Raw genomic sequence first — 108199 nt, 5'->3', positions numbered from 1 at the left:
CTGCTGTGAGCAGGGGGTTTGGACCAGGTGACCTCTGGAGATCCCTTCCAGCTGAATTATTCTGCAAGTCTAGGTTTCTACATAGATGCGATCCTCTCTCACCCCAGCTGTGCTTTGCAATCTACCGCTTTATTTTCTCTCTTGATATGGTGGGGATCAAAGCGACCAGTGACTCTTTCCCACATAGTCTCAGCTGAACTTTAGGGAAGATGGTGTGCAGTCTTGTCAATCCCACCTGCAAACTGTGGCTTTAGGCTGTTATTTGAACAGCAGCAGACTTTCCAGCTGTCGCTGTGTTAGCCTCCGGCTATTAATAATTCCCATAATTCCCATGGCGAATTCAGCCAAAGGGAGTGGGCAGAGGTCCCTCTTGTCCTGGACAGTGGCATGGAAAGGAAGGCTTGACACCTCTCTCAGGGAACGAGGTGGGAAGGGTGAGCTCCTCACCATCCTCAAAGGGAAACGAGCTCTCCTTAAAATCTGTCCTTTCCTCTAAATCCTTTGTCCAAATCCAGCCTGCATTAAGGAGAGAAATGAGGACTGGTAACTGACCTGTCCTCACTCAACTTTCTGGAAGGTGAAAAGGACTGCAGACATCCATTTCAGTGCTCTGTGCACCACAACTCATAGCAAGTCATCCAGCTGACTACAGGTTATCTTTCCATTGCAAACTACTGGCTTAGTCATGAGCCCTGAGCGGGAAGACAATGTTATTTCCAGACACATCAGCTGATTCTCACCTCTGACTTGTCATTTGCTGCTTTCCTCAATGCAGAAATTACTTGGTAAGCAGCACTTTTTCTGCAAGCCAGATTTGCTCAGGAGTGCACTCCAAACCAGCAACAACCTCCGTTCTACCTATTTTATTCCCATGGATATTACTCTTTCCTCTCTTCCTTAACTGGATTATACAGGGTCTCTGTGTAGTGAGCATCCTCTGGCAACCATGTTAGGAGCTGTGCAAATTGTTTAGAACTACTTTAAATGCATACTAGAGTTGGGGAGACATTATCTCTCTCTCTCTCTCTCCATGCTTATGACAAACAAGTAAAACTCTGTGCTAATCCTTGGTTCAGGATGTGCAGTGAAATTGAATGGATTTGGGGTACTTATGTCCCCTTGAAAACTACAGCCATCAGGCTTAGATGAAAATATTCCCTGCTGTGTGATTGAAGTAGCCACGCTCTCAGACTCTGGGAAGAGTCATTTCATCGCACAGGCACAAGAAGCAAACATGCTGTTCACCGTTCCCTCTGCACCATGGAGATATTAAATGGAGATTATCTTTCTGTGCTTGGAGAAGTTTTCAGCTGCTGACAAAATCATGCAATATGCTACTGCCATCACTAACTCATCCTCTTCCCTCAAGTCTTCGGAGAGCAGACCAGAGGGAGAAAAAAAGGTCTGGAGCTGTCTTTAAAAACTGAATCTTGTACCCGAAATGGGAACTTCTGCTTTGAGACGGTCAGATGGCCCCCGTGCTGAGCCTGGGCTGAAGGCTCCTCAGACACTACCTGGCATTGTCCCAAACTCCATGCAAATGCTACTTTCTTGTGCACTGTTACCTTTGTGGACTCTCAAACTCAGAGCACTATTCCAATAGGCAACTATACCAATAGGTCCTGGTGAGGTTGGGGCCCAGGCGCTTCTCCTGGATCCTCTCACTCTTCCTAGTGAGATTTGGGAACAGTTAGCACAGAAAGATGTAGCCCAGATCACTGTCAGCTACTGCGCATGAAAAGAGCTCCAACTTTCTTGGAGCCTGGCGACTTCTCACGAACAGGACCTGGGCCAGTGCCAGAGTTACAGCTGTGCCTACTGCAATGCAAAGCAGTAAATGTACATATAAGATTAGTGAGTTAACATGAAGTCTTCTTCACTGAAATGAAAAGTCGATCTCAAGGGGCATGCATGTGCAGCAAGTTGCTGTAGCAGACAGTAACACACAGCAGATCGTCTCAGGAGACTTGCCTAGGACTTTGCCTGCATGTCTTAAATGTGTTGACATGTCCCTGCCCATGGGACCCTGTGTGTCTGTATGCCTGAGCAGGCAGCTAGCATTGCTTGCTGGAGTGACCAGACTCTGGTGTGCATGCCCTTAGAGGTTATAGCAATGGCTATAATGGGCATGGACAGTAATTTCCCCTCTCTGCAAGGTGCATGTGTGGCATCTTTTCAACCAGTACAGAAGAAAAGACCTACTTGTTCAGGCACAAACCTTTCTCATCTCTTTCTATTTTCGACTTTTTCCAGATCCTTTGCAATCTTTTAAACTCTGTGTCATCCCAGGAACGCAGAGGATCCGGGGAACTGGGGTGAGTGTGGCCTTCAGCCTTCACTTAAGGGTGTGAAAGACTCTCAGTGATCTGACTTTTACACCAGGTGCTTGCCTGGTAACCTGTATGAGGTTCAAAGGTAGAGCTCTTCCGCTGACCACCTAAATTCACATGACTTTACATGGCACTCCATTAAGGCACAGGACTTCTAGCATCTGTCGGACTGGGTTTTTCTGAAGTAAACCAGTTTGCTCTACACAGTTCAGTGCAATTACATCAGTTCTACCGAGTTAAGGTCCAAAGTTTAAACTCCATATATTTAAATACCAGCCTTGATTCTTCCCTCTACAGAGACCTCTAAACCCAGGTCACCTCAGTCTAACTAGCTCACATTAAACAAATTGCAGCTTGGCAGCAGAATTGGGCTTTTTGAGACTGTCTTGCCAATGGTATTGCTGCTGCAAGAACAGCACCTGCTTGCATGGAAGTGAACCAAGGACAGTAGCGAAGATTTGCTCCTAGAGATGACCAGCTGTGCTCTAAGGTGATCACCAGGACTGGGCTAAGACCACAGAGATACAGGAAGCATGAAATGAGCGTGGAGTTCAACCCTGCGCTGTGAGTGAGCCAAAGACGAGCTGTTTTGCACAGGCTGAAGAAAACCAAGCCAGGTTGAGCGACTTCATCGCTTACGTCTGTAAGCTGGTTAGCTCGCTTGCAGCCTCGCCTGCTGTGGATGTGCCCCGTGCTGCTCAGCTCTTCCCTTCCCAGAGGGGTGGCAGCGGGGAAGCTCTGTCCTTCCCTTGGCTGTGCCTTGGCTGGGCTTTTGAAAGCCTCATGGCCAGAGGGTGGCTCTGCTGTTAGGCTGCACAGAGCAAGGAAACCAAGAGGTCTGAAGACCACACTGATGCTGCCTCTTGCGCTTGCACAGAAACCTGCCTGAACGAGCAGATGTGGGGGCAAAGGGGTGGTTGTTTTCACCATTCAAGGGTGCCGCAAATATAATTCTCAGATTTGCTGTCCAGTGCAGAGGGTGTTAGCCCATTGGGTAAATCGCTGGGCCTAAATACACTTGATTTGTGGCTCAACTTAATTCTTATTTCCCTGTGGCAAAGTGAAGGCTTGACTTTTTTTTTCTTTTTTTTTCTTTAAAACTAAAAGATGATGACAACAGGCCAGCCTACATTTCATGTCAGCTTTGGTCCTGTAGGTTAAGTTGGTGAGGAGTCTCGGTGCCAGGAAACCATGAGGAGGGGTCGTTTGCCACGACCGGCAGCCCAAGTTGGTGCTTGGCTGGAGCTGGTGTTAGGACGCATTTGGGAAGGAGGGCTGCAGCGCCCTAGCAAGAAGGGCATGTCTGCCAGGGCTCCCAGCGGTGGTGCAGGCGAAGCTGGGATGAGGCTGTCAAAGCAAAAAGTTGTGATAGGACTGAAAAAAGTGATGCAGGGATTTTTTTTTTTCCTCTTCTGGCTTATTTCCTGTCCTTCCCCCCTGCTCTCCCCCCCCCACCCCCAACTTTCCTGTCAAAAGGCCTTGGAGGAGGTTTTAGTAAGTAAGAAATTGTTATGAATTCTGTTGGAACAAGGCAGCAGCGTGCGAGAGTGATGTTAGTTACGACGGACTCGCTGTGACTTCCCCACGTGGGTGCAGTGGGTGATCCTGGGGGAGTTCATTCGCAGTGCCCTGTCAGAACGGCTCTGCTACGGATAACTTGCTAATAACATCTTTATTTTTTTCTCTTCTCATCCCTTGACCAGTTCTTGGGGCTTTTCTTAAAAGAAAGAAAGAAAGAAAGAAAGAAAGAAAGAAAGAACCCTCTATCCCTATAGAAGGGGGCATGTACAGACCATCCTGATTAGAGATTCATTTTGCTCCGTGTTAGCAGCTGTCTGTAAAAGTGCATACTTTTACATATAAAGAGCTGGTAAAAGCACCTAATAACAAACTGTCTGAATTATTTATAAAAGCAGTTTGTGTCTTCACAAGCTGCTCAGAAAAACTGAGCGTTGGCCTTGATGAATTAGTGATTACACTGTATTTAAAAGGCAGTATTTTAACCACTCAAAGTGGCACTGCACACAAACTGAGTTACATCATAACTAGCTGCTATCAATCACCGGGCTGTTAGTTCAGCTCCTGGAGAAGCACAGAAATATCTTACAAAGAAAGACAGCAAAGCTCTCGGTTAAGGGAAGTGGGGGAACACATCTCTGCAATACCTCTGCCACTTTAGGTAGCTGAAAAGTGGGGGTACAGCGGTGAAAGGTGCAGATGTTTTGCAGATTCGTATAAGCTGATGAGGAATTATATGGGTGCAAGGGACACGCGTGGTCCAGTGCAACATCGTGTAGACGTCAGCTTCCTGTGCCCCTGGGCTTCTGGAATATGTGGACCATGTTATACTCTCTGCTTTAAAGAGACAATCCTCATTTCCCTGTGCAGAAATCGTGCATGACAGGACATAGTCCTGCACATCTGGAATACTCAGTGTTAGAACTCAGAGTTGCTGAAGGCAAACGCGTTTCACATAAAAAGCTGACCTTTTTAGGGAGTAATAAAAGCACACTTTGTGTAGGATCCTGAATATCATTCAGGATTGTTGCAATTTCAGCTTCTCATTTAAAAATCCTTTATTAGCTTTACAAGCCTCCATGTTTCGGAAGGATAACACAGTCCCTGCTTTTGTTTGTAACACACTGGAACTTCGGGATGTACAGTTGGTCACACTGACAACTTAGACTACAAGACTACAATAATTTACATCATTTTGCATGTTTAAGTCTTACAGAATGATGCACAGAAAATAAACAGTTAAGAATTTTTCTTCTGGTCATATTTTCTTAGCAGAAAAACACCATTTCAGCCTCACACCTATAAGGCTCTAATAGCCAGCCTGTCCAGCCAGCAGTTACAGTTTCTTATTCCCAAAAAAGCACTAATAAGGTAAATCTCTAAAGGAGATCAAGAACATTTTCCTCTTGAAAATCATTCAATGCGTTTCAACCATTTCAATACATTTCTGAAAGTGAAAATAGCTGTTTTCATTTAAAAAAAATACAGCTCTTCCCTTCTTACGATGAGAAGGTGCTCAGTAGCATAAAATCCAAAGGCTTAGTCAAACTGGTTACAAAACTCCCCTTAACTTCAGTGGGACCAGGACTGGATTCAGACAAGGTTTAGACTGCACGCAGAGGTAAGTCCTAAAAAGAGAGCAGGGAGCTCTCAAGGCGCAGCAAGCTGAAGCGCCAGGAGGAGGAGTCACCAAGCCCTGTAGCCATGCGTGCCGGCGGGAGGGCATCAGCTGCCTGCTATTGCGTCCTGGCAGCGCAGCTAGGGTGCGCGTCTTAAAGCCAGCGGGTTTTGCATACGGCCTCATGATGAGCGCCAACGTGGAAGAGGCAAGCATCAGCAAGAAGCATGCTGTTACTGAGCAGCTTCAGTAAGGTTTTGCTGGCAAGTGCAGCCCTGGCAATGGGTTGCGGGCTGCCCTCCTAAGCAGGAGCTCTGCCCCGTCGGCAGCTGAGGGCTGCCAGCAGAGCAGCTGCAGAAAGACTCTGGGCACAGGGCGTTTGTTGCAGAAAGCTCCTTTATTGGGCTAGTGGCAGCAGTGCTGCTGCCCTGGGCAAGGGAGTTTCTGGCTGCAGGGCTCTGGATGCTCGGTGGCTGGCGGCGTGAAGCCTGCCACTGCATCTCTGGGCAGGAAGACCTCTTTCAGCATGCTTAGTGCAAGAGGCTGCTGAGGGGTCCCTGCAGGTGCCCGGCGTCGCAGAGCCAGCACCTCGGCGACCGCCACAGGCACCCTCCTGTTGCCTGAGTGGAAGCCATGGAGGCATGTGTCCAGCAGGCAGCGATGCAGGCATGCGGGGATCTCAGAGAGGTGCTGCCGCAGAGGCAGGAGCCTGCAGAGGTGTATCTCCAGCTGTTTCAAGTGGAAGGGGGAAAGCAGCGATGCGTGGAGGAGAGAGGCGAGGCGGCGCAGACGCTGGAGGTGGCATGTGCCCTGCAGGGCATGCGTGGCCGTGCGCCTCCAAAAGAGCCTGTGTGGCGCAGTGCACTTCTGCAGCAGCGCTGTACTTCTGGAGAGGCCAGCCTGGGCTCGCTGGCTGGCCAGAAAATGCCCAGGTTGCCTTGCTGCATGCCAAAGAGGATGTTGATGAGCAGGGTGCTCTCGGAGGCGTTTGCCAGCTGGAGCTTGCAGGTGCGGGAGGAGGGCAGCACCATGAGCTGGCAGCAAAGACCAGCTCCTCCTGGCTGACGTTGCTCTGCTGCTGCTGCTGCTGCATGAGGTGCTCAACCTCTTGCTGCAGCCGAGCCATCTCATGCCTCAGGTGTTGCACGCGCCGCTGCACCCGCTCCTGCGTGCCCAGATCCACCTGGTCACTGACCTGGAGCGGGTGCTGGACGATGCCCAGCACAGCCAGGACGAGAACAAGACACACAGCCATGGCCTGTAGGAGATGGGAGATGGGAGAGTGAGCGGGGCTGGCTGCGAGAGAGCAGGCAGCTTGGCAGCAGGAGCCGGCAGCACTTGTGTGAGCAGCTGCCAAGGCGGCCCCGTGGCCGGCTAAAATTTGATGATGGGGGCAGGATGGAGGGTGAAACGGAGGGTCCCAAGACTACACATCAGCAGGAGAAAGAGAGAGAAGAGCTCTAATCATTTATGGCCATGAACACTGATCAGACTTCAATAACTACAGGGGATACTGCATTTGTTCTGTAGGCGCCCATGTCAGTGGATCAACTGACTGCATCCCAGTTGAGTGGATCAGCTGGTGTACGTGTTTCTCCCTGAGTTCATCAAAAGAGCGTGACTGTCTCCCAGAGTTAGACCAACATGGGGGGAAGCGTATACGTGGCTCAGCCCAACGTAGAGTATAAAACGTGAACAACTCGCAGAGGAATTTTGACGAGAGCAACGGGCTTGAGCTGGCTTCAACCCACGTCGTCCTTCCCAGGGACTGGGGACACGCAGCGTCATGACGGTGAACATATTATAGAGACTGGTAATGGGAATCCCATTAGCATATTGCAATTGCTGTATTTTGCTAAGTGTAGCTTACACTTGTATGGTGATTTCAGTAGCTTGCTTTATCACTCTGCTAAATCAAAAATCCCAGGTGGCATCAAATTTCTTCAACAAAATAAATTTTGATATTAAACATTACACTCTGCATGTGTGGAATATCTAGAAGAACTTGGCCAGAGGGTATCGGACTCTGACACTTGGATTGCTTTGCATGACTCCCGCTGTGCATAAGCCGTCAATTCAATAGGATACGTTCAACCTGAAATACGTTATTTTTTAAGTCGCATGTTCTCTTTCTACATCTTAGTTTGTGTGTTGCAGTTCTTAATCTCAAGCACTGCTGTCCACCCTGGAGCTGACTGCCTTGCTAAAAATGACATAAAACTTGGTGTGTGGTTTATTGCTCGGTTACTCTCCTCATATCTTATTTTAGCTCTATGAGCTAGCTAGGATTATGGAAATACTGTGTATTGGAAAAGATTTTGGACATAGCCGTAGTAGAAGAGGAAGAAAAAGCCAGAACTACAGTCTTCAGAGAGAACCCAAGGCTTGTTATTGCTTAAAGAAATTTGTAGCTCTTGCAGGACTTCAGAAGCACAAGGCCCAATGAAATCGTTTTTTTAATGAAACCTGGCCACAGATTGCTTTATATATTGGTCCAAACCTGCCCAAGCGTATGGACAGAAAGATTAAAGGAAACCTGGAAAACAAAGGAAACAGATAAAAGCATAGAGGAGAAAATCGGGCCAGTTTATACTGTCCTAGTGGCAGTATGTACTTTCTAGGCCTTTTGTTCTCTGGCTCCTTAAGCTGCAGCGCTACAGATTTCAGCCATGGCCTTGTTTGTGTGGTAGAGAGGCTTTCTGCCTACGGAAAATTGCAGTTGTGGTCTAATGTTTTGGGGAAAGACTGTTAGCCAGGTTTCTTCCAGCTGTTGGTGGGATCTCTGCGACGTTGTGCCTTCAGAGCTTTTTCTTCTGCTTTAAAGAAAATTAAGGGAAATGCTATATTCTTCCTAGACCTTTCTGTCAGAAGTCAGAGGAAAAATGCTTCCTCCCTTTCGTCCACTGTATATGACCGCTAAAACAAAATGAACCAAGCGGTCTCTCTTCAGGTTTGTCAGCTGGCAGAAGAGCCCTGTAGTCAGCAGATGTACTTCTGGCGTAAGCCTGCAATCTCGGCACAAACTGCGATTCTAGAGAATAGAGTCATTGCCCATACTAGCAGGAAAGGACAGAAACTCAACGTTGTAGAGTGTTACAAACGTGTGAAAATAGTACTACTATTGCCTCCACCCAAGTTGCCTCATCTGACAAATCCAGGCTTATTCCAAATTAGTGATATCCGCAGACATTGTGTCCTAACCTGCCTCTCTTATGCTGTCTCTTGAAGAGTTACAGTGGTGACCTACTGGAGTGGAAAGCCTGCTTGAAACCTGAGGGCTGAAAAGATGATTAAATCTAAAATCTTGCTGTTAGGGAGAGAGGGCAGGGCACAAACATATGTTAAATAGACTGATAGTTCACCTTTTTCGTAAGTACAGTATGTATATAATTTTTATATGTAGCTTATAGAACATCTACTGCATGTTTAATGAATGGCATGTGTCCTCTTAGGAAAACTTCATGTTTGTTTTGGAGTCACTGGCTATGACTGCATCAAAAAGACAAAAAACTACTGTGCTATTAGTTTGAAAGGACTTATCCACACATTCAGTGGCAAAGTTAAATTGCTCCCTTTAACTCACTGGACACAAGAGTATTGGTATCATAAAAGAATTACCAAGATTTCTGTGTTTGCCATCTTTGGGAAATGGAAGCCATATGTTAACGGAGGACAAATGTCCGTATCAAGAAAATTAGTGGCTGTGTAAAGCTTTGCAGGAGACCCTTTTCATCCTTAACGCACTATTTGGTGCTTCTTCAAAAGATGGTATTTCAGAAGAAGTAGAACCTATTAATCTGGTCATGTAGGTTTTGTAAAAACAGATGCGGATATGTTTGTTTCCTAAAAGCTAATCTAACCTTTTTTCTAAAAAAACAACAAAAAAAGGGGGGGCATATTTCTAAATGTGTACCTTTATCTTGAAAGATTACATTTATTGCTTGGCAGTCCTTGTGACCAGCACTGCTTAACATTCAAAATATGTGTTACCAAATCAGTGACGTGCAGCTTTGTCATGTTGAAAAAGGTTACACATACATCCTGAAAGAATGCAGATTCCCAGCTGACACAACTGTAGGAGATAACGAGTTGTCATTGCTTCAAAGCTCTGGAGTTTCCTATGTATTCTGTTAGTGTTTTGCTGTCGTAGTTGCACAGTGCATTCTTGTTTTTGAGTTGGACGATCTGTCTATTGGAATTCAGGGATCTTGCAAAAGCTGTTGTAAGAGGTGCTTGTGAGACTGCTCTGGCTGAATCTGGATTCATTCCTGATGACTGCATGTGTGGAAAAGACGTTGCAGGTACAGGAGGAGGCTAAAGAGGCTGCAAGTGACTGTTCTTTAGATAAAGCTTTAGAGTACACTTCTTCTTGATCCAGCGTTGCTCAAAATTCTCTTGAAACGCTCTAATATTTTTCAGCTCCGTCTTCCTTCCTGTGCCCCCATCAGGTATTTAGACGCAGGCATCCGGTGCCTTGCTGCACCATCTCTTCTCCCGGCTGAGCTGAGCAGGGAAAGCTCTCCGAGCCTCTGCTGCTATGAGAGACACTGTAGGCCCTTGAAGATGTGGGCCCTGCGCTGCCCTTCCTGCCGTCAGTGCATGTCTCTGTTGCGCTGGGGAGTCCAGCACTGCACACGGCAGCGCAGATGGGGCCAGGCCAGTGCTGAGCAGAGGGTAAGGATGCCCTTGCTTGACCTGCTGACTACGCTGCTCCTCATGCATGAGGAGCTGCTGTTGGCCTTGCTAGGTGCAAGGGCACCTTGCTGGCTCCTGGTCAACCTGTGCAGCAGGAGCAGAGAAGGCCCTCCTTGTTGCGGGGCGTGCAGGGCAAGAGCATGAAGTCACCAGGCACCAGCAAGGGAAATGGGCAAAGAAAGACGACAAGCAATGGAGGCATGTGTCCAGCAGGCAGCGATGCAGGCATGCGGGGATCTCAGAGAGATGCTGCCGCAGATGCAGGAGCCTGCAGAGGTGTATCTCCAGCTGTTTCAAGCGGAAGGGGGAAAGCAGCGATGCGTGGAGAAGAGAGGAGAGGCGGTGCAGACGCTGGAGGTGGCGTGTGCCCTGCAGGGTATGCGTGGCACAGTGCGCTTCTTCAACAGCGCTGTACTTCTGGAGAGGCCAGCCTGGGCCCGCTGGCTGGCCAGAAGATGCTCAAGTTGCCTTGCTGCACGCCAAAGATGATGTCGACGAGCAGGGTGCTCCTGGAGGCGTTTGCCAGCTGGAGCTTGCAGGTGCAGGAGGAGGGCAGCACCACGAGCTGGCAGTGGTGGGAGGGAGGCAAAAGGCGCCAGGCTTTTTGCACGACTTGCTGGAACCAGCGTGCGGTTTTCTGCACATTGAGGTAGGAGTGGGTGCAGAGGGTGCGTAGGAGGCAGGGGCCCTGCTTTGTGGCCAGCTGTGCCTGGGGCTGGTGCAGGAAGCACAGCACGTCGCCCAGCACCCGCTGCCTGGGGCACATGCACTGCAGCTCCACGCGGACGCGGCCGTGCTGCGGGGCGCCGGCCACCTCCAGGTGGAAGGCATGCCCAGGTGGTGGCCTCAGGGGCACCAGCAGGCTGTAGCTGTTGTTGTGCTGGCAAGGGCTCCAGCCTGCACAGGCCCTGCCCACGCGGATGCCTGGTGCCAGGCGTGGGAAGAATGACTGGCAGGTGAGCACTTGGCAGGCCGCGAGCAGCTCGCCCACCAGCTCCTCCACCACCTTCCAGGTGTTGGCCGAGTCCTGCGCCGGCCACTGGAGGTGCTGCTGCAGAAACCTGCCCGGATGCCCGCATTGCTCTGCGCGGTCCTCCTTCTCCTCCTCTTGCTTGCTGCGGGAGGTGCTCGGCTGGCTCCTGCTCTCCGACTGCCCGTGGCGCTTCCTGGCCAGCCAGCGGTGCCCCAAGAGCAGCACAAGGGCTCCCGCAGGCTGCCAGAGCCGCCACCAGGCGCAGGCAGCAAAGACCAGCTCCTCCTGGCTGACGTTGCTCTGCTGCTGCATGAGGTGCTCAACCTCTTGCTGCAGCCGAGCCATCTCGTGCCTCAGGTGCTGCACGCGCCGCTGCACCCGCTCCTGCGTGCCCAGATCCACCTGGTCACTGACCTGGAGCGGGTGCTGGACGATGCCCAGCACAGCCAGGACGAGAACAAGACACACAGCCATGGCCTGTAGGAGATGGGAGAGCAGCGAGTGAGCGGGGCTGGCTGCGAGAGAGCAGGCAGCTTGGCAGCAGGAGCCGGCAGCACTTGTGCGAGCAGCTGCCAAGGCGGCCCCGTGGCCGGCCCAAGGCGCTGCTGTGCACAGCTCGGCCCTTGCGGGCGGGCGGGCGGGCGTGCGAGGAAGCCGCGGGGCTGGCGCTGGTGGCCCGGCCCTCGTGCAGCCCAGCCTCGCCCCCCGCGCCACTCACCTTGCCGAGGCTGCTGCAGCCGGCGCTGTCCCAGGCTGCACTGCCGTGGGGGCGGCCGCGCTGCAGGACCAGCGCCTGCGGGCGCCGCGGTGACAGCCCCCTGCCTTTGTGACTCGTGCTCTGTGCTGTGGCGGGGGCGCTGGCAGCCCCTGTGCAGGGCCAGCGGCCAGCCCTGGCCCTCGTACCCAGCCCTGTGGCGCTGCCGCACACCTGCCCTGGGCAGCCGCAGCCGCAGCCCCGGCCCTGGCCCCACACGGCACCACAGGGCCCCACAAGGCGCCCCAAGCCCGCGCAGCAGCAGCGCGCAGTGCCCTGGGCTGCCCTTGCCAAGGCGGCAGAAGCAGCCCGGAGCCCTCAGCCCTGGCAAGAGAAAAACAGGAGCTGCCCAAGTGTCACCAGAATCGGGAATAAAACTCCCTAACACCAGCGTAGCATTAAGAAGCAGGCGTTCTCTTTATTACGGCGCCGGATGCACGGGGAATCGCTCCGCCCAGTGTGCATGCCGCATGTCACATCATCCAAAGTTTATATTGCTCTGTTACATACATATGCATTAGATTTCCTGGAATGAGTATACATATTCATTCTATTTCCTGGAACCAGTTACCATATTTTCATAGCCATTACGCATGCGGCCTGAGTCTCCGGGGGGCTTCTGTGGGGGGCTCTGGTGGTCCCTGGGGGTCTCTGGTGGTCCCTAGTGGTTGCTGAAGAGGTGCCTTTTCCATGAATTCCAAGCTCCTTTTCCATATATGGTCTCAGCTTGGCTCCTTTCTTTGTTTGAGAAAGCTGCCCCGTTGCTACTCTTGGTTTCAAGGGGTTTCTGCTGGTTTTTCTGTACTCCTTTGGGATGTATGAGTTACAGTTGCGAGAATTGTATCCTTGGGTGTGTTCTTTCCGAGGCTCCTGGTAACAGTTCCCCTGTTCCGCCCCTTTCAGACTCCTTCTTGTCTGAGGCCCCTGGTAACAGTTCCCCCCTTTGAGACTTCCAGAGTGGGAGCGAGCTCTTTGGGAGTCTCACCTAGACTGCATAATTCTGATAATACTTTTGACTTTCAGGTACACGCAATGGGGTACAACAGAATGTCATTAAAGGTAAACATTGGATCATAATACAGCCCAATATGCATACCACAACTCTGGCTATGATTATTACAAACAATTCTTTTAACCGGGTTAGGTTTGGTAGCCATGAAGTTAACCAATTCCGCCAGGAGGAAGAGGACTCCTTTTGTTTTTCCCACTGCTCTACTGCTTTTCTTTCAGCTGAGTTTATCCCTTTCTGTTGGGGCTCAAATCCATCATTTATGTATGTACGGCATTCTCGTCCTAGGAGAGCACATGTTCCTCCCTGACTAGCTAACAGATAATCTAGGGCCATACGATTTTGTAGAGTCACCACCCTGTCTTGAGCCATTTCATAAGATGTACTTATTTTCTGATTTTAAAAAAAGCAAAAAAACTCGACAAATAACTCAGCAACACCGCCGGGTTCCGGGTTTCCGATTATTTTCTGCATTCTTATTTGAAGAGGATTTTTATCCGATGGAATGACTTTCCACTGAGGTTCTTTTGGCAGTGATGCTGGCTTAACTCGAGTGTAATGAACCCAAGGTTCGATTCCTTCCGCCTTGAGTGCGGTGTAAGTTGTCAGGAGTACCTGAAAGGGTCCCTTCCACCTCTCCTGTAAAGGTTCGGAGTTCCACGTTTTTATGTACACGAAATCTCCGGGCTGACACTGATGGACAGGAGTGTCCAACGTGAGTGGTCCTGTCAAAACAATAGGCCGTCGGAGAGCCGCAAGGGCTTTCCCTAAAGAAATCAGATATACCTTTAAATCTGTTTCTCCTTTTACACGGATCTCCCCTGGAATCAGCGGCGCTTGGTATGGTTTCCCATATAATACCTCATAAGGACTAATCTTACTCCTAGAGCTTGGCTGTCTTCTGATTCTCAAAAGAGCCAGTGGAAGGGCCTGTGGCCATCTTACAGAAGTTTCTTGACATGTTTTACTAGTCTGCTGCTTTAAAGTTTGATTCATTCTTTCTACCTTCCCACTCGACTGAGGCCTCCATGGGGTATGTAAATCCCACTCGATACCAAGAAGTTTACTTAGCTGTTGGACTATATCTGCCACAAAATGCGGGCCCCGATCAGAGGACATTCCTATCGGTACCCCGAATCTTGGTATTATTTCTTTGAGCAATAGTTTAGTCACTTGCCTAGCTTTGTTGGTGCGACAGGGAGAAGCTTCTGGCCATCCCGAGAAGGTGTCAGCCAATACCAGGAGATATCTATAAGCGTTTTGCCTTGGTAATTCAGAAAAATCCATTTGCCAGTAATCTCCGGGGGAGCTTCCTTGCTTAGTGGTCCCCGGGGGCGGTCTTTTCCTGTTCGTAGGATTAATGTTTAAACAAACACAGGGCACTTTGCCATTACAGACTTTACTGTTCCAGTCATTCCTACACATATAATCGAATTCTGAAGACTAGAAATCATAGCCTCACTACCCCAGCGTGTTTCTTCGTGTTTCTTCTGCACAATTTCGGTCATTATCTGCGGTGGAACAATGACCTGTTTTGTAGGAGTTATTAACCAACCCTCTCCGTTTGGGGTTGCCTTTAACAGTAATGCTGATTGTTGATCTGCCTCACTGTAATTAGGACCAATGCAAGGATGCCTTGTCCAGCTGCCTCTTTGGCAGTTTTATCAGCTAATTGATTACCCACATTTACTGTGGTTTCTCCAGATTGGTGTGCCTTGCAATGCATTATTGCCACTTCCTCAGGTTTTTGAACATTCTGTAGAAGTTGGAGAATTTCTTCCTTGTATTTAATAGGTGATGCTCGAGCCATCAGCAATCCTCTCTCCTTCCAGATAGCCCCATGTGCATGGACTATCCCAAATGCATACTTTGAGTCAGTCCATATATTTACCTTTTTCCCTTCAGCTATCTTCAGGGCTTGTCCCAATGCTATCAATTCCGCCTTCTGGGCTGACGTGTTAGTGGGTAGGGCCCCAGCCTCTCTTGCCCATGTAGTTGCAACCACTGCATATCCTGCCCTCTGTTTCCCATCTCGTACAAAGCTGCTACCATCTGTAAACAGTTCCAGCTCAAGATTAGTTAACGGTTCATCTCTTGGATCTTGTCTGCTTGAATATACGTGTCCGATGGTTTGCAGACAATCATGGTGCAAGGGTTCGGGGTCCCTTACTTCTGAGTTCAGAAACATCACCGGGTTGATTGCTGTGGTGGTTTTGGGTTCCACATCATCCTATTCCAACAAGATAACTTGATATTTGAGCATACGGCTTGGAGACAGCCAATGTGCCCCCTTTTGTTCTAAGGCAGAAATCACCATATGCGGAACATACGCTATGATTCTTTGTGCTATTGTTAATTTTCTAGCTTCTTGGATGCATGCAAACACCCTGGCCATCCTTTACGCACACTGTCCAATAGTTTGGAGAAATATCCCACAGCTCTTCTCCACATTCCCAGTTTCTGAGTCAGCACACCCAGGGCGAGATGTTGTCGTTCGTGGACAAATAGCTCAAAGGGTTTAGACAAATGGGGCAGTCCCGATGCAGGTGCTGACATCAGAGCCTTTTTAAAATCCCTAAAAGCTGCTTGGCATTTGGGGGTCCATAGGAGGAAGTTCTCGTCTGACCCCGTCAAAATTTCATAAAGGAATTTTACTAGTAGCCCGTAGTTGGGAATCCACAGTCTGCACCACCCGGCCATACCCAAGAATGCCCTCAGCTCTCGTGCAGTTCTTGCTTCTGCAGTTTGGCAGATGGCTTCTTTTCTGTCGGCTCCCAGTCTCCGCGGTCCTTGTGAAATCTCGAGACCTGAATAAATCACAGTGTCTTTCCCTACCTGAGCCTTCCTTTTGCATACACGATGTCCTCTTTGTCCTGGGAAATTCAACAGGCTTGTGCTCATCTGTAGACCCTCTCCCCTCGTCTCCGCAGCCGACAAATTGAATTCTTGGAAATTGAATTGAATTCATGGAAAAGGCACCTCTTCAGCAACCACTAGGGACCACCAGAGACCCCCAGGGACCACTAGAGCCCCCCACAGAAGCCCCCCGGAGACTCAGGCCGCATGCGTAATGGCTATGAAAATATGATAACTGGTTCCAGGAAATAGAATGAATATGTATACTCATTCCAGGAAATCTAATGCATATGTATGTGACAGAGCAATATAAACTTTGGATGACGTGACATGCGGCATGCACACTGGGCGGAGCGATTCCCCGTGCATCCGGCGCCGTAATAAAGAGAACGCCTGCTTCTTAATGCTACGCTGGTGTTAGGGAGTTTTATTCCCGATTCTGGTGACACTTGGGCAGCTCCTGTTTTTCTCTTGCCAGGGCTGAGGGCTCCGGGCTGCTTCTGCCGCCTTGGCAAGGGCAGCCCAGGGCACTGCGCGCTGCTGCTGCGCGGGCTTGGGGTGCCTTGTGGGGCCCTGTGGTGCCGTGTGGGGCCGGGGCCGGGGCCGGGGTTGCGGCTGCCCAGGGCAGGTGTGCGGCAGCGCCACAGGGCTGGGTACGAGGGCCAGGGCTGGCCGCTGGCCCTGCACAGGGGCTGCCAGCGCCCCCGCCACAGCACAGAGCACGAGTCACAAAGGCAGGGGGCTGTCACCGCGGCGCCCGCAGGCGCTGGTCCTGCAGCGCGGCCGCCCCCACGGCAGTGCAGCCTGGGACAGCGCCGGCTGCAGCAGCCTCGGCAAGGTGAGTGGCGCGGGGGGCGAGGCTGGGCTGCACGAGGGCCGGGCCACCAGCGCCAGCCCCGCGGCTTCCTCGCACGCCCGCCCGCCCGCCCGCAAGGGCCGAGCTGTGCACAGCAGCGCCTTGGGCCGGCCACGGGGCCGCCTTGGCAGCTGCTCGCACAAGTGCTGCCGGCTCCTGCTGCCAAGCTGCCTGCTCTCTCGCAGCCAGCCCCGCTCACTCGCTGCTCTCCCATCTCCTACAGGCCATGGCTGTGTGTCTTGTTCTCGTCCTGGCTGTGCTGGGCATCGTCCAGCACCCGCTCCAGGTCAGTGACCAGGTGGATCTGGGCACGCAGGAGCGGGTGCAGCGGCGCGTGCAGCACCTGAGGCACGAGATGGCTCGGCTGCAGCAAGAGGTTGAGCACCTCATGCAGCAGCAGAGCAACGTCAGCCAGGAGGAGCTGGTCTTTGCTGCCTGTGCCTGGTGGCAGCTGTGGCAGCCTGCGGGAGCCCTTGTGCTGCTCTTGGGGCACCGCTGGCTGGCCAGGAAGCGCCACGGGCAGTCGGAGAGCAGGAGCCAGCCGAGCACCTCCCGCAGCAAGCAAGAGGAGGAGAAGGAGGACCGCGCAGAGCAATGCGGGCATCCGGGCAGGTTTCTGCAGCAGCACCTCCAGTGGCCGGCGCAGGACTCGGCCAACACCTGGAAGGTGGTGGAGGAGCTGGTGGGCGAGCTGCTCGCGGCCTGCCAAGTGCTCACCTGCCAGTCATTCTTCCCACGCCTGGCACCAGGCATCCGCGTGGGCAGGGCCTGTGCAGGCTGGAGCCCTTGCCAGCACAACAACAGCTACAGCCTGCTGGTGCCCCTGAGGCCACCACCCGGGCATGCCTTCCACCTGGAGGTGGCCGGCGCCCCGCAGCACGGCCGCGTCCGCGTGGAGCTGCAGTGCATGTGCCCCAGGCAGCGGGTGCTGGGCGACGTGCTGTGCTTCCTGCACCAGCCCCAGGCACAGCTGGCCACAAAGCAGGGCCCCTGCCTCCTACGCACCCTCTGCACCCACTCCTACCTCAACGTGCAGAAAACCGCACGCTGGTTCCAGCAAGTCGTGCAAAAAGCCTGGCGCCTTTTGCCTCCCTCCCACCACTGCCAGCTCGTGGTGCTGCCCTCCTCCTGCACCTGCAAGCTCCAGCTGGCAAACGCCTCCAGGAGCACCCTGCTCGTCGACATCATCTTTGGCGTGCAGCAAGGCAACTTGAGCATCTTCTGGCCAGCCAGCGGGCCCAGGCTGGCCTCTCCAGAAGTACAGCGCTGTTGAAGAAGTGCACTGTGCCACGCATACCCTGCAGGGCACACGCCACCTCCAGCGTCTGCACCGCCTCTCCTCTCTTCTCCACGCATCGCTGCTTTCCCCCTTCCGCTTGAAACAGCTGGAGATACACCTCTGCAGGCTCCTGCATCTGCGGCAGCATCTCTCTGAGATCCCCGCATGCCTGCATCGCTGCCTGCTGGACACATGCCTCCATTGCTTGTCGTCTTTCTTTGCCCATTTCCCTTGCTGGTGCCTGGTGACTTCATGCTCTTGCCCTGCACGCCCCGCAACAAGGAGGGCCTTCTCTGCTCCTGCTGCACAGGTTGACCAGGAGCCAGCAAGGTGCCCTTGCACCTAGCAAGGCCAACAGCAGCTCCTCATGCATGAGGAGCAGCGTAGTCAGCAGGTCAAGCAAGGGCATCCTTACCCTCTGCTCAGCACTGGCCTGGCCCCATCTGCGCTGCCGTGTGCAGTGCTGGACTCCCCAGCGCAACAGAGACATGCACTGACGGCAGGAAGGGCAGCGCAGGGCCCACATCTTCAAGGGCCTACAGTGTCTCTCATAGCAGCAGAGGCTCGGAGAGCTTTCCCTGCTCAGCTCAGCCGGGAGAAGAGATGGTGCAGCAAGGCACCGGATGCCTGCGTCTAAATACCTGATGGGGGCACAGGAAGGAAGACGGAGCTGAAAAATATTAGAGCGTTTCAAGAGAATTTTGAGCAACGCTGGATCAAGAAGAAGTGTACTCTAAAGCTTTATCTAAAGAACAGTCACTTGCAGCCTCTTTAGCCTCCTCCTGTACCTGCAACGTCTTTTCCACACATGCAGTCATCAGGAATGAATCCAGATTCAGCCAGAGCAGTCTCACAAGCACCTCTTACAACAGCTTTTGCAAGATCCCTGAATTCCAATAGACAGATCGTCCAACTCAAAAACAAGAATGCACTGTGCAACTACGACAGCAAAACACTAACAGAATACATAGGAAACTCCAGAGCTTTGAAGCAATGACAACTCGTTATCTCCTACAGTTGTGTCAGCTGGGAATCTGCATTCTTTCAGGATGTATGTGTAACCTTTTTCAACACGACAAAGCTGCATGTCACTGATTTGGTAACACATATTTTGAATGTTAAGCAGTGCTGGTCACAAGGACTGCCAAGCAATAAATGTAATCTTTCAAGATAAAGGTACACATTTAGAAATATGCCCCCCCTTTTTTTGTTGTTTTTTTAGAAAAAAGGTTAGATTAGCTTTCAGGAAACAAACATATCCGCATCTGTTTTTACAAAACCTACATGACCAGATTAATAGGTTCTACTTCTTCTGAAATACCATCTTTTGAAGAAGCACCAAATAGTGCGTTAAGGATGAAAAGGGTCTCCTGCAAAGCTTTACACAGCCACTAATTTTCTTGATACGGACATTTGTCCTCCGTTAACATATGGCTTCCATTTCCCAAAGATGGCAAACACAGAAATCTTGGTAATTCTTTTATGATACCAATACTCTTGTGTCCAGTGAGTTAAAGGGAGCAATTTAACTTTGCCACTGAATGTGTGGATAAGTCCTTTCAAACTAATAGCACAGTAGTTTTTTGTCTTTTTGATGCAGTCATAGCCAGCGACTCCAAAACAAACATGAAGTTTTCCTAATAGGACACATGCCATTCATTAAACATGCAGTAGATGTTCTATAAGCTACATATAAAAATTATATACATACTGTACTTACGAAAAAGGTGAAATATAAGTGTACGTAACATATGTTTGTGCCCTGCCCTCTCTCCCTAACAGCAAGATTTTAGATTTAATCATCTTTTCAGCCCTCAGGTTTCAAGCAGGCTTTCCGCTCCGGTAGGTCACCACTGTAACTCTTCAAGAGACAGCATAAGAGAGGCAGGTTAGGACACAATGTCTGCGGATATCACTAATTTGGAATAAGCCTGGATTTGTCAGATGAGGCAACTTGGGTGGAGGCAATAGTAGTACTATTTTCACACGTTTGTAACACTCTACAACGTTGAGTTTCTGTCCTTTCCTGCTAGTATGGGCAATGACTCTATTCTCTAGAATCGCAGTTTGTGCCGAGATTGCAGGCTTACGCCAGAAGTACATCTGCTGACTACAGGGCTCTTCTGCCAGCTGACAAACCTGAAGAGAGACCGCTTGGTTCATTTTGTTTTAGCGGTCATATACAGTGGACGAAAGGGAGGAAGCATTTTTCCTCTGACTTCTGACAGAAAGGTCTAGGAAGAATATAGCATTTCCCTTAATTTTCTTTAAAGCAGAAGAAAAAGCTCTGAAGGCACAACGTCGCAGAGATCCCACCAACAGCTGGAAGAAACCTGGCTAACAGTCTTTCCCCAAAACATTAGACCACAACTGCAATTTTCCGTAGGCAGAAAGCCTCTCTACCACACAAACAAGGCCATGGCTGAAATCTGTAGCGCTGCAGCTTAAGGAGCCAGAGAACAAAAGGCCTAGAAAGTACATACTGCCACTAGGACAGTATAAACTGGCCCGATTTTCTCCTCTATGCTTTTATCTGTTTCCTTTGTTTTCCAGGTTTCCTTTAATCTTCCTGTCCATACGCTTGGGCAGGTTTGGACCAATATATAAAGCAATCTGTGGCCAGGTTTCATTAAAAAAACGATTTCATTGGGCCTTGTGCTTCTGAAGTCCTGAAAGAGCTACAAAGTTCTTTAAGCAATAACAAGCCTTGGGTTCTCTCTGAAGACTGTAGTTCTGGCTTTTTCTTCCTCTTCTACTACGGCTATGTCCAAAATCTTTTCCAATACACAGTATTTCCATAATACTAGCTAGCTCATAGAGCTAAAATAAGATATGAGGAGAGTAACCGAGCAATAAACCACACACCAAGTTTTATGTCATTTTTAGCAAGGCAGTTAGCTCCAGGGTGGACAGCAGTGCTTGAGATTAAGAACTGCAACACACAAACTAAGATGTAGAAAGAGAACATGCGACTTAAAAAATAACGTATTTCAGGTTGAACGTATCCTATTGAATTGACGGCTTATGCACAGCGGGAGTCATGCAAAGCAATCCAAGTGTCAGAGTCCGATACCCTCTGGCCAAGTTCTTCTAGATATTCCACACATGCAGAGTGTAATGTTTAATATCAAAATTTATTTTGTTGAAGAAATTTGATGCCACCTGGGATTTTTGATTTAGCAGAGTGATAAAGCAAGCTACTGAAATCACCATACAAGTGTAAGCTACACTTAGCAAAATATAGCAATTGCAATATGCTAATGGGATTCCCATTACCAGTCTCTATAATATGTTCACCGTCATGACGCTGCGTGTCCCCAGTCCCTGGGAAGGACAACGTGGGTTGAAGCCAGCTCAAGCCCGTTGCTCTCGTCAAAATTCCTCTGCGAGTTGTTCACGTTTTATACTCTACGTTGGGCTGAGCCACGTATACGCTTCCCCCCATGTTGGTCTAACTCTGGGAGACAGTCACGCTCTTTTGATGAACTCAGGGAGAAACACGTACACCAGCTGATCCACTCAACTGGGATGCAGTCAGTTGATCCACTGACGTGGGCGCCTACAGAACAAATGCAGTATCCCCTGTAGTTATTGAAGTCTGATCAGTGTTCATGGCCATAAATGATTAGAGCTCTTCTCTCTCTTTCTCCTGCTGATGTGTAGTCTTGGGACCCTCCGTTTCACCCTCCATCCTGCCCCCATCATCAAATTTTGGCCGGCCACGGGGCCGCCTTGGCAGCTGCTCGCACAAGTGCTGCCGGCTCCTGCTGCCAAGCTGCCTGCTCTCTCGCAGCCAGCCCCGCTCACTCTCCCATCTCCCATCTCCTACAGGCCATGGCTGTGTGTCTTGTTCTCGTCCTGGCTGTGCTGGGCATCGTCCAGCACCCGCTCCAGGTCAGTGACCAGGTGGATCTGGGCACGCAGGAGCAGGTGCAGCGGCGCGTGCAGCACCTGAGGCACGAGATGGCTCGGCTGCAGCAAGAGGTTGAGCACCTCATGCAGCAGCAGCAGCAGCAGCAGAGCAACGTCAGCCAGGAGGAGCTGGTCTTTGCTGCCAGCTCATGGTGCTGCCCTCCTCCTGCACCTGCAAGCTCCAGCTGGGAAATGCCTCCGGGAGCACCCTGCTCATCGACATCCTCTTTGGCATGCAGCAAGGCAACCTGGGCATTTTCTGGCCAGCTAGCGAGCCCAGGCTGACCTCTCCAGAAGTACAGCGCTGCTGCAGAAGTGCACTGCGCCACACAGGCTCTTTTGGAGGCTCACGGCCACGCATGCCCTGCAGGGCACATGCCACCTCCAGCGTCTGCGCCGCCTCGCCTCTCTCCTCCACGCATCGCTGCTTTCCCCCTTCCGCTTGAAAGAGCTGGAGATACACCTCTGCAGGCTCCTGCCTCTGCGGCAGCACCTCTCTGAGATCCCCGCATGCCTGCATCGCTGCCTGCTGGACACATGCCTCCATGGCTTCCACTCAGGCAACAGGAGGGTGCCTGTGGCGGTCGCCGAGGTGCTGGCTCTGCGACGCCGGGCACCTGCAGGGACCCCTCAGCAGCCTCTTGCACTAAGCATGCTGAAAGAGGTCTTCCTGCCCAGAGATGCAGTGGCAGGCTTCACGCTGCCAGCCACCGAGCATCCAGAGCCCTGCAGCCAGAAACTCCCTTGCCCAGGGCAGCAGCACTGCTGCCACTAGCCCAATAAAGGAGCTTTTTGCAACAAACGCCCTGTGCCCAGAGTCCTTCTGCAGCTGCTCTGCTAGCAGCCCTCAGCTGCTGACGGGGCAGAGCTCCTGCTTAGGAGGGCAGCCCGCAACCCATTGCCAGGGCTGCACTTGCCAGCAAAACCTTACTGAAGCTGCTCAGTAACAGCATGCTTCTTGCTGATGCTTGCCTCTTCCACGTTGGCGCTCATCATGAGGCCGTATGCAAAACCCGCTGGCTTTAAGACGCGCACCCTAGCTGCGCTGCCAGGACGCAATAGCAGGCCGCTGATGCCCTCCCGCCGGCACGCATGGCTACAGGGCTTGGTGACTCCTCCTCCTGGCGCTTCAGCTTGCTGCGCCTTGAGAGCTCCCTGCTCTCTTTTTAGGACTTACCTCTGCGTGCAGTCTAAACTTTGTCTGAATCCAGTCCTGGTCCCACTGAAGTTAAGGGGAGTTTTGTAACCAGTTTGACTAAGTCTTTGGATTTTATGCTACTGAGCACCTTCTCATCGTAAGAAGGGAAGAGCTGTATTTTTTTTAAATGAAAACAGCTATTTTCACTTTCAGAAATGTATTGAAATGGTTGAAACGCATTGAATGATTTTCAAGAGGAAAATGTTCTTGATCTCCTTTAGAGATTTACCTTATTAGTGCTTTTTTGGGAATAAGAAACTGTAACTGCTGGCTGGACAGGCTGGCTATTAGAGCCTTATAGGTGTGAGGCTGAAATGGTGTTTTTCTGCTAAGAAAATATGACCAGAAGAAAAATTCTTAACTGTTTATTTTCTGTGCATCATTCTGTAAGACTTAAACATGCAAAATGATGTAAATTATTGTAGTCTTGTAGTCTAAGTAGTCAGTGTGACCAACTGTACATCCCGAAGTTCCAGTGTGTTACAAACAAAAGCAGGGACTGTGTTATCCTTCCGAAACATGGAGGCTTGTAAAGCTAATAAAGGATTTTTAAATGAGAAGCTGAAATTGCAACAATCCTGAATGATATTCAGGATCCTACACAAAGTGTGCTTTTATTACTCCCTAAAAAGGTCAGCTTTTTATGTGAAACGCGTTTGCCTCCAGCAACTCTGAGTTCTAACACTGAGTATTCCAGATGTGCAGGACTATGTCCTGTCATGCACGATTTCTGCACAGGGAAATGAGGATTGTCTCTTTAAAGCAGAGAGTATAACATGGTCCACATATTCCAGAAGCCCAGGGGCACAGGAAGCTGACGTCTACACGATGTTGCACTGAACCACACGTGTCCCTTGCACCCATATAATTCCTCATCAGCTTATATGAATCTGCAAAACATCTGCACCTTTCACCGCTGTACCCCCACTTTTCAGCTACCTAAAGTGGCAGAGGTATTGCAGAGATGTGTTCCCCCACTTCCCTTAACCGAGAGCTTTGCTCTCTTTCTTTGTAAGATATTTCTGTGCTTCTCCAGGAGCTGAACTAACAGCCCGGTGATTGATAGCAGCTAGTTATGATGTAACTCAGTTCGTGTGCAGTGCCACTTTGAGTGGTTAAAATACTGCCTTTTAAATACAGTGTAATCACTAATTCATCAAGGCCAACGCTCAGTTTTTCTGAGCAGCTTGTGAAGACACAAACTGCTTTTATAAATAATTCAGACAGTTTGTTATTAGGTGCTTTTACCAGCTGTTTATATGTAAAAGTATGCACTTTTACAGACAGCTGCTAACACGGAGCAAAATGAATCTCTGATCAGGATGGTCTGTACATGCCCCCTTCTATAGGGATAGAAGGTTCTTTCTTTCTTTCTTTCTTTTTTTTTTTTTAAGAAAAGCCCCAAGAACTGAGCAAGGGATGAGAAGAGAAAAAAATAAAGATGTTATTAGCAAGTTATCCGTAGCAGAGCCGTTCTGACAGGGCACTGCGAATGAACTCCCCCAGGATCACCCACTGCACCCACGTGGGGAAGTCACAGCGAGTCCGTCGTAACTAACATCACTCTCGCACGCTGCTGCCTTGTTCCAACAGAATTCATAACAATTTCTTACTTACTAAAACCTCCTCCAAGGCCTTTTGACAGGAAAGTTGGGGGTGGGGGGGGGAGAGCAGGGGGGAAGGACAGGAAATAAGCCAGAAGAGAAAAAAAAAAAAATCCCTGCATCACTTTTTTCAGTCCTTTCGCAACTTTTTGCTTTGACAGCCTCATCCCAGCTTCGCTTGCACCACCGCTGGGAGCCCTGGCAGACATGCCCTTCTTGCTAGGGCGCTGCAGCCCTCCTTCCCAAATGCGTCCTAACACCAGCTCCAGCCAAGCACCAACTTGGGCTGCCGGTCGTGGCAAACGACCCCTCCTCATGGTTTCCTGGCACCGAGACTCCTCACCAACTTAACCTACAGGACCAAAGCTGACATGAAATGTAGGCTGGCCTGTTGTCATCATCTTTTAGTTTTAAAGAAAAAAAAAGAAAAAAAAAGTCAAGCCTTCACTTTGCCACAGGGAAATAAGAATTAAGTTGAGCCACAAATCAAGTGTATTTAGGCCCAGCGATTTACCCAATGGGCTAACACCCTCTGCACTGGACAGCAAATCTGAGAATTATATTTGCGGCACCCTTGAATGGTGAAAACAACCACCCCTTTGCCCCCACATCTGCTCGTTCAGGCAGGTTTCTGTGCAAGCACAAGAGGCAGCATCAGTGTGGTCTTCAGACCTCTTGATTTCCTTGCTCTGTGCAGCCCAGCAGCAGAGCCACCCTCTGGCCCTGAGGCTTTCAAAAGCCCAGCCAAGGCACAGCCAAGGGAAGGACAGAGCTTCCCCGCTGCCACCCCTCTGGGAAGCGAAGAGCTGAGCAGCACGGGGCACATCCACAGCAGGCGAGGCTGCAAGCGAGCTAACCAGCTTACAGACGTAAGCGATGAAGTCGCTCAGCCTGGCTTGGTTTTCTTCAGCCTGTGCAAAACAGCTCGTCTTTGGCTCACTCACAGCGCAGGGTTGAACTCCACGCTCATTTCATGCTTCCTGTATCTCTGTGGTCTTAGCCCAGTCCTGGTGATCACCTTAGAGCACAGCTGGTCATCTCTAGGAGCAAATCTTCGCTACTGTCCTTGGTTCACTTCCATGCAAGCAGGTGCTGTTCTTGCAGCAGCAATACCATTGGCAAGACAGTCTCAAAAAGCCCAATTCTGCTGCCAAGCTGCAATTTGTTTAATGTGAGCTAGTTAGACTGAGGTGACCTGGGTTTAGAGGTCTCTGTAGAGGGAAGAATCAAGGCTGGTATTTAAATATATGGAGTTTAAACTTTGGACCTTTAACTTGGTAGAACTGATGTAATTGCACTGAACTGTGTAGAGCAAACTGGTTTACTTCGGAAAAACCCAGTCCGACAGATGCTAGAAGTCCTGTGCCTTAATGGAGTGCCATGTAAAGTCATGTGAATTTAGGTGGTCAGCGGAAGAGCTCTACCTTTGAACCTCATACAGGTTACCAGGCAAGCACCTGGTGTAAAAGTCAGATCACTGAGAGTCTTTCACACCCTTAAGTGAAGGCTGAAGGCCACACTCACCCCAGTTCCCCGGATCCTCTGCGTTCCTGGGATGACACAGAGTTTAAAAGATTGCAAAGGATCTGGAAAAAGTCGAAAATAGAAAGAGATGAGAAAGGTTTGTGCCTGAACAAGTAGGTCTTTTCTTCTGTACTGGTTGAAAAGATGCCACACATGCACCTTGCAGAGAGGGGAAATTACTGTCCATGCCCATTATAGCCATTGCTATAACCTCTAAGGGCATGCACACCAGAGTCTGGTCACTCCAGCAAGCAATGCTAGCTGCCTGCTCAGGCATACAGACACACAGGGTCCCATGGGCAGGGACACGTCAACACATTTAAGACATGCAGGCAAAGTCCTAGGCAAGTCTCCTGAGACGATCTGCTGTGTGTTACTGTCTGCTACAGCAACTTGCTGCACATGCATGCCCCTTGAGATCGACTTTTCATTTCAGTGAAGAAGACTTCATGTTAACTCACTAATCTTATATGTACATTTACTGCTTTGCATTGCAGTAGGCACAGCTGTAACTCTGGCACTGGCCCAGGTCCTGTTCGTGAGAAGTCGCCAGGCTCCAAGAAAGTTGGAGCTCTTTTCATGCGCAGTAGCTGACAGTGATCTGGGCTACATCTTTCTGTGCTAACTGTTCCCAAATCTCACTAGGAAGAGTGAGAGGATCCAGGAGAAGCGCCTGGGCCCCAACCTCACCAGGACCTATTGGTATAGTTGCCTATTGGAATAGTGCTCTGAGTTTGAGAGTCCACAAAGGTAACAGTGCACAAGAAAGTAGCATTTGCATGGAGTTTGGGACAATGCCAGGTAGTGTCTGAGGAGCCTTCAGCCCAGGCTCAGCACGGGGGCCATCTGACCGTCTCAAAGCAGAAGTTCCCATTTCGGGTACAAGATTCAGTTTTTAAAGACAGCTCCAGACCTTTTTTTCTCCCTCTGGTCTGCTCTCCAAAGACTTGAGGGAAGAGGATGAGTTAGTGATGGCAGTAGCATATTGCATGATTTTGTCAGCAGCTGAAAACTTCTCCAAGCACAGAAAGATAATCTCCATTTAATATCTCCATGGTGCAGAGGGAACGGTGAACAGCATGTTTGCTTCTTGTGCCTGCGTGATGAAATGACTCTTCCCAGAGTCTGAGAGCGTGGCTACTTCAATCACACAGCAGGGAATATTTTCATCTAAGCCTGATGGCTGTAGTTTTCAAGGGGACATAAGTACCCCAAATCCATTCAATTTCACTGCACATCCTGAACCAAGGATTAGCACAGAGTTTTATTTGTTTGTCATAAGCATGGAGAGAGAGAGAGAGAGATAATGTCTCCCCAACTCTAGTATGCATTTAAAGTAGTTCTAAACAATTTGCACAGCTCCTAACATGGTTGCCAGAGGATGCTCACTACACAGAGACCCTGTATAATCCGGTTAAGGAAGAGAGGAAAGAGTAATATCCATGGGAATAAAATAGGTAGAACGGAGGTTGTTGCTGGTTTGGAGTACACTCCTGAGCAAATCTGGCTTGCAGAAAAAGTGCTGCTTACCAAGTAATTTCTGCATTGAGGAAAGCAGCAAATGACAAGTCAGAGGTGAGAATCAGATGATGTGTCTGGAAATAACATTGTCTTCCCGCTCAGGGCTCATGACTAAGCCAGTAGTTTGCAATGGAAAGATAACCTGTAGTCAGCTGGATGACTTGCTATGAGTTGTGGTGCACCGAGCACTGAAATGGATGTCTGCAGTCCTTTTCACCTTCCAGAAAGTTGAGTGAGGACAGGTCAGTTACCAGTCCTCATTTCTCTCCTTAATGCAGGCTGGATTTGGACAAAGGATTTAGAGGAAAGGACAGATTTTAAGGAGAGCTCGTTTCCCTTTGAGGATGGTGAGGAGCTCACCCTTCCCGCCTCGTTCCCTGAGAGAGGTGTCAAGCCTTCCTTTCCATGCCACTGTCCAGGACAAGAGGGACCTCTGCCCACTCCCTTTGGCTGAATTCGCCATGGGAATTATGGGAATTATTAATAGCCGGAGGCTAACACAGCGACAGCTGGAAAGTCTGCTGCTGTTCAAATAACAGCCTAAAGCCACAGTTTGCAGGTGGGATTGACAAGACTGCACACCATCTTCCCTAAAGTTCAGCTGAGACTATGTGGGAAAGAGTCACTGGTCGCTTTGATCCCCACCATATCAAGAGAGAAAATAAAGCGGTAGATTGCAAAGCACAGCTGGGGTGAGAGAGGATCGCATCTATATAGAAACCTAGACTTGCAGAATAATTCAGCTGGAAGGGATCTCCAGAGGTCACCTGGTCCAAACCCCCTGCTCACAGCAGGGACAACTCAGTTCGGTTGCTCCTTGTGCAGTGAGATGAGAAGATCTCCAAGGATGGAGATGCTACAGCCTTGCTGAACCCTTCTCTCGGGAGGTGAGCACCCTCCTGAGAAAAAAATTCTCCATTGGTCCCCTGGCAATGCCTCGTGTTGTGACTTGTGTCTGTTTGGTGCTGTGCCTGTGCACCTCCTGGAGGAGTCTGGCTCCATCATCTCAGTGCCCTCTCACACGGGAGCTGGAGAGAGCTAGGGGAGCTCCCCTTCACCTTCTCGTTCCCAGGCTAAAACCAAAAGCGTTTCTGTCTGCCTCTCCTTGGACATGCCGTGCTCCAGGCCCCTCCTCGTCTCCATGGCCTCAGCTAGACTCACTCCACGAGACAGTGTCTGCCTCGTGCTGCCCTGAGGAGCCCCAGTGGGACACATGACTCCAGAAGTGGGGGGGCTCAGTGGGGCTGAATATAGGTTGTCCGTAAAGGAGGTTGCTGCTTAGTGTTTTCTTCTCCTCTGAGACAGGAGGTTTGGGGTGTGGCGGGAAGCAGCCTAATGTAGGGGTTCATATTGAGTTTCAGAAAATTCATTCCATAATTCTTAGCCATCTTGTGCCCTTTTCAGAGAAGAAATTCCTCATCTTGAGCCTGCAGGGTGGTGAAACATGGCATGTGAGATGACGGATTATTTCTCCCTGAATATCGTGCCACTTTAGAAAAGTCATCAGCACACTCAAATCTAGCCTGAGGAGGAGCGGCTGGAACAATAGGAAGAGGAAATAAAGAATGAAAGAAATAGTTGTTAGGTGGTTTGCAGTTGTCCGAGTTTCAAGTTGAGAGCTTCAGAGCTGGCAAACAGGCAGCAACTTTGAATTAGACCCGTTCTTGTACAGGCATCACATACCATCGACAAAAGGGCCTAGGAATTTCAGGAAGTCAGAGACTCCTAGGCAACCCTGAAGGTGCTCCTCCAGGTGGGACAGAAGGAGTCCACATGCACGTGCACAGCCCAGACACACATGCTAGGAGCCAAATCACTGCACAGCTGTCACGGCTATCCATGTATTCCTAGGGCTCAGTTCCACTGTAGCCAGATAGAAAGCTAATTAAAAAAACCCTCTCCAAGGTCAAAATGTATCTATGAATTCTCAGAGAAACAAAAGCCTGGTTTGCCCTTGGATCCCGGAAAGCACATCTTGTAAACAAAGGAAGGGGCTTGCCAAATCACACAGCTAAAGCCGTCTCTCACTGCTGCAGATTCACTCCACTGCAGCAGATTTGGGGTTGAAGGAGCCACAGCATATCCAGGAAATTTTCAGTAGTCCACCCTAGCTAAGGCTAGGACTAGAAAGCATTATTCATGGTGCTTTCATGATTACTTATTGAAAGCTTCAAGGTCCTCACAAACAACTGCGAAGCAGACCCTTGCCCTCCTCCCCAGTCCAGGCTCCTTCCGAGCTTTCCCATGGGCTTGATATTGGTGCTTGGGCTCATCCCTATGGGTTAAGTTGCCATGCAGTCGCTCTTCCCTGTTTCAGTTGGCAACACCTTCCCACCAAGCAGCTGTACGAGGTTTAGCCCAAGGGGGCTCTCACCCCCAGTGGGACCTTCCAGCTGATACCACAACACAAAGTTAAAGTATCTCACACATGCTAATTAATGGCAACTCCAGTCTAAAGAACTTGGTCAACGTATGCAAGGTACCCGGAATATCTGTGTCGATGGGAATTACAGCTAGGTTCTTCCAGCAGGCTTTCAAAGCTCAGGATTTACATTTCTGCACCAAATGAGGTTTTCTCCCTTTCTATCCTTCAACTCTGCCTTCAGCCGGTCGCTTCAAGGCAAAAGACATGCCTTTCTAAGGAAGCCAAGCAGCTACCCTGCAGCATACCCTCTGCAGCAGCGTTTTGTTCAAGGGCCAAGCTGACTGCCAGCCAGTAATGACACCAGCCTTTCGGGGACAGGAGGGCATGCAAGAGAGCAGGCCAGACAGCATGGGGCCATTTTTCACTTTTCAGGCTCATTCGGATCTCTTACAGCAGCAAATGTCTCACACGTGCAGACATCTGCTCCTGAATCACAAGATGACAGTTTTACTCCACCTGGACACTTGGGACACCAATTTTGTTTTGTTTGCACTGGCATAATTTCAGACCGTTATACTGGAGTTACCAAAGGTTTGATCCCAAGAGGCTAAAGTCAAGTCCAAATCAAGTTCTCCCATTGCCTGAAAGTGCCTTATTTTCACTGTGCTTCATTGCTCCTCTTGGTGAGGATCAGAGTCAGTCAGTCAATACAGGTTTGCCTGGCAGAGTACAGCAAGGAAAGCCATATGTTTCATACCCCCGCAGATTCCAGCAAAACCAGGACTCCAGGCTTGTACCTGAAGAAGAGGTAGTTGCTTCTGGCATCCTGAAAACAGGGGCAGATCAAAACTAACAAACACTCAGGCGTTATTAAGACCCCGTGACATTCAGAAACTGGGGAAAAAACAGCCCTTACTTCATGATACAGCTAATATTCAGCCACTAGATATGCACATAAGCTAATCTGCGCTGAATCAGCCAAAACAAAGCACTTCTCACAATTGTGAGTGCCCTGCGTCAGGTATCTGCAGACACTTGTTTGACTGGCCACAAGTCTAATTTGCTCCGAGCCAGCGATTTCACTCATCAAGACCATCTGAAAAGCAGCTTCCATTTTCAGAGTGAAATAAATTCAGACTCCCTGCTGGGAATTTTCATGCCTGTATTTAGACTTCCCCTTGTCATTGAAGACCTAGACTACTACAGCCGCAGACTTCTTAGAGAAGTCCCTTGATTGCAGTCACTTGTGCTGCCCAAAACCTCCGGATTGGCACCAGCCAGCCAGCAGCACAGCACCTGCCACGCAGGCCAACAGCGCGTTAAGCCGGGCTCGGGAGAAGCTCAGCAGCGCTCCTTAAAACAGGGCTGAATGTGGTCCAGGGGAGTTTTAGGTAAGTTTTGCGCCCTGAGCAGGAAACCATTTCAGGTCTTGGGAAGGCGTCTATTCACATCTCCCAGCCCTCTCACCTTGCCCACGGGCAACAGCTGGGGCTCAGGTGACGCCGAAGAGGGCGGAAGGTGCCACCGACGAATGAAGAACATTTCATTCTGAGTACTGTTGCTGCTGAGGATGGCTGTGCAGAACAGCTTGCAGGTGGACAAGGCTGCCCTTCCAGAGACAAAAATGCATCCTTCAGGAAGCAGCCAACTCCAGGACAACCACCGCTGCAGCTGACTGTCATGAAGAGGAGAGGGAAAGATCACTGCAACACCTTTGGACACACTGGCTGGTTGGTTTCTGCGACACGGCCGTTTGGAGCATTTTCACTCTGACCTGTCATCTGCATCGCCCCGAGCTGTTCAACGCTATCACATCTGCCTCAGGAACATCACGTTGAGGCAAGGGTTTTGAGGCAAGGTCCCTCACCTGCGACTTGTGAGAAAAGGAATGTTTTTTTCTGCCTAGTAAAGGCAAGTCTGTGACGAAAGTATATTACCTAGGAGAACTGCGTTTGATTTTATGGTCTGTGCCATTTCATTTACTGCTCCTCCCCGCAAAATCCCAGCATAGCTGGCAAGGGTTGCTGTGACGTGTCTCAGCTAGGTGAGTCCCCCTCCGCTCCTCTGCTCCTCCATCTGCTGCTCCCATGCTGCTCTACGTCTAGTACTGTAGCACTTACACTCGTATTGTATGGAGCTAATGAAAAAAAGCAGTACACTAACAATACAGGTTTTTTCCCTTTCCAATTCTGTTCCAGAGCAATGAAGCAGTTTAGATAACTACTCTACATTGGAGAGGTATGCCAATGTTGGTAATAGCCTAACACATGTCTCTTCACCTCACACATATATCCTTGTCTTTAAAACACCTGCACCAAGCCAGCAGGAACCACTGAAAAAATAATCCGTTCTTTCACTATGTAATGGCCTACATTCTCTTTTTAGCACGTTGTCATGTGCCTCAAGTCTCTGAGTTGAAACCTTTTGTCACATACCCTTTAATACCCATTTCTACTAGGAGTCCTTTAACTGGTATAATCAAACAGAAATGGCCAATATCAGGAAGATTAGATACAATTTGCCTAGGAAAATATGGCATTTCTTAGATTTCTCTGGGTACCTAATGAGTTTTGAGCGTAAGACGCAGAAACAATCTGCACAGTGAGAACCAAAGATTAGAATCGAAGATTATGCAGAAGGGAAGTAGATTAAAAAGAGGTTTTAAATGGGAGAAGTATTCAAATACACAAACACACAAACATGCACCACACACACGGAGGCTTGAGGCAGCTGTTGCCGTGCCCTTGGTTCCCGTGCGAGTACTCTTCACCTAGTGTGATGGCATACGTTTTAAAGCCAAGGACGCTGAAAGAAATAATGCATTTGCAGCCCCAGACAAAAGCAACAACCCTGCACGTAAGAACAAAAGCAGATGGGACACATCTGTGTCTTTGGGGATTAAGTGACATATGGCAGTGAGATGCTTTACGTTCTCCGAAATCTGCAAAATACACAAACTAAGGTGAATGCTTTCTTATAGCTACCAAAGCAGTAAAGCACGCCACGTTTTGGTAAGAGATACTGCAATTTCAATTATTTATGCTGATGAAGTTGCCTGTGAAATAACCTGCATTTTCAGTGATATTACCCCTGTTACTTCCCCCCATAATTGATTATTGCATATGCTGTTTATCTCTCTGTGACCATTCCACATGCATTCCCGAAGAAATAACTAAAATCCCTGTAAGAGTTCAGCGATAAGCTAAGCAGAGGTAAATAATAGAGGGTTAGTCACCTCATAAAAGTCTGCAGGTTTTTAGGAAAATATATGAGGCTCTAGGAGTTAGACAGCTCTGATACCCAAAGGTTTTCCTCATGCTTTTTTGCTGTGTAAATGTTCCAGTCATACTGAGATTGTAGGCATTCATTATACAACGAAACATAATAAGATCTATGAGTATAAGGACACTGGTTTTCAGAAAAGGCCAGAATTCCCCTCAATTTCTTTTAGGAAACAGTAATAAAAAAGAAAAGAGCAGCAGGAATGTGGCAAAAGAACAGTACAGAGAGAGAAACAAAGTATGCAGATGTGGTGGAGTATCTGCACAAAGTGCAAGGGGAGTGAATAAGTACCACAACAATGATATCACAGGAACTGAGGAACACCATGAACAAGAGAAGGAATGATCAATAAGTACAGTTAATGTTGCTCAGAACATCTTGGGAATCCATGCCCTTCCACCCAACCCCCTGGTGACGTTGCCTTATTTAATAAATACTTGTGTGCAGCAAGCCATTTTGTGAGCCACACCAGTGACGCTCAGTCAAGGAGCAGACCACTTCTGGAACGAAACTGGGAAGCTGGCAAGAACTGGACTTTTGCCCCAGGGCCCAGGGAGGTTTTTATTAAAAAAAAAAAACAAAAAACAAAAAACAAACCAACAAAAAAAAACCACCCCAAAATTGATTTTCAGCTGTGCCGCCAGATCAGATATCTGAGTCGCATCAAGATCATCATGCCTAAGCAAGCCACAAAGCATGCAGGCCAATTGAGACAGCTCTCCTCACCATCACTGGCGTCAGGGCATGGGGAGTTTGGTCCAGACTTGAGCTTGGGCATGCCCAGCTGCTGACTTGGAGCTGACATCAGCCAGCTCCAGCTTGACCTAATTAAACTGCACTGTCTCAGAGAATTCAAAACCCTTCATAGATAGCACGAAGGCTCAAAGTCACTGTGAAAAACTACCTGTGCAAGCCCCATCAGAGACACCTCTCTCCTTCTAGTTACTGATCCACACTTTACCCAAACAGCTGGATGCAAGTATTAACCTGCTTCCAGGTTTGCTCTAAGGAGCTCTCTGCAGCTCAGCTACCAAAGCTCTGCTGATTTTTTTTAAGACACAAAGATCCCATGTTTAACTCTTCCTCTCTTTGCCTAACCCTGGCTGGACATTGCAGCATGTCCGCATTTGACGAAGATGATGAAATCCCCTGTGCAGACCAGGCATGTGGAAGGAGAGACAGCCCAGACTGTAAGCTAACAGCAAGGTGGCTTGCTTTCTTTTCTGCCCAAATAATTCAAGACAGGCATGATGCAGGGGAATGAAGGAGGAGAAGGACAGCTATTCACAGGTGTGTAAAGCAGGAGATCTGCACCTCAGAAATAAGCCCACAGGGAAGCTGCCACCTCCTGCTTCCTTGTTACAAGTTCATCTTCCCTATCACAGGACTCCCTGATCCAGCAGAGGCCACAGCAGCATCCTCCCTGCGAAGTTCCCTGGTCTCACAGTAATACATTTGGAGGGGCCAAAATTTACCTGGTAGAGAGGAGAAGGTAGCATACTGCAATAGAGAAACAGTTCCTAGGAGGTTACCTTGCTGTGCTACTCACATCAACTCCGTGCTAGAAAGAAAGACACAACTCAATAATAGCACGTGTGCCCAAGAGATTTTGAGAGCAGTTTATCGATCATGTCGCTCAAACAGTGGGCATCACAGTGTGGGCTTCTTGCAGACTTCTTTGCAGGAGAGAGAGAAGAGATTCGAAGAGGTACCTAAGAAATCAGTCTGCTCCATGACTACCTCTACTGTGGATAAAGCTCTTCACACAGCTGTCTGGGGACCCCACGCCTGCCATGGATTAATTAATTGGCCTTGTGCCTTCCAGGTGTCTGCAAACTGTAGGAGCAGTTTAGGGGATCCACCACTCAGGTTAATCAGAGAGTAAAGCTAGAGGGACCTGATGCGCTGCCTATCTCAGGCCATTGCATGTCACCTAATCACCCCATATCTAGTCCAGCAGCTTTTTGGTTTAAGCAAATTCTCAAGAAAGACATCCAGCAGCCCTGATGTGAGGACACCAAGACGGAGCAGCCCTTTTTCTAGATGTTTGCTACATTTTCTGCTAGAAATGAAATCTGTGCTTCATGTCCAGCTTCTTTTTTTTTTTTTTTGATTTCAGCTCCGAGCCACGGATGGCTTTGATGCCCTTTCCACAAAAGTAGAGAGCCCTTTAGCATCCAAAGCACATTACTGCAGAGTCTGTCAATACTTGCTATTCTTCCCACTAGAAACAGAGCTCACCTCACTCTGTGACAGGAGGCCACTTTTGCACATGCTCATTACCTCTTAGACTTACTATAAGCAAACTCTCTGAGGATGCCCTCTGCCTTGGCACCACTGCAGCCACGCCGGCCATGTGTTATTCCGAGCACAGCTCCTTCCCCAGGCTCTCTCTGCCATCAGCAGGCTCATGCACCTTATGCTACCAGGTGTCCAAAAGGAGTACAGCAACAATCACCACCTTTGCCCAGAGAAAGATAACAGTAGGTAGAAGCCTTGATCAGACTAGATTTGTTCCTACTGAATGGCCTTCGCTGCTGCGATGTTCACAAGCATTATCCAAGAAAAAGATCTGTATTAACAGTCAGTTATTTCTTTATTTTAGGTAGAAGGTTACAGGATTGGGTTTCCACCCCGATGATGTTTTGCCAGGGGTCACTCTAGTTCTTCATCTTCTCTCTTTCAATTTCTCTTTACGTGCAACTTGTCAGACTTCAGTAAGCCAACGCTGATGAATCCCTCCACTGCAAGGCCAGGAACTCCAATGTGCAGAAGCACCAGAACTGAGGCGACTCCCGTGGCATAAGGCTAGGAGACACCATCAAAAGAAAATTTTTACATAACCACAGATTGGCTGAGGTTGGAAGGCAATCCAAGGCTCTTCCAGAGATTGCCTAGTCCAAACGCCATGCTCCAAGCAGAGGCAGCACGAGCAGGTTGCCCAGGGCTGTGTCCAGTTGGATTTTGAATATCTCCAGGGATGGAGACCACAGAACCTCTCTGGACAACCTGTTTCAGTGTTTGATCACACCTACGATAAAAAAGCTTTCTTTTCCCTACGTTTAAATGGAATTTCTTGTGTTTTGATTCATGCCCATTGTCTCTTGTCACAAGCATCACTGAGAAGAGCCTTGTTCCATCTTCTTTATATTCCCCATCAGGTATTTATACACATGAATAAGTTCCCCCCTAGCCTTCTCTTCGCCAGCCTGAACAGTCCCAGCTCTTTCAGCCTCTCCTCATATGACAGATGCTCCAGCCTCTTCACCATTTTCATGGCCTGTCACTGTGCTTGCTCTGCTATGTCCATATCTCTCCTGCACTGGGGAGACCAGCACTGGACACAGTACTCCAGATACGGCCTCACCAGTGCTGAGTAGAGGAGAAGGATCACCTCCCTTGACCCGCCGGCAATGCTCTGCCTAATGCAGCCCAGGATGCCATAGACCTTCTTTGCCATGACTGCACATTGCTGGTGCATATTCAACTTGTTTTCCCACCAGGACTCCCAGGGGGGCCCCCAGCAAGTACTGGTGCATGGGGTGATTTCTCCCCAGGTGCAGGACTCTGCACTTCCCTTTGCTGAACCGCATGAGGTTCCTCTCTGCCCATCTCTCCAGCCAGCTGAGGTCCCTCTGAACGGCAGCACAGCCCTCTGGCGTACCAGCCACTCCTCTGGGTTTTGTGCCATCTGCAAATATGCTGAGGGTGCCCTCCGTCCCATCATCCAGATCACTGATTAAGACGTTAAACAGTATTGCCTCTAGTATCAGCCCCTGGGGGACACCACTAGTGACTGGCCTCCAGCTGGGCTTTGTGCTGCTGCTCACAACCCTCTGAGCTTGGGAGTTAGCCAGTTTTCATTCCACCTCACCACTGTCCATACTTCATCTCTTTGTCAATGAGGATGTTACGGCAGACACTGTCAAAAGCCTTACTAACGTTAAGAGAAACAGCATCCACTCCTCTTCCCTGAATTTTTAATGAGATATAGTTTTTTTTTTTTCCTGCTGATTCAAAGCTAATTCAGCAATAAGGGGGGCACTGGCTGAAGCTGTGGGTCATAAGAGGCTCTCTGCTCCTCAGGGGCCTGCATCAAGCAAGCATTGCTTGCTAATGCCCACCAGCAGTTATTTGCAGGTAAAGACTCTCTCACAACAGACCTAGGCAGGTAAGTCTGGCATTGCTTTTGGGAGACTGACTTGGCAACCTTAAAAATTGGCTTCCAACTTCCAGCCTCGTTTAAAATTTCATATCAGGCACCAGGGAGCTCACAGTGCCAGGGACTGAGGTAGAGATTTCTGTGGCTGGGGGGTTGGCAGCAGTAATGCTTATCCTGTCGCTGCTCCCGAGAGGCCTCGGCTTCCCCATCACCAGCAAACACTCCACTTAGCACTCAGAGATGTAATGTCACAAAGCACTAGCACAGGCACTAGAGGGATAAAAAGCAGGAATCTCTCCGGAGTATGAAACACTAAGCATTTTAAGATTGAAAGAAGTTTATAAAAACACAGTTTTGACCTGTTGCCCTTCTCCATTCCTGCTCCAGAGCCACTGCAATGGGGATATAGCAGCCTGATTAGACAAGCGAAGCCTTTGCAACACCAACAGCCGCCCCGGCAATTTGCCAGGAGACCACAAAGGCTCCACCGCTTCTGAACCTACGCAATTTTGTAAACAAAACCAAAGAGCACACAAACATATGGCAACGAGCACCAGCTCAGCAGGCTCAGAACAGATCAGCTGGGCTATGTTAACAGTTGCAGATACAAGAGGTCACCAAGTAACAGGACCACGCTGCAGAAGGGAGAAGTGAAGAAGGGGTGGAGGACCGGGTGCAAACATCTCGTGCTGGGTTACTTCAGCTCGCAAGGTTTATCGGGGCAAGGGGCCCGGTTACAGCACGGCTGGAGCACACAGCGCAAAGTCAGCTGCCCGGGGTACACAGCAAAGGGTTGTGCCCAAATCTCCCCCGTCAGCCCCCTGGGGTGGATGGTTTACTGCACATCGTCAGCGATGGTACCAGCTGCAGCGGCGACCTGAAGAGCCTGGCAAAGGGCACGTTTTGATAGTAAAAGCTGAGGTAGACTGTTTCAAAGGGAGGTTAAAGGTGAACACGACATGAGTGCTAAGGATGAGGCATGGTGCAGGTGGTCATCCTTTCCCTGAAGCACAGCAACGTGACATGCTGCAGGGAGAGAGAGGCCAGCGCGTTGGCTCGGAGCATGGGCCCTCTTTCCAAAGGAAAATGTGATGTGATCTTCACCGGTCTCCTTCCCACACAAGGACCTTGCAAGGGAGGCAGGGGGTTACATACTAAAATTATAACAGAGGATCTAAATAATTTCCTAGCAGGGAAGTTTGCCAGAGCTGGTGGAGTAGAGAAACTGTGGCCAGGGCTTGTCTTCAAAGAGAGTGAAAATGTTGGAGCAGCTCTGTTACATCTGCTTCTCTGGTTCTCCATGACCATATAATATATTATTCAAAGGCATAAAAGGCCCATGAAGATGACGTGTTGGTATAACTCACCAAAATAAATAAAAATACCCTCCCTCCTTGCTAACTAGGCACCGTCATACTGGAAAGCCACAAAGATCCCTCCAGCATCAGGAACACTGAAGGGAACACTAATTAAAGACATTTATAAACTGAATGATATTATTAATTTTAAAAGGCGTCGCTGCTGTGGTGGAGAGCAGCCTGCCCCAGGTTGCAGGGTTCGCTGAGCACATCAGGAGACCGGGGAAGGAGGAACTGGTTGTTACAGTTTGTGTGGATTGTCAAAAGCTATTCATCTCACCACTGTTAGAAGAGTCCCAGGGTCACTGTGAAAAGCTCTGCTCACGTGTTACAAAAAAGTCACACACAAGACTCTAGGAGCTGCAGTGCATTAGAAAAAGAAAAGAAAAAAAAGAAAAAAAAGCTTTGTTCCAAAGTAATAATAATACAAAGTGCAGATTCCTTGGCAGGGACAACTCAGGGAGTACACACTCGTGCTGGCAGGATGAATTTGGCCTCAGCGAACATGCAGCCTCTGAGCCTCACCCCGTTTGGTGCAGCTCTTAGGTAGAGCCCGGGTAGTCACAGCCCAGAGCATCTGCACCTGCACCCATTTTGGGGACAAACCCTTGCTTCCTGAACATGCACGGAGAAGGGCTCCAGGTACTAACAGGACCTGTCAGTGATGCTAGGTAAACACAGGGTATGTTCAGGTAATGACACCAGCTCCGGCTCCGTGGCAGCTGGTTTCTGGAAGCAGCAAATAAGAGCCCTCTGGCCGCTTTCCAAGAAGGTGCCCTTTGGCTTCAGAGCCTGGTCTCCCTGCACCATCAGCATGAGGGCTCCCAGTTGAGTCCAGTTTTTCTGTGTGACTGACGCACGACAGAAAAGCTCTGTCAGCACCCCTATGGGCAGAATTAGAGATCCTTACTTTTCAGGAAACCGGTTTCAAGTTAAAAAGACATTCAGAGACATTTTTTCAGGCAAACAAACAACATGGACTGTGTGACCATCTGAATGACAGATGTTAACCATCTTTCTTTTCCCTTAGTCTCTCAGCAGGGTGAAGGCCAGAGACGCTTGTACAGAGATCTGCTGAGAAACTACAGTCGTCTTGAACGACCTGTGGTGAACGACTCCCAACCTCTGGTAGTTGAGCTTCAGCTTTCTTTGCTGCAGATAATTGATGTGGTAAGTCCCTGGCAGTTCTGCTCTCTATTGCACCCATTCGGCGTAACAAATCTCATCTCTGGTGTAAAGACCACGCGTTTCCTCTTGGCCAGACTATCAGAGAGAAAAGCAGACTGGATTTAGCCAAGCATCCTCCCTAAGCGCTAGAGTACGTGCTTTGACACTTTGGAGGAGTCAATATCCTTCTAAACTCAAAGCCATCTCTGATACAACATGAGCTGCAAGCAGATTAATTATGTAGTTTTTCCATTCATTTTAAACAGAAGAAAACCCCCAAACCATTTCAATAAATTAGAAACTATGTGTTACTACAAATTAGTAATGGCATGTTATTCCTAGAACCATCCAGGATGCAATAACTGGAGACTGCGTGCAGTCTGCAGAGCTACCAGCACTGCATTTGCACCTTTTCATTAGACATTACAATAGTGCTGTCCTCTTCATCCATCACACCTTTACCATGCACTGCGGTTGAAGGAGCCTGCCCTGAGATGAGGTTAGGAATCACAAGAGCGTGCACAGAGCAAAATCTGGAGGCACACCCTGACGATTGTCTTGACTGATGCCTCTGCAACATGCTTTTGCAGAACTGATGATCTGACCCAGGGAAAATTTTAACACAGTGATCCAAGCCAGGATCCCCTTTTCATCACAAAGAGGATTTTATATGACAACTCATTATCTTTAATGGCATTTCATTCATATACATGCAAAAACCAATCCAGAAGAACAGGTTTGGCCACCTTTAGCTGTCAATACAACAAACTGCTGAACATCTCTTTCTCCATCTTACCATTCCTGCAATCAGTGGCGTAGGCTCTTTTCCCATGCAGTCTCACTGCCCAGGAGGGAAGAAGGAAGAGAGAGAATAACTTTCAAACTTTTGGACAGCTTCAACCCCATTTGACAGAGGACCCAAAGTTTTAAATTTCCTACAATCTTTCTGAAAGTCTGTAGGAGACCAGATGCTCTCCCCAGAGGGGAAAGCTGGCCCCTAAAAATGAAGCTCCCTAGCACTGGGTAGAGATGCCACGTGAGCACGAGTGGCAGGACCAGCTAGTTGTGGTTCTCCTGGCAGCAGGCAACAGCCACTCAGGCAGGACAAGAAGCTTTCTGCTTTGAAATATTAGATATCGCATGGAGCTGGAAGAGAGAAGAGTGCAGTAGTCCCAACCGAAGTCCCTCACATTCATGGCAGGAGCTCACAGTCCTCGACTTGAATGAAAGAGCAAAGAAACCCCCCAGCCAATTTTAGGTAAATTTCACTGGGTCATTCCAGGGTTAGCAGAGGCTAATCTTAAATCTCAGCTCAAAAGGTCTTCCTCCAAACTCACTGTGGCATTTTCCTTTTTTGCTGTTATCTTCATGCAATAATTTGAGGGCTGGAGTAGTGTGGAGGGCTTTTTACCATTAGAAACGGGACTATGCATTTTCAAAGTCAGTTAGGAGGAGGAAAGAGCTACATAAAACCCACTTTGGGGGGATGCTATGCTGGATCTACAGCTGGGTTTTCATGTTCCCGCATGAAATATTTCCTTTCAACAGACAGCATTTTTTAAGCTCTTTACTTCCTTTACGTCACGGTTGTCCGTTCCAAAGAATTAGATATATCTTCTCCCTTTTGGTGATTCAGAGTAGGAAACAGGTCATCTAAATGGACATATGCACCTACAACAATGCTTTGCTCCCCTCCACCTCTGCACACACCACGGATGCTAGAAGTTCATCAGCTCAAAGCAGTAATGACTCGTTCCAGACTCATGGTCTTGCATACTGCGGTCATGGTGTCTTTAAAAGCCAGCTGGAGTAACCTGGGGTGTATATCTTACACTATGTAAAAAAAGGTGCTTCTCTCCTCAGGGCAGTGACAGAAAATCCTTTGTATATGGGCTAAACTACAGCTTCCTCCTTCATGCCATACAATAGTAGTTTAATAAGGAGCCCATACCAGGGACACTTCCAGTCCAGCACAGGTTGTTCAGCATCACCTGAGCTATATGGGCACATTTACAGGGGAAGTGTAGTGTCCTGGACAGCTATCTGGTCTGGTGTGGGACATATTTTAGTTTGAGGCTAACTGAAGGACGCGTTCCTCTCTCTGCACAGGGTGTTGCACGGGCTCTTTCTCCTTGTTGCCATCCCAGCAGGTGCACCATGCACCACCTCCAGCAGTGGAAATGTTGTTCAGGACATTCGAGCCAGCGCTGCTGGCAGTCAGTAATCTCTATTAGCTGACAGACGGGGAGGGAAACCAGACGGACAAATTTTCAGACAGACACAGATCTGAGGCAGGAGCAGCAACCTGCGGGCTAAGTGTAGGTTGGGCAGAACTTTTCTGAATTTAACTTTATCAGAAGCAGGAACAAACAGAGTTATGATGAGGGTAATGGTTCAATGTGGAAACAAACTGCTATTGCCTGTCTAAGGAGGCACCTTCTCCAGATCCTACCTGTGTTCCCCAGCACTGCAGGAAGTCATGCAACTGGGGAATATTTCCTGGTGGTGCCAAGGAGAGCGTTACCTTGCAGCACCACAACAGCACAGGGTGCTGGGCAAGGTCCCAACCTTATGGGACTTCACGCACCATGCTCCCTGGGGAAGGAAAAAAGAATGCCACACTGAGGGGAATATGGATATTAAGGTCTAAAGAAGACATGATATTGTACAACGTTACTGCTGGACTCACGGGAATGTTTTACAAGTACTCACCATGACAGGTGCGAAAAAGTGAGGCCTGGACTATTTCCCTGTGAGAGGAACCAATATAAAGAAGAAAAACGTAAAGAAAAAAAGCAGTCCCTGCTTGCACAGAGGGACTCACTCTTTTCTCTTCACACAAACAGTCACTCTTTACTCTTGCCAAAGTCTGAAATCACATCTACCGTACACAAATCTAGGACAGGCTCCATGAAGTGGCTCCATGAAGTCTGTTTCCTAAGCATACTGTCTCATAACCTAATCAACTCTGAATTCATCTTCTGCAGCCAACCAGCTGAAAACAGCATTTATGACAATCCAGATTCCTTTTGCTGCACAGAGAGGGAAGGTACCTCTGAGGTCCCTGTAGTTTGCTGAATAGCAATATCTAGTGACATTACCTAAAATTCCACCTCCTCTTCTCCCCTCCATTCAAAGCAAATTTCCAAGCATGGCTTCCTTAGGTTACGTTTCCTGCTGGCACCTGCCTGTATTGGCCTGCATGGGATCCTTTTTTGCTTTTTAGTGCTCAAAGCCAGCCATCACACTCAAAACTTTGAGGAACAAGTTCTCTGCTTGTCAGATAGACCCTAGGCAAAAAGGGTAGATGAATGGTAGGTGTCATTAGAGGTAGAATTGTTTCCAAAATTGTCTTAATTCACAACTAGAGCCAAGACAGAGCTCTCACTTCCAGTAAGCTCAGGGAACAAATGAGCAGAAGGGGGGCCAGTATGACCAGCTCTGCCAGAACTCCCGTTTCCAATTCCTGCTAGATACCATGCTCCAGCTCTTGCTGGAGAGGTATGTTTTAGCCAAAGCGTGTGACAGTGTGAGACACTTGCATCCCATTGAATAGCCTTCATTGCTACAAGAACTCCTGCCAGGTCACAGAAGTGCAGAGGTGTGCTTTTTCCCCCCCATGCCTTAAGAAAGTATCTAGACAACGATCCTCCTTTTAAACCCCAGCGGCATATGGGAGCAGACACACAGAGAGCAGAAATGGCTTGTGGCAGTCACCCCACAGCAGGGCTCAGCGCAGTTTGCCTTGTCCTCTAAGCATAGGTCAGCTTTGTCTGGAGCTGTCTCACGCGTACACTGTTGCTGGGGGCCGTTTTTGCCTAAGGTTTGTGCCCTGCCCCTTCCTTGCCTGAGCAGGGATTTGCCTGGTGGTCCCTCCCAGAGAGCCCCATTGAGCCCTGATGGCCCCAGCAAGTGTGCAGCGCCTCCAAGAGCACCAGGAATGGGACTCCTGTTCTTGCTTTGAGAGCCGAGCCAGGCCATCAGGCTGCAGTAGTCAAGAAACGAGGCATGACAGCAGGCCATTTTTCCTTGGCTCAGTGTGATAGCAGCCTGCTAGGTAGCAACCATTCGTCGTCATGAATGATGGCTTGTTTGCTCCTCCTGACATTTGTAGGGGAGCTTATCCGAATTGGTTTATATCCCTTATGTAGAATCACTAATGAGGAATTAAAAAAAAATACAGTTTTCATTTTCCAGCTTTCTTTCTTTTAGGGATATTATTCACTGTTACCTTTGGGTCAGTGCCTCAATAGACACCGCAACAACAGTCTTACTGCCCTTGATTCTCCGCAGGAGAAAGTTTGACTAGTTTTCAAGGCCACAAGTCTCCCCAAACTGCAAGCTTAAATCTACAAAGAGAAAAAAAAAACAACCAGCCAACCTACAGAAGAGTATCAAGAATAAAACCCCAGCCTGACTGTGAGTGTATCGCATGTTTTTAAAGACCCCTCTAAATAAAGAGTCTAATTTTAAGAAGATGGCTGCACCATGCTGCAGAGATAATAAATTCCTGAAAAGCCCTTTCCAAAAGCAAACACGTGGCTGAGGTTTCCAGTAATTGCTGCACTGTCAGTGTTGCAGAGACCATACTCTGACAAGCATGCTCGTTAGCCTGGTGCCCTCAGTGCTTGCAGAGTTCAGGGACGAGGGCAACGCCATCTCTGCCCAGCAGAGGTGGTGGCTCCAGGGCTTGCTGTGAGCCCAAGCACAGGTGACATCCCCCGCACCTCTGGCACCCGGCCCTTCACCCACGGCACCTCGGCACAAGCTGTGGCTGCCGGTGTCAAGAACAGCTCAGCCAGGCAGCGAATTCGGGCACAGGGTACCTTGGTGCCACCAGTGGCAGGAGCACCTCTGGTGCGGGAGCTGGACCTGCTCAGGGGTGGGAAATCTCCAAGGCTGAAAAGTGGGGTGGGCAGAAGGGAGAGCTGAGGGCACAACTGGGAGAGGAAGAGAGAAGTATTGGCCTGACAAAATCATAGCAAAAAGGGGGCTGAGAGAGGCGACAGGCATCAGCAGGCGTCCAAGCGGATGCAAAGAAAAGGATTCTGCAGGTGAAGAGGGGACTGCACAGAGCTTATTGCAACCCAGAAAGCCCCTGAGCAACCTGAAACTGATCCAGGAAACAGGAACCCGCCTGCAGAGACACCGCGGGTGAGGGGAGATTCATTCATAAACCCTTTCTATTTCTGTCCTCTCTCAGCTGGTCTCTTTGAGTTCTCTTTGGAAAGATTTATTCCAGTTTATATTCTATTGAGACCTGCTTCTTTGAGCTTGAAAGTCCTTTTGGTCTATTTTGCTCATGAGACGGAGGAGGCGTGGGCAGAGCCACCCCAGAGGTCAGGTTGTGCATCTCCCCTTGCACGGCTCAGTCCCGTAGCGCTCTTCTCCTTCCTGCTCACCTCCCACCCCGCTGTACCCCAGCGGGTGCCGGGCTGCCCAGGTACCTAACACACCATAGTTGTTCAGGCGCTTTTGTGGGAATTTCCTCCTGTTTCAGAGGGAATCACAACTACAAAAAGGGACTGCAAGTCCCCAGCGGGAAGCCACAAGAATACCAGGGGGAAAAAAAAAACAAAAACCAGCCACCCACAGTAGGTCATTTTGCACTTCCAGAAGCCCCAAACCCTCCCATTATTTTACTGTAGCAACAACCCCAAGGCAAATGCTATATCTGGAAAATTCAGCGTGCACTGTTTTGCTTTGATTACACAGTGGGTAACATGATTGCACATCCTACTGACACTGGGATTATCCCAGATGTGATCACATGCTTGCAAACAATCCCATTTAAACTGCAGAATTTGTCTCTGTGGTGCATCAAAGCTCTTGAAAGGTTTGGAAAGCGGCAAGACAAACTCACGGAAGAGTTGACTGGGACAATGCAGAGCAAAGATTCGATCTATCTCCTGAAAACCAAGTCTTTGCATTGCCGTACGGGGAATCCAGCAAAAAAGATCTGCGCGTACTTGCCCTAAGCACGCAGGTGCGGTCATTACTGTTTTAAGCAGACTACAAGGTTAGCTGGTCTGACCCAGTGCAGCAGCCTTTATCTTCTCTACCAAGAACTTACCAAACTGCTGGGTTCAAGCTTTAGCTCACACTGTTTCTCCCTAAATCGGAAGCTACAGCTCAGCCTTGCAGGGTTTTTTTTCTTTCTTTTCTTTTTCTAAGGAAGCGATTATTGGGGGGACCATTTTTCACAGCAGGCAGCTCTCTTCGTCAGAGGCGCCTCACTTTGCCCGCTGGGCTTCCCAGGCGATGTGCTGCTCGGTTAGCAGGACCCTCGACCCCAGCCCGGGAGAGCTGGCGAGCAGCAGCCTCTCGGCTGGAGCTTGCACGATTTGAACGAAATTTGCCAACGCCGAGGGCTGCCGGTCGGCAGGCTCTGTGCTGTGGGCTATGGGCCTGCCCTCTCCTCGAAGGCGAGCTTAAGAGAGAGGTGAAAAAGCAGGGGGAAGCGCAGGCCACACGCGTGGTGCACACAGCCCCGGTAGCCCCAGACCACCCAGACCATCGCTGAGAAAAGAGAGAGGTAGAGGGAGAGCGAGATGGAGAAGGGTCCTGTTAAATTCAGCTGACTTTGGAAAGAAACCCGGCCTGTTCATCGGAAAATGGGTTTATTCGTTACGGAAAACATTAATACAGAGCAGGCACTGGGATCTCTTTTCAAAGTGTGGCTGCAGCTGAGAGCTACTGTACCGCTGCTGGGTATGTTTACGTACAACATTCACCCTCAAAACGATCCTGTTGCCTAGCACACGGGTGTTTTAGGGATGGTATGGCATGTGAATTGAATGACCAAAAATTTCAAGGGTTAAATTTTTGGCTCTAATTCTCCGTTCCGTTCCTAAACTGGCTTTACAGCAGCTAGGTCATCCTCCCCGCCGCCCCCTCGCCCCTGTGTCCTCACGTGTCCAGATCTCTGCACTGGACATCATGCAGCAAGCCCATGTCAACACACAAGTGATTCGGAGAAACAAATATAAATATGCCAGTACACACATGCAGCCGTTCACGTATTATTCCCAATATAGCATCACTATTCACTAGGTTAAACCATAATCCTTATAGTACATCCTGTACAAATCTTTTCTGGATTGATAACTTCCAAAACGTAAGCTTGACTGCTTAAGATTGAAATACACAAAGCATGTGAAAGAGACATAATAATGCGAGGATTATTCTTACAGTTATTCTATATTTTATGTATTTTTAAAGTATTGATGAGTGACAGGGAGATAAAACGACTCTTTCAGCCCCTCTGGATTAAAAGGATCTTTCATCCCACCCCCACCCTCCATGGATGCCCCTGCATTTATTTGTGGGTTTACTGAATAGCCTTGGAAGGTATGTTTGCTCTGTTCCTCCTGGTATGGAACCGCCTCTACCAAAACACGTTTCTCTTTCCAGAAAGCTTTTCTCCACCAGGCATTGCGGTCTTATCCTGCTATAAAGCAAGAGCAAATTCGCTGAGACCAGAGCAATGAAACTGATGCAAACCGAGATGGGAACTGAGATGGGAATCAGGCTGAATATCATTACATATTCTGAAAATCAGTAATTAGTGATCACTAGAAATAGTTATTAAAATTTCAAGCAGAAAAATTACAGAAAGGTTGACAGACCAGTAGATTCATCAAAGCTAAATCCCAAACTCTCTCTCCCTCTCATAAAGTTCGCTTACTGTGACCGATTTGGAACTCTGGGAAAAAAAATTTAAACCAATTGGTCCCTTCATTAGCATGGAAGCAGCTTGAAAAATGGGAATGCTGGCGCTGACTGAGTCATGAATTATTATTTTGGCTGCCTTCCAAGTGTCAGTGTTATCAAATTTCAGACCCCCTAATAGCTACAATGTCTCAAAGAAAAGGTCACTGGAATTTTTAAATTTGTATGAAAATATATTTTTCCATTGCTGAATTCACTGAATGGTTTGTGTCGCCTAGAATATCCTGACTCAAAGCACTGGAGTCTAGCAAAGTCACAAAAAATTGGGAAGGACATCCTCACAGTGGGAAATGTCACGGGGTCCTGACAGCACACAGTGGCACCAGCCCTGGTGGTGGTATATAGATCCACATCTTCTCGGTGGTACCAACAGAGCATTGCGCAGGGATTCAGGAGGTGGCCGTGCCTTCCCTCCCTCCTTCCACAACGGGTTTTCTCTTGGCATTGGGGCAAGCAAGAGCATTGCCTTGGCAAAGAAAGGAGGTGCCCAGCCATGCATGCACACGGGGCAGCAAGGCACATGTCCTTAAGCTGCTTCTGGTGAAGCTCTCTGTCCCCAGCACCCCAAAAATCTTCTAGGGTGGCTGAGGGTCCTTGCCCTGGCAAAGCCAAGCTGATGAGAAGTGAGCCTAATCCCGTGATCCCTGGCTGTCTGATGTTCTCAGGATGCCTGAAGGAATTTGAGAGGTGTTAATAATGCAAGTGATATGCACATACCAATCTGACTCAGTGTCGGTGAAGAGAGGAGGACTAACAAACGCGGTGTTAAAGAACCTTGGAAAGCTGAGGAGAACAAGGAAAAGTCACTTCTACTGGCTCTTTTAGAATGAAAGGCCTATGAATAACTCTGTTCAGGCTGATCACAGGCTTTAAAAGCTCACTGGAGTTTTGGGACAGGCCTATATCACACTACTTTGCTGTGCTGTCATAACAGTACATAAATGCAAGAAGAAAAAGCAAACCAATTGCAAGTAGACCAGGAGTTTGTCTTTGACAAGAACTCAGGGCTGACCTATTCAGGACCTTTCTTTGCCTTCCTCCTGGTGCTTTGCCTGTGATTTTGAATGCTGAGAAAAGCAATGAATAATGAATAACTTGGAATAACGATTTGAGTCTAGTCTTCTTTGTTGAAACACCTGCCAATTGTGCTCAAAACACATGGATGGCTATTTCAGGATGAGACCTTCACCCTGGAGAATATGCAAACCACCTACATGCTATGTGCAGATGACTTGTGACTTTATAGAGGACTGAGTGATTTTGGACTGTGACATAACACCCCTTCCCCAAGGGTGCACGCCAATTCACCCAGGCAGTCGATTAGAGAGCAGCACTGGGCTGGAAAGCCTTGCGAGCCCTCTGCCCCAGCTTGTGAGGTTTCCTAAAGAAACTTACGTGAAGCAGCTGAACAATCTGGTGGCTTCACAGCTCTCCCCAGGACCCTGTACTGGTTTGGGGAGGAGGGATCCACTGAATTTGTGGGTCTCTCATGAAGGGCTGGAGGCCCAACAGACTCACAGCCAATGCTGGAGACTGTAATGTGATGTACTTCATATCAGTCTTGATCTGCAGGCACTGCTGAGCAGCTGCACCCCGGAAAAAGCCTGAGGATCCTGAGACGGGCACCCGCAGCCCTGTGCTGTAGCTGACGGTCATGTCACGTGTGCAGGGAGGAAGCAAGTCTGCGTGACGTGGCCTTTTTCACAACAGTACCAGTGAAGACTGGGAAGAGCAGGAGATAAGGGAGACGAGGCAAAAATCTGCAGGCTTGGCAGGCTCTGCGCTGTGACCCAGTGCAGAGGCCAAAGGCAGGTTGTGCTGTGTGAATGTGGATCACCCTTAGGTGAAAAGCACTTATGAGAAATTGCCTACAGCCCTTCATAGCAGAAAAAGCCCAAAGCAACAAAATGCGAAAAGTGGGAAGGAGTTGGTGTTCAGCCATGAGCTCTTAACTAGACCCCTTAACTTGACCAAACCAGCCCCTCCACATCTCTGTCCTGATGGGTACAGAAATACTCCACAGATATCAGTGGATGTTTGCTTATCCTTTTTTATGTCTGTATCTTTCCCAGGCCCTTTGCCTGCTCTCTAGGCTATCCCCTCTGATTCCCTTTTTCCTCCTGAAGGTGCTTTGTTAACGGTAGTGAGATGAAATGCTTTAACATCAGGTATCTCTTCAAAGTTGATGTTGCTATGGAAGCATGCATTCCAACTTTTTAGACTCTTTCAGGCAGCAAAGCCGTAAACATAAGAGTATTCATATTTAATGAGACCCCTGAAATATAAAGGCTGTCCAGCCATGCTGACTAACTGTTACCAGGGCAACCCAGGTTTTTCTGAAGATCTCTGGTTTTGTGGAACTTCAACCACACGATGCATTAAAGCTGAGTCGTCCCTAAATATTTAAGTCCTTTGGGTCAGGGGAATGTTTTAGTTGCTCAGCTCCAGGCTGTGGCCAGATGGGTGCTTCAGCAAAGGAAAGGACTGCATGATGCAGACACAGACTGATTCTGCAAGTATTTCAAAGCCTCACCCATTGCTTTTGATTTCCTTGAGCAAAATCCAGTGCAGAGACTAGTGTCTCTGCCAGCAAATCTTCCCGAGAGAAAACCTCCAGGTCAATGCAACCTCTCTCTTGTACAGCAGAAACCTTGAGATATCCCTTCTATATGTTCAGGCACATTGGTAGGGTAAAAAAACAAATAAACAGAAAAGCAAAACGGAGTAACCACAGATGGCCTTTGGTGACCTATGATAGTCATCTGTCCAGTCTGGGACTTTTCAGCTGAATATCTTCCAATAAGTTGGTGACTAAGTCAGCTTCCAAGGCTATAGCTCTGCAAGAGGGCAAGGATTAATGATGTCGGTCAGTCACCTGTTCACAGGTCCCTTGTTACCACGATGACACGTTACCATATGATGTGACTACTGAACCAGCAAGGGCTTTGTTTCTTTTTGTCCGTGTATTATGGACCCAGATATTTATGTGGCCAAGGGCAGTCATATTTTATCTGGATGGTGGTGCAAGCAAGGGGAGAGTCCACTGGCAGAGCCTGGTGCAAAAGGAAGGTGGACCTGCGCACACTGTAAGCTTTGGACTGACAGTAGGGAAAATAGAACAAAACAAAAATATTCACATGTTCCAGCATGTGCACTGGCTTCTCAGCTGGAACAAGCCGGAGTAAGTTTCTTGCTCTCCATGGGTCAAGGGTGGCTGTAGGAATAGGCAGATGTCCAGGGCAGAGGATTAACTGGGGTGAGGATGGAGACAGAAAGGGGAGAAGGTGACCAAGATAAGGAAAGGAAGGATTTAGAGGACAACCGTTGCACTCGCTACTGACAACAGCACTAGCTTTTCCAGCTTTTGTAAATACCAGCAGCAAACTGATTCGTTTGGGCTGAACATTTACAGCCCGAGGGAACTGCCAGGGGAGTGCTGGGAAAGCGGCTCCGGGGAGCTTGTTGTCTCCAGTCTCCAGCCTCAGCTGGGATCCTGGCGGGGACGGCTGCATGCTGCAGTGAGGGGAGGGGTTGGAGAGGGCCTGCCCGACGCCGAGGGAAGATCATCCTGAAGCAAAGTGCGACAGAGAACTGGTAACAAAACACACAGTGCTGCGATTATTCAAGCTTTCTCCTGGGAAGAAAGGTATCCTGATGACTGACCTTAAATCCCTCCATATGAACCCAGGACACACAACGAGGGAACCTCCTCCAGTGCTTCCCAAGCTGGAAAATTAGCTTTTATCTAGGCAAAGCAGTACTTCTATCTAGGCAACCAGTGACTTCTTGGGACTGGGTGAGGCAGATCTGCTCTCAGGGTTGTCTGGAAGTACTTCTGTAAGAGACAAATACAGCCCACTAAGCTGCCCACATCATGCCCAGGTGTCTCAGAGATGCTGATGGCCCACAGCTCCTGATAAAGAGAGCAAGAACTGTGATTCCTCTGCAGCTCTGAAAAGGACAGGCAACCAGCCCCTTCCTTCCAGACCAAACCATTTCTTTACAGGATGCAAAGCTATATGGCTCAGTAAATCACCAAACCTCCAGAAATGAGAAGCTCCATAAGCACATGAGCCCTTAGAAGGCCCTTGCACTAGAAGGCAACGGATTTCCTTCTCTGTGAATCTCATATTTACTATCTTTAGCTATGCTAAAGGTCTTTAGCGCAGACCACAGACTTGGGAGAGTACAGTATAAAGTGTGCTTTGCTCTTCCTGCAAATCAGGCACTCCGGGCAAACTCAAATCCTTCACGGGAAAACTTTCTGTTTCACCTTAACCACCAATAGGAAGGACCCAGCAGGCTGCATCTGTGCTGTCATCTGTGTGTTGATTGGTGCTGAATATAGAAATAACATTTTCTGGGCCTTGCTGTCCGTAAAGCCAACTCCCTTTGAAAGCTCAGCAGCCTGCAGGCAGGAATGAGAATAGACTCTGGATAGCCATGAAAGCAGCCTGAAGTGACATTTCTTTCCCCGCAAGGCTGAGAAGATGTAAGAAGCCCAAAGCCCTGCTTAGACTTCGTGTTCTTGCTGACTGCTGTTATTAAAAGGAAGGCAGAAAGACCACGTAGGGCATGGCTACACTGCAGATAAACCTGTGGCAACCCTAATAGAAAAGTTCACCTTCGACTGCAAAACGTACCTAAGAAGCAGGACAAACATGGTGGGTCTGAGCACAATAGTGCTGTGACAAGGAGCCAAATAGTACCAAAGACAATGTGTTTAAGCTACCTGAAATATCCATATGCTCTGCAGTGACTGATGAATTGTTTGCAGTGAAAGCTGATTATCAGGGTCATTAGTTTCTGAGTCTGAGCAAGGAGCTCCTAGAAGTATAATGGGTGAGCAGTTTAGGGCAATAGACTGTTTTGTGAACTACAGAAGACAGTCTTAGGTGTTTTTATTTGCAGGCATGGAATCTGTCAAGTATAAAATGCTTATGTGGGGTAAAAAAGGGGTTTTCCTTGGAAAACAGAGCCATGAGTAAAAGGCTGCTGACCAGAGGCCTCTCCACATGCAGGAAAGCCGTGAGCCTTCCAGGTGTACATTGCACTTTAATGGATCCCCCAGAGACTCTCAGGTAGCCAAAGAAAAGGGAAAGGTCCCCTCCTCCCCTTCCCCATGAGGTGCAGTGAAGCTGGGGAGAATCCTTCCTTTTGCAGACCTCAGAGAGAGGAAAGACCTAAGTGTCACAGCTCCTCTTTTGGGTCACCTGCGGCTCCAGCAAGCCAGGGAGCTACCTGGGAGGGAGCATGCCACAGACAAGCTTCATGCTCGTTCAGCAGTACCAATGATCCAGCGTCCTCCTTGTCAGGGAACTGGTAATTAAGAGGCTTCCCCAGACAGCTCTGCTTCATCCATTAGCCTTGGAGTCTGCAGTCATGCAGTGGTTTCTGCATGGCATGCACAAGAAGTAAACCCACAGGCCTCACAAAAGAAAACACTCATCCAGTGACGGAGCTGAGTGAGAAATAAGGCAGTCTGCTTTTGAGCAGCTCACATCTTCCCTGGTGATTAATGGGTAGCTGCTTTGCCTATCTGCTGTGGGGGTAGCGCTGGAGGGGGAGAGAGAGGGGAGACCATGAATGCAGCTTGAGGTGGCTAGACCGACAATTTTTCCAAAATGAATAAAGCAGTTCTGGCTTCACTCCTTCTGTTAACCAGCAAATACTGCAAAAAGTAATATAATTAAAGGTCAGACCAATCCAAAAGCCCAGACTACTTCAGGGATGTAGTTTATCTTGTGCTTGTGGAGGCTAGGCTTTTTGGATGTTGAGCACTAATGAAGAGTACAGGCGGCATGGACTCTAGGGGAGCAGGACAGATGGTGGTGTAACATACAGCTTTGCATACAGGACTCTGGCAACCACATGTACACTTATTTTTTACATGTCTCCAGTAAGCTCAGTCAGCCTCTGCAAGCTCCAGAGTATCAGAAAGAGCCTCTGGAGCTCTTTGACTGTCTCTAGACTCTCAGATCCAGTCACCTACTGGGTCAAGGAAATGTCAGCCAGCTCTAGGAAGATCCCGCCAAAAATGGAGGCATGCCTTGAGCTGGGGCCAACAGGAATGGAGCCCACAGATACAACAGGCAGGCTGGTGTCCAAGCTCAAGTGGGTGCTCTAAGCACCCAGTAGCAGCAAACAGAGCTTGCTGGAGATACTACTGATCAAGAGCTAGTCTGGCAGTTGACTGAGACTTTGATAGCCCTACCTACCTGCAGGACTTGACAGATGCCTCTGAATATGACCGCAGAGCGCTTACATGCCCAGGGTGCTCTGTAGAGTTTAAATACCTGCCAGTCTTCAATGCAGTGTCTGCCACCTCAGACACTGCAGAGGACCAGATGTTCCTAAGAGCAAACACATACAGACTCAGAGGACTAGGGCAGCTAGGAACCAGCATGACAGGACGATCACCATATACCTCTGGAAAGTAACTTCATCAGGTGAAAGCCTGGACCCAAGGAAGTCAGAAGAGATCTTCCTAAGAAATTCTATAGGCCATTCATGTCTCGGTGAAGCTCTCTGCCTGACAGTTCTTCCTGTACTCCTGTTATGAGTGCTAGCTACTGCATCCGATTGGTGACTCCACTTGCGTGCACTGATATATTTTTGCATTGAAGCCTGAGGTTTGATTGCTGCAGCTCACAGTGTTTGCCACAGAGTTTCACAGCAGCTTTGTCTGGTGCTAAAACATAACTCTCTGCTTCAGTGATCTCTGCATCTTGCCTGTAATGAAAATAACCCCTCTGCTCTCTGCATGAGCTCTGTGTTTGATGCTTCTCTTTGGCTGCAGGAGAATGGGAAGAAAACAATGGAACATAAAGATTGTCTCTAATTAAAAAATAGTAGGTTTCAGGGGGCAAGAAGGTAGTTTATTCCAACGTATCGGTAGGAAGGGGAGTCAAGCCAGCGTGCAATGGGGTAGTGGTCTGAGGACCGCAGGTAGAAGGTATATGCCTTTGCTGTGGACAAGTGATTTCCTGCCTTAGCGGTGCCTTCCAGCAAGTGCCCAAGAGAGCTGAGCTGAGGTAGAGGTGGAAACTGCCTCTTTTTGGGCCTTTTAGCCAAGAATCCGGTTTTCCCAGAGTGTGGCTGCATTGACCAGGCCTGCCCCTAGCTGCGGCATCAGGCCCAAGCATGAGGATCCACTTCTGCCCAGACTGCATTTCTCTCTGGAGAGGGAGGTGGATCTCACCACATTAATCACATTGTCCCACCACAGTAGCTGGGCAAGGCTGCTGTTTCCGTCTCTGCTGCTGTGGTCACTCTCCACCTGCAGGCTGACGGCAACACAGCCAGGCCCCACAGCCATCCCCGCATCTTCCCCCAAACTGCTCTGAGACCGACGAGGTGAGGGCTTCTTCATTTCTGGCACCAGTCAGAGCCACTTCGCTGTAGCCTCCACATGCTGGTGTCTGAACCTTCAAAGCTCCTGCTCTGTACAGAGCCAAGGCGTCTACATGAGCTCCCATCAGACAGTGTTTGCAGTCTGCTGCCATATACTAGCTTTTGCCCAAGACCAGCCTTTCCTTTTCAGCATGAGCTAAGTTACATAATGCCGAGACTCTAAAGGAACAGCACCTTCAGCATCCTTTCACTATTGTTTTGCAGCGGTAGCCAAGACAGTGGAAACGCTCTCCTATTACTGTATGCTGCATAGTACTGGAAATCATCTTGTTTTGCCCATCTAATGAAAAAGAAAATCTTGTGCATTTGGTAAGGAGTCTCCAGCAAAATAACAGCCATTATCTATTATTTTCACTTCTGATGTTGCTCAGTTACAACAAATGCAGGAGGTTTGTAAGATTTAAGGATCAAAGAGAGCGATAATTGTCTGGGTCATGTGGCACAATTCAGTGATTTTGCGCTGACCTCACAGTCTACTCAATAGAGTTTGCATGCATTTTCTCCAAGAATCAGGGTTTTGAAGGGAACAGAGCTGTGATGCGTCCACCTGTGATTAAACTGTATTTTGAGGCTCATCTCTTTTTCTCTTCTCTCCCCTTCTCCCTTTTGTTTAAAGGATGAGAAGAATCAGGTGTTGATCACAAATGCTTGGCTGCAGATGGTGAGTAACCCGTGTCAATAAAGAGCAAAAAACCTCCTTAACAGTAAGTCTGCCGCTGGCCCTGTGTGGTTACAAGTATGGTCTACTCTTGTGGGGGCATGAACTGATCTCCTGAGCGACTTATGCTCTGTAAAGACGTTAACTCAGGAGCAAAAAGCTTGTGGGAGACTTGAATGACTGAGCTAATTCTGCTATGACATTAGCAGCCAAACATTGCATCATGTTAATGGGCACAGCAGAATGGGCTGCTTCTTCCTCAGCGATCTGCTGGGATTTGCAACAGAAATGAGCTTTCCTACTGCAAAAATCCAGAATTCAGACAATCCTGCAGGACTACAGGACTCTGGGTGTCCTGTCCCTAGGAGAGGCTGGCTATGGTTATAGCACCAGTGACTGTTTCCCTGGTAGCCCTGCCACAGAGGTTTGCTGCAAGTCACAAGGTTCAGCACAAAACTTGTACCTGTACCTTTCTTGAACTAAGTGTGTGTGTTGGTGTAGGGGGGAAGGGGGATCAGAAGCAAGCCCTTGAGATACAAAGTCCGCTTGCTTGCCTGTCATAGCGAGGTGGTTATTAACCCCCCGTTCCCAAATCTTTGTAACAAATTGAATTATTTCCATCAGAGATTGCCAGACAGTGGTCCACATACCACTAATGATACCCAAGTTATTTCAGACCAGGTTGGTTCACCAGCCTACTACCAGAGTTTCTGTCAATCCATCAAGAAAAGGTTTGAAATATCTGTATTCAGGTCTTACGGTGGTGGGGTTAGACAGTAAATTACAATATAATGGCACACAACATCCACTCATCACTTTGTAAATTCTTCAGGATACAGGCCAGCCTTCTTTAATTGTTAAAGCCTATCACTATAAGCTATGTAACTATTATCACATTACTGCATTACTATTGGTAACAGCCATTCTGTTCCCCTAATATTAAAAAATAGGTTAGAAGATTTTTCCCAGCTCATATATCTCATATATATATTTTCCAACAGTACTGGGTTGATGTTTACCTGTCTTGGGATCAGTATGAATACCCAGGGGTGCAGAACTTGCGATTTCCAGCTGATCAGATTTGGGTGCCAGATGTTCTTCTGTATAACAGGTAAGCACGATATGTGACAGCCTACAGAGACATGGAACTACAGCACTAGATGCTGGAAATCAGCCACGCTCCACTAATACTCGGGCTTTTCCTACCTGGGGATTTTGCCTCCTTCTCTTGAAGCAATTAAAAGAAAAGAAAACAAGTGCCAGATAATAGTTTTTTTCTAATACCCAAACTAAATCTCCTTTGCTATAGTTTTGTGGATGTCTTCCTTCCATTTTCACAGTGGATACAGAGAACAACGAACCCATATTCTTCCTGTAATTACTGTGTCTCTCCTGGAAAATTATTATCATGTTTCTGCCTTAGTCTTCCTGCCTGGACTAAACAAGGCCAGTTTCTTTGTGCTTCCCTCATCATCCGCATTTTCTAAATCTCTTTCCATTACCGCTGTTCTCTTCTAAACAGTCCAATTTGTTTTTTCGCCAAGATTGGATTCAGCACTCTAGCCAAGACTTCTGCAGTGTGCAATGGAGTGATATACTAATCTCCACACCTGCCCACACGTTTCCTTTAACATGTTCCTGAAGGAGGGTTTTCTGCTTGTATGCTCACTAACATCTAATTTCTGGGCTTATTTTTTGATCCATCATAAACTCCAGACCTTGTCCTTCAGACTTGCTGCCTTACCAGGTTTTCCTATGTCTGTCTGTCTCTGACAGTTTTAAGGGGAATACTTCACAGTCATCTGGATTGAATTTCATTCTGTTGGTCTCTCCAGTTTGCCAAGGTCCATTTTCTGTTCCAAGCCCTCACTCCAAGGTGTCTGAAGGAAACTTGCAGTCACCTGGAAATTGTATAACGGTTATTCTTTACGTCAGCTTTACTGCTCACCGTTCAACTATGAGCCCATGATAACAACTCAGCGAGATTCAGTCTCTAACCAGCAGGCATTTAATCTGTTCCCTATTTCTTTAGTTTGTTTATAAGAACATTATGTGGCAAAGGCTTTCTGAAGTCCAGACATATCTCCTGCCTCCTCTTAATCAGTAAGTCAGTCCTGACAAAGAAGAAAATTAGTCTGATTTGATGCAACTGGCCCTTGACAAATCCATGCCAGCTGTTATCACCTTGTTATCTTTGAAGTTAGGCTGATGTGTCTATAACTTCACCCTTTAAAAAAGATCATCTGAATATTCTTTGATCATCTCAAGTTCACTACGCCCTTTCTTATTTTCCATGAGCTCTCACAGATAATTGTTAATGCTTCAGGGAGTATTTTGGCCAGTTCCTTCACTACTCCAGAGTAAATTTCATCAGCTGTGGCAATGGGAGTCTGTTGTATGCACACTTCTTTAACCTGTTCATCCCCTGTTCTGACGTGCACTCATGCCATTGTGTCTTGCCGCCTTTTATGTCTCTAGCTAGTTATCACCTCAGCTTTTTCAATTTTATGCCCATTTGTTTGTGCTGTTTCTTTTATGCTCATCTTGAGTCATGTGCTCTTCTCCCCAAATTTTTGTGATTCGATTTTGTTTTTCAAGCCCACAGAAAGCTCCTGACAGAACTGTCATTGTGCTTCACTCTTTTACATTAGAGTAGCTTAGCACTGTGCCCTGAGTATAGTTTCCTTCTCCTACACTTCTTTTTCTCTTTAGGCCAGGAGCGTCTACACCAGCAGGCCATTTTCCGCTCACCAGCACAGTTTGCCTCACTTTCAGCCTGCCCCCATTACTGTCATGTGCAAGGACTCCTTGGACATGAATAAAGAGCAGGTCACAGGGGGAACAAAGGGTCCAAATTTTCCACGCTGCTGTGTGACATCTCCTGGGAGCCCCAGGAGTGGGCTACATCTATGCCCAGCCACGTGATGGACTCATGTCTGGCTGTGACACAGGACGTGCCCAGTAAAACGTTGGAGTCACGCTCAAACATGACCGACCTGCATATAGCCGTGATAAGCAAGGGGCTACTGTGTAAAGCCTTTTTACAGGCTATAGGAATGCTCTGCATTTAACCTCTTCCCAAGAGACCCTCTGGAGCGAGCCCCCACGCTTGCTCCCTTGAAGATGGCTTCTTTACCTCAGAATTGCTGGAATCTAAAGAAATGTTTTTTCTTGGTCCCTTTCACCTGGTTTCTGCTCTTACAGTCTCAGTCAGTCTCCCCATATAAGCCCCAGATCCAAAACAGCTTCTTGCCAGTGCTTTCATCCATTGCGTGAAGCAAAGTGCTGGCCCCATGCATCCTGAAAGACTGCAGGACTGTTCCCGCAGACCTGGGTAACAAATAGCTTAATTTACACTGTGAGCTGCCCGATTCTGACAGAAGTCCCAGAAAAGATTCGTCCTCCCGACTGTCTGGTCTTTGGAGACTCCTGGCGGGACACTACCCCCGCTCCCTTCCCTTCTGCCTTTGCCCTGAGACATCACCAGCTCTGCCTCTCCCTTTCTCAAGGACGTTAGGGCAAGCATCCAGTGTACCCAGGCACAGGCCAACAACGTCTATGAGAAGGTGAGCTACTGATGGGGGTGGGCCCTTTGCCTAGGCGTAAGACAGCCCTTAATTCAGACATCCTGTACATTAAATTCTGACAAAAGAGTATTGTTCTGTTGAGAGCTACTACATCCGAAGTCATACGTCTGTTGGCTCTCTCTCGGTTTTGTTTTGTTCTCATTGTGTTGCAGCGCTGATGAAAGATTTGATGCAACATTTCACACAAATGTGCTGGTGAATTACTCTGGATCCTGTCAATATATTCCTCCAGGTATGCAGAACACGTTTGTTTGCTTTAAATCAATGTGTATCTTTGAATAATTACAAACAGTTTTCCTTTATGAATGAAATCCAAGCATTTGGAAGCAGTCTGTGGGTAGAAATTCTGCAAGCCATCTATTATGGGACAGACCTGCTGAAGTGATTTAGGTCCATTATTAGTGGCAGATTTCCACTTCATAAACGAATAAATGTATTTCCTGAGCAGTTTGCTTCCAACATTCAGAGCCCAGCAGAGGTACCATCTAAAGCAAGGTGGTGTGCACCCTCACGGCACATTATCACAGGGGGAGGTTTTACGTGCAACCCGGTTAGCTCTTTCTTGCGAGTGAAGAGAGCTGTGACTACAGGATGAGTCACAGGAGCAGCACTGCTCTCCCACCAAAGCCCTCTGTGTACTGCAGTCTTAGGCTGAGCCCAGTCCAGAGCTGGCCAGACTCTGGTCCTCGCCTGCTTTCCAGGCATATTGCTGACTCCAGTGCTCGCAGGGTCCTGGCAGGTGTGACCTACCAGCAAACACCCAGGCTATTCCCACAGTTGCTTGCTGTGGTGGACAAGAAACACCCAAGCTTTTTGAGGTAGCTGTTGGCAGACCGACTCCAAGCATATCCACAGGTTCATTGGTGATCCCTATCCCTGAGATGACTTAAAGCACTCATGTGGTTTCTCTGGGACAGATCTGCGGGTAAGGCTGTTCTCCAGGGAGCAAAAGACAACATGAAAAAGTTGGCATTCACCAGGGCAGAGCCTTTTCCATGCCCCCAGGGTCTGTTTAGGTAGATCATGCAGGTGGTGCCTGTATTAGGCAGATCTGGTGCCCTGCTAGTCTCTTTTCTGTCGATGGAGTAGGAGAAGCGGTACCACGTATGCAGACTGCATCCAGAGTGAGCTGCAAACTCCATGGTGGAGAACTGCTTACTTAAGACCCCAAGGAAAGAGAAGCTAAGGAATAAGCAGTAAAGGAAATCTGTTATGCAAAGCACAGGAAATCTTTACTTACAAGAATTTAACTGCTGGTAAAATAATTTGTCCAATCCATTTTTGAAGGAAAATGTTCATAATCAGCCTACTTAACAGCACCAAGAGCTCGCAGAAGCAGCTAGAATAATTGAGACATGGGAAAATACTGCAGAAGGGAAAAGAGTGTTCCCAAAGCTTCATGAAAGTTTTATTTCCCTTGACTCCAAGAGGAGGCTGTACTCACTGTTGCTGTCCATTAGAGAAACAAGCTCCAGTACATATGGCTAGGCGGAGAAGCAGAGATGAAGGACAAGAATGGGACAGCAGTCTGTTGTTAAGGAAGGGAGCGGAGCCGAGATTCATGAGAAAATGGGAGAAAAGACTCCCTGTAGCCAGTCCAAAAAGGGCCATGACAGCAGGAGGGAAACCCACCTGAGCATAAAGGAACAAACCAAAGGAATCCAGCCACCCCAGAACAGCACTGTTTGTGCAGGGAAGCGATCATGAACGACATCCTCAGCCTTTGCAACAGTAGACGGAGACAATAACAAAGGACTCTCTGCTTTGGAGATTTAATTTTCAAAAGGCACAGCTTGAGCACTTACTGAGGAGCACGAAACTCTGTTCAGTTATATGACTTAAAAGTGGGATTCACATTAGTTGGTGTTTTAGGGAGCAGGCAGAAACAGTTATTCCAAACAGGTAGGGTCAGCTCAGCATTTGAGATAATTTTCTGATGAAGCAGAACTGCCTCTTCTCTGAGCTTGGCAAGGCATGGTGAGCATGTGAGGTGAGGTGAAGGCTGCGGAGCAGCAGGCCCACGAGTGAACCAGACACATCCAGAGTTAAAACAAAGGCCCAGATTAGCGTGTAGAAGATAAAGGCTGCCAGTGAGCAAGGTTTAGCATAAAAACACATGTTCAAAGGGATTGTAGGTCTAATTCAGGGCTTTTGAGCATGTCAGAAATTGAGCAAGCCTTAAGGAGGAACCCCTTTAGAAAGCCTGTCCAGGTACACCCAGCAGCACCACTTGGACACCCATGTACTCTGTACCCCTACCCTGTCCTCCCCATTTGATGGGCTGCACCCTGCACACATTTGATTCCACATATTTCTGTCTACAGGCATTTTGAAGAGCACGTGTTACATTGACGTCCGCTGGTTCCCTTTTGATGTGCAGAGGTGTGATTTGAAGTTTGGCTCCTGGACCCACAGTGGCTGGTTACTTGATCTGCAGATGCTTGAGGCTGATATTTCTAACTACATTTCAAATGGAGAATGGGATTTAGTGGGTAAATTGATGGGCTAAAATCTTCCATAGTCTAATTTTCAAAGGCAAAACCCAAGTACAGAGAAATGAGCAATCCAATTGGGAAGTTTGAAATACAGGTGTTAAACGCTCTTATGTAAAAGTCAGCAAAAAAAAAAAAAAAAAAATCACTGATCAGAGAGAATTTTTCAAACACATTCATTCAAATGTGTCTGAAAACACTGTGTTCTGCAGCAGCAGCATGAAGCTCAGGGGAACCTGTACGTAAATGGAATCTGTTGGTCCTGATGTGTTTGAGCAGTTTGTCAGTACTAAATTTGGATCTGTGTCTCATACAGACACACTGAGCATAATGTCACATCTATTCTAGCACATCAGCCAAAAACTGATTGGGTTTAAAAACACTATTTCAGCGAAATTGGAATGAGCTTTTACAGAAATGAATTCCTCTCGCCCAGAAAATGATCAAAGTGTCTATCAGTTCCTGCAAATAACTGCAGCTCAAGATATCTCTGTTCTCTTCTGTGCTTCAGAAGACACCTGTGTTTTTAAAAAGAGGATCCTATGCCCAGAATGAGTTATTCAGAGCTAGCTCCTAGTGCCTTATTATGAACTCACTGATGTAAGTCTAAATCAGAAGCAATGCTATGGAAATCAACAGAGCTTAGACCACCCTACAGAGAACTCAGAGACAGGATCTTTCATCTGCTAGTCCAAACGCGTAGTCAAGGAGACCTCCTAAAATCAGTCCATTTCAGAGCAGTCCTGGCTTTCACATACTCCTTTATAGTGGCTATTTCTGTCCGGTAGCTTTGTGTATCTGATGAAGAGACTGGCTTTGGATTTATCTGTCTTCCTCCCAGATAAGGCACGGACAGAGCTGACCCTTAACTAGCCCATACAACTATAGTGATAGTTAACACCATAAGCCAGCCACGGCCATATCCTTTATGGAGCTTTTGCCACGCTCCTGCCAGAACAAACACGCCATAGCATCTTCTGTCATGTGGGCAGAAACAAAAAGGAGGTAAGCAATGGTGGCAGGAAAGGTCTTCCAACTTCCCCTGACATTTCCTGTGCTGTTGCTGTCCCTGCCAAGCAGAGTCTTAGATGTCCCTGCCAAGCAGGGTCTTCTGCAACCTGGTCACTTTGGCCAATCCACAGTACAGCTGTGCTGGACAGCTATGTTTCTTAACCCTCAGAGGTGACAGACTTTAAGCTTAACTCGACACCCCTTTTGAAAACGGAAGTCATATCATATTTGTTTTTCCTGATGAAACAAAGCAAGTACTATATAAGAGAATGACAGAAAAATAACCACTAGCGGCACCTGTCCTGCAGAAAATCTGCTGCATGGGCTAGTGAATATGACATCCTCCCTTTGTCACCATTTGCTTTCTGCAGGGAGGCAGAAGGTATGTTTTGCTGCATTATCCTTTGGCCACTGTTTGCAAATCTTTCCTTGTTGGGACTGGGATGGTCAGAACTGTGTTTATTCAGCCCAAATGAGTCTCTGTGGCTAAGCCAGGTTCTGAGTACTCAAAAGGCATGAAAAAAACCCTCAGAAAATGCAGAAGCAGGATTAGGAACAGCAGGAATCTTGCACAGCTGCCTCAGAGGTTGCTGAAGACACTGACATACTAAGAGTTACAACAGCTGGTTTAACCCTGTAGTGATGTATTTCAGCTTTCAAACAACTTCGAGCTGAGGAAAAAAGACATACTTTGTCCCTTCTGCCCCTTAATCTGTTCACCATGTTTTCATCCTTGTGGCCATAGTGTTAGAAAATGACTTTTGCCTGGTGACAGCCTTAGGGGTTTCTCTTCTCCCTTCTCAGTTGCCACAAGACATTTCAAAGCACTCCTGGGTCTGATATTTGGAAGTATTGAGCAGTAAGAGACCCCACGGAGGTTGGGGTGGGGAGAAATCCCTTCCATTTCCCTCAGACTGAACCTCAGGAGTCAGACGAGATGCCCGCTCAGGTCTGAACCTAGACTGTCTGGAGGTAGTTGTAGCGTGCTCACACCCCTACACTAGATCCTCTGTGAGGGAACAACTGCTTCAGTGGTCAAGACAGGGCTCAGTTTGTCTCCTTTTTCTCACCCCATTGCTGGCTTACAACTTAAAGCGAAAAATACTGAAGCACCAAGGTGGCTGTTGCTGCCTGTGCCAGGAACATCCTCCGTAGGGCTGGATCTGTTTGTGGTCAGGGATAGACCACGTGGTCCCTGGAGGTCCTTCAGCTCCGGTGAGAGACCACGTGATTAGAGGTGCCATAAACCATCATGTGCTTGGCCCCTTTCCAGGGATACCTCTCCCCACTGCTCTGATCTCCCCTCTCTACAGGTGTCCCAGGAAAGAGGAACGAGATGTATTATGAATGCTGTAAAGAACCATATCCAGATGTGACATATACCGTCACCATGCGCCGACGCACACTCTACTATGGCTTGAACCTGCTGATTCCATGCGTTCTGATATCTGCCTTGGCATTGCTTGTTTTCCTCTTGCCAGCTGATTCAGGAGAGAAGATTTCTTTAGGTAAGTGCTAAAAAATTCATTTCCTTTCTAAGTCTTCTCCATAAAATGGGAAATAAATGGTGCTTGATAAAAAAGATTTCCCTGGAGGAGCAGCTGAAGCACTTGTTTGGTTGGAGAAATCAGGGTAACAGCTTTCTGTAAGACATTCACACATACTGTGCTACGTACTTCTACTGACATCATCCTTTTGATTTTATCCTGGGATGAGGCAAAACTTTTCACTGGCACAGGCAGCAACGATAACACTCTCTCCCCTGTCGCTCTTTTCCTTAGTGCATCTCAATGCATTTCACAGCTGATTAGCTCCATTTTTCAGCTAGGATGTACTAAGTTACAGAGAGGTGGAGTGGCTCTCTGAAGGGTCACGAGCAGCAGTGACTGGGCATTGGATTCTCATCTTCCAGGTCCTCAAGTCCCCAAACCACCAAGCTATGAGTTCCCCATAAATGCAAAGAAGTGACAGTCAAAGAAGAGTTAAATGTGATTTACTATTATATGTGCTTCCAAGAGTAGAAGACAGGGGAAAGCAGGAAACACACAAAACTGGCCCAGGTGAGATCTTAATTTTTATATTGTGCACAAAACTGGTCAGGGCAAAGACATTCAGAAAGGAACAAGCGCACTGAGGGTCCGTAGAGCAGTTGGAAAACTGAGTGGCCTGGCTTCCGTGAAGCAAAACAAGAACTAAGGGGAATAGGACTGCTGTCTATAAAGAAGAGGGGGAAGTCAAGAAAAAGAATTATTTGAGCTAAAAGGCGATGCTGACACAAAAAATAGGGCATAAAGTTCGTGCAGGCTGTGAAACAGAAGGTGATTTCTCAGCACCAGAACGGCGAGTTTTTGCAACAGCCTTTCCAGAGGGAACAAATAAACAAAGAGCTACGTTTAAATCAGGTTGCAGCTGTACGGAGGGCATTATACAATGAGCAACAGCCAAAGATTACTTGTGACTGTGAAGTCTCTGGAAGCTCTTAAAAACTGGCTGGGCTTTGCTTGAGCCCAGTTTTGCAAGAACAGCACAGTTTACAAGTTCTGCAAGCTTCATTTCATTCAGCAGCAAAGACTTCTCCATCACTTTAAGAGGAACAAGGTTTTGGGAGTAATTGAGACAAGGGGAAAGAGAGCGGCTAAAGATGCATCCAAAGATACTCTCACTTGGCAGAAGCTCTCATTTGTCTTGACAAGCACAAAGCCATGCATTTGGCTTAGCTGTAGATCAGGACAAGGTTATATTTATCAGCACAGACATCGTAAGAGGAGCTGCAGAGATCACGTTCCTCATCCTTCCTCTCTATTTTCATTCCCTGCAGGTATCACTGTCCTGCTGTCCCTGACTGTATTCATGCTGCTCGTGGCTGAGATCATGCCTGCAACTTCTGACTCAGTCCAACTGATAGGTAGGTTGCTTTTGTCGCTCTGTGCACACCCTATGATACTTCCTAAGAGCTGTGCAAAGCCGGTTTGAGGACTGAATCTTTTTTTAATAGAGTTTTGCATTTCAGCAGTGTCAGGAGAAAATCTTTGTCTGGGCCTTCACTGTTTGTGCATATGAAGAGAGCCTACATGAGGGTTGCAAAGGGGCTTTGAAAACATCAGATAAGCTGGTAACTGCAAGGTGCAGGGGACATAGGACTAACACAAAACCTGGAGGTTTAGGTGGGCAAAGCTGAAGACCCAGCACCTTCAGGGCACAGGCACGGAGTGAATACTGGAATAATACTCAGCCCTGGCTCTGGATTCGTTGCGCCTGGCTGTAAAGTTGCTTCGGCAGCTTTTTGAATGAAGCAGGTCCCACACAGAGCTTTTGAAAATCTCAGTGTTGCTGGCTGGAAAAAATTCTTTCCTTGCCCACGTGACCTGCCTTCCCTCCTTTTATGCATCTCTCCCTGCCAGTTCTCCTCCTCCTCTCTTCTGTCTACCCCAAGAGCAATTCAAGAGATTGCAGTCGAAATTCAAATACATCACTGGTGTGGTGGTGATTTCTAACATTTGATGAAAGCTATTGACCAGATTATCTTCTTGGTGACTTCCACTGTAACTGCCCTGGAAGACAATATAAGAAATCCAAGCTTATGCCATATAAGCCTTTTTATTATAGCCTAAGAAGCAGTCATGGAAACATCTAAAAGACCTTACCCGGACTCAGAATGGTGGATTATTACTTTTATTTTTACCGTGGTGGTATCAGAAGGCTCCAGGTGAAGGCCCATAATACCAAGTGCTGAACACACACATGCCCACACAGTAAAGGACTGTGTTTGCCCCAGAAAGCTTGCAGATTGAGCAGATAAAGCAGACATGGATGGGAAGGGTAGAGAAGGAGCTGGAAGAAATATCATTCTTCCCTTTTTCTAGGCAAGGAATGAAGCTGTGAAGGATTAAATGATTTTCCCAAAGCCATACGGGAAAGACAGAGTGCTCTAATCATGTGCTTCATTAGTTTGTTCTTTCTGGAGGGTCAGATAACGAGGCAGATGAGGGATTCACTCTTGTTCCACAAGATAAACTGAGGCATCAGGAGAGACTGATTGCCTGTTATGGGGCTGTCATACCAATAAGCTGGCCCACAAAGATGCTGGCTGGGTATTATGAACACTGCCAGGCACAGTGAAAATGCAGGTCTTGCTTTCATGTTGTTTTTGAGGTTCAGTGTGATACAAACTGCAGAAGGGGAAGGTCACCTCTGTGTGCAATACATACACAGCTCTGCAAGTCCACAGCAGCACGACAGGAGCGAGGAGAGATCTCAGGCTGCGGTCCCATCGGCGATGCACGTCAATGACTCCAGCCTCTGCCACATGAAATTCCTGAAACTGCTGTCTGAGAAGGATAGGGAGAAGTGAAAGGACCAAGGCAGGTCGGACTGCCAGCAGCTGCAGGTGACTCCCCACCTCTTCTGGCCTGAGGATGCACAAACCCTTCAGAGTTGGGACAGCTAAACAGGGGAGAAGGGGAAGGCCAAGCGGCAAGATGTGATCAGTAAAGGCACAGGCCTGTACGCTGCCTTCGTGTTGCTTGCAAGTGGGGCTGAGTGCAGAGCCTGAATTAGCATTGGCATATTCTTTAAGGAGAAGCCACAGATAAGCATGTCATGTTGGCGGGAGCAAAGCCAAGGATGACGGTCTCTTTCATCAGGACTAAGGGGGCCCGTGCTTGAACTGGGGAAAGCATCGTTCCCTGGCCTCATAGCAGGGTAAGGAAAGTAAACCTGTTCTGGTTTGAAGAGTAAGCAAGAATGAACACCATAGGAAAAACTAGGAACTGAAAAATTATATTATCTCCTGAGCTAATGCCAATATTTTTGTTCAAATCATGACTAAGATACACACAGAGGACAGTAGAAATAAAAAATATATATATTCAACAATATATCTAGGTGCCGATGGAGGGTGTGCTTCATCATTGTGTAACTAAAGCCTAGCATGAGGCATACCACAAAAAGAGCAAAATGACACTTAGTCGCACAACCTCATTATCTAACTTCAGGGAGTTAGATAGACCTAACAGTCGGGAAGGATGGTGACTCACAGGGCTATGCAGCATGCCCCTAAGCAAGAGTTTCTGAAAGCCTCCAAATAAATTGGGCACCTTGCTGAAAGTCAGCATGACTCTTTTACCAAGTAAGATGGGTTTCCAAAAAGCTAACAAGGCCCCTGCCATACATGTATCTAGGACTCCACAGGGGCAGCTACAGTTCCAGAGAAACTTGCTGTGTGGGGAGGAGAGACAAGGCATCTGACAGATCTTTACATAATTTTGCTTCACATAATATGTAACAAAAGCCAGCTGGAATTACTAAACGGATACGCTTGCCTATGTCCAGTGCAGTAGCTTTACTTAGACCAATTCCTCCTAATATAGGTCCCTACTAGAGATGATAAAAAGATTTGGACCAAAAAAAGCTATGAAGAGTTATGTATTATTACAGATTTTCATGCTGGAATAACAAGTTTCAGCAAATTACTACCTAATCTATTGCAGATGTGTGGACATCAAATATCAGCAGGGTGGTGGGGAGGTCTATTGGGTCAAGTCCCCTTCTTCAGGTGACTGTTGGCTGCTCAAGTATTAGGACCTCTCACACCTTTTCATCATTTTTGGATCACAAAGCCAAGAATATGATAAGGGACTCTCTTCTCACCACTAGTGTATTAAATATGCCTTCTTGGCAGCCTGTATTATTGCAAGTTTTTTCATAATTCAGAAATAATTGGAGCATATCAAATGTATTAGAAATGCACCTATCAAAGTTGTCATGTAGGTCAAAGACAATTTGTTCCTTTCATCTGTTCATTAAACAAATTTCACACTGTAAAACACTGTAAAAGAAAAATTATAATACATGGATGGTCTATTAGACCCTGGAGACTGACTTGAGCTATCCAGAAAAGGGATGTCTAAAGCAAACCCCTGGCTATTCTCACCTGACGCTCTCCTGTTACAGCCCAAAAGCACACTGAGCCTTGACTGGGGTCCACTGTGCAACCAGGCAGTCTGGGCTGGCGTGCTCTGAAACTTGGCAATCCTCCTTTAATGGGAGCTCCTGCTTCACAGGATCACAAGATAACTCATGTTGGAAGGGATCAGGGGAGGTGTCTAGCCCAAACCCTGCTCAGGGCAGGGTCAGCCATGGGGTCAGACCAGGTTGCTCAGGGTTATTTCCAGTCAAGACATTGTCCCCTTTCATTTTATTATAGAAGACAATCAAGTTGGTCAGGCCTGATTTATCCTTGATAATTCCTGGCTGACTGTTCCCAGTTACCATCTTCTGCCTTAAGTGCCCAGAAATGTTCTCCAGGGACTCGCTCCCTGATTTTCCCAGGGATCGAAGGGAGGCTGACCTGCTTCTGGGTCCCCAGATTGTTCCTTTGGCTTTTCCCAAAGGTGGGTGCAACAACTGCCTTTCTCCAGTTCTCAGGGATCTTCCCCAGTCTCTGTGGCCTTGCAAGGATACCAGCCAGCCCTCTCAGCACCCGTGGTGCAGCCTGTCTGGTCCCACGGACTTGTAGGGGTTGTATGGGTTGAGACCTGACAAGTAATCCCTGACTTGATCCTAATCCACCACTGGTAGTTCTCTTTCTCCTTGAACTCTGTAAGCACAGAGACCTGGGAGACCTTGACAGTGAAGAATGAGACGAAGACAGCACTGAGCACCTTGGCCTTATTTCTGTCTGCTCTCACTAAATCATCCACCCCATTCACCAGTGGGCCCATGTTTTCCTTTTTGAGCTTTTTGATGTTATTGTAGCAGTAGAAGCTCTTCTTGTTGCCCTTGATGTCCCTCGGCAATCTCAGCTGCTGAGCTTTAACTTTCCTAACACCAGTCCTGCACACCCAGACAATGTTCCTAAATTCCTCCTTTGCAGTCTATCCCTACTTTCACCCCCATCCCCCATATGCTGCCTTTTCGCATTGGAGCTCTGCCATGAGTTCCCTGCTTAGCCATGCTGGTCTCCTGATGTGTCTGCTTGTTTCTATGAGTAGCGAGAAAGATCTTTCTTGCACCTGGAGACTGTTGTCCTTAAAGCCCTGGCAGCTTTCCTGAGCTGCTTTAGCCTTCAGAGCTGCCTCCTATGGGATCCCACTTAGCAAATCCCTGAAAAAAGTGAAATCTTCTCACCTGAAGTCCAGGGTATTTACTTTGCTGCTTTTCTCCCTCAATCCTATCAGGATCTTGAACTCTATTATTTCACTGTCACTACAGCCCAGGCTGCCACCAGTTATCACGTCCCCAGCCAGTTCGTCCTTGGTAGTATTAGCAGATCCAGCTGTGCACTAGTTCTGGTTGACCCATCTTGTTCCTCCATCCAGAAGCTACTCCTGGCACTCTCCAGAAATCCTCTTGACAGCTTGCATTCCACTCAGCTGCTCTCTCAGCAGATGACAGGGAAGTCCAGGTCACCTGTGAGAACCAGGGTCTGCAACACAGAGGTATCCCTGAGTTGCCTAAAAAGGACCCCATCCACTTGCCCACAGTGATCAGGTGGTCTGTAACAGGCTCCCACCACAGTGTCACCCTCACTGGCCTCTCATCTGACCCCAGCCCACAAGCTCTCCACCAGCTGTCACCTGTCCCGTAGATACCCACCATAGGAGCTGCTCCTGCATGTAGAGGGCAATGCACATCGTCTTCCCTGAAGGGCTTGTACCTCTCCATCAGAGGACTCCAGCAGTGTGAGCGTCTGGTGATCTCCACGTCTCAGTTATCCCAGTTATGCTGAATTTTTGTGACTGTACACAGGACTCCAGTTGCTCCTGCCTGTTTCCCAGGCTGTGCGAATTTGTGCACACACTCTGGAGGTGGGCCCCCTCCGCTCTATGCTACCATTGCTGAGGCCTTTCTTGTTCAGCCCTCCGTGCACCATTTTCCTTCCACCCCTCTCCACTATTCCCCCACTTAGATGTGGGTTGTCATCTCTGTCCCAGAGCGTGCTTAGTTTAAATCCCTACTCCTAACTCCTAGCTCTACTCCAGACACCAGCCCAGACAAACAGGGCAAGACTGCCTGCCCATTTGGCTGCTGGATCTAAATAGCCCTTGTTCAGCAAGTACTCACTGTTGGGCTGTATGGTATAGACAGACCTTGAGCTCTGAAAGCCTTTTCCCTACTCCAATGGGGAAGCGCAGAATAATCTTCCCACAATGATATTGCAGGCGATCCCAGAAGGGGTATAGCAGGTAATAATTGCAGTTCTTCAGCATGATCCAATTCCAGCTGAAAATCCCTAGGGAGGAAGTGGTGGACCCTTGGACAGCTTGTTCAGTTCTTGGAGAATCGCCATGATTAGCACCAGGTTACAGGAATAAATGAATCTTCTAAAGCATGCGGTTTAAAAAGGATGCAAGCAATTCGATCCTGAAATAGAAAGACCAACTGCTGGACTGCAGGAGAAGTCACTGTTGCTCGTCTTCATGTCTGTGGGAGCAGAGATGCTCTGACCCATACACTCTGAAAAATCTGCTTTGTATTGTTAGGATTTGGGTTTTTTAAAATTAAACGTGCATCCACAGCCACCTGGACCCATACGAATAGTCCCACCTTTTGCCAGTCCAACAACACTGGTCCCTAACATGCTGTATATCTTACTTTTCTCTGCCTTTTGGCCTCAGTTTTAACTATTTAACCATGAGAACGTGAGAAATTCTCAGAGCTGCTGCTTGCAGTCACTCTGTTAAGGGGGCACAGGAAAGCTGCTCTGATATAACATGAGGAAAAGAACCGGCTTCTCATGTCTGATCTGTTTGCAAAGAAATGAAGAAATGGTATCTTGATTCCTCTTAACTGAGGCTAGTCTCTCTTGACCTCAACTAATATTTACAATAAATGAGGCACTTTCCAGCCTAAGTAAGCACAGGGAAGCAGGTGGGGCAGGATGCCTGCTTTTTCCTGTTGTAACCTGTCTGCAAAACACCTCCTTCCTTTCCTTGGCACATCCTTTGCACTCTCTCTGTTCATAAAGCTGCCCGGAGTGGACTTTCTCTTCCCCCACCACGTGCAACTTCTCACATGATGGACTCCGGTTTTCTAAGCAGCCCAATAGATGCTGTGTTAATACACAATAACAACAAGCAGACTTTTTTTCATCTGTAAAGAGCAAGTGGCAAAGCTTGGCCTAGAAATCAGAGGCAGGTTGCTCAATGCCTTTTAACACTGGGACTCTTCTGCTTCAACACACTGCAGGGTGATGTGTACTGAAGCTTTTTCCTCCCCAGTGAGCCAGGCCCTTTCTGTGCCAAGAAATGTTCCAGCTAGGAGTCTGGGTGACTGCATTTGTCCCCCTGCTCCTGTTCTCCAGAAATTTCCCCCTGTTTGGGGGAACAAGATATTTTCAGAGCCCACTTTTCAGCAGCATTGCAAATGTGCCACACAAGGCATTGAGATCTTTCAAAAATTAAAGGGCTGCTCTTCTGCAAACTCATCTGTGATGCTGAAGAAAGGAAAAGTCCAGGAACCAGAGCAAGGATGCCTCTGTTTATGTTTAAAAAATTAAACACCCATAGCAACAGAAACCAGCTCAGTCATTTGGATCGAGAGTATTTACGTCCCATGGCATTCACAAACACAACGGTTCGGCCAGAATTCAACACAAGTTGACTATACGAGCAAGGCTTGCTTCACTGCTGGGCCCTGGAGGTCCCTCCTGGCACTGAAAGCTCTGGACTGTGGCTCCTGAACAGACTTTCAGACCATGATTACACGGCAGCAACTGTGTCCTAAACTTACGCACCCCGGGAACGGCTTCATCCTGCCTCACCGGCAGCGTGTCTGGCTGCACTCATGATTTGACCTACTTTTAATTTCTCTCTTTAAAAAAGTTTTTATAAAGAGCCTGTGTAGCTAGACAGCTGGAGATCATCTCATGAGGAAAAAACACAGAGAAATGCACAGAACTCCAGACGTGTTACACACCTGAAATTACTGGACTGGCTGCACTATCACTGGGTGAAATCCTAAAGCCTGTGTCATACAGCTCAGGTGTATGGTAACAACTGCCCTTTACGTTTCTATAAGCCTATTAACTTACAGACAGATTTGTCTCTCACTTGAAAAGCCAGCAATTCCATGGAGATAGCCTGCTCCTAATACATAGTACACTTGTGCACCAACTGAGGGCATTATATGAGGAGGGAGATCCATGTGGATGTGTAACAATCCCAGTTCAGCGACCAAAATGAAATTACACAAATAACATAATTTGAAATAGAGTTTCTGTAGAAGTTCTGGATCTGTCCATTCAAACTAGAGGGTCATGTAATTCATCTGGGAACTACATCTGAGACATCCAGTCATAAACTGCAAGGGCTTTTTTATTTTGATAAAGACAGCATGAAACATATAAACAGTACTGGATAATCAAGTCCATTTTGGCTAATGGTTTTGTGACCATCTCTGAAGAAAGGATCAATCCATTCCTTAGGCAATAGGCATACGCCTGAATTCTTTTTTCTAAAGAGCATTGTGCCTCCCTATTTGCAGACTCCGTATCCCTGACCTGTTTCATTAAACTCTATCATTCATTTGAAAGCAACCTTGCAATTAAGGGTAGCAAATCATGCATTAAGAAGTAACTAGGAAGGAAGCTTCCCCAGATCAAGACAGATTCCTGACTGTAACTCTGCCCCTTCACAATTATCCTTTAAGTAGAGCCTCCTTAAGATTATACAGCTGGTGGGCATGCTTACGCACTTCCAACAGTACCTGATAAAGCAATCACCAGGATCTCATTAATCTTGCATTGCTATAGGCATGTTTTCAAGAATCAATGTCTCAGGATGGGCTGCTGGGTTGGACTCACGGACTAAATACCTTAAAAAATTCAGCTCCTAATGTAATGTTTAGTTACCTAGCAAAAATCAACCTGTTTTTCAGAAAGACAGATCAATCCACAGCCCGTTGTAGTCAGATATGGCCAAAAGCAATGGCCCTGGAAAATTCAAGGCAATGCAGTTATGGGCATAGCTGGCACTGCTTCCCCACCCTCATATTCTGCTGCCTGCGATATCATCTCGGGGGCAAAAACACTTTGGGCCACACGGCATGGCATGGAAAGGGTTCAGAGGGCTCCGCTCTTCCTTCCTGCTCTGTGATCCTGGCTGCTTCCAGCCTCAGATGATTCAGCCTATTTTAGATGTTTTATTCTTAAAGAAACACCACCAAATCCCTGCCTGGCCCGAGTCAGGGCAGGTTTGCCTCTCCTCCCAGCGCAGCGTGACACGGGCTCTGGGATCCCCGTCCACCCTCCTGCATCCACCTTGACTGCATCTCCACTTTAGCAGTCCCATGACTGCAAGAAAAGGGCGATAGAGTGCAGAAGTGACCCTAAAATGTTTACTTAGCGAACCTCGCCTGGCTGTTTCTTCCTCTCGTCTTGATCCAAAGCTCACTGCAGACCACGAGTCCTTCAGATCAGGCCCCAGGTGGCAGAGAAAGTACAGCCACACAGCGAAACAGCCAGGAGCACCCGCAGCAGGCAGATTCCAGCTTGCGGCCAAGGCTACAGCAAGCTGAGAGCTGGCTGCTCTCCCTCCGCCCCAGCCGGTGCTCACAGGAAGTATTGCTTTCAAAGTACTTTGTCAGATCAGATAAGGCATGCTTCTGCCCATAAGCCAAATCCTAAATTGAAATGTTCAGACCTCTCAAACCAGTCAGATGATTTGTTTCTCCCACAAACACTCTTCCGGCCCGGAACTTCAAGGTGTTCTGCTGAACATGGGAAGTGCTCAACGATTTTGGATTTACCATGCGCTATATTTCAGTGCAGAATATCTGTGGGGAACACAAATGCTTTTTTTTTTTTTTTTTTTCCTCCCACGTACCCAAGTAAACGCCAAGGCAGTGCAAATCATTATTTCCTGCCAGCTCTCTTCAGAATAGTACCATCACTTTTGGGTCTAGAACCTGTATTTTGCTCTAAAAGGTGTTTTATTGCAGAAAGTGTGGACCACTTGAAAAATGGTATGTTCACAGAGTGTATGAAAAACAAAACTTGGGACTCATAAGTACAAGGAACTGTCACTTCCTCAGTCCATATTAACATCCACATGATGCTTGGTGCCTTGGCTGGACATATCAAATGCCATGCAATAAAATTGAGTTATCGTCGCCTCTAGGTAATATAAACTGCATTTCCCTCTGTCCCCTTCTTTCACTGTGCTCACCTGCTTGCCTGTTCTTAATGCACAATAAGTACTTGCTACTCAGCAAGTAGCAACATATTTAGCCTAACATATTTACAGCCTTGTCTCCTTCTTGCTCTTCTTTACCATGCTTATTTTATTTCAGTAAAGAAGAAGGGTGTAAGCTGTGAATAAATATGTTTGCACCAGATGCTCGGGGTGATTTCTTGCAGTTCAGTCATACAGCAAACAAGGCTGCAAATTGCTGAGACAAGGAAGCAGCACAGTGCTTTAACAGCTCCAAGAATTACAGATTGTTCTAAGTTAAGAGCAGAAGCCATTAGTGGTTCTGACTAGATGGAGAAAACGAGATTAATCTCCTATGACATTTTCTGTCATGTGCCTGTATCTCTTCAGCTGCTGCCACTCTAGCATCTGCCCTTTCATTTTTCTCTGTCTCTTTTTGATTTTGCTGAGTGCTTTCCCCCCCGCCCTTCGATGCTCCTGCCTGGCAGCTTGCTGACTCCAGGCCTCTGCTCAGCTTCTTCCATGCAATGGAAATTCTCAGTCTCAGCAGCTCTTTGCAGTTTTGGGCTCCGTGGTCAATGGTGCTGTTCCCAAAGTCTCAAGCTTTGCAACTTTCTTTATGAAAAAAATACAGCTGTTCTTTTTCTCAAATACCTTGTTCTACTCCTCAAAAGCGTGTGGGAGAAGAGCTTGAAAACACTGACCCTATGCCCTCTACAAGTATCATAACCAAAAGGTAAACACAGAGTCTAATCCTTAGATTTCTCACTCTCTGAAGACATTTTCTGTTTATGAGGCATCAGCTCACAGTTCAGGAACATGACGATGCTCTTTGCTCTCTAACATCAGTGAGAGGTAATGGATGACACATGGTGGCTCAGCTAGAGCAGATCTCATCAGTAATGGACATAATTTTCCTGCCCACATCCTTTTCCTTGTTTCTTTGCTCTCTGTGTACAAGGGTAAATCAGCTAGGAAGGGAATCCCTCCTTCACCTTTCGGTGCCCTGGTCTCTGAGAAACTCTGCACAAGTGGTGGGCCATCAGCTGTTGTGTACTGGGACCCTGTCTGCCTGGCACTGGCCCCAGTTTCTGCCATAGGAGGAGAGAAACAGGACGGCTGGAAGCCCCTGGGATGGTCTCTGAGGTCTCCTGAGTCCTCCACAGGCTGCAACTTATGAACTGGAAGCATTTCCAGAGGTGCAGTGGTGCACAGCTCATTTGGTGCATGTTTTGAGACATTTCTCCCATTTCCTGAGAGTTCAGTGGAGGCATTCAACACCAAATGGTTGACATGACCTGACTAGTAGCAGCTGTAAACCACTCCAGCATTTCAGGTGCAGTTACTGACGCTTTCTGCGGAGAAGGAACACAGACTCCAGTGGGATGCATCCAGTTCAACCACTGTGAATACCTGAGTATGACATTCCCCTTCCTCCTCCTCCATTTCATAATAAAACCAGGACTGTAACTTGCCGCAGTGGGGAAGCTCTGTCTTTCCATGATTAACTGGGTTAATAAATCTGGATAATACACTGATTTTCCTGTCAGTATTCAGTAATAATTTTAACAAAGCAACGCATCACTCTGGGATCTTCTTGCCTTTCTTAGGGTTTCTGTTTTATTTTCTTTGTTCTATTAATTAGTCTTAAAGTTAAAGTTAATCCAGTTCCACTCCAAAACATTTCTAAAATAATCTTAAGGTGCTTCCCTGATGCTGGGTGATGTCACAGAATGTCCTAAAATGGTGCTGGAAACTCCTGAAGTTTTGGATTGCAAGTCAAGGCCATCCTTTTGATACAGGTTTTACTCTTTAATGTCAGAGGATGTCTGCAAGAACAAATAGCTATTGTCATCGCTGAATCATTTAAAAAGACTTACTGGGTCTCTGTGGCTGTGTCAGATCAGTATTTGTTGTGATTACAGCACCTGGTCATCTTCTAATGGTGCTGAGACTGAGCCTGACAGCTCCAGATGTTAAAGCAGCTGTCCAGGTAGCGTGTTACATCATGCCCCCTCTGGCAAAGAGAGGGAAGAAAATCAACAATGAAAGAGCAGACACCTCATGCCTGAAAGAGATCAGCTCCTGTGCACAAGCAGCAGCTGTTTCATTGACACATGACTGCTGAAGAAAGCAGCATGCAGCTTTGAAGTCACATGAAGAACAGCTAACAGCGACCAGTGCAGACCTCCGCATCCCTGGGGAGCATCGCTATGCAAGGCAGGAGCATACGGGGGCTCCAAACGCTGGTGTCCCAGTCCCTTTTCCTGCCCTGTGGCAGCTGTCCAGGACAGAAGAAGAAAATGGGAGCAGTTCTCTTCCAGAGCATGGTAATCGCATCCCAGCTCTGCCTCAGAGCAACTCACAGCCAGCACCCAGGCCCACGCTCTTCCCAGTGCACTCTGGACTGGGCTGGCTGCTCCTTCACTGGGGGCTGACACTGCCTGTGGCTGGGACATTTATTAAAGCCTCCACGCAGACCCATTTAGCCTAGAAAAGATCTTGGTAACCAGGAGCTCCAGGGTAAGATAAGGCAATAACATGCTCAGTGACAGATATTAAGTATTCTCCTCGAGGTGTTTAAATGAAATGGGCTGAGCTTCTTTGTAAAATCAGGTTCACATTTGCCCGCTGCCGACAGATACACTTGGAAGGGAGAGACTTTGTGGGAGTCTCAAAGCCCTAATTGCACCTGTGCTGTGGGCTTTAGGATGGACTCTGAAATACTGGGGCAGGGGGGAGGGAAGAGGACAATCCTGTGGCTGGATTGCAGCTGTTGAAGCTCAGTTCTTACTCTGTTGCTTGTTGCCTGCACCACATCTGATGGATCAGCATCTCTGTTCCTGTGGCTGTGCTTGGCAATATCAAGAGAAGCCCAGGAGTGGAGTTGGTTGATCATGTGGGGCCAAAGTAGGGTGAGTGGAGATGGCAGTGCCATGGCTCCAAGGAAAGTGGTACCTACGTGCCTTGCAGGTTGGTCCTCTCAGCAGCTCTGCTCACAGGGTTGCTGGAGGAGGATAAGAGAGCAGTGGTCATGGCAGAGGGGGTGGTGGAGGTGACAAGAGACCACGGCCCTTGAAGCTTTTGTCAAATGATGGGTTTGATCTGGCTGGGGTGAGGGCTAAAGACTGCCAGGGACAGAGGTGCCAGGCCAGCAGACTGGAGGAGGATTAAGCCACGCTCTTGGGGAGGTGTGTGAGAGACAGCACGAGAGTCTTTCCCACCAGAGCTCTCTTGAGAGCTGCAGGAGGAGAATATTCTTCTGCTGCAGGGAAAGAGGAGATGTAGGATTAAGCCATGGAAGGGAAGACCAGGAAATATTTGAGGGGGTAAAGCTACTGTTTCAGAGTCAGCATCAGTTTGCCTCACTCCTGAACCTGCTCAGGACTGGAGGTTTTCCGTCCCTTACAGGTGAACTGTCACTGATCCCAGGCCTGGCTTGGTCTCAGCCGCCCCTGCCTGTGGCTCTGCCCTGACGCAGGATCCGTAATGCGAGCACAGAGCCATGTTTTGGAACCAAGAGACCAATGGGCAGAAGCTCTAGTAATTACTTTATCAACAGTGGCTCTCAGGTCCACCCTATCTTGCCACGGGAGAGTGGGCAACAGTCTTCATCATATCTCCTCCTAGCTGGACTACCTGCCAGTTTTCATTTCACAGATACACTTGTGACTTTTTATCGCCTGAAACTGATAACACAGCTGAAGCACCATGCCCTCTGTTCTCCATCCTTACTCTCCGACTTAAAACTTAACAGTACCTTGGCCAGAAGGACCCAAATAGAAATGCAAGTGATGCACACCCAGCCATTTCTTCCTTGCCCACCATCAGGCAAGAACAGATAGCATTTTTCTTTATGGCACCACAGGTCCCCTACAGTTGCCAGTCTCGGCTTGAGAGAACTGTTTTCCCTGTTTACTCCAGACCTCCATAGCAATTTCCTGCCCTCTGTTCTTGGGATTACAGCACAAGAAACTAAGAATGTGAATTCCTCAGCTAATCCTTGGCTGGGATTTTCAAGAGTCAGGTAATACCAAGTTCCTTTCAAATTCAACTGAGAGGTTAATTTTCCAAGGGTCTATGAAAAATCCTAACCAAAGCCATTTTTAATTGGTCACTTCAGGCCTGGAAGTCTTATTGGTGGCATCTAAATGCATAGAATTTGCTGCAGGGTTTAGTGACTTATGGCACTAATTATTCTAGTGGTGTCAACATGCCTGTATTCCTATTATATGACTCATTTTGGAGTCAGATCAGCCACCTTCTCTGAAACCTGAGTTCATGGTTTGTTCTGTTTTTGCACCACCGTTGCCTTTATTCTTTCATGAGTAAGTGTAACAGAGATCTTTCAATTCACCTTGCCCTCAGGAGTATTCTTCTAGTCCAGCTGCATAATTCATTTTGCCGTGGAAAGCTATGCCTGCCTCTTGAAGCAATTCTAGCGTTGGTTTCAGGAAGGCATCAGAACCTCATTATTATGAATATGCTCTTTGCCGCTAAGGCAACAAAAAGAGGTGTTAGGAAACTGAGCCTGGCACAGAACTTGCCTTGGAGTCCTTATTAAAATCCTTGACTTTTCCTGCAAGCTTCGGCAGGGAGGGGTGGGCATAGGAAGAGGTTATAAGCTCTGGCAGTGTCACGCGTTGCCCCATGTTGCTCCCTGTTATCTGACTGTCACACTCCCTAGTATTTTGCCATAGCAAACGTCACTAGCTCTGTGGGCATTTCTTTTTCACACTCCAGTGCCTCAACCTAACTCCCAGCATGAGGAGGCTGTGCTGGGCCTTAGACTGGTTTCAGGTCCCTGCTCTGGCTTCAAGGATCTCGATTTCTGTCCTGCGTGGCAGGCTTAGATTTAGCAGTAAGGCGGAAGCACAGCTAGGCCCCAGAGGAGGTGGGCTTGAGGGCTGAGGAGGGTGCTGAAGAAGATGCCTAACCCCTGTGGGCAGTGATGGGGAGAACAGGCAAGAAATGGTGCCGTGGTCACACTTTGCTGAGGGGTCCAGTGACCCAACGAACAAAGCATGTGCCTTTGGCACTGCTGCCGGTACCACCAGGAGGCTCCCAGGACCGGGGCCTCGTGACCAGCATCCTCGTCAGCTCCACAGGCACCATGCCGTCCCTGCAGCGGGAATAAAAGCAAAGCAAATACGCCTTTCACTGGTTCTAGCCCTCCCCTAGGTGGAGGCGAAAGGGCTGAGCAGATGTACTGAAAACCGCAAAGGCCTCAAGCAGTGTATAGTGTGGATGGCCAGAGGAGAGGATGTTTGGATGTGACACAGGACTGCTCTCAGGGCCTGGCTGAGGAATGTTATTTGCCTTTTCTTTTTTTCCTCTCCTAACCAAATCCTCCTTTCAATTGCAGCTCAATATTTCGCAAGCATCATGGTCATCGTTGGTCTGTCTGTGGTGGTAACGGTGCTGGTTTTACAGTTTCACCGTCATGACCCTCAAGCAGGAAAGATGCCCAAATGGGTAAGCAGCTTTGGCGGTAAATATTCAACAACCTGCTAAAAAAAAAATTACAATTTATAGTGAACTAATGAGGGGCAGAAGTTGTTCTCAATTAATCCCAAGTGCCAGCTACAGACAGTATGTGTGACACTGCTGTGTTTGCTGCCAGCGTAAAAGAACGAATATACTAAATTTGGGTTTCCATTAAAGCCAGCATATATTATTTGGGTTTTCTCTTTAAACTTAAACCAGGAGACAGCTTACTCTGCACCCACTTTGCAAGTGCTGACCCCAAAGGCAACAGCCTTGATTTCTTATCCAGCAGTCGCTGGTGCTGATAAAACTTGGCGTTTCAAAGCACTAAGCAAACACCTACTAGTCTCTGCTGGGCAGTTTGTCCGGCATGTTGCCTTGTAGAGATTTATACTGCAGTCACTGGCAGAGCTGTAATCTCCCAAAACAAGGACAGGAGGTCCAGAATTCAACACTGGAGGCAGTCTGCATTTCCACTCTTGCAACTGTCCCAGCTGTGAATGGCTCTCTGAGTTGCTGGAAGACAGTACCCACCACCGCAGGGCACCAAGGGTCCTGGATATAAACTCAGCTGTGCTTCTTGCAGCTTGCAGGGTGGCTGACTGCTTTTCTGCATCATCAGCAGATGGAGTCAGGCTCAGTCTGGGCTCAGTCTGGCTGTGCTGAGGGACCCCAGGACTTTGCTGGGAAATCTGCCCTCTGCTGAAACCATATCCACTTGTCTGCCTGGAGAAACAATTTTGTCTGCTGGCATCTGATGACTTCTCAGTGCCATAGTCTGTGGACACTCTTTTCTCTACAACAGAAGAGTCTGTTATGCCAGTGAGGTCCAGTACCAGCCCCAGTTAGCTTTCAGGAGGAATGTGTTTATTTTAGATTTTCATGTTAAAAACAAAAGCATACTTTTTTCTCTCTCACCTTCCCAAGAATGGGTTTTAGAATAAGCAGGGAACACATTGCTGCTACAAAAGGAAAAGTAATGAAAGCTAAAGCAGATACCAATAGTCGCAGTCATCTGCTCACCCTGGTTTCTAAGAAGTCTGCTTTTGCAGCGTCCTCTATTGTTGGAGTGAGGGAGGGGACCCCGGAGTAACGATGAGTCTCAATATGAGTATGGTCGTTCTCCCTTTATTAGAGCTTACACAAAGTATATATATCGACAAGCAATACGCATGCGCTAGCAATAGTTACATGATTGGTTACAGTTTCTGTCCATACGTATAAAGCGGATACATGATTGGTGCAAAGTTGCTGATTGTGCTCCATCGACATTTATGGACCCTAGTTCCGTCCAGACTTGTTTACCAGTTTCATGAATACCTTCTTTTGTAGTGCTCAAGGCCGCTATACGGCCAGTTCAGCAGGCCTCAGCAGGTTCGCTTGCCTTGGCCTACATAAGGCCGCTTTCAGCAGGCTCGCTGGCCTTGGCCTAGATGCCTTCCTCTACCCCGAAGACGGGATTGCTCATCCCAATCAGAGCATGCCCGCTCTCAATTAACCATTCCTCCACAATTCCCCCTTCTTGTTTATGAGCAATCCAGGCTTGGTTCACTACCTTTAGCAGAGCGTTCTTAAAGCAGCTCAGGACTACGCATAAGCACAAACCGACAACTACAAGGATTAGTAAAACGCGTAAGCCTTCAGTAAGTAAGCTCGTTAGCCATTGTGGTAGAGTTCCAAACAGGTTAGTTAGCCAGTCATCGAATAGCCCATGGTGCTGACGGATCTTGCCGGTATGTTCCTTCAACCACTGCAATTGTTTGTGAATTGATTCACCATGATTAGACAAATTCATGCAACACATACCTTCAAAATCCTCACAACTGTGGCCTTGAGCTAATAGCAAAAAATCAATTGCAGCTCTATTTTGTAGAATAGCATGTCGCAAACTACCTTGATCCTCTAAGAGGTTCTCTATTATCTCAGTGGTGACGTTAGCTTGCTTCTCAGCCCAGCAAGCTAACCAGCCGATCTGATTCAGGGCGTTGCCTGCCGCTGCTCCAGGCACGAAGAAGGACAAAAACACTCTTTCAGTGAGAGCCCTATGGCTGCTCGTTTACTGCGGACGGCGGTCTCATTCTCCGTGATATGTTTCCACCAATTTTGATCCGGTGCCAGTAATGTCAGCTTACCAAGATAACAGGGACCACCCATTACCCTTTTCGGAATTCCCTGCCAGGCCCTGTCACCACATATCAAAAAGACGTCTGGTGGCAGGGCCTTTGGGGTACCATTGTTCCAAATTAAGTGCCCCCTTTTTGCCTCAGCCCCAAGGGCTCCCAGCCCCTGACGGCTGGTGCCATTGGTGCCACAGAAGGAATCACGGTTGTGATAATCATAATAGACTGCTGTTGGGGTGACGTTCGTCCACCCTGTCCAGTTAAATAACTGGTAAGGCTGCACGCGTCCCCCAAAATAGATACAGGTTTGAGTCCAATTGCCTGACGTGTTCCCAATCCTCATGGACCCCAGCAGGTTTAGCTCCTGTGGGTCCCATGGCAGTGTTCTGTTTAGGCCTGCAATGAGGGCGGCACTGCAGTTAGCAGTTGACAGACTGCCACTGCAGCTTGCCGTGCTGTATTCCTGGAAGCTGTTGACATTATAGCTGGGGACCCCTTTTAGACAGGTTCAAAAAGGTTGGGTAGCAGAAGCTAGAGACAAACAGAAAGCGTGTTGCCCTGTCTTATTCGCCCAGGTAACCCACATGTTATGTCTGGGCTCAATCTTGTAGAGCGCCATTACCACTGGGAACAGTATCCCCAGAATCAGGATTTTCGCCCTCTTGTTCGGTTGATGAGTCATGGCGAGTCAAGACAGGCTTCACGTTCTTGCTGGGTACCCACACTGGACCACGATCTGTGGAAACACACATATAACCTCGACCATTAAAAATAACAGGGGCGGGCCCAGTCCATATTCCGGAGGCTGGGTCCCTATACATTACTTTAAACTGGGGTAACGTTGTTGTACTATTGAATTTAAGCTGTTGATGGTGAATGATCACCGGGGGCTCCTCACGGTCGCCCATGAGACAGAGATAATTCAGGGTGAAGAGTGCGCGGTGCAGCCTCTGCTGTGCGTCCGTCTCCTCACCTTTTTGTTTTCTGAGATAGTCTTTTAATACTTGGTGGGTACGTTCTATTAACCCTTGCCCGGTCGGTGAATGTGGAATTCCGGTAACCTGATCAACCCCCCATCGAGAGAGAAACGTCCTAAGCCTTTGACTGACATAGGCAGGTCCATTATCCGTTTTTATGCGCTCAGGCACGCCCAATATGGCAAAGCAGGCCAACAGATGCTTGCACACATGCTGTGCCTTTTCTCCGGGCAATGCAGTTGCCCATATCATTTTCGAAAAGGTGTCAATGGTTACATGCACATACCTTAATCGGCCGAACTCGGGAATATGTGTGACGTCCATCTGCCATAATTCTAGGGCTTTTAACCCTCTTGGATTTACCCCAAGCCCAATACCCGGGCCGTGGTTCCCGCACCTTGGGCAAGCCTGCACCATACCTCGGGCCTCACTCTCTGTTAGGCCAAATTGCCTTTTTAAGCCCTTGGCATTGTGATGAAACATGTCGTGACTTTGTCTAGCCTGTTGAAACTTGTCCACAGGGGGTAGATGACACGCTGAGCTAACCAGGCTGTCAGCGAGCTGATTGCCTTGGCCTAGCCCCACGTCTAGCTGGTGGCTACGAATGTGGATAACACAACAAGCTGCTGTTCGTTGACCCAGCACAGATCGCAAGGTAATGAACAGACTTCCCAACCGCGGGTTGGATGTTTCCCTTATTAAGGCATTCTCCAGTCGTGGTACTGCCCCTGCTACATACATGGAGTCAGTCACTACGTTTAGAGGGGTATTTAACCAATGAGTTAGAGCCCAAACTACCACAGTTAATTCCAAAGTCTGAAGGGAATCCCGAGGCTGTCCCTCCATAACGTGCTGTTTCCGTTGTTCACCTTCTTTTATAGCGTCCTTGATAAAACCACTCCAGCGGGACTCCCTTGGAAGTCTGGCGAGGGGATTTATTAAGCAGGGAGGTACTCCTCCCTCTTTCTCTTGCGCCTGCAGCTCCACTTTTTTCAGGCGTTCCGATAGCTCCTGTAGCACTCTTACGGTTTCTTCTGGTGACGGCGGTACTTTATTTCTGGTGTCAGGCGTGTTGTCCCCCGAAGACTCGCTGGACGAAAGCAGTGGGGGGTGCTCTGATGGAGTCTGGCGTGAGCGGGTGGTCTCGTTGAAGGAGGGTAGAGGCGGCCGCTGAGGTGGCGTAGGCAGCGGCAACGGTGGATGCAGGGGACTGTTGCTAGGCAGCGGCGGGAGGGGAGCACTAGGAGGGGGTCGGCACTCCTTCCCGCCCGAGTCTATGAGGTCAGCAAGGGGCGCGGCCACCGCCCCTCTCTGAGCCTCCTCCGGGCGCACTTCCGCGTTTGCCTCGGAGCTCGGACCAGCCGGCTCTGGGGAAACCTCCGCTTTCTGGGACGCAGCGGGTGACGGCGCTGACGATGCCCCCCCCTCGGAGTTCTCCCGCGCCCTTTGCAGTGCCTCCCCGACAGACCGGCTCATTGCCGTTAAAGTCTCTAGTACGGTGTTCCAAAGTGCGCGAACAGCTTTCCCGTCCCTCAGTTCCAGCTTTTCCAGTTTTACTGACAGCTGCTCAAACATTTTTAATAGTTGAGCCGTGAACGGCTTTGTCCCCATGGGGGTGGTAGGCGAGGCTGTGCCTGACGACTCCGGAGATAACAACGTCAGGGGCTCCCGCCATAGCCTCGGCGGGGCTGTGCTGCCCTCCCCCGGTACGGGCGGCGACGAGGGCCCTGGGCACGGCGCACTGCTGGCTCCCTCAGGAGTGGACGGAGGCAAGGGCTGCGGGGGGGGCGGTGGCGGAGGGACCGACGGTTGAGCTCGCACCACCTCAACCTCCTTCTTGTCCTTGTCTCCACCCTCGATGGTCTTATGCCACATTGTTTCTCCGAAATCTCGCCATTCCGATATGGAAAATAACAAGTGTGTATCCGAAAAATGTTCCCATTGCTGCCCCAGTTTAATCAACCTCTGTAACTGCTTCACCGGTGCGTCAATTCCTCTCTTGGAGAGTATACCGGCTAGCAAGGTGGCCGCGGCATCTGCTTCCATGCCGCTGTCTGGGAGACGGGGCGCGACCCCGGACCGTGTCTGGCGGCAGCCTTTTTTTGCCAGCACTTCTCCCAGCCCCTTCTTATTATCCCCCACTCCCGTCCTCTCGCTGCTTACCGCAGTCACGGACCATCAGCCGAGGTCAAGCCTCTTGGTAGACGCGGCGAACCATCCTCTGCTACCAGATGTTGGAGTGAGGGAGGGGACCCCGGAGTAACGATGAGTCTCAATATGAGTATGGTCGTTCTCCCTTTATTAGAGCTTACACAAAGTATATATATCGACAAGCAATACGCATGCGCTAGCAATAGTTACATGATTGGTTACAGTTTCTGTCCATACGTATAAAGCGGATACATGATTGGTGCAAAGTTGCTGATTGTGCTCCATCGACATTTATGGACCCTGGTTCCGTCCAGACTTGTTTACCAGTTTCATGAATACCTTCTTTTGTAGTGCTCAAGGCCGCTATACGACCACGTTCAGCAGGCCTCAGCAGGTTCGCTTGCCTTGGCCTACATAAGGCCGCTTTCAGCAGGTTCGCTTGCCTTGGCCTACATAAGGCCGCTTTCAGCAGGCTCGCTGGCCTTGGCCTAGATGCCTTCCTCTACCCCGAAGATGGGATTGCTCATCCCAATCAGAGCATGCCCGCTCTCAATTAACCATTCCTCCACACTCTATTATCTCATTCACTTTATTTGTCATGCTGGCCAATTATCGTGATGTGATGTGAAATTTCACATGGCTACCAATGTCAGCTTGAGAAACAGGACTGATTTCTAATTTATCTTCTCTAAAAATAAGTTGCAGAGTCAATGCAAATTAAAAAAAAATAGATCAGTAGATATTAAGCATACCTAACAATCACTTCTTAAAAAGCTGTATAAATTAAGATCAGCTTAGTTTCAAGACAGCACAGCAGGTGAATTCTAGACGAACCTCTATGTCAGCAAGACTTGAGGACACCAGTCTGGATAAACATGCTTCAGATGTCCAAATGGATAGAGTATGCAGCAGCACAACAGCCCCTTGGGCAATTGTACTGTGTCTTCTGCCTTCTGAGGAGTCTGGGCATGGGCTGAGGTGTCCTGTTAAATATGCTCACAGACCCTGCCAGTCAATTCTTGTTCCTTGCCAGCCCATCAAGATACTCTCTGAGGCCACGTCAAATATTTTTGCTAAGGAAACTTCACTGTGATGATGAGACATTAGAGGAAATTATCATTCGTGATTCTTTTTGAAGTTTCCTGGGAAAGAGGACAAGCCTAAGAGAACAGTTCTGCAAAGCCCTGTAACAACTGAATGTTACATGTTAAGACAGGACTTCTATAGCTGCTTCTACAGTACGTCCAGATTTAGCATTAGGCCTAACCAGACACATGAAACCAGCCCATTACCACACGAATCATCCATTCTGCAAGACAAAGCAAGCCCTGAAGAACTGTGCTCTTCTGTAACAAGCTATCAGACCTGGCTTGTTGCTCACTCTCTCAAACCTCAGAACACAGAAATGGCATATCTGAAAACTATTGGACAAAGGATTTTCTTCTTTCATATCGGTCATCTGGAGCTCCCCGGAGCTCCTGCAAGACTTGGAGCAACCCAACACACTCCCATTCACATCCTGGAGAGCTGAGAGGACTTCCCTCCCAATGAGTGAATCCAAGGGACCCATAGCGAAAAATGCAGTAACAAATTAAACAAGGGTTGAGCAATCACGGGATCTGGAGAACATCCATTTCCCCGTAATATGTTTGGGAGAGGTACACACTTCGGTCCACTTCTGGAGCAGTTGTAGAAAGAGTGGATTTTCTTTTGCCATTGGCAAGAAAATTTGTAGGAACATATTTGGCAAGAGATTCCTGGCTAGATGTAGAGCAAAATAGGGATTGGTTGTGGGAAGAAATGAATGGAAGTATCTAGACCTGTGTATTGAAGCATGCTGCTGGGAACTTGTTCCCCCAGCACAGACCTGCTGCTGTTTCACTCAGAACCACAGAATCACAGAATGGTTGAGGTTGGAATGGACCTCTGGAGATCATCTAATTCAACCCCCCTGCTCAAGCAGGGTCACCTAGAGCATGTTGCCCATGAGCATATCCAGATGGCTTTTGAATATCTCCACGGAAGGGGGCTCCACAACCTCTCTGGGCAACCTGGTCCAGCGCTCTGCCACCCTCACAGGAGAGTTCTTCCTTATGTTCAGACAGACCTTCCTGTGTTTTAGTTTGTGCCCATTGCCTCTTGTCCTGTCACTGGGTACCACTGAAAAGAGTCTGGTTCCATCCTCTTGACACCCTCCCTTCAGATACTTGTACACATTGATAAGATCCCCCCTCAGTCTTCTCTCCTCCAGGCTGAACAGGCCCAGCTCTCTCAGCCTTTCCTCATATGAGAGATGCTCCAGTCCCTTACTCATCTTAGTAGCCCTTTGCTGGACTTGCTCCAGTAGTGCCATGTCTCTCACATTGGGAAGCCCAGAACTGGACACAGTACTCCAGATGTGGCCTCAGCAGGGCTGAGTAGAGGGGGAGAATCACCTCCCTCGACCTGCTGGCAACACTCTTCCTGATGCACCCCAGGATACCATTGGCCTTCTTGGCCACAAGGGCACATTGCTGCCTCATGCTTAACTTGGTGTCCACCAGCACTCCCAGGTCCTTCTCCGCAGAGCTGCTTTCCAGCAGGTCAACCCCCAGCCTGTGCTAGTGACTGGCATTATTCCTCCCTAGGTGCAGGACCCTGCACTTCCCTTCGCTGAACTTCATGAGGTTCCTCTCCGCCCACCTCTCCAGACTGTCCAGGTCTCTCTCAATGGCAGCACAGCCCTCTGGCGTATCAGCCACTCCTCCCAGTTTGGTATCGTCAGCAAACTTGCTGAGGGTGCACTCTGTCCCTTCATCCAAGTCATTGATGAATAATGATGAATATATTGATGAATAAAACCCCCATACGGTCTGTATTTGACAACGTCTGGACAAAGAATGACAAGGTAGAAACTACAGATAAGAAAGACCTATCTGAGTACTCTGGGTTCTTGCCACAGACCTGCTGAGGTCCACTATTTTTTGGCTGAAAACGTTGTGTGCAGGGGGTCGTCATCCTTGAACAACAAGGTTCAATGGCCTGCCAGCTGAACTGCCATACACTTAAAAAAAATTACTATCAGGAAGCAAAGACTGTAGAAGGCATTACTGGAGAGTGCAGATGATATACTGTGACAGCTGTAGCACAGGCAAGCAGGCAGGGCTGAGCGATCTCAAGACAAAAGGGGCAAATGCCAGTTGTGTGGGAAGAGGCTGGCAGCCCAAGAGCGGTCAGTACACAAGTTCTCTGCAAGTCATAGCCATTGCTCAGTCATTAGGATTTATGGCACAATCCCCATTGATTTTTTCCTGCCAGCATCTTTCCGGGCCCGTTTACCTTTTTTTTCAGAGACATCCATACAGCTTTTTGCTGAATAAAAACAGGAACCTATTAAGATGGCTATCTGCAGAGAGGAGGAAATTGCTTACCTGAAATTTGTTCTCTGCAATCCCAGTCTCAGCAGATCCTCCTAGAACTACTCACTCCCCACACACCCCTCCCCCTGGCAGAGCCAGACATCCAGGCATTGCAAGGCTCTACCCCTAATTAATTGTTAGGGGATGTTTTTCCACCTTTGATGGAATTGGCTGCTGGAGCGAGTTCCAGGGGAAGGCGTGGGCTTTCCTTGGGAGCACCTGCAAGGTAGAGGCAGAAGCCCTCCGGCTCTCTGCTGTGCCTACATCAGGTTGTTTAGTTTCAGGCTTCCCTTTGGATATAATCCTGGGCTGGCTGATGCCGTCGGGCTGGGGCGTGCAGGTTTGCCGGGGAGCTGGTGCTCCTCACAAAGAGCGCTGTAGCTACAACCTTGTCCGTGGGCTAAGCGGTGGGCAGGGGTTCACACCCGGGCTGTTTCTAGACAACCTCAACCAATTGGCATGCCAGGAAGAGACTGATGCCTGAATGTCTGTGCTTTCTAGGAAATATGGCATTAATCCAAACACATGAAAAGCTGCGGTGTTGTCTTGCATGTATTTAATTGTCTGTAGGAAATGGGCTTGTCTGTATCTGAAATTATAAATGTAAATTCTCCAAAGAATAAGCACACCATCTTGAAAGAAAAGGTAACATTTCTGCAGAACAGAGCTTTTCCCCTTACATCTCCTTGAAGACCCAGGGCAGACATATCAACATTTTCTAATAAAGTTTGCCTGGCCTAGTATTTTGGAATTTCACATTATGTGAGAATGAATTTCTCTCTACCCTTGCCAGTGACACTGCTGAAATATTGTCAGCAATTAAAGCCTTTATATTGTTCCATGATAATATGCAATTGTGTCCATAAGCAGTCAGAGGACATTTTAATTAAGGAAGTTCAATTAAATCCAGGATGGATTTTTGAACCTGCTACATTATAGTTTTGTGTTTGTCTGTGGTGACCAGAGAGGAAATAATGAAACATTTAAAGCCACCAATGAAAGCAGAATAATTTGAAACTCAGGAAAATAGCTTTTCAGGGTGAGGAATAAAAGATTCATTAGAGGGAGTGAAGCAGAATGGCCCACAGGGCTGCGAGCCAGAAGAACTCTCACTGTAAAACTTAAAAATTGTATTACCATCTTCCACTCGTCTTGGCTTTGGGGTTTTACTATTATCACTCCCTGCTGCGGTAATTAGCGTCTCCTCCTTTCTGAAATTACGCTTGTCATTACAGCAGCCACGCAAAGCGCGAGCTGTAATTCGCCCACCTGCGCATCTGCCCTGTGCAAACGCAGGAGATGACTCCACCTGTATCTGAAACCACCCTACGGACGAGGAGTGGCCCTGAGGCATACAGGGCCAAACCGACAGGAGCAGCATCCTTCAGGTGGTCCTGGGCACAGGGGTGAAACCAGAGGTCAGTTCTGCTTTTTCTGCAAGCAGAGCGAACCAGTAATTGAAGAGGCCACCTATCTTCCAAGAGCGACTCTCACCAGCTCCTTGCGAATGTCCGTTCCTCTATACATACTACTTGAAGGACTCTACGGTTACAAGATTTTACTGATTGAGTTTGCTGCTGTCTGCCTTCCACAGCAATCAGTACTAAAAATGGGAAATCTGGCAGGCTCAGAGTTCAGACAAGGGATCTGAAGATCAGTTCACAGGGAAAAAAATGCTGGATGTACCCTCCTGAGTTAGCTCACCTGACAGCCTTAATAGGAAATATTTGCCCCACAAACGTCCATAGGCAGGTTAGAAAGCTCTCGCGAACTGTCGGAGCAGTTTTATACCAGAGCATGAGGAAACGACAGCTGATAATAGCAACATTCAGATTTCGAACTGCCCAATTTAACTGATCAGCTGCTGTTGTTTTGAGAGAAGGCCTGCTGTGTTATGTGGCTGAACTCTTCACCAAGGATTAAAACAGGATTGCAACAGCTTTCAAGTAAAACAACACAAGGCTGTTTATATAGACTTAAACAGCAGGGGTTGCGGGGAGGGTATATGCTAAAAACTTCAGTTAGTCTGTCCTATAGTCTAATTCAGCACAATCTAAACATTTGCCCCCCAAATCTTTAAGAGTATCTCTCTCCATATTAACTGAGAAATGGTTGTAAAAGAATGCAGCCAACTTTGTGCCTTCCGCTCAACCACAGAGATCCAGGATTGTTTGCAAAATAGAGGAGTTCGAGAAATGTTCTGTAAAGTGAAGATCTTAAATCTCCTTTGCTCTCTAAGCTGGGTGGACATGGAACACCTGTATGTTCAAAACATGTCTGAAAAATGTCATTTTTGGGAAGGACCCAGATCCTGAAAAACTCCACTTAAAATCAGATAGTTGGAGAACATAGCAAACAGCCAGGCTTTCTAATTGAACATAAGGACTGATGACAGTAGCCACCAAATGCTTCAGAAACAGTACATTAAAATGCTCAAAGGCTCCCTTTATTCATATTCTGATCACTCTCTTTCAGGTCCGTGTCATCCTGCTGAACTGGTGCGCTTGGTTTCTGCGAATGAAGAAACCTGGGGAAAACATAAGGCCCCTCTCTTGCAAATACAGCTATCCCAAGCACCCTCCGAGCGTCAACAGCGCTGAGTTGAACGTCCTGCCCGGGCACCAGTCCAGCAACGGCAACGTGGTCTACAGCTACCACGCCATGGAGAGCCCACGCTGCCGCCAGAGCAACGATCTGGGTAGCAAGAGCGGAAAGGTTACTTGCCCCTCGCCAGAGGATATCGAGCTCGCTCAGAAGAAAGCTTTCGTGGATCACCTCCCAGTGATCGTGAAGATCCTGGAGGAGGTTCAGTTCATCGCAACGCGCTTCAGAAAACAAGATGAGGGTGAGGAAATCTGCAGCGAGTGGAAGTTTGCAGCTGCTGTTATAGACAGATTGTGCCTGGTTGCATTTACCCTTTTTGCCATCATCTGCACATTTACAATACTCATGTCTGCTCCAAATTTCATAGAAGCTGTTTCAAAGGATTTTGCATGAGGCTTTCAAAGATGAAAACAGTAAGGAGAAAGGTAATTTAAAAGTCAAGGTTTCCAGTAATTTTGCTAGGTAATTTAACTCAAAAGAGAGAAGTGTACTTTTCTGTGCTAACATACGCAGAAGGAACCGAAATTAGTTTCAAGAGCTAATTTATTCCTGATGTTTGCGACTGTAATTACTGAATAGCACACATGTTGAGTATATGTGTTTTTATTTATTTCTTAGACTACTTCTACATGTAATTATGTCATGATCTTGTGACCATCAGATAGACAAGATAGACAAGAATTCCAATCTACAATATATTTGTTACAAGCTAACACTAGTATCAATACATTACAAAGCATCTGTGAACCTTTAGCTATTTTTATGTGGCTCGCTATAAGCTCTTCAGTACTTTACTGTTTTCAGTATCTTTATGTTTTGGGGATTTTTTGTGGCTCTGATACTCACTTCTCAGGTTTGACAGATATCTCTTCACAGTCTTATGACGCTGTATTGCATTTAACAAACTAAACTGTCATCGTGTTAGCTCTTACTAGTGCAGTGACTGGAATGTTTTCTCAGTGAATATGTTAGCAGAATGTATTTTTGCCAGAATGTAACTTTTTAGTTTTCATGTAGGAAATATTGGTTGTTGAGGAATGAAAGAAAATTCATCCTCCAAAATGGCAATCACACGTACTGTTAATGGCGCCTCCTTAGCTCTCCTGCTGCATCACCGTTGCTGTCCTGTTCTAGCTCTGCTTAATATGAAACATCTCTGATCTCTTGGATCACAGCTGCCAAACTAATAATGATGCATTCTGTGTAACTAGGGCAAAAATCTTGGTTCCACACAGCCTGTAGAAATTTTGTCACTGATTTCACTGGGGCCAGATTTCACATTTAGAGTCCACAGCTTATACAACAGCACTGAAGTGGTTTTTTTTTTTTTTTTTTTGCTAAATTCTGTTAGTACAGTCCACTTTCAAACTTGGTCAATGTGGCTTGGTTAAAAGAGTTGTGTAAAAGAATATTTTTGTTTTGGTAAATTTTAACGTAGCAATATTTAATCTCCATTTGTACCATTTTGTTGTCCACAAATACAGTAATGTAATGTCTATATATTAATAAACAATAATCCTATTATGCCACTTCCGTGGAAGAGAATGTCAGAAAAGCCCCCTTCTCAAAAGCACCTCCTTTCCATTAACTATGCGAGTGGAAACCACACCTTTCTCAGTGTGATTTTATTTTGCCAGCTGATCACAACAGACCTACAAAAGGCTGTGATGTGAGGTAGGCATCTTTCCTCTCTGGGTATCACAGCACATTTCTGAATGTCTTCTAAAAGAAAACACCACCACCTTATCTTCTCTGACTGTCTTCCAGCTTGATTTTCTTCCAGTCAGTGCTAATGTACCAAAATTAATGTTTCCCATATCTGCTTGATGGATCCTTCCCATCATCACTCCTGGAGAGGAAGAAGCAGATCATGGAGCTATTATTTACGGGAAAGCATTTTCATTTAAAAAGTGATGGTGAAGCTGGTAGCTCCACAGCCTGAAGAACCAAGCAGCTGTTTCTTTTAGGAGAAGCTGTGGGAGCTTTTTCGCTATTGCTCTTCGTTAGGAGGTGGTGGGTCCCTTTAGAGAGAGACTTCACTATAATGAACCTTACCTCTACAGCTTTGAGATCAGATCATCACACTAGTGTTTCCTACTTGAAGTTATGTCCAGAAAGCACCCGAAAGCTCTTGGTAGTCCTGACTATAGTGACCTGTTTTGTATTTATCATAGCTTTTGTGCTCTGCACTACTTGTTATTTCTTCAGTTCAGCTCAAAGTGGCAACAGTAAAAGACCACCATAACGAATATTCATTGTATTTTTTTCTGAGAGACCTTGCTGCCCATCTCAGTGTGCTAGTGCTCTAGGTAGCTTTTGCTGCACCAGCAGCAGAAAACTGCCAGGAGCTCTGCTTCTGTCCCTTGCCCATTTTGCTGCTTCTGCTCATGGAGCTGGCCTTGCCGAGGTGCAGGATGCAATTCAAGAGCGGTTTGCCCTACACAAACTCTCAACTGAGCTGCAGGACTGCTCTGGGGGCTCAGGTCAGTGATCAGCAGGCTCCGCTCCTGGGACGCAGCAGAAGTGCTCACTCTAAATTATTGCTTTGGTTATGGGGACAACAGATGTAGAAAATGTCTAAATATCCATTTATTTCTGCAGTTTGTGATGCAGGATGCTATATGACCTTTAGAACGCTTGCTCAAGGACCACTAATATTTTTGCTTGAAAGTCTCCATTTTTGAAAGTAGTCTCCAGTGACAGGATAAAAGGATAAAAGCTAATGTTAAACCATGCAGTCACAGTAACTTAACATCCTAATGCAAAGCATGTTTCTTTACATGAAACACAGTTATTATATGAGAGTATTTTTAACTGGAGCAGGGATGCATAAATCTTAGGACCAGAAGGATGACAGAAACTGTCCAAAAACAACAATGGAAAAATAACCTCAATCAAATATTTAGTTTATGAAGTCCAGTAAAACTAAAAAATTCCATTTACAGATTACCATTTTTTACTTCTGTGCCACCAAGGGATGGGTCCTCTCTTATAGACTATCCTAAGACTCAAATTGTGTTAATGCTATGCAGTTCACAAAACCTTGTACTGGACTGAAATTGCGTTCTGGTTACTTGTTCAACTGGCAAAGCGAGGCAGATCCTTTTGACATCTGGTAGTCACTTGGCCTTTTGGAAGGTAATAACACTGTTACCACAAAAATTCTGGAATGACCTAGTTTAGAGTGAAAGAGGAAAAACGGCCACTGTACAGACAGAACAGTGCAGAATAAAGCCCCGATGCATTCAGGGCTTTCCCGAGAACCGCAGCGCAATTGGAAAGGCTGATGCGTCATCCCACATATATACCAAATCGCAGCCTTTTGTCGCACCACTAGTTAGTGTCACACAACGTCTGTCAAGGTATTGCGTAATTCCAAAAGACAGAAAGTTTCCAAAAACAATCAGAACGGCCAAATGGCAACAATGAACTAACCCACAACATTCGTCTTTTACAAAATCCGTGCACTTAAGCAGACGTTCCGTTAAGAGTCACGGTCATCTTATCCTCCGCAGGCAATGTGAACATCCTAGTAAAAATCCCGGTACTCTCTCTCTTGCTGAGGAGCGCCGTATTTCCCGGGAGGCACGTCAGATCTCTGGTGTGGAGGTATTCAGCGTGGGCTGTCGGCACCCTGCCCCTGCAGATTTTTGTTGAATGTAGAAAATTGGTGAAGAACTTCCTAAATAAAATATAGTTACAAAACTGATCTCATAGGCTTGTCTGACAAAAAGAAAATACTTCGGGAAGACCAATGTTTAAATGAAGGTAAATGCAAATACAATGATAATGTACAAGGAGGACATAATACTAGAAAAAAAACCAAGCAGTCATTCCCACGGTAAACTCTAAAAAGAGCTGTTTTTGCACAAAAGAGGACTTTCAAAGATTAGCATCTGCAGGATGCACAGTTATTTCATACAATCATTATATCTTTTTTAAAAAATTCATTTATCAGGGAAAGCAGGGTCTAAATTTCAGACCAAGGACAGGAATACAGCAGTATGGTTTTGGTAGTATCTGTTTATATAGAAAATCAGTTTTGTCAAAATAATTTGCATGGTTGTGCAATAGACAAAGAATGAATGTATACACAGTATAATACAGTGAAGACATGTCCACAGAATTCTAATCAAAGTAAAATTTAAGGCCATATTTGTGGCATTCTCTCCTTTTACTAACATTGCACTCCGAACATTTCAAGGTACAACCATGACTTTTATTCAATGATAGAACATGCGTAATGAAAGGAAGGAGCACTTGGGAATCACAGTATCCTCTAACTGCCCACAATACATCAAGGCATAAAATAAATTTAAAATAAAGTAAAGATGCATATTCAGCTATTTCTGCAAGAATCAGTTATTTTTCAGTTAAAAGCCAACAAATAACACCCTTTCTCAGAACCTCCCCCCCCCCCCCCCGGCCAAAATAATGTTACCTTGTAATATTTTGTGTAACTTCTGAAAACAGGAAATCAGGATCTAAGGTATTTCAGGCCGAGATTTCTGAGATCTATGAAGTACAGAGTTACAATACACATAGATGGAACCATAACTCTGCCCTCTTTCAGTAAGTCCTCAAAGCAACTATAATACCGTTTCCATCCTTTTAAACAAGTGTTCTGCTTGGCCCATAGGTCCATGCTAAGGACTACATTGAATACTACAGTAAAATTAAACCACGTTTACACTCATTTGTGCTTAAAAACACACTTCTGTCTAACATAAACTTTCTTTTATCATCCAATAAATTCGGGGGTTCCACTTTTTTTCCACCTTGCTGCTGACCAGACCCCTGTGCACCTCCCAGTACAGCTCATGTGGAAAAGGTCTGCAGATTTTCCTCAGTTTCGCACAGCAGAGTTTCATCAAACCCAGGGTTAAAGGAAAAGCGTAAAGCCTCAGTGCGTTCGTCATGTGGTAATTAAGTTTTGTCCCCGAATTATTTGCTTAGAACAAATCATTTCAGGGAAAACAGATCCTAAAATTGGAAATTGTCTGCACCCTTCTCTGTGCTTCTGGAAAGCCTAATGACTTGCATCCGTAAACATCCCGTGAACCACTACCCTGTCGGCAGGAGGTGGCAGCTGACAAGAACATCAGAAAGTGAAAACAGTGGCTAAAATGTCACAGATCAGAAAAACTTCTGCTCAACATGAAATACTTAGGTTCATCAAAGCAGAGAACAAGCCAAAGGCCGAGGAAACCCTAAAAGTAGACTGTTTAGAATTTTTCTAAATTTCATTTGTGTTAAAAAAATTCTGATGAAAAGCCTTCCATGTTTTTTACCAGCTCTAAAGAAGATACACATCCTGAAGTTAAGAATATATTTTTTATTGATTAGTATTGTAAGCTTTATTTTGTTTAGAATAAATTACTTTTTGATATAAAGACTCTTTCTTCTGTCAGTAATAAATGCCAAAAGTACCTCCAAACCCAGACGCCATTCTTGTCCAAACTGGCATATTTTTAATGCTTCGGTAATGTGTGCTTGGTCTTGATATACCGGGATGACTTTGCAGCTAAAATGAAGCTCATGAATTGGCAGGTTGTAACTTTTGAGGATGATTTTGAGGATTTAGAGTCCCTAGTTAAAAATAATTAAAAAAAAACATTTTAAACACAAATTAAAAGAGAATTTAGCTGGATTTTACAGGTTTTATAATTAAGGTTGATTTACAATTTTCCATCTAAATGGTTATTTTGTGAAGAAGAAAGTTTCTAAAAATGTAATCTCTATTAGAGTTATTTCGATTTCATGCAAACTTTTCAAATTTCCACAGGGAAATCAAAACAAAATAGCACAGATATAATTGCAGCTCAATCTAACTCTGACTGAATTGGATTGGTTTGCTAAACTGACTGACAAATTTTTTGAGTTTAGCATTAAAATGTGCTTTCAAGGGGATCCCCAAGAGAGCTGTGGTGTGAGAGTGCGATCGTTGCTTTGGCAGCTAGTACCCCTCATGCTGTGCAATGCGCACGTGCGTCCAACCGAACTGCAGGGCGCATGACAAGAATCAAGACCACTGATTCATCATAGGAACTTAGTCTTTCAGAACCTATGTAGGAAAATTGTGATAACAGAATGGGAAATCGAACAGCAACTCCCTGGAGGCAACCTATGGCCCCACACTGGAAGAGGGAATTAAACGCTAAACTTCAATTTTGCCAGGTGACATTTTTCAGAACTTTATGATCAGTGCAGTGTTCTGTTACGCCAACCTTGTATCTTGCACAAGCGTTACCGCACTTGATATTGCCATGGGAAGGAAAACCTGGTTTCATGTATCACTAAAACCCCCAAACTGGTACATCAGGTCAGATCAAAAATCCATCTGGCACTTCATCTTATCTTTGACAGAGATCACACATAATTGTTCAAGAAGGAGTCTGGTAAACAGGCATGCCTGGAATGATCCCTCTCCTTGTACATCCTCCTAGCCTAAAACAATAATTGATATAAAGTGTACCTGCACTTAGATCTCCGTATTTAATAGATAGTACTGGAACAAGCCAAAGATTATACTGTGGCATCACGATTAGCTCGGATTAGTGCATGAAACGTACTGAATTCTGGCAGCATATCATTTTGCACACAGTTACAACAAACCCTGCAGCTTTAGTGACAGAAATGGAGATAGAGAATTCTCAAACATGACTATAACCAATGCTACTCTGCAATAAACAAAGACAACAGTTGTTGTGCTTTCAACAACGTTTACTGACTAGGATGATCATCATGCTCCTTGCAGGCTCTCTTTGGCTACTTAGTCTAATGCAACCAATTATAGTTATTTACACAGACTTTCTCTGCTTGCTGATACTTTATTCAAATACTACTGGGATTCTGCTGGAGAGGAAAACAGATGAGGCAAGGCTCTCTTGCAACCTTGGCTGCATGCCAGCGAGGGGAGACTTGGCTGTTGTGGGTGGCTCTTCTTTCTGAAGGGTGAGGCATGCAAAGACCACTGCTGTCTGCATGTCTCAGCTAAGGAAGGTGAAAGAAGAACCAAAAGAAAGGGATAGGAAAAACTGCAGATGCATATTTTTCCTGTGAAAATGCTCCTCTTAATTTCTGTGCAAAAAAACAAGGCTTCTTTCTTAATTTTTTTGTTCAATAGAACAGTGGTACAAAATAGTCTTCACATCTCTGAAGAGTCTGCTACACCAGAAGGAGGATCCAAAACCCCAGCTGTTGGTTTTCTAGTATTATTTTCCTTAGCTAGGGGCAGTGAAAAAGAAGTATCCCATCAAAAGAACAATGCAGACACATAGCACCACGACCTGGTAACTCTGTGGCAAACAAATACGCTTCCACATAGAGTCTTTTTTTGTTTTTTTTCCTTTTCACCCGTCAGAAATCCAAGTGGGAAAAGGAAATTTGATATCCTGAAAGACCTTGGCTGACCTCTTTTGATCCAAGACTAAAACCAGAATATTTTTGTGAATGTTATTTATGAAGTTTAACAGAGCCTAGCCAAATCTTATTCTCCTAACTTAGAAGTCAATGACTAAATTCAGCCCAGCTGAAGAACTTCCTAAATGGCCATAGTGCACTGGGTGACCTCCAGCTGGGTATCAAGTCTCTGAGAGGATCAGTAATGATCTGAATATGACCTTAAACTGCATTTTAGGGGTTTCCTTAGCTGAAATTTGTATCCACAGCTTTGCAACTAATAGTCCTTAATGAATTAACAGGCCTCACAAAATGTATTGAGAAGTACTGTGGATACAAAACATGTTTATGGGTAATGTGATCAGCTTTGCATGTGACCAGAGCGTTTCTGTATTTGGTTTTCTTAGCAGTCTAAATCCTAAACACCTTGACTTCACTAGGAAATTAGAGAAAAGGTATGAAGTTTTTTGCTAGTTCTGGAAGCCTCCAGCTTTATAATTATGCGCAAAACCCAGCTAAATTTTCGTTGCTGAAAAGCGAGCCCACTCTTAAGTAGCACAGGCACATAACAATAAGCAGAATAAAGTGGAAGAGGCCAAAGAGAAGTTCCTACATCAGTGGCAGGGAGGAGAGCATCCTGAGAAGAAGTCAAGATCTTAGGACTATGTAGCATCCAAAATCTCAAATACTCGCTCAGCTCCAAACCAAACCTTTGAAATTCCCTGTCTCTCAAAGTCCCTTGGCTATCTTTGAAGATACTGTCACTAGACACTGCTGCCCTACCAAACTTTCTGCTAAATGCCTGCTGCTACTGATCTTAACCTGAATGTGCTTTGGGATTAAATGACCCAGCATACTCTAGTGCAAACAGATTTAACATCTGCGGAACGACTGCCAGAGTTTCAGGTTCTCAGTAGGGGCTGAAAGGCAAGTGCTGCGTGCGGGAGCGAAGAGGGCTGTAATGAGGCTTAGGGCTCCCTAACTGTCCTAAAGTGACTTCAGTTAAAAACGGAGTGCTGCTGCCAGAAACAGGCTAGACAACGTGCCTAGGAAAGTACCATTAAGTATCAGTACACCCTACTGAGACGTTGTGCTGGACACGACCAGGAGTCCCAGACGGATCAGGACAACGACCTGATTTCAGAAATCTGTGCAGTGAAAAGTCCTGGGGGGCTCCAGCCGTGGAGGCAGTGGCTGCACCATTTCAAATGTGCCACAAGACTCATTCTTCAGCACCACCTTACCGTTGCCCAGAAGTACGGTGCCCTTGCTATGAAGTACCTTTCCCTTGAAGAATACCAGCAGATTGAAACCAAGTGTCCAGAAACGAACTTGACCAACATAACGGTAATAACTAATAGCAGACTTTTCAGCAGCTGTGCTGTGTGAAATTTACATTTTAATTCCCAATGACCTTTGGAGAAGGGATTACGCAGTAAATTCGGGCCAAATGCTTCCTTCACATCTCTAAGTAACTCCCACAGCTACAACTGAGAAGGACCAAGTTCAGCATGAAATTCCCTTATCCTTAACTAAAAAAAGCAGGATATTTACATCTACAAAGACTATCCTAAGGACAAGATCTTCTACCCTGCTTCCTAAAAGCTTCGGAGAAGGATATGTTGCATTGGCCCACAGAGCAGGACCTTGATGGTTTAGAAAACTACTGTAGATTTTCTCCATCTCCTCTGACATCACCAAAAAAACAGCAATAGCTTTTTTGAGTGTTTCCAGAGTCTCTAAACTCAAAAATTAAAAAAAAAGTCACAGAATCAAAGTGAACCACACACACCTTATTCATAGCTTCTTTTTGTAAAGGTTGCTTCTAGCGGATAAGAATAATATGCTTTTCATGTAAAAAAGAGTTTTGACTTTAGGTATTGGGGTATTTGCTGGAGGATGAGTTGGCACGGCAAGAAACAGCCAGATTCACTTCATCATGGGCAACAAAGACCGCCAAGTTAAAACCTGGGTTTTTAGGGAGCGAAATGGCTGAAAAGGAGCCTCTGCATAGCACTGAAGACCCCTGTGAACCTTGCAGAGTCCACAAGGCAGAGAGTAGGAGGCCTGTTTGGCAGGAGATGTGTCTGCCACAAAGTTCCTGGGGATGCAGGTTGTGAGGAAAGAGTCACCGAGCTTCCAAAACTGGATGAGACAGAAAATCAGCAGTACATCCACCCACCTTTTTTCTTCTGTGGCTGCTGGAAGAGAAAAGCAGTAGGCATTGCAGATGGTCAGTTTCAGACAGTAACAGCTGTATTTGTTATTTTTTACAGTTTTTAATGCAAAAATACCATATAGTGACTTTTGTCATTACTTTTGATATTAATTTTGGACACGTGCTTCCTTCCCACAGACATGTCAAGAGAACCTGGCTTTTATCTCGCTGACTGACTATCAAAAACCAATTCTAGCTTTTTGTGTTCAGTGACTGTGCATTTTCTACCATATATTAGTAAAATGTTCTTGGCAGAATGACAAGGGGGTTTGCTGTCAGACAGCCTGTATAGTCCCTCTTAGCTGAAATATTTTTCCAGATGTCACAGCTGAAGTCTATCTAATGGAATTCCCAAACAGATAAACATAAAAAAATAAAAGTAGGGGGTTGGCCAGTTGCACAACCACCTGCTTGGGGTTCAGGGTTCATTATGTGCAGCATTCTGTGATGCTATTCACCAGTTTCAAAGGATAGAGAGCAAATAGCTTATTACATCTTTTCAGGGGTTCAGCATGTTAACTCCCTTGCAAATACTCCCTGTTGTGTTCCTGACGTTCTCCTCTGCATCTGGAGGAAACCTCACTCACAGCTCCGCATTATCCTGAGTGCAGAGCTAAGGTGCTGGCAGGTGCCTGGCAGGGGAGCCCTGATCTGCTGCGCAGTGAACATCATAAGGACAGGGGCACATCTACTGAATATTTAGGAGCAAACGTTGGACTGAGTCGTTCACTTTGCTCACAAAACTCTGCACCCATTGAGGCAGTGATAAGCTCTCTTGGCTGACATCAGAGTTTGTCCATAACCAAGCTTGACACCAGTATCACCAAGTGTCTGCAAATTTTTTGAGGAGGAAAGGCGAAATCTTCCTGACAGGAAAATCCATTAAGAAGCTACATGTCTCTAGAAAGGGTGAGCTGTGATTAAATCTGCTTTCCCATTCAGCCATCCTGCTTACCCCTTCACTGAGTTTATGAAATATTCTCAGGAGTAAGTCTAATGAAGACCAGGGGTGGCTCTAATTTTTTTTTAGCTGGGTGCGGGATTCCCCTTCCCACATCATGCACAAAGAAAGGTAGTGCACAAGTAGGGCATATTTCTTCTGTGATTGCAGCACAGGATTTGGGGCTGGCATGTATGCTGCTATGTCTGTACTTAGCACGAAGAAAGTAACTCAGAAAGACTCTAGCAAGGTGACCCTTGGTAAAGTACTGATGTGGACAGACCCATCTGCCCCCAGAGCCACCTGATACAGACTGATTAATATCAATAAGCCTTCTATTCAGTGATAGACAATACAAGAAAACTGCAGCTAAGAAATCTGCAAAAAATTGGCATATACTGGATGGTCAAAAAACAGTCAGATGGCCAAGAAATTGTAGGTCCAGACTGTCCTTTTCCCAGCTGAAGTAACTGGTGCTGAAGTAATGAAAATCATGAGTAGGCTCTCTTGAGCTGTACTGTCTCAGAGAAGGAGGACATAGACAAAGCTCAGGCTCCAGACTGTAAGTGGTCCCTGCAGATCTTGAAGGCAGATCTAAAGCTTTGCAAGTCTAGCATGTGTCACCAGGGTGTCTTCAAGGCTAACAACAACCTTTCTTGCTGCTGGCTGATGTTCCAGGTAACCACAAAAGCAGAAATCCCAGAGGAGCAAGCAAAGTAATTTCAAGCTCCTTGGCTTTCCCAACAGGGTCTTCTCTGACTGCCAGGCTAAACAGGAACTGTCCTTCCCCTCTGATTCCCCCACCACCTGCAGATGCCAGCTTTTCAGGGCTGCTGTTGCTGGCCTCCAGAAAAGGGAAGGGCAGTCGATAGCTGCTGACTCCTCTCTGCTGCATCTGAAGATTTTGCATGGAAGATAGGTGCTACATCCACGGATTTGATGCTTTTGGCTGCTCCTGCATAGTACAACAGTGGAGAGGGTAAATACAAGGTAAAGAGAGACAGTGCTGTCTATGCCCAAGGCAGAATCAGACCTTATCTCAGCAAAAACAATATACTACAAGTGTTACTTTTGCTTACTGACTGAAGTAAGGACAAAAAAGTGAGTGACTTGCACAGTGAAAAACTCTTAAGCTCGTAATATCAGCTAGTTTATACCTGTACTTTTCAGTTATAAGAAATCTTAATGGCACATCTTCTCTGTGATTACTACTGATTGTGCAGATGTAGTGAAAACTTGATGGTTTTAGTGTTTATAAGCAGCATAGCTAAAGCGGCCTTGAGATCAAGGACTAGCTCCCAAAGCATAAATGTACCCTGAGTGAAAGGTGAGTCCTTGCTTTTCTTCCTCACGGGTGTCAAAAGTGTGATTTCAAATGGGGACCCTCAGGTCAGATGTCTACATTCACACTTCAGCACCTAAATGCAGATGTGCTTGTTATGAACTGTCCGCAGAACCCTTGCTTTCCACAGATCTAAACTAATGCTGCAAGTAGTTGGGCCTCCAAAACATGTGCTAGGATCCAATTTACAGGTCTGCACAGATATATTCACCTTGCTTTTGCAACAGCAACTTATGGACCCAGTGCAAGCTCACACTAATAAAATTAACCTGGTCCATCCAGTGAGTCACTGCAAAGCACAAATGAAGCGATAGCTGCGTGGTTTGCAAGCAGCAGGCTGAAAGCTTGCTGCACTCATGGAGACGGGATGAAGGACCTCTTGGGCACAGCAATCAGGCACAGAAGCCACCAAGAGAATGAGTTCGAATGACTGCCAGTAGCAGAAAGCTGTGTATAATGGCAAAATAATATAAAAGTGTCTTCCTCATTCAGTTTTACTTTTCATATATTTGAAAGTCATATTAAAAGCAACAAATACTCAAATACTCAAAGGACTTCTCTTCAAGAGATGAGTTAAAATGACTGGCTCACAGTTCAGATTTTCATTTTGGTGTAGTATGAATTTCTAAAATAATGTTTTAGGGAAAATGATTAACTTTTTGATGAAGGGCAAATAGGCATAAGCAAATTTCACAGGTCATTATTTGCAATTCAAAACCAGGATTTGCCAAATATTATCTTCGGAGTATGACGCCTCCACCAACTCTGCCACCCAATGCAGAATGAGCTAGTTTAGTGCCATACTTTTAGTAGTTTAAGCAGACTATTGAACCTGTTGCTGCCCAAGCACAGTAGTTAGTGTCTAGTTGTCCTTTGTCATCCTTGATGAAAAGACTTTCTGAAGCAAGTTCCATATCCAGTTTTCCTATTTACTTTTCGGAAAGATTTATGACTAATTTACTATAAAAAAGCATTTATCTGTGCTCTCAGGACACTGGTGTCACTATTGGCCTTGAAAAGAAGAAAGGAAGGGTCCACTCACTAGCAAACTGTAAGCTTCCCAGTTTGATTAATGCCCAGGTTAACATGGGCTGGGATATCCCTCATGGACTTGCAGGAAAAATTTGATGTTCTTTTCCAGGCAGACTACCTGCATACAGTAGGGACTTGGTTCCCATGAGGCTACCCAAAACTATATTGTTGTAAGGAGGAAAAATCTCCCTTGAGAGGTAGAGGTCTCTCTCATATCATGTACAATTAGACAAAAAGGCCCCAAACCAGACCTCTCAGCCTGTGTCAGCCAGCTCATGGAATTGTACCAATTTGCATCAGTGGATGACCTGGCCATTCTTAGTCTGCATTTAACGCTTTACGTGTTATACTGTAAGCATGAAAATAGTTTACTAACTAGAGAACTGGCATAAATAATTTCCTTTAAAAATACAAGACATCTATGAGAGAGCAAGGGTACCTAAAGGAGTCTTAAAAGCTTCATCACAGTCTAAGTAGAAAGCACTGAACTATTAAGATTACACTCTTTCAAACATATTACAAAACAGGAACAAATTAAACACCTTCAAAATGGTGGTGAAGCCAATAATTGTATTGCCATAGGCAAGAGTGGCAAGGTGTTTATGAGAAATATGTGACATGAGAGTGACTGTACCTGACTTGTTTCTGTATTGACTGCACAGAAGTTCCTGCCTGGGGAAAGAGAGCAGCATTTTAGATGGATCTGAAGTGATTAGAAAAATCTATCTTGACCAAATAAATTTTCATGACAAGGTACTGTAGCAATAATACACATCCTTTGTCGCACTAAGGGAAATTTCATTCCTTTCCGGTGAACAGATTTAATTACATATTCCTTTATCTCTTATTTTCATTTATTTTCTGGAAGAAAATTTTAACCTTCAGTTTATCTAAGATGCATAAACCTCACAGCAGTTTACGTGCTCACCCAGCAATCAGGATTACTTGGGTAAAATGTTCCTCGATTTTGCCAGCATCCACTCCCACTGAGTTCAGTGAGAAGTTTTGCAAGCACTGTTGTTCCCCGCCTGGCTTGAATGCAGAACTGAGGCTTTTACCAGCGTACCATAAAATGTGCTTTTTTCTCTCTGGCCCCAGGAGTCAGCTCCCACTTCTCTCTTCCCATACAATTAGCAGGCCCACCCAAAAATGGCTTCTGGAGCTCAGAAGAGATTGGAAGATCTCAGCTGGACCCCAGAGAAGGGGTTCAGCCCCGAGCTAACCATATTTTTCACTGACTTTCTTTTCCAAAGAACCGCGTTCTTGAATACAAGGACACTTCCCTGACTAAGCAAACTGAGGAAATCCCCAAAGCAGGTGCTTAATGAACTGAATGTAACTCACATTTGAACGCCCTGCTGATGCTCTCCTGAGCTGTGCTCTGCTGCTGATTACATCCTCCCCATCGTGCCTCCAAGCACAGCAGGACAACAGGAACCACCACGCTGGGTTATCCCACCACCCTGCCTAGCCAGATATCCTGATTACAACATTGGTGGGAGTGGGGTGCTTTGAAAGGGGCTTTCAGAGCTATAATTTGTTCCAATAACATAGCTTCAATCATTGTCCCAAACACTGATGGCTACTTAGAGGTCAGGACTGTTACTCCCAAATGTTCATGCTATGTGGTAGCTGCTGATGTTTAGTAGAAAAATATTTTGTTTAAATGAAAACATCTGGCTGTTTTCATTACTCTTGCCTGATTTACAGTCACCAGCCAAAATACCTTTGGGAAGATTTTCAGAAACACAAATGAGAATTTGCTTCCCAAAGATTCTTTTTGCAACAGCTTCCATGGGCTGTCTGTCAATTATGGTCGGTTTTCTCCTTTTTTAGCATTTGAAGTACAGAAAAAAAAAAAGAGCATTAAAAGCTTCTGCTAACATATAATTACATGTATATCTACTGTTTCATTGTGAAAATCTGGCATAACCACAAATACACTTTTCCTAGAAGTGGGTTCATTGAAGACTGAACCAATTTTTACTCTTTTTAACCACCAAACACTATCATATAGAAAAATAGCACTAAGAACGACATAAGTAACAATGTCATATCAGGGACTTTGGACAAGATGGTGCTAGCAAACCCTTGAAAAATTTCATCACTGCTTTTTCCTGATCCTTGTGCTATTGATCATGGCTGCCCCTGAAGCATTGTCGTAATTGAAGTATTTGTCTCTTTATGCTGAAAAGAGCGGGGAGTGAATAGAAAAACAGGGCTTCTTTAAAACACTTTCCACTGCAAGTCTCTTCTTTTCTTCTTTCTTCTTTGTTGACAGAAAGTACTTTCCAGTACTAGGGATGATGGTCTTATTTAAATGGCTCGCTTCAAAATTTGGTTCAGCTTTAACTTTCTACTTGCTCACAGTTATTGTACTATGGAAGCGGTTTCAGTGACCATGGAATGTGTATTTTAAGTATTGCATTTAGTACAAAAATAACTTCCAAGAAATAAATACATGTCATAAATTTTGTTCTGAGGCATTTATATACACATATTTTTAATTCTGCACAGCACCTATTAGTCTGAATAGAATTCTAGACCAGGAATATTATTTAAATTCAAGATAAATGTTTAAAGTTGGATTAGAGTGTATATTAATAGTTTATGAAGATCATTCTAAAGACAATTTTCACTGTTTCCTACATAAAGAAGCTTATTCTTCTCAATATGTTTCTAAATTTGCCATTAAATTCCTTACATATATTACTGAATAAAACTTTAAACATAAGGAAATGAGCTACAATTTTAATGCTTTTACTTAATTATCTTAGTATTGGATGTTATGAAATCCTTGTTTCAATCCCTGAGGAACAAAGCTTATTAAAAATTGCGTAGTTTATCTTCGCTATTTTCTAGGAGGTGCGACATCCTCCTTTATTGCATTAGGACTTGAGTTTACTGCTATAGTAGTCTATTTTTTATAATTAATATTATACTACAGACACAAGTGGAAACTTTTTTCCTTAACCGAAAGCTATGATGTAAGTAAATTGATGAGGTTCAAAAAGTGCTTCTAAAAGCTGAAGTTGATACCATCTTCAAAAAGGTATTGATACACGTTTTGATGCTTAATCGTTTGAGAATAGAAACAGAGAATTAGAAATATTGTAGAAACTGGCAGCTAAGCAGTAAAAGTGTGATGTGTAGGTCAGGTTTTCCAAAATGAGACAGGGAATATGGGCATACACGTACTTTTAAACTTCTGGGTGGTCATTACTGAACATGCAGAAGCGGCCTGAGAAACCACCCAGAACCATTTTCCTATGTGTTTGGCATTGTGCTAGCAACCTGAAGGGCTTTCAAATTGAATAGACATAGGAAGAGAAGAAAGAAGCATTTCATTCGCATTCTGCAAACAGGAAGCAAAGATAAAGAGAGATCAAATGACTTGCCCCTGCCTACCCAGGGGATCTGTGGCTCAGTCAAGAACTGAACAAAGTCACTGCAGCTCTCCTCCAAAATCTCAAGCATTTTCCTTCCTGTATGCACATAGGTAAG

At 47.0% G+C, this 108199-nt stretch overlaps 1 protein-coding gene across 1 annotated transcript; it reads left to right on the top strand.

Moving 5' to 3' along the window:
* Positions 1 to 34923: 34923 nt before the first annotated feature.
* LOC136995364 (neuronal acetylcholine receptor subunit alpha-7-like) lies at positions 34924 to 92155 on the top strand. The gene is made up of 10 exons (XM_067315987.1): positions 34924 to 35002; positions 39845 to 39984; positions 55742 to 55786; positions 56785 to 56894; positions 59523 to 59602; positions 61695 to 61862; positions 64187 to 64381; positions 65692 to 65778; positions 80391 to 80500; positions 91634 to 92155. The coding sequence occupies exons 1-10, from the start codon at positions 34924 to 34926 to the stop codon at positions 92153 to 92155; spliced, it is 1536 nt and encodes a 511-aa protein (XP_067172088.1).
* Positions 92156 to 108199: the final 16044 nt, after the last annotated feature.

Source organism: Apteryx mantelli, chromosome Z (assembly GCF_036417845.1).
Source record: "Apteryx mantelli isolate bAptMan1 chromosome Z, bAptMan1.hap1, whole genome shotgun sequence".
Taxonomy (NCBI): Eukaryota; Metazoa; Chordata; class Aves; order Apterygiformes; family Apterygidae; genus Apteryx; species Apteryx mantelli.
Note: the sequence above shows the minus strand (reverse complement) of the source record. Positions and strands in the feature narration are given on the sequence as shown.

Coding starts and splice junctions, on each gene's coding strand:
- LOC136995364 (XM_067315987.1), top strand. CDS start 34,924: ATGTCGCTCAAACAGTGGGCATCACAGTGTGGGCTTCTTGCAGACTTC. Junction 55,787..56,784: donor CAAATGCTTGGCTGCAGATG/GTGAGTAACCCG, acceptor ATTTTCCAACAG/TACTGGGTTGATGTTTACCT. Junction 65,779..80,390: donor TGACTCAGTCCAACTGATAG/GTAGGTTGCTTT, acceptor TTTCAATTGCAG/CTCAATATTTCGCAAGCATC.